The following is a 115,670-nucleotide window of genomic DNA, read 5'->3' on the forward strand; positions in this document are numbered from 1 at the left end:
AGGCAGGGGTGGGTGTGATGAGTGACATCACCCCCCCATCACATGACCAACCGGCCACATCTACCCAGCCAGAGAACCTGTTGTTAAAAAATGTGCAGCCCAGCATTGGATCCGATACTTCAGAGGACTGAGCTACTTTGAAAACATTTAGATAACAGATAACAGATAATAAGAGTTGGAACGGACCTTGTAGGTCATCTAGTCCAACCCCCCGCCCAAGCGGGAGACTACACCATTTCTGACAAATGGCAGTCCAGTCTCTTTTTTAAAGTCTCTAGTGATGAAGCTCCCACAACTTCCGAGGGCAACTTCTGTTCCATTGGTTGATCGTTCTCACTGTCAGAAAGTTTCTCCTTATTTCCAGGTTAAATCTCTCCTTGTTCAGTTTCCATCCATTATTCCTTGTCTGGCCTACAGGCGCTTTAGAAAATAGCTTGACCCCTTCCTCCCTGTGGCAGTCCCTCAGGCAGTCCCTGTGATTTTTTTTTTTTTCCATAATGGAAGACTGACAAAATTAGTCAGGTGGGACTTAAAGGAACCGTTATATATCAAGAAATGGTCTGAAAAAGAACTGAGGCAGAATGAGAAGTTAAAGCCATTCTTTTAAAATTGTTTCTTCACCACAATTTTCTCTCCATCCTTCCTTTTAGTAATTGTAGCTAAATCTCTTTTTTCTTGCACTGTCCACCTCCAAGTCCAGACTAATCTTTTCAAACCACTGAAATCTTCATTTCTTTTGGCTAGAAAAAAAAATCTTTACTCCAAAGGTCTTAAGGTTCGTATTCAAATTTCCTGAATCGTATTCCCTACTCAATTACAAAAATAAATATCTCTCTCTGTCTCTCTTTTGCTTTGTGGTATTTATATTTATTTTTAGTAAATTCGTTTTGTAATTCTACTTTTTCACTAATCACGTATGAGTACTCTCCCCATTTTTATTTCTCCATCATGGCGCCTTGGATTTTAAAGGTCAACTTTTTAAAGGTTGAATTTTCCCTTCATTTTGTTATTTTTTTTCAATGCTTCTGTTTCATTGGGATCTTCATTGGTTATTATTATTACAGCCTGACTTTAGGGATTCCAAGCCTCCTTGGCTGCTCAGAGGAATGAATTTGAAAAGGTAGCTGTAATAATTGAAAAAGAAAAACCAATACAAACGTTAATTTTCCTCAGCAAGTAGCTTTCCTCCCTGTGTCTCTGCCAGCTCCCCACCACCACCTTCCCTCAACAGGCACAAGACACAGGCTGGATTTCATAGAGTTTCGTTCGTTGTCTTTTGACCGCCCTGCCATTTCTGACAGGATTTTGCTCATTTTGATGCCTTCTGGGAATCCCTAGAGACCCTTCAGAGAAGCTGCTCTTCAGGAAAGGGATTTTTGAGTCTCCACAGAGATATTCTCAATCTTCACAAGATCACAGACGATTCTTAGAGATTAAAAAGAGGAAAATCTAGAAACTGACGCCTGCCACTTCCCTTCTAGACAGGCAATTTTACAGGGAACCTTTCCTTCTAGCCTAACGCCGATCATCCCAGACCCGCGTGGAATATGACGTCCCGCGCCCTTGCAGGGTCTTCTCGCAATGCGCACAGGATCCTCTAGGGGGCTCCATAGAAGAGCCGGGAAGCTCTTCCGCCCTCCCCCTTAGAATAGAACTGAGCATGCGCCGGTCTCTTTCCCAAGTCAAGAGAGAGGTGTTCTTCCTGAATCATTTTCCCGGAAAGGCTTGAAAGCTGATCCGCTGTTTCCATGGTGTCCGATTCTACTGCCCCCTGAGTCTTTCTAGCAAAGGAAGAGGCTGCAGGGAAGAGTCCACGGTCCGAGATCCAGACGTGAGTCGGGGTTCAGTGATGGCGCTTCTCTCCCGTGCTGGAGGTTCGCATGGAGACCCGCAAAACTTCCATCAGGCTTGGAGTCGTGGGTTGGGGGGAGGCAGGGGGTCTCATGTTCTCCTACCGCCCCTGTGCATGCACGGGCCAGGTAGGGGAGGTAGCAGAGCTTCGGATCCTTCCCGCTGCCCCTAGAGAGAGAAAAAATCGGTGTGTGAGAAAGGAGGGAGCCATTTACTCTCTCCATTTCGATGGGAAAAGCTCTGCGTGGGAGGGAGAGGAGGAGAGGTCGTCTTTGCAAAGCAGAGATTTGTGCCTCCAAGCCTTGGCACAGTTTCCTGCATATTTATTGGCCCCGTTTTCAGAAGGGGCTCCCCTCGCCTCCCCCTTCTTAGGCCAAGAGAAGCGAGCGTACAAAGGCTGCAACTCCTGTGTGCAAGGAGGTGCAAGGTGTGCAAGGACTTGGAACTCGGTTTCCTGCTTTCCCGCCCCTCCCCACTTGGGTTTGTTTGGGGTGGGGAAGAGGGGGGGGGGGGGGGGGGGGGGGGGGGGGGGGTTTTTTTTTTTTTTTTTTTGGTTTGTTTTTTTGTTTTTTTTTTTTTAGTTTGGCCTTGCAAGTGGACAGATGCTGCTGTTTGTGACCTGGGACATTTATGAATTGGATTGTGCCAATCGTTCTTAACTATGCAGTCATAGAAATGATATTAAACTGTCTATTCAATTATATTAAATAAAATTATAGTTAGCCATTTGGTTCAGTGGTGAAAGCAGTAGGCTTGAAACCAAGAAATTAACATCTAGTCCACCCTTTGGCATGAAAGCCTTGAGACCATCCCTTGATAAGGATGCTGAGTAGTTCAATTAATCACATTAGCAAACACCCTAAATTGTTTTCAATTTCAGGTATGTTAGCTGGAAATACTGGTTCTTCTGGAATCTTAAGTATCGTGTCTGGGAAGGGAGCTGAATGACCTTGGTAAGCTTGGCCAGATCTCTTGTGAACAGAAAGACCAGTAGAGATCCAAGGGTCTATTTTGGAGCTGTAATAGAGACCAGAGAGAAGATGGAGGGACAACACCCAGCAGATGCCGAAATTAGAAAAGCCCCTCCAGCTGCTCAGCCTTGGAGCTGTGGGAAGAACGGGGCAATGAATCCCGGGCAGAAGATCCCCGAAGAGGCATACATCAGTGCAGAGGGGAGCAGTCCCCGAGATGTTTGCACTCAGCTTCACTATCTTTGTCGTCAGTGGCTGCAACCAGAAAAACACACAAAGGCTCAGATGCTGGACCTGGTACTTCTAGAACAATTCCTGGCCGTCCTTCCCTCAGAGATGGCAAAATGGGTGCGGGAGTGTGGAGCAGAGACCAGTTCCCAGGCGGTGTCCCTGGCTGAAGGCTTCTTGCTGACTCAGGAGGAGGAAAACATGCAAAAAGAGTTGCAGGTGGGAGAATGTAATCATGAGAGCTCTAAAGAGGATCTCTCTGAATTTGTAAATTCCTTTCTGGCAGAATTTTCTGAGATTATTAACTTCTAAGAGAATTTGTTCTATTCTTCCAGAGGATGTATTTGGGGCAATTCTTCCATTCTCTTTCGAGTTTCAGTAATGGACATTGGGGACTGCTAGTTCGAAGATGCAGTATGATAATTCATTTCTGTGTCTGTTCTTCCTTTGTTTCTCGTATCACACCATGTCCAGAAATGCGGGCAAGCTGTGACTGAGTATCCCAAGGGGAGGAAAGATTCATTCAGACCTTCTCAAGAGCTGCTCTTGAGGGAGAACTTCCAGGAAGATCAAAGTCAAGATGCTACGCAAGGTAAGAAAAGTTCCTTTTGCGTGAGGTGAGATTTCAACATTAATTTTAGCTGATTCTTTCGTTCCACTTCATTGTATTGTCTCTTTAACAAATCTGCTTCCATAATTTTTCTCTTTCTCATAGAGAGTAGAAAGCTGTCCTTGGAGTTTTTAGAATCACCTCTTAGTGCTGGAGCTGAAGGGTTAGCTGAACTGCTAGTTCAGGTAAGAAGAAACATTGGAAAAGGTCCCTGAATCTTGGATGGATTTCATTTTGTTCTAGAGTTCAGTGTATAAAATTGCTGTTTCTAAGCAATACAAATTTGATATCAGGTCACTGAACATTCTCCCTTCTGAGGGGATCCTTTGTGAGCTGTTTTCTCCACCTGTCCTGCTTCAACATCAGATTTCATTGACCAGACTTTTGTCAGCATCAGGGCTCCTCCTCCTGTCTCCCAGGGTTATTCTCACAGACCATTCCAAAAAAATATCATTTTTTTTTTTTTGGTTTTTGAAAAGCATCTGTGGGACAACCATGACCTGATGATTGAGAATCTCCCTACACATATAGAATACTACTACAACCTCTTCCAACTCCTTCATGAAGGTGTGGAGTTGGGGCACTTTGGTCCCTCAGGGGATAAAATAAGCCATTGGAAAACCTGTCAGGTGGGTTTTGCCAGTATTTTCCTCTGCCCATCCTAGGAAGAATGTGAGTCACTGATAACTAGTGGATTTAAGACCCAGCTATAAATTGACCAAGAACACTATTTTAGCTGGTTGCACAGTAAGGCATTCCAAACACTTCCAGCTTGATCAAACCTGATTTAGTTGTGCCATCAGCCAAAAGCGGTGAGATCCTATTCTTAATTCTGCAGAGGATGCCCATTTTGTTCACATGATCTCTGTCCTAGAATTGGTGAACTAAAACTATCAAATTATTCTTGGGATTATCTGTTAATAGGGAAACTTTTTTCCTTGTTCAGGATGTTGTGTGTTTTGAGGAAGTGGCGGTGTATTTCTCCGAGGAGGAGTGGTCTCAACTGGATGCTGACCAAAAAGAGCTCTATAGAGGAGTCATGCTGGAGAATTCCAGGAATCTCCTTTCTCTGGGTAAGAAAACCTTTCTGTGCTCAGGAAGATTTGACTTCTGAATAAAATCCCATATTTACAATGCATTCAGAAAGTATTCAGACCCCTTTTACTTTTATCAATTTTATTATGCTGCAGCATGATTCTACAGTTGCTGAAATGAATGTTTTGTATTGTATGGACAGAAAGCATTTTTTTTAAAAAAATAATTTATTTTATGTAAAAAGGTAGGCTATGTAGTTTTCCAATTTTTCTTCAAATGTATTTCCTTCTTCAATAACATCATTTTGGGCAAATGGTTACGATAACCAGGATAGAAACTTGGTGACTGTGAATACTAGTTCTGCCTTAGGCATAAATGCTGGCTGGGTGACTTTGGGCCAAAAGTCTCTCGGCTCAACTCATTTCACAGAGTTGTTGTAGGGAAAATAGCAGGAGGAAGGAATATTTGGTTTGTCTACTGCCTTTATTATTTACAAAAAATAAAAGATATAGAGTGCATTTAGAAAGTATTCAGATCCCCTTCACTTTTGTCAATTTGTTTATGCTGCAGCCTGATTCTGCAGTTGTTGAAATTCATTTTTTCTCATTTATCTACACTCCACATCCGATAATGACAAAGTGAAAACAGAATTTTAGAAATCCCTGTAAATGTATTAAAAAGAAAAAGCAGAAATATCACATTGGCATAAGTATTTAGACCCTTCCACTCAGTATTTTGTTGAAGCACCTTTGGCAGCAATTACAGCCTCCAGTCTTTTTGGATGAGACTGGAGCACACTTGGATTTTCTGCCATTCTTGCTTGCAAATCCTCTCCAGCTGAGTCAGATTATAGTTGCAGAGTCATTTTCAGGTCCCTCCACAGATGTTAAATAAGGTTGAAGTCATGGCTCTGACCGGGTCACTCTAGGACAGGGGTCCCCAACCGCCGGTCCGCGGACCGTACCGGGCAGCGGAACAAGCCTTACCGGGCCGCTGGTTGCTGGGCGCGCCATCTTTTTGGTAAAAAAGCAATTTTTCGTCAAAAAGATGGCGGCGCTAGCGCTTTGTGAGCTTTTCCGGGTAGAAAGCCATTTCTACCCGAAAAGCTCACGAGCGCTGGCGCCGCTCATGATTTAAAATCACTTCCGTGACATCACCGAAGTGATTTTTCGTCAAAAAAGATGGCGGCGCCCAGCTGACGCCGGAACCGGGCCGCGGCGCCCAGCTGACGCCGGAACCGGGCCGCGGCGTCGAAAAGGTTGGGGATCCCTGCTCTAGGACATTCACAGAGTGGTCCCTAAACCACTCCTATGTTTTAGCTGTTTTCTTAGTATGGTTGTCACATAGGAAAGTGAATCTTTAGCTTAGTCTTGGGTCCTGAACGCTGTGTTGTACATATTTCCATTGAGGATATCTCTATATTGTTCCATTCAGCTTTCTGTCACCCCTGACCAGTCTCCCAGTTTCTGCTGCCGAAAAACACTCCCACAGCATGATACTGCCAACCATCGTGCTTCCATGTTGGGATGGTATTAGGCAGGTGATGGGTTGTTCCTCCAGAGATAACTTTTAGAATTGAGGTCAAACAGTTCGATCTTGGTTTCATCAGACCAGAAAATCTTGTTTATTACAATGAGAGTCCTTCAGGTGCTTTTTTTGAAACTCCCAAGCAGGCTTTAGTTGTGCACTGAGAAAAGGCATCCGTCTGGCCACTCTGCTTTAAAGCCCAGATTGGTGGTGGGCTGTAGGGATGGTTGTCTCCAACCAGGGCTTCTTAAGCTCAGTCAGAGTGTAATGCCCAGACTCTCTCCCCTTCAGAGGATAAGAATTAACTTTTGAAAACTGGGTATTTCAAAAGGAATTCTTTATTGAAAAGGAAGATACCCAGGTGACATTCAAAGCAGGGCCTAATATGTCTCCAGGCATGCAGCTTAGGTAAAGGGAGTTAGAACCCCCTCCCCTTAGTCAGGTGTGGATTTTGTCCATACAAAGAAGCCACATGCTACTTCCCCACCCACCCCTTTTTCTGGGAATGTAGTTGAGAAGAGCTTCCCAGGAAGTTTCTTTCAGAGGTGGAATTTTTATGGCCCCTTCTCCTCTTGCTATCTCTCCAAGAGGTGACAAGTTTCCAGGCATCTGGGCTCCAGTCCCCAGCTGTATATCATGTGCAAGTTATACAGATTCAACACAAGAATTCAGATATTCATGTTACATCAAAAAGGATTACTTCTATCAACCCTCCCCCCTTCTTCCATTGAAGAAGGGCAGATACACAGATCTGACATAGAATGACTATTGGGTTCTTAGTCACTTCTCTTCGTAAGGCCCTTCTACCCCGATTGCTCATTTTGACTGGGCAACCAGCTGCTGGAAGAATCCTGGTTGTGCCAAATATCATCCATGGAGTCCATTTGGCTCAAGAACCTTCAGTGCAGCAGAAGTTTTATGGTAGCCTTCCCCAGATCTGTTCCTTTGCAATAATCCTGTCTCTGAGCTTAGCTGGCAGTTCCTTTGACCTCATGGCTTTTGGTCTGCTACAGTATGCATTGTCAGCTGTGAGGCCATTTAGGGAAAGCTGTGTGTCTTTCCAAATCTCATCCGATCCATTGAATTGACCACAGGTGAACTCCAATCATAGCATAGAAACATGTCAGCAACAATCATGAGAAATGGGAGGCACTTGAACTAAATTTCAAGCGCTGTTGCAAAGGGTCTGAATACTTACCTCAATGTGACATTTCAGTTTTTTCTTTTTAGTTAGCTTACAGACATGTATAAAATTATGTTTTTACTTTGTCATCATGGGGTACTGGGTGTAGACCAGTGATGGCTAACCTATGACACGCGTGTCACTCGTGACACGCCGAGGCACTTTGACTGACACGCCTGTTGGTGGGGGGAAAACCTGCACATTTAGAGGCTGCCTGTGCTCTGCTCCAATCCCTGCTCCCTGCTTGTTGCATGGGGGCGTGGTGTCACCGCTGCCACAAGATCTTTGCAGTAGAGAACCAGTTTTAACCGCCATAAACTGAGGTTTGTCAGTTTCATTACCTCAGGAACGCTACAGGAGGAAAGGAGATCCATGAGGTTCACAGCCCTGTAAGGTGGCCTTCCGATCCCCACATCCTGCACCTGCAGCCCTGAGACCAGGGAGACAAGTTTCACAGCCCTGTGTGATCACCCCAGCCCAGTCCGTCATAAACCAAATTATTGATATTTCTTGAAGTGACACACGACCCGAGGAAGGCTACACTTTTTCCCGATTTTCGACACACCAAGCTGAAAAGGTTAACCATCACTGGTGCAGACTAATCAGGAAAAATGAATTTCAACAACTATAGAATCAGGCTGCAGCATAACAAAATTGACAAAAGTGAAGGGAGTCTGAATACATTCTGTATGCACTCCATATGCTTCCTTTATTTTCTGTAAATAACATAGGTAATAGACAAACCCAATATTCCTTCCTCCTGCTGCTTTCCCTACGAGAACAACCCTGTGAAATGGGTTGGCCCAAAGTCACCCAGTCAGCATTCAGCCTATGGCAGAACTAATACACAGACTCACCTAGTTTCTAGCCTGGTGTCTTAACCTTTTGACTAAACTGACTTTATGAAAGAAGGAAATTTATTGTAAGAAAAATTGGAAAACTGCATAGCCTGGCTTTTTACATAAAGAAAAATGTTTTTTTAATGCTTCCTGCTCATAAAACATAAGACTAATTTCATACAAGATATTAGCAAGAAGGTGAGGAAGAGGCTGAATGTATTGATGATGTGGCCTTTCTTGAGCTAGATTCTGCCTACCAGGATTCAGTGTTCCCTCCTGAACTGCTAAAACCAAGACTGGATGAGCCCTGAGAGAGATGTTCCCTTCTTAGAGATATGCCCACTTGTGTACCGAATTTGGCATTAGCCTAAGTTGAGGGTGGGGAGCTTTTCCATCCAGAAATTCCCTTTGACTTTCAAAGATTCTGCTCTGCAGACAAGTGGAGCTGAGACTTTGATTGAAGTTGAGAAGTGCTGAGTACATTGCTGCCCCAGCATGATACGGTGTCCAATACACTTTGCGGGAGTTTGTGGCACCATGGAATTGTCCCAGGCCAACGATTAGTTCAGGGTTGTGATCCAATCCTTTTGGAATGAAAATATATAGTTTTCCTTTTTCTTTTCCAAGGCTTTAATGGGCAAGAGAATAAGAATTGCAAGGAGGAACACCAAGCGATCAATTTGACAGGGGAAAAAAGGAAATTTGTAGATCAGATGCAACCAAAGAGTGATGAAGCAAAGCAATCACAAAGTGGAATTAAAAAAGGTCTTCTTCAAGTCAGTTGGCTTCCTAACCATACAGTGATTGATACGGGAGAAAGACCATATAAATCCATGGAGTGTGGAAAGAGGTTCAATAAATCCGATCATCTCATTTCTCATAAAAAGGCACATTCAGAAGAGAAACCAAATACCTGCATGGAGTGTGGAAAGACCTTCTGTGATAATCATTCTCTTAGAAGACATGAAAGGATTCACAAAGGAGAACGACCGTATAAATGCATGGAGTGTGGAAAGACCTTTGCTTCTAGCAGTCATCTTAATTCCCACAAGATGATCCACACAGGAGAGAAGCCATATCAATGCATGGAGTGTGGAAAGTTTTTTAGATGTAACAGTAGTCTGAATACCCACAAGAGGATCCACACAGGAGAGAAACCTTATCAATGCACGGAGTGTGGTGAGGCCTTCTGTTATTATAACACTCTTATAATCCATCAGAGGAATCACACAGGAGAAAGACCTTATAAATGCACGGAGTGTGGAAAGACCTTTACTTGTAGCAATAGTCTTAATTACCACAATTTGATCCACACAGGAGAAAAGCCATATCATTGCATGCAGTGTGGAAAGGGTTTTCGGCGGATTAGTAATCTTACCTCCCATAACAGGATCCACACAAGAGAAAAGCTGTATCAATGCATGGAGTGTGGAAGAACCTTTACTTGTAGCAGTAGTCTTAATTCCCACAATTTGATCCACACAGGAGAGAAGCCATATCAATGCATGGAGTGTGGAAAGTGTTTTAGGAAGAGTGGTAATCTTAATACTCACAAGAGGATCCACACAGGAGAGAAGCCGTATCAATGTATGGAGTGTGGAAAGACCTTCTGTTACAATCGTTCTTTTATAACCCATCAAATGAATCACAAAGGAGAACGACCTTATAAATGCATGGAATGTGGAAAGAGCTTTACTTGTAGCAGTCATCTTAATTCCCACAAGAGGATCCATACAGGAGAAAAACCTTATAAATGCATGGAGTGTGGAAAGAGCTTTACTCGTAGTTATGATCTTAATTCCCACAAGAGGAGGCACACAAAAGAGATGTCTTATAAATGTGTGGAATGTGGAGAAGGCTTTAGAAGGAGTTGTGATCTCACATCCCATAAAAAGATCCATATTGTTGAAAAAAACCATATGAATACATGGAGTGGAGTTTTGTAAGGAGTAGCGCTTTTACTCGTCATAGAAGCAGCAACACATGGGAGAAACCATACCAATGAAGGAATTGTGGAAAGAGCTTCAATAGAAATCCAGCTAGTCCTTGGTGTAGGCCAAAATTGAGCCCAAAATTTCTGTTGCTAAGCAAAAACAGTTATTAAGTGCGTTTTGACTTTTCTTGCCACATTTGTTAAGTGAATCCCTGTAGTTTTTAAGTTAGTAATACTGTTGTGAAATGAATCTGGCTTCCCCATTGGATTTGCTTGTCAGACACTCACAAAAGGTGATCGCATGATCCAGGGACACTGCAACTGTCATGAATCCGTTGCCAAGCATCTGAAGTTTGATCAGGTGACCATTGGGAGGCTGCAACAGTCATAACTGAAAAATGGTCATAAGTCACATTTTTCAGTGCTTGTATAACTTTGAACAATCACTATATGACCTGTAGGAAGTTGAGGACTACCTATAATTGTCTAAAACACCATGCAACGACCATTTGTGTAATAATCCAAATAAATTGTAGATCTTCTTAGATATGTATGCATAAATTGCCTTTCTAGTGCAAACTAGAATTGTGTGAATCCCTAATCCTGCTTGTGGTTTTTGCTGAGTTTAAATAGACAAAAGGACTTTTCTACATGTAGAAATATTCCTGATTGTTTTTCATTATATTGTTTCAGATATTCCAAAATTCCAAACACAATTATCACACTGTTGTTCAATTATGTCTTAGGTTAAAAAGAAAAAAAAATTACAACTTTGTTAGAGGTTATCTGATACCTCTTGCTGTTGCCTGAATGTTTCTATTTTGTTATTGGGCCAAGTATCAGGGCTTTTCCCTTTCTCTGGCTGTTCTACTTTTTCCATCTCTGCTTGTCTGAGGAAGACTCCGGTGAGAGTTCCGATTGCCACATCCAGAATGTTGGAGGCCACCAATTTCTCATGGGTTCTTTTTAAACCAGGAGTCCCCAACTCACAGGCTGTGGCCTGTTTGGAACTAGGCTGTGCAAGCAGTGGGTGAGCATATATGCACATAGCTCCACTTGTACAAGTGGCAGGCACTCACACTGATGTGCAAAGCACCATTTGTGTGAGGGGTGGGCGCACAGGCCAGCTACTTCTACAAGTGGAGCTGTATATGCATGCGTCTGCCAGTCGCTTGCACAAAATCATCCTCTGTCTCTCCCACACACCCCATGCTGGGTTACTAAGCCAGAAAGGTTAGGGACAGCTGTTTTACATCATCAATCATAACCCAATTTCATTGAGTTGAGCTCAAAATGTTTTATCAAAAGTCCTGGATTCTAGACAATGTTTTTTTCTCCCGTTAAGGGTTGTGGAGATGTATAGAAATATTGAAGATATAAAAGAGAAACATACAAACAATGAGTTCTTTTGATGTTTGTTTTTTTATACTAGATCATGCACGTCAAACACAAGGCCCGTGTGTCAGAACCAGCCCATGATCAGGTTAGATGTGGCCCATGGGATGACCCTAGAGACAGCGAGGAGCCATCCCCTGCCGCCTCAGCCCTCCTCACTCCAGACGGATACTATCCCTGGGTGCTTGCACAGGAGGTGACGAGAATGTGGGGTCTGGAGTGCCAAGTGGGCCATTGAGGTGGCAGAGGCCCTGATGGCAGGCACTGCGTTGCTGGTAGGGCTCTCTGCCGCCTCGGCCTGCTTGCCAGCCTGGCCTTGCAACTGGCCCTGTGCCCCCGAATGCTTTCCTTTTCACTGTGACGGCCCCTGCCCCACTTGGGAAATCCACGCCCTCCCTTCCTGGGCAAGGAAAGAGGGAAGAAGGAATGAGATAGGAATGAGGGAGAAAGGAAGGGAAAAGAAGGAAGGAAATTGTAATGAGAGGGAGGGAGGATCTGAGTGAACTCCTGCCTTAGCACTTGGCCACCAGCAACCCTGCTAGCCTCGCCATCCCCTTGCTCCTGGTGGTTTCCCATCCTAACAGTGAGGATGCTTTGCTTCCAAAGTTGGGTCTCCTCGCATTGAAAGGGAGTGGGTCTCCCTGTGACTCACACACTTTGCCCTCCCACACCCATGTGAGCAACCTGGCCAAGAAGAGCGAGCACAGCAGCAGCAGCCTCGAGGAGGAGATATGCGTGGCCAAGCACCCCTTTAGGAAAGCTGGTCTGGGCCGGGCTGGGTGCTTGCCCTCCAGGGCTCTGGGCAGCCCATGCCACCATCCGGAGGTTCTCCATGTGGCCTGATAGACTCCTCTGGTGGACAAGGCTTTGGTGCTCATCCTCGTCTCGCCTTTCTCTGCTGGAGACCTCTGGATCCCCCCACCCAGCCTTACCTGCCCCCTCACAGAAGATGGAGGATCTTATTGCTGCGCCTAGAAGCACGGAGGAGAAAGTTTGTACAAAGCAGTTTCCTCCAGGTCCATCTTTTGCCTTGATGGATCTCTGGAGAAGAGGAAGGGTGGTAGGGGAGTTGCGTTCGGGAAGACTGCCCCAACAAGCCAGCATCTTTACTACATACAACTGGAAACAAGGATTTCCTTTCAAAAAGGGCCAGCCTCCTTCCTGCAGGATCATCAAGTGCTGCTTCCCTGCCATTTTCTCTTGCTTTCCAGAGATCTGTCAAGGCAGAAGTTGGGCTCGGAGGAAACTGCTCCCTGCAAACTTCCTCTTCCACCCTTCCACACTCAGCAATGTTCTTCTCCACCTCTTGCTTTGCTGGGAAGGGGTACCAGACAGGGAAATAAACTCCCAATGATGTCTGAGATTGGTAGAAGAATGTCTCCTTTGGCATGCTGTGCACGCGCGCACACATGCCAATCCAAGCTTGGAGACTTTTATCCACATCTGAGTTTGCAAACTGCCAATCATGCCTGGGCTTGAGAAGAAGGCAATGAATTTTCCCCACCTTGAGTTAGCCAGTGTAACGGTGGGGGATGGAGACTCGTCATGGGCTCCAGGAAAAGGGGATGCTGTCTTCCCCCATTCTGAAGCGTGCTAAATATAACTGCTGTGCAAGGTGTTGCGAAAGCATCCGGCAGGCTAAATTACATTTGAGCTCTCACAGTGCCTTGTGCAGAATTACATTTAGCACGCTTCACAGTGGCGTCCCCTTTTCCTGGAGCCCATGAGACGAGTCTCCATCCCTCGGCCGTCGCTCTTACCTTCTCAGGCCAGGCGAGGAGTGACTGGGAGGGGAGGGCAAAGGGCAGGGCCAGGCAGTGGTGGGTTCAGCCGATGGAGCCACAGCAGCGGGAAAGAGCTTCATTTATCTGGGAACCTGAAATGATTCTTGATTTAAATCATATGGTAAAAAGAAGCTAAAGAAGAAGAAAGAACATCAGCAAAAGAAAAAAGAAAAAACCCAACCCTCGCCTGTTTTTGGAAATGGTTCGAGAACACACACACACATGCACACGAGAGACAGACAGACAGACAGACAGACAGAGGGAGAGAAAGAGAGACAGAGGGAAAAAGACACACAGAAATACCCGTTTCCCACAGAAAACACCGGGAGCCACAAAACCTGGGTAGGTGTGGCTGTGGGGTTGTCATGTGACTGGGTGGGAGTGAGTGAGATCGAGTTGGCCACTCCCACCCAGGTTTTATGGCTCCTGGTGTTTTCTGTGGGAAACTGATCCAAATGGCTCTTTTGAGTATTTATGGTTGCAGACCCCTGATCTAGAGAAAAGAAAGACGGGTGACGTGATAGCGGTATTCCACTATTTGAGGGGCTGCCACTAAGAAGAAGGGGTCAACTTATTTTCAAAAGCACCAGAAGGTAAGACAACAAACAGTGGATGAAAGCTAATGAAGGAGAGAGCCTGGAATTAAGGAGAAACTTCCTAACACTGAGGACAATTAACCAGTGAAACAGCTTGCCTTCAGAGGTTGTGGGTGCTTCATCACTGGAGTTCTTTAAGAAGAGACTGAACAGCCACTTGTCTGAAATGGTATAGGACAGTGGTGGCTAACTTTTTTGGGCTCCTGTGCCAAAAATTGTGTGCGCGCTTGCATGCTCCCACACACCAGCACCCAGAAGGCAATGCACCCCCAAGCCCCCTGCACATGTGCATGCAATCCCCACCTCCCACCCTGCCGCCCCTTACCTGCACTGCGCCTCACAGCTGATTTATGGCCAGTTTAAGGCCTTTTTCGGCCTCCCAAAGGCTTCAGGAAGGCTTCTGCAGTCTTTTCAGACCAAAAACTAGGCCCGATTCATCACTTCCAGTATTTCCAGAAAAACAGGAAGTGATAAAATGGGCCTAGTTGAAAAGCCTGCAGAAGCCTTCCTGAAGCCTCTGGGAGGCCGAAAAAGGCCTCAAAACAGCCGAAAATCAGCTGTGAGGCGCAGGCATGCGCAGTGAGGTAAGTTTGCCTGCAGTTCACATGCCAGCACAAATGCCTCTGCGTGCCACCTGTGGCATGCGTGCTATATAGGTTCGCCATCACGTGTATAGGATCTCCTGCTTGAGCAGGGAGCCAGACTAGAAGACCTCTAAGGTCCCTGTCAGCTATATTGTGATTGATTGAAATTTATTTGGTCAAAGACCTCATTGCATATAAATCAGTATATTGGATATGGAAAAGGCTTAATTCCTCTCACAAAATAAGCCAGAATGAGGAGAAGCCCATAAAATGCATGTTCAAAACCCCCTTTTCAAGTACATTTTGCCTTTCTATTATATGACAAGGATTAGAAAAAAAGTCTAAATGTGAATGAAATGTAATTAAATATTACTAATATGGTTATTCATGAGACATTATTAAATTCCACTTTGTTCTAACTAAAAATTAAAAATACATGGAACTTTTTGAAAGATTTGTGGGAGGCAATACTTTAGGCTTTCAGAGGACTTGCCATCTTTGAAAGTATTTATTCAAATATTGTTCATTGATGACTGCATCAAAGAGGTGAAAAGGCACTGATTATGGTTTCCTAATCATTATGTCAATTTTTTCAAAATGAAAGACTGACAAAATTATATAAGTTGGACTTAGAAGGAGCCTTGATATGTAGAGAAATGGGCTGGAAAGAACAGCCAGAATGAGAAGTTAAAGCCATTCATTTAAAATTGTTTCTTCACCACAATTTTCCCTCCATCCTTTCTTTCACTAACTGTAGCTAAATCTCTTTTTTCTTGCTCTATCCACCTCCAAATCCACACTAATCTTTTCAAACCAGTGAAATCTTCATTACTTTTGTCTAGAAAAAACAATTCTTTTACTCCAAATGTCCTGAGGTTCCTACTAAAATGTCCTGAGGCGTATTACTCAACAACCAAAATAAAACTATTCATCTCTCTCTCTCTCTTTTGCCTTGTAGTATTTGAGCTTTATATTTATTTTTCAGTATTTGCTTTCCTTCATTGTGTAATTCCACTTTTTCTCGAGTCACACATGAGACTTTATTCTCCCAATTTTCATTTCTCCATCCTGGCGCCTTATTTTGAGGTAATTTTTTTTAAAGATGCATAAGTTTTGAGCTTTCACTACATTTTGGTGCTTTTATTTTGATGCCTCTTTTTCATCAGGATCTATTCTTCAGGATTATTCTCATTATTACTGGGTGCAGTTAGTGTTTCCAAGCCTCCTTGGCTGCCCAGAGCAATGAATTTCAAAGCTACAGTAATTGAAAAAGAAAAATCAATACAAATCTTAATTTTCCTCAACCTGTGGCCTTCCTCCCTGTGTCTCCTGATCTCCCCTCACTTCAGGGCTGAGTTTGCCATCAGCCACAGGCTGGGTTTCATAGAGAGAGTTTCATTCCTTGTCTTTTGACCGCTCTGCCATTTTTGACAGGATTTTGCTCATTTTTGATGCCTTCTGGGAATCCCTAAAGACCCTTCAGAGAAGCTGCTCTTCAGGATAGGGATTTTTGAGTCTCCACAGAGATTTTTTCAGTCTTCACAAGATCACAGACGGTTCTTAGAGATTAAGCCTGTCGGAGAGACCACTTTCTTTCTAGACAGGCAATGTTGGAGGGAAACTTTCCTTCAAATTTAACGTCCATCATCATCCCAGACCCGCATGGAACATGACGTCCTGCGCCCTTGCAGGGTCTTCTCTCAATGCGCACAGGATCCTCTAGGGGGCTCCATAGAAGAGCCGGCCAGCTCCTTCCGCGCCCACCCCGCGGTTACAAGAGAGCTGAGCATGCGCCTGTCTCTTTCCAATGTCAGTTACTTGCTTCCTTCCTGGTATCATTTCCAGCAGACGCTTGAAAGCTTCTCAGCTCTTTCTATGGTGTCTGATTCTGCTCCCCTCCAGCTGTGAGACTTCGGGTGAATCTTTGTACCCAAGGAAGAGCCTGCAGGGAGGTTTTCGAGGTTCGAGATCCAGACGTGAGTCGGGGTTCAGTGACGGGGCTTTTCTCCCGCGCTGGAGGCTCCCATTGGAGATCTGCAAAACTTCCATCTGACTTGGAGTCGTAGGAAGGGGAGAAGCAGGGTTCTCATGTTCTCCTACCGCCCCTGTGCATGCACGGGCCAGGCAGGGGAGAAAGCAGAGCTTCGGATCCTTCCCGTTGCCCCTGGAAAAAAACGGGGTCGCAGAAAGGAGGGAGCCATTTACCCTCCATTTCGACGGGAAAAGCTCTGCATGACAGGGAGAGAAGGAGAGGTCGTCTTTGCAAAACAGAGATTTGTGCCTCCAAGTCAGCCTTGACTCCTGCACAGTTTCCTGCATATTTCTTGGCCCCGTTTTCAAAAGAGTTTCCCCTCGCCTCCCACTTCTTAGACCGAGAGTAGCGAGCGTACAAAGGTTGCAACTCCGTGTGCAAGGAGTTGGGTGCAAGGTGTGCAAAGACTGGAACTGGAACTCGGTTTCCTGCTTTCCCATCTTTCCCCACTGTCACCAGCTGGCTGTGCCGGCAGATAAAAAAGGAAGGTATTAGAGGAGGGAGGTGCATCATTGTCAGTATGTCCCAGATTAGGCCAGTGCTTTTTTGTCAATCCATTGTTTGTTTATTTGGTTATTAAGTGGATTTAAGAGCCCTCCATGTCAATTGCTGTTTGTGCCTTGGGACATTTATGAATTGGATTGTGCAAATCGTTTCTTAACTATGCAGTCATAGAAATGATATTAAACTGTCTATTAAATTATATTAAATAAAATTATAGTTAGCCATAGGGAGCCATTTGGTTCAGTGATGAAAGCACTAGGCTTGAAACCAAGCTATTAACATCTAGTCCAACCTTTGGCACGAAAGCCTTGAGCCCATCCAAACTCTCAGCCCAATCTACTTCCCAGGACTGTTGTGGGGGAAATAGTAAGAAGAAGCATTGTTTAAATCTTCAAAATAATCTTTTCCAAGCCTAACTGGAATTGTTTGGAACAAATATAAAATTCTGGGTAATATATTCATCTTGATTGTTGATATTCTCCCTATTAATGACAGTTGTAAATTTTGCCATTTCGCCAAATCTAGCGCTATCTGCTGCTTAAGCCACACACAAAAAAAAAACCAATATGGAAAATAAATAGAAAAAAAAATACACGGGGGGGAGGAGAGAGAGAGAAAAAGAAAAGAGACTATTCCCTTAAAAAAAAAAAAGAAGGAAAACATTACTAAAACTTTTCCTTTAAAATAAAATGCAGACGTAAAAATTAGACTTCAAAAACAAAAAGAAAGACAAAAACAAGTTCCAAAAGGCCAAAGATCCAAATAGCTGTTACAAAAAGTAAGCTAGTAAGGAGGGGGTTTGTTAATGTAAGAAATAGCCCAGCTTAAAAAAAGTAAAAAGAGCACACTGCACCTTATTTAGTTATCCAAGGCTTTTGTTAAATTTTATAACTCTCTTCTCCAGAGTCTTATTGTCTTCTTTTCTGTAAACTTCAACACCAGACTCCAGCTACTGATAGAAACCCAGAAGAGCACCTGTAATAATACTCTCCCATGCTCTTCCCTCTATCTTATCAAACATGCAAAGTCCATGAAAAGAAGTCTCAGATCTTTCCCAGCTTTGTCTGGTCAAGAGAAAAAAGAAAGAGAATATTTCCAAGCCTCTAGTTGGCAGTGTTACAAAGTTTCTTCTGCTTTCACTTTCCCCCTCCTTTTCCAAACAAGATATAATAAAAATTAATTAAAAAGGGAAAAGGATATTAAAAAAGATGACTAGAAGGTAGTCTCTAGCCTAAAATATTATAAAGTCAAAAAGGAGAGAAAGAATAGATTAAAAAAAAACCAGTCCAATTTCAAAATATAAAATCATATATAAAAAGTCCAGCAAAACAAAAAAACCACTTTGACTTCCTGTTTAAAATTGCCGCTTAATCACCTCTGTCTAAAATTTTACAGATTCTTTCTTTTCCTTTTCCTTAGGGTGTCCTTTCAAATGTTAAAGTAAAGAAAAAATTCTCACCAAACCGGCATACTTTCTCTTTCTGTTCTCTTTCGTTTTGGAGCTGTCCCAACTTCAGCAGCTTTAATGGCTGCCTCTTTGCTGCTGGCAAAAAGAGCTTCTCCTGGATCTACCAGGGACTTTGCGGTATCCCTGGGATCAACAGGCTGCGCTCTTTACATTCACCGTCTCTTCAGGATGGTTTAGATCCGTTTGGACGGTCCAGGAGCAAAGATATCGGCAGTGATCTCAGACCTCCAAGATCGCATGCCATATCGTCGCAACGCCAGCTCCGCCCTCCCATGTAGTAGGTTCATCCAGTTTTCTTTTTCATATTTTTCCTACCCCCTTCCTTCCCTCAGTAGTTATTAATCACACTAGTAAACACCCTAAATTATTTGTTTTCAATTTCAGGTATGTAAGTTGGAAATATTTTCTGGTTCTTCTGGATTCTTAAGTATCTTGTCTGGGAAGAGAGCAGAATGGCCTTGGAAAATTTGGCCAGATCTCTTGTGAACAGAAAGACCTGTGGAGATGCATCTGTCCATTATGGAGCTGTATTAGAGACCAGAGAGAAGATGAAGAAACAACAACACCCAGTAGATGCAGAATTTAGAAAAGGCCCTCCAGCTGCTCAGCCTTGGAGCTGTGGGAAGAATGGGGCAAGTCCTAGGTGGAAGAGCCACAAAAAGACATTCAATAGTTCAGAGGTCCAATGTTGTCACTTCAGAAAAGTGCAGTTTCAGGAGGGGAGCCGTCCCCGAGATGTTTGCACTCAGCTTCACTACTTTTGTCGTCAGTGGCTGCAACCAGAAAAACACACCAAGGCTCAGATGCTGGACCTGGTGCTCCTGGAACAATTCCTGGCTGTGCTTCCCCCAGAGATGGGAAAATGGGTGCAGGAGTGTGGAGCAGAGACCAGTTCCCAGGCGGTGTCCCTGGCTGAAGGCTTTTTGCTGACTCAGGAGGAGGAAAACATGCAAGAAGAGTTGCAGGTGGGAGAATGTAATCATGGCAGCTCTAAAGAGGATCTCTGTGCATTTCTTAGTTCTTCTCTGGCAGAATTTTCTGGGATTATTAACTCCTAAGGGCATTTATTCTATTCTTCCAGGGATGTATTTGGGGCAATTCTTCCATTCTGTTTCGAATTTCAGCAATGGACATTGGAGTCTGGTAGTTTGAACATGCAGTATGGTAATTCATTTCTATCTCTATGCTCTTCCTTTGTTTCTCATATCACATCATGTCCAGAAATGCGTGGAACCTGCGACTGATTATCCTAAGGGGAGGAAAGATGCACTCACATCTTCTCAAGAGCTGCTCTTCAGGGAGAACTTCCAGGAAGATCAAAGTCAAGACGCTATGCAAGGTAAGAAAAGCTCTTTCTGTGTGATGTGAGATTTCAACATTAATGTGATGACCCAGGGTGGGATACAAAACAAACACAGTCACAGAAAACAGGTGAAGCCCCTTTTATTCCTTAACTTTGCTTCCAAGCTCCAAATATCTTTGACGGAAGACCAAAAAACTGCCACACAGTTACATGAAGAAGGAAAAAAGCAACACAAACCAGGCAAGATAAGAGTTGCAGGATATCCACAGATAACACACACTGGGAAGGACGCCAAACTCAGAGAGGAACTATAAACTAGAGATATTTACACACTTTGTTTCCAGTGTTTGCCAGTACGCAGGTCCAAACTCTTACTCAGTTGTCACATCTGCAGCCCATGAAGAGGATCAAGGCCCTTCTCCCAAGGAGACCACGTCTCTCCTTTATCCTCTCCTCCCCGCATGCCCTAGGATGGATAGGGGATGGGCCTGGGTCCTCCTCTAACTTCTCAGCTGGCCTCTCCCCTTCCCCAGCCTCCTCCACAACCTCCGGAGCCACACGCCACACGCCACTTCCTGTCGGCTGTTCCTCCTCTCCCTCAGAGTCAGTCTCCACCAGCGGCATGACAATTTAGCTGATTCTTTTGCTCCACATTGTTGGATTGTCTCTTTTTAACAAATCTGATTCTGCTATTTTTCTCTTTCTCATAGAGAGTAGAAAGCTGTCCTTGGACTTTTTAGAATCACCTCTTTCTGATAGAGCTGAAGGATTAGCTGAACCGTTACTTCAGGTAAGGAGGAGAAACATTGGAAAAGGTCCATAAATATTGGATGGATTCCATTTTGTTCTAGAGTTCAATGTATAAAATTGTTTTTTCTAAGCAATACAAATTCAATACCAGGTCACTGAATATTCTCCTTTCTGAGGGGATCCTCTGTGAGTCGCTTTCTCTACCCGTCCTGCTTCTACACCAGATTTCATTGGCCAGACTGTTGTCAGAATTGGGAAGCTTTCTTCTGTCTCCCAGGGTTAATCTCACATACCATTACAAAAAAAATATTCTATTTTATCTCTTTTTTTTAAAACAAAGTTTTTATTTTTTACAACAAACATACAAACAAAACATAAAACCCTCTTTCAATTATATACATACAGTGTGTCAGTTGGTTACAATCTTTTGTGCTATCCTTTTTTTACCATTACTCACATGTTATATAAATTCTCACCTTATCGGTCTAGCTTGTGCTTATATAATATCAATTATTAAACATTCATTTAACTATTTTTCCATCATTTTATACAAGATATTCTAATTTTCATTATGATTTAAAGCATCTTAGGGACAACCGTGACCTGGTGATTGAGAATCTCCATAAAGATATAGAGTTCTATTACAACCTCTTCCAACTCCTTCATGAAGGGGTGGAGTTGGCATACGTTGATCCCTCAGTTGATAAAGTAAGCCATTGGAAATCATGTCAGGTGGGTTTTGGCACTATTTTGTTCTTCCCCTTCTTAGAAGAATGGGAGTCACTGACAAGTAGTGAATTTAAGGCCCAAGTGGGTCATTCCAATGTCAAGTGGTCTGGGGGTCCCTGCTTGACCATCACAGATTTTGATGAAATTTTGTATGTACATGCACACGTGTCCCCAATGAACATTGATAAAGTGTTACATGTGCCGATGCAATACTTACAGAGATATAGTCATTTGTTAGACCCCATACCGCAGCCTTCTATAGTGCGACTCTGAGGTTTCAGCAACTTTGAGACAGTATCTCCGGCAATATTTTGTTGAGAGAAACAAAACTTGGCCATCTCGTACAACTTTTTGTGCTCTATGAAACAAAATAATAAAAACATTATCATGAGTGATCTCCATCTAGACAATTTAGAGCAAAGTTGGCTGAAAATATTGCGGTTCAAAAAAAGGTTAATATTTGGCTTTTTATATCTCTGGAAGGAAAGGTATGATACATGTGAAACTTTGCGTGTAATAACTTAGCAACACAAGGTTTTTGAGTATAAAATTTCATTCTTTTACTGCTTTCCAATAGTTTACAAATTGAGTGTAATACGGTATTTTCAGCCTGCTTTTACAAAAAAAGACCTTCTGGAAACTGTGTTAAATCATTCTCATTAGAAAGAGCATGTTTCAACCCCCCTACAAAAGTAGCATTGATTTTTCATCGCTGACGTATAAACCCCTAAAAATAGGGACAAAGTTTTAAAAAATAGGGACATTGCTATATTTTCGGCTAACTTTGCTCCAAATTATCTAGATGGAGATCGCTCGTGATAATGTTTTTGTTATTTTGTTTAATAGAACATAAAAAGTTGTACGAGATGGCCAAATTTTGTTTCTCTCAACAAAATATTGCCGGAGATATTATGTGTCACAGTTGCTGAAACCTCAGAGTCACACTGTAGAAGGTGGCGGTATGGGGGTCCAACAAATGACTAGATCTCTGCAAGTGTTGCATCGGCAAATGTAACACTTTACCAACGTTCATTGGGGACATGTGTGCATGTTCACGCAAAATTTCATCGAAATCCGTGATGGTTGAGTGTGGCACTTTTCTCAAATCAGACCACTTGACATGGAATATTTTAGTTGGTTACACCGTAAGGCATTCCAAACACTTCCAGCTTGATCAAACATGATTTATTTGTGCCATCAGCCAAAAGCGGTGAGATCCTATTCTGAATTCTGCAGAAGATTCCCATTTTGTTCATGTGATCTCTTTCCTACAATTGGTGGAGGAAAATTATCCCATTATTCTTGTGATTATCTGTTAATAAGGAACCTTGTGTCATTTTTCAGGATATTGTTACTTTTGAGGAAGTGGCCGTGTATTTCTCCAAGGAGGAGTGGTCTCAACTGGATGCCGACCAACAGGAGCTCTACAGAGAAGTCATGCTGGAGAATTCCAGGAATCTCCTTTCTCTGGGTAAGAAACCCTTTCTGTGCTCAGGAATGTAGAGATGGAGCTTAAATGTTATTTCTGGGGGAAAAAATCATTTATTTATAGTGCATTCATAAAGTATTCAGAGCCTCTTCACTTTTTTCAATTTTGTTATGCTGAAGCATGATTTACAGTTTTTGAAATCAATATTTTATATTTTATGAGCCAAAAATGTTTTTTAAAAAACAATTTCTTTTTTGCAATAAGGGAGGCTATGCAGATTTCCAATTTTTATTTGAATAAATTTCCTTCTATAAAGTGAGTTTGGTCTAATTGTTAAGATACCAGGCTAGAAACTGGGTGACTGTGAGTATTAGTTCTGCCGTAGGCAGGAATGCTGGCTGAGTGATTTTTGCCCAATCTCTCTCAGCTCAACCCATTTCCCAGGGTTATTCTTGTAGGGAAAACAAGAGTAGGAGGAAGGAATATTGGGTTTGTCTGTTGCCTTTATTAGTTACAAAAAATGAAGGATATACAGTGCATTCAGAATGCCTTCGGATTCCCTTCACTTTTGTCAATTTTGTTGTGCTGCAGGCTGATTCTACAGTAGATGAAATTCATTTTTTTCTCATTAATCTACACTGAGTAGCCAATAATGACAAAGTGAAAACAAAATTTTAGAAATGTCTATAAACTTATTAGTTTTTAGCCTGGTTTTTTATCCTTTTGACCAAACTGATTTTAGGGAAGAAGGAAATGTATTGAAAGAAAAATTAGAAAATTGCATGGCCTGGCTTTTTGCATAAAGGAAATTTTATTTTATTTTGAAAATAACTTTCTGCTCATGAAATGCAAAATACTCATTTCATACAGAAGATATTAGGAAGACTCTGAGGAAGAGGCTGAATGTACTGAGGAAGGTTCCGGCTACCAGGATTGTTCTATTCCCTCCTGAACCTGGTCACTGGGTTCCTGATGGCCCTGAGCTGCTATCACCAAGACCGGATGACCTCTGAGGGGTTTGTTCCCTTCTTAGACATATGCCCACCTGTGTACCGAGTTTGGCATTAGGCTAAGTTGAGGGTGGGGAGCAATTGCCATCCAGAAATTCCTTTGACTTCAAAGATTCTGTTCTGCAGACAAGTGGAGATGAAATTTTTATTGAAGTTGGGAGCTGGTGAATATGTTGCTGCCCCAGCATGCTACATTGTCCAATACACTTCGGGAATTTGTGCCACCATGGAATTGCCACAGGTCAAAGGTTAGATGAGGGCTGGGATCCTATTATAGTAGGAACCTTAGAGAGCTTCACTTGGAAATGGGTCTTTGCTATAATCTTACATTGGATTCTTCATGTTTTCCCACAAAACAGATGAAATATATTGATGATTCTTTGGCTAAATTTCAGAATAAAAGGTTTGATTGTTCCCCTGTTCTTGCTACAGTTTCCCTTTTTGTTTTCCAAGGCTTTAATGGACAAGAGAATAAGAAATGCAAGGAGGAACGCCAAGCAATCCATTCGAAGGGGGCGGAAAGGAAATTTGTAGATCAGATGCAACCAAAAAGTGATGAAACAAAACAATCACAAAGTGGAATTAAAAGAAGTCTTCCTCATGTCAGTTGGCTTCCTAACCATACAATGATTGATACAGGAGAAAGACCATATGAATCCATGGAGTGTGGAAAGAAGTTTAATAAATCCGATCATCTCATTTCTCATAAAAAGTCACATTCAGAAGAGGAACGAACTACCTGCAGGGAGTGTGGAAAAACGTTCTGTGATAAGTACTACCTTATAAGACATCAAAGGATCCACACAGGAGAACGACCGTATAAATGCATGGAGTGTGGAAAGGCCTTTACTCGTAGCAGTCATCTTAATACCCACAGGAGGATCCACACAGGAGAGAAACCATATCAATGCATGGAGTGTGGAAAGACCTTTACTTATAGCGGTCAACTTAACACCCACAGGAGGATCCACACAGGAGAGAAACCATATCAATGCATGGAGTGTGATGAGACCTTCTGTTATTATAAAACTTTTATAATCCATCAAAGGAATCACAGAGGAGAAAGACCATATAAATCCATGGAGTTTGGAAAGAGGTTGAACAAATCCGATCATCTCCTTTCTCATAAAAAGTCACATTCAGAAGAGAAACCAAAAACCTGCAGGGAGTGTGGAAAAAAAATTCTGTGATAATCATTCTCTTAGAAGACATGAAAGGATCCACACAGGAGAAAGACCTTATCAATGCATGGAGTGTGGAAAGACCTTTACTCGTAGCTGTAATCTTAATGCCCATAAGAGGATCCACACAGGAGAGAAGCCGTATCAATGCATGGAGTGTGGAAAGAGCTTTAATTATAGAAGTTATCTTAATGCCCACAAGAGCAGCCACACAGGAGAGAAGCCATATAAATGTGTGGAATGTGGAAGGGGCTTCATATGGAATTCTGCTCTTATCACTCATAAAAGGATCCACACAGGAGAGAAACCATATCAATGCATGGAGTGTGGTAAGAAATTTGCTCGTAGTAATGGTCTTAATTCCCACAAGAGGAGCCACACAGGATAGAAGTCATATAAATGTTTGCAGTGTGGAGAGGGCTTTAGAAAGAGTTGCTTTCTCACATCTCATAGAAGGACCATACAGGAGAAAAAAACATATGAATTCATGGAGTGGACTTCTTTTATAATCCATCGAAGAAATCACACAGGAGAAAAACCTTCTAAATTACACATAGTGTGGAAAGACATTTACTTGTAGCTGTTATGTTAATTCCCACAAAAGGATCCACACAGGAGGGAAGCCATATCAAAGCATGGAGTAGGAAAAGGGTTTTAGGAAGGATAGTCATCTTACCTCCCCCATAATAGGATTCACACACAGGAAAGAAACCGTATCAATGCATGGAGTGTGGAAAGATCTTTACTCGTACTAATGGTCTTAATTCCCACAAGAGGAGCCAGATGGAAGAGAAGTCATATAAATGTGTGGAATGTGGAGAGGACCTTAGAAAGAGTTGTGATCTCACTTCCCATAAAAGAATCCATACAGGTGAGAAACTATATGAAATCATATGCATGTAGTGAGGAAACAACTTTGCAAGGAGTAATGCTCTTACCATTGAAGGAACAACACGTGGGACAAACCATATCAAGATGTGTGGGTAGAGCTCCAAGAGAAATCCAAGTTGTCCTAATTTTATGACTGCAATTGAGCCCAACATTTCTGTTGATAAGTTGTGTGTTTTTCCCATATTACAAGTTTTCTTGCCATATTTCTTAACCGAATCACTGTAATTGTTAAGTTAGTAACACTGTTGTGAAATGAATCTGGCTTCCCCATTGGTCTGGTTTCTCAGAAGCTCACAGAAGCTGATCACATGACCCAGGGACACTGAGGCTGTCATGAATCAGTTGCCAAGCATCTGAGGTTTGATCAGGTGACCATCGGGATGTTGTTCATAAATGTGAAAAATTGTCATAAGTCACACTTTTCAGTGCTTCTATGACTTTGAATAATCACTTTATGAACTGTAATTCATTGAGTGCTTCCTATAGTTGTTTAAAATCTCACACGTTCCATTTGAGTAATAATTCAAATAAATTATATACCTTCTTAGATATGCATGCATAAATTGCCTTTCTAGTGCAAACCAGGACAAGGGAAGATGGGATGGTTTTGTGTGGGTGGCAGATGTGTCTGAGTGCGTGCAGCTCCATTTGTGTAAAGCTGGAACCCACATAGAGACTTTTAGATTTATTGTGGCCCCTGGAATGACAGGAGTCATGGACCTAGGCCTGGAATTATTTCAAAAATGGGCCCGCTCTCTTGATTGGGAAAAAAGTAAGTGGTGGACGGGAAAGAAACTATGTGGCAATGATTAGTGAAAGTTCTGAGAAACCGTCCCACGCTTTTGTTTATGGAACTGAAAGCATAAACTGCTAATAAACTGGAGGGAAGCGATAGGTTAGAGCAAGAGTGTCAAACTCCCGGCCCACGGGCCGGATGCATCACATGCTGGCCACGCCTATTCCCGGATTAGCAACGGGGAAACAAGTTGCGATACGTCACATGAGAATGTAAGTTTGATCCCTCTGTATTAGATCCCCTGATTCCTAAAAAGAATGGCGACTTGGCTGAGATCCTCAGTGAGAAGGAAAGCGATACACTGCTGCTTCATCGCCCCCATGGACCATGCAACTAAATTTGTGCCTGGAGCTAAATTGCCCAAACCAAACCCATCCTCGATGAAAATGTACATTCACAGATAAAGATTTCGCCCGGGGCTTTATTCCATTGGCCAAGTTGAGGGGGGTGGTGCCTGTGCTTTTCAAGGAAAAGAAGAATGGGAGACTTAGGTTATGTGTTGACTATAAAAGGCAGAGCTCTATATGGGTGGAGAATATGTACTCCTCCCATTAATGAAGGACATGTTGGGACACTTCATAAAGGGGAGAATCTTCACAAAGTTGGACTAGAGGGAGGCGTACTACCAGGAATGGGATTCTACAGGTTCGCACCTATTCGCTAGAACTGGTTGTTAACATTCTGAGCAGTTCGGAGAACCAGTTGTTAGAAGAAATTACTGGTCTAATCCTGTAATGAAGGCAGGAAGGAAACATTCTGGTGTTGCTTACAGAAACTGCCTCTCCGTTGACCCTTATTACATTCTTGGCAGGACTAGACTTCCTGTCTCTGGAACTTCTCTGGAGTTTTTTTCCCCCTCCTTTGCTGGTACTTTGCTTGTGTGGAATGACCATTGACAGTTTTTCGCACTTACAACTGTTGCAGCATCCCCACAGTCACAAGAGGCCAGGCGAGGAGATGCATGCCTTGATGTGAATGATGTTGAGTTGGCCACACCCAGCCAGTCATATTACCAAGCCATGCCCACCAACTAAGCCACGCCCACAGAACCAGTTGTTAAAAAAATTGAATCCCACCCCTGCGTACTACCAAGTGTGAGTTAAGGAAGGTGACAAATGGAAAACGGCATTCAACTACCCTGTGGGCTGCTACCAGTACCGAGTGATGCTGTTTGGACAAGAGGGAGCCCCTGCAGTGTTTGTGCAACTGATACATGAAGTTCTGCATGAACCCCATACAAAGGGGTCTTGGTGTAACTGGGTGATATATTAATCAACACCAAGCCCAGGGAGGAGCACGGGAGATTGGTCAGAGCAGTGCTTGAGAAAGTGCCGAAAGCTCAGGTTAGGAGAAGCTGTGATTGTGACTGCTGAGGCTACAATGGAGTTTAGTTATAGTTTTTTTCTCTTTCCCTCTGTCTGTCTCTCTCTGCAAAGTTAGGGATTCTCAGGAGAAGGAGAGTGAAAGACCTTTGGTTTATTTGATAACCAAAATAAATACATAAACCTAAAAAAATACTATGAAATTAAGAAAAACTATTTCAGAAAATAAGACCAGTTTCTCCTGACAGGTGAGGAGAACTGACTCTAGGATTGGTAGTTTATAACACTCACAAATCATGGAAACCTACGTGATGAAAGGACTCTTAATATGTGAAAATTCATATCAAATATATCAATGTATCCTGTATGGCAAAAACAATTCAGGATGAAGAATTCCTCTCACAAAATTAAGCCTGAATGAGGGGAAGCCCATGAAGTTCAAAAAAACCCTTTTCAAAGATTTTTTGGCCTTTCTTATGGTCTGACAAGGATTAGGAAAAAGTCTAAATTAATTTGATTGAAATAAAGTTAATGAAATATCGCTGGTATGGTTATTCATGAGGTGATTAAATTCTGTTGTAAGTACAAAAATTTAAAAGACACGAAACTTTTGATTGTATGGGGGAGGCTGCTCTTGAGGAAAGCAATTTTTGAGTCTCCAGAGATATTGTATCAATATTCACAAGATCACAGATGGTTTTTAGCCATTAAAAAAAAAAAAGGAAAATCTAGAAACTGACGCCTGCTGGAGATTCCACTTCCTTTCAAGATGGGCAAAGTTAGAGGGAACCTTTCCTTGTAGCCTTAACGGCCATCATCCGTGACCCGCCCTTGCAGGGTCCTCCACAGGCGTTGCACACAGGATCCACTATCCCACGAGAATCCGCTGTCCCGCCCCCCGCGTTGCAAGAGAACTGAGCATGCGCCGACTCCCCCCCCCCCAAGTTAAGAGAGATGCGTGGTTCACCAGGCGCCAAGGCTTGAAAGCTTCTTCTCTCTTTCTACGGCGTCCGATTCTGCTCCTCCCCCTCCACACCCGCTTTGAACTGTAAATCTTTCTAGCAAAGGAAGAGGCTGCAGGGAAGTTTGCATGGTTCGAGATCCAGACGTGAGTCGGGGTTCAGTGATGGGGCTTTTCTCCCGCGCCGGAGGCTCACATGGGACCTTCCGTCAGACTTAGAGTCGTGGGATGGGTGTGTGTGACAGTGGTCCCATGTTCCCCTGCCGCCCCTGTGCATGCACGGGCCAGGCGGGGGAGAAAGCAGAACTTCGGATCCTTCGCATTTCCCCTGGAGAGAAACAATCGGGGTCGCAGGAAGGAGGGAGCCATTTACCCTCCATTTGGATGGGGAAACCTCTGCATGGAAGGCCGAGGAGGAGAGGTCGTCTTGGCATAACAGAGATTTGTGCCTCCAAGTCAGTCTTGACTTCTGCACAGTTTCCTGCATATTTATTGGTCCCGTTTTTAGAAGGGGTTCCCCTCGCCTCCCCCGTCTTAGGCCCAGAGAAGCGAGCGGACAAAGGCTGCAACTGCGTGTGCAAGGTGTGCAAGGACTGGAATTAGGTTTCCTGCTTTCCCGCCTTTCCCCACCATAACCAGCTGGCTGTGCTGGCAGATAAATAAAGAAGGTGTTGGAGGAAGCGCATCATTCACACCCATGTCCCATGGATTTAGGGAGCCCCTCATGTCAGTTTGCTGTTTTGTGACCTGGGACGTTTATGATTTGGATTGTGCAAATGGTTGCTCTTAATGATGCAGCTATAAAAGTGATATTAAACTGTGTATTAAATACTTCACAGGGCTGTTGTGGGGGAAATAGTAAGAAGGAGCATTAGGTATAATTGCTGTCTAGAGTAATAATACAGAAGACAAAAATAAAAATTAAATTTTAATTAAAAACTAGGCAGTAGAAATCAAAAACATATTTAAATGTATTTTGCCAATATTTTGATAGAGATTGACATCTTGAAGCAGCGTTGTCAAACACGTGTCCTCACGTGACGTTCGGGACTTTTTTCCTCTTTGCTAAACCAGGCAAGGCGTGATGCCCCTGGGCCACTAGTTTGACAGTCCGGTCCTGAAGGATTCTGTGCAGTTTTCCCCACGTGTAGAGAGATCAAGCTAACTAATAGCTTTCCCCCACTCCTTACAGACATTGGTAGGTTAATCCAATTGTTTTTTTAATTTTCCCTTCCCTTTCTCCTCCCCTTCTCTTTCTTCTCTTGATAAGGATGCTCAGTAGTTCAATTAATCACCCTAATAAACACCATGAATTATTTATTTTTCATTTCAGGTGTGTAAGTTGGAAATATTTTCCGGTTCTTCTGGATTCTTAAATATCTTGTCTGGGAAGAGAGCTGAATGGCCTTGAAAAATTTGGTCAGTGAACAGAAAGACCTGTACAGATCCAAGAGTCCATTGTGAACAGAAAGACCTGTACAGATCCAAGGGTCCATTTTGGAGCTGTATTAGAGACCAGAGAGAAGATGGAGGGACAACAACACCCAGCAGATGCCAAAATTAGAAAAAGCCCTCCAGCTGCTCAGCCTTGGAGCTGTGGGAGGAATGGGGCAATGAATCCTGGGCAGAAGAGCCACGAAGAGGCATCCAATAGTTCAGAGGTCCAATGCTTTTATTTCACAAAAGTGCAGTTCCAGGAGGGGAGCCGTCCCCGAGATGTTTGCACTCAGCTTCACTACCTTTGTCGTCAGTGGCTGCAACCAGAAAAACACACCAAGGCTCAGATGCTGGACCTGGTGCTCCTGGAACAATTGCTGGCTGTCCTTCCTCCAGAGATGGCAAAATGGGTGCGGGAGTGTGGAGCAGAGACCAGTTCCCAGGCGGTGTCCCTGGCTGAAGGCTTCTTGCTGACTCAGGAGGAGGAAAACATGGAAGAAGAGTTGCAGGTGGGAGAATATAATCATGGCAGCTCTAAAGAGGATCTCTCCGAATTTGTCAATTCCTGTCTAGCAGAATTTTCTGAGATTATTAACTCCTAAGGGAATTTGTTCTATTCTTCCAGAGGATGTATTTGGGGCAATTCTTCCATTCTGTTTCGAGTTTCAGTAATGGACATTGGGATCTAGTAGTTTGAACATGCAGTATGATAATTCATTCCTATCTCTCTGCTCTTCCTTTGTTTCTCGTATCACATCATGTCCAGAAATGCAGGGAAGCTGTGACTGAGTATCCCAAGGGGAGGAAAGATTCATTCAAATCTTCTCAAGAGCTGCTCTTCAGGGAGAACTTCCAGAAATATCCAAGTCAAGACGCTACGCAAGGTAAAAAAAAGCTTTTTCTGTGTGAGGTGAGATTTCAACATTTAGCTATTTCTTTCCTTCCGCTTTATTGGAGTGTCTCTCTTTAACAAATCTGCCTCCACTATTTTTTTCTTTCTCATAGAGAGTAGAAAGCTATCCTCGGACTTTTTAGAATCACCTCTTTGTGCTGGAGCTGAAGGATTAGTTGAACCGCTTTTTCAGGTAAGAAGAAGAAACACCGGAAACGGTCCCTGAATCTTGAATGGATTTTCTTTTGTTCTAGAGTTCAATGTATAAAAGTACTGTTTCTTAGACATCAGGGCATTGAACATTCACACTCGGCTTAGTCTACCCTCTTCCTTCTGAGGGGATCTTTTGCGAATTGCCTTCTCTACCTACCCTGTTTCACCATCAGATTTCATTGTTGTCGGCATCGGGGCTCCTCCTGTCTCCCAGGGTTATTCTCATACACCATTACAAAAAAAACCCTCTCCTTTTTTGTCTATTGAAAAGCATCTTTGGGACAACTGTGACCTGATGATTGAGAATCTCCATAGACATATTGAATACTATTGCAAGCTCTTCCAAGTCCTTCATGAATGTGTGGAGTTTGGGTATGTTAGTCCCTCAGTGGATAAAGTAAGCCATTGGAAAACATGTCAGGTGGGTTTTCCCAGTATTTTGTTCAGCCCATCCTCAGAAGAATGGGAGTCACTGATAAGTAGTGGATTTAAGACCCAACTACCAATTGACCAAGAATATTTTAATTGGTTACACTGTAAGGCATTCCAAATACTTCCAGCTTGATGAAACGTAATTTAGTTGTTCCGTCAGCCAAAAGAGGTGAGATCTTTATTCTGAATTCTGCAGAAGATGCCTATTTTGTTCACTTGATCTCTTTCCTAGAATTGGTGGAAGAAAATTATCAAATTATTCTTGGAATTATCTGTTAATAGGGAAACTTTTTTCCTTCTTCAGGATGTTGTTTCTTTTGAGGAAGTGGCCGTGCATTTCTCCGAGGAGGAGTGGTCTCAACTGAATGCTGATCAAAAAGCGCTCCACGGAGAAGTCATGCTGGAGAATTCCAGGAATCTGTTTTCTCTGGGTAAGAAACCCTTTCTGTGCTCAGAAATATAGAGAGGGGAGTTAAATGTTATTTGTGGGGAAAAATGATTTATTTAAAGTACATTCAGAACTTATTCAGACCCCCTTCACTTTTGTCAACTTTGTTAAGCTGCAGCATGTTGAAATTCACTTTTTTTGTCCTTAATCTACACTCTGTGCCTGATAATGACAAAGTGAAAACAGAATTTTAAAAATCTCTGTAAATGTATTAAAAAGAAAGAAACTTTTTCAGGTCCTTCCAGAGATGTTAAGTAAGGTTCAAGTCAGGCTGGGCCACTCTAGGACATATGTGAGCCGTGGTGGCACAGTGCTTAGAATGCAGAACTGCAGGCTACTTCTGCTGACTGTCAGCTACCTGCCATTTGGCAGTTTGAATCTCACCAGGCTCAAGGTTGATTCAGCCTTCCATCCTTCTGTGGTCAGTAAAATGAGGACACAGGTTGTTGACTCTGTAAACCACTTAGGGATGTAAAAGCCCTGTGAAGCGGTATATAAGTCCAAGTGCTCTTGTTATTGCTATTCACAGTTGTCCCTAAGCCAGTCCTGTGTTGTGATGGCTGTGTGCTTACGATTTTTGTCATGTTTGAAAGTGAACTTTCGGCCCTATTTGAGGTTCTGAGCGCTGTGGAACAGGTTTTCATTGAGGATATCCCCTCAGTTTGACTGGGCAACCAGCTGTTGGAAGAGTCCTGGTTGTGCCAAATGTCTTCCATTTGAGAATTATGGAGTCCATTTCGCTCTTAGGAACCTTCAGTGCAGCAGAAGTTTTATGGTAGCCTTCCCCAGATCTGTTCCTTTGCAATAATCCTGTCTCTGAGCTCTTCAGGCAGTTCCTTTGACCTCATGGCTTTTGGTCTGCTACAGTATGCATTGTCAGCTGTGAGGCTATTTAGAGAGAGCTGTGTGTGTCTTTCCAAATCTCATCCAATCCATTGAATTGACCACAGGCGAACTCCAATCATAGCATAGAAACATGTCAGCAACAATCATGAGAAATGGGAGGCACCTGTGCTAAATTTCAAGCGCTGTTTCAAAGGGTCTGAATACTTACCTCAATGTGACATTTGAGTTTTTTTTCTTTTTAGTTAGTTTACAGACATTTCTAAAATTATGTTTTTACTTTATCATCATGGGATACTGAGTGTAGAATCAGGCTGCAGCATAATAAAATTGACAAAAGCGATGGGAGTCTGAATACACTTCCTTTATTTTTTGTAAATAATATAGGCAGAGGACATACTCAATATTCCTTCCTCCTGCTGTTTTCCCTAGGAAAAAATAATAATCAGGTGATATGGGTTGAGCTGAGAGAGTTTTGGTCCAAAGTCACACAGCCAGCATTTATGCCTACGGTAGAAGTAGTACTCACAGTCACCCAGTTTCTAGCCTGGTTTCTTAACCATTTGACCAAACTGATTTAATGGAAGAAGGAAATTTATTGAAAGAAAAATTGGAAAACTACATAGCCTGGCTTGTTACATAAAGAAAATTGTTTTTTTAATACTTCCTGCTCATAAAACATAAGACTCATTTCATACAAGATATTAGCAAGAATGTGAGGAAGAGGCTGAATGTACTGATGATGTGGCCTCTCTTGAGCCAGATTCTGCCTACCAGGATTCAGTATTCCCTCCTGAACCTTGTCACTGGGTTCCTGATGGCCCTGAACTGCTACAACCAAGACTGGATGAGCCCTGAGAGGATGTTCTCTTCTTAGAGATTTTGCCCATTTGTGTACCGAGTTTGCCTTTAGTTTAAGTTGAGGGTGGGGAGCAATTGCCATCAAGAAATTCTGTTTGGCTTTCAAAGATTCTGCTCTGCAGACAAGTGGAGATGAGACTTTGATTGAAGTTGGGAGGTGCTGGGTATGTTGCTGACCCAGTATGACACAGTGTCCAATACACTTCAGGAGGTTGTGGCATGATTAGTTCAGGGTTGTGATCCAATCTTATTGGAATGAAAACATAATTTCCCTTTTTCTTTTCCAAGGCTTTGATGGGCAAGAGAAGAAGAATTGCAAGCAGGAATGCCAAGAGATCCATTTGAAAGGTTGGCAAAGGAAATTTGAAAATCAAATGCAACCAAAATGTGATGAAACAAAGCAATCACAAAGTGGAATTAAAAATGGTTTTCCTTGGGTCGGTTGGCTTCCTTATCATACAATCATCGATATGGGAGAAAGACCATATAAATGCATGTTGTGTGGACAGAGGTTCAATCAATCCAATCATCTCTTTTCTCATAAAAAGGCACATTCAGAAGAGAAGCCAAATATCTGCAGGGAGTGTGGAAAGACCTTCTGTGATAATCATTTTATTAGAAGACATGAAAGGATTCACAAAGGAGAACAACCTTATAAATGCATGGAGTGTGGAAAGGGTTTTAGGAAGAGTAGTCATCTTACCTCCCATAATAAGATTCACAAAGGAGAAAGACCTTATAAATGCTTGGAATGTGGCAAGGCCTTTACTCGTAGCAGTAGTCTTATTTCCCATAAATTGATCCACACAGGAGAGAAGCCATATCAATGCATGGAGTGTGGAAAAAGTTTTAGGCGGAGTAGTAATCTTATCTGCCATAACAGGATCCACACAAGAGAAACGCTATATCAATGCATGGAGTGTGGAAAAACCTTTACTTGTAGCAGTAGTCTTAATTCCCACAATTTGATCCACACAGGAGAGAAGCCATATCAATGCATGGACTGTGGAAAGAGTTTTAGGAAGAGTGGTAATCTTAATACTCACAAAAGGATCCACACAGGAGAGAAGCCGTATCAATGCATGGAGTGTGGAAAGACCTTCTGTTATAATCGTTCTTTTATAACCCATCAAAGGAATCACAAAGGAGAACAACCTTATAAATGCATGGAATGTGGAAAGATCTTTGCTTATAGCAGTCATCTTAATTCCCACAAGAGGATCCACACAGGAGAAAGACCTTATAAATGCATGGAGTGTGGAAAGAGTTTTACTTGTATTGGTCATCTTAATTGCCACAAGAGGATCCACACAGGAGAAAGACCTTATAAATGCATGGAGTGTGGAAAGAGCTTTACTCGTAGTAATGATCTTAATTGCCACAAGAGGATCCACACAGGAGAAAGACCTTATAAATGCATGGAGTGTGGTAAGAGATTTGCTCGTAGTAAATGTCTTAATTCCCACAAGAGGATCCACACAGGAGAAAGACCTTATAAATGCATGGAGTGGAAAGAGCTTTACTAGTAGTAATGATCTTAATTGCCACAAGAGGAGCCACACAGAAGAGAAGTCATATTAATGTGTGGAATGTGGAGAAGGCTTTTGAAGGAGTTGTGATCCCATAAATCCATAGATCCATACTGGAGAAAAAATCATATGAATCCATGGAGCTTTGTAAGGAGTAATCATTTTACTTGCCATAGAAGCATCCACACATGGGAGAAACCATACCAATAAAGGAATTGTGGAAAGAGCTTCAATAGAAATCCAGATAGTCTTTGGTGTGTGACCGCAATTGAGTCCAAAATTTCTGTTGCTAAGCGAAACAGTTATTAAGTGCATTTTGCTCCATTTTACGATTTTTCTAGCCACATTTGTTAAGTGAATGGTGGTTAAGTTAGTAATATACTGTTATGAAATGAATCTGGCTTTCCCATTGGATTTGCTTGTCAGAAGCTGACAAAAGGTGACCAAATGATTCAGGGACACTGCAACTGTCATGAATCTGTTGCCAAGCATCTGAAGTTTGATCAGGTGACCATCGGGATGCTGCAATGGTCATAAGTGTGAAAAATGGTCATAAGCCATATTTTTCAGTGCTTCTATAACTGAATAATCACTATATGAACTGCAAGAAATCGAGGACTACTTGTAGTTGTCTAAAATATCATGCAAGAACCATTTGAGTAATAATCCAAATAAACTGTAACTGTTCTTAGATATGTATGCATAAATTGCCATTCTAGTGCAAACCAGAACAGTGTGGATCCCTAATCCTGCTTGTGTTTTTTGCTAAGTTCAAATAGACAAAGGACTTTTCTACATATAGAAGCTGGATACTAGCTGGATACCTGTGCTTCGCTACGAAACTATATGATCGGGCATATTTTACTGAGGACAGTGTTGAGAGGATCAATAACCCTTCAAAAACAACACTTCTAGCTTTTTTTGAGCTAATATCTCTCCCGCCGCCTTAAGTCCAGAAGCGGTTCCCTAGGTGGAAGGCGTAGACGTTTTGGTGAAGTAGTGACGTTTAGTACTGTAAGGAGCCCCAGGCCGCTCCTGAGTGAAGGAGTGGAACATCTGCCAGTTTGAACTGAGGTAACGGAATATGAGGCAACTGGCAGTTGGAACAGAGTTCTTTACTTCAATTCCCAGAATCCCCCAGCCAGCATACTTTTAGAGGAGTGGATTTCTTGCTGGCTAGGGGATTCTGGGAGTTCAAGTTCAACTGCCTTAAAGTTTCCAACACTCTTAGAGACTATATTTCCTCCCGAATCTGTTTGTCTATTAACTCGTCTGCATAGGAGGGTGGGCTGACTATAACCTGTGTTTCTAGCCCTTTTATTTCTCTTTACCACACATGACTGGAAACGAGGATTTTCTTTCTAAAAGGGCCAGCCTCATGCAGGACCAGGGATTGCCGATCAGCCACACCTAGTAAGTGGTATCAAACCAACCATGCCCACTCAACCACACCCACCTGGCCTCTGGGAGTTGTCAAAGTCGTACATGCAGTGGACCCCTTGAGGGCAATCATAATGCTGATAGAGCCCTCAATGAAATTGAGTTTGACACCCTTGGTTTGCACCCTCCCCATGAACATGTGATCAAATGCTTGACAGCTAGTTCATATTTATGCCAGTTGCCATGTCCTGGGGGGTCATATTCAGAAACTAACTTCAGTTTCTACTTACAAATAGACAGACAGGTCAGGAGAACTGGCTCTGGGATGTGTAGATCATTATACTCGCAAATTCGAGAAAGCCAGCTTGGGTTTGTTAAAACAGATCATGCCAAAACACATTCTTTGATAAAGTGACTAAATTAATAGACCAACGAAATGCTGTGGATATAGTATATTTAGACTTCAGTAAGGTATTCAACAAAGTAGACCACAGCCTATTTCTTGGAAAACTGGAAAAATGTGGGATAGACATCATCACCACTAGGTGGACTTGTAATTGGATGACACATTGTAGTGAACGAGTAGTCCTTAATGGTACTACATCTACATGAAAGGAAGTAAACAGTAGAGTACCATTTTTTCTGTCTTAGGCCCAGGACTCGTTAATATCTTCATAAAGGACTTAGATGAGGGAATAGAAGGGGAACTCATCAAATTTGCAGATGACACTTAAGCTGGCAGGAATAGCCAACATCCCAGAAGACAAGTTCAGAATCCAAAAAGTTCTTGACAAACATGAAGAATGGATCCTATCCAAGAAAATGAAATGGAATGGGGAGAAAAGCAAGGGTTTATACTTAAGCAAAACAAAAAACCAAAAGGTACAAGTACAGATTAGGCAAAACCTGTCTCAAAAACAGTAACTGTGAGAGGAACCTTGGAGTCCTAGTGGACGATCACTTAAATATCAGCCAGCAGTGTGTGGCAGTAACCAAAAATGCTAATATAACCCTTGGTTGTATAAACAGGCATAGAATGAAAAATTGTGAAGCATTAGTACCACTTTATAAAACCTTAGTAAGACCACATCTGGAATACTGCGTCTAGTTCTGTTACCAGATTACAAAAAAGATGTTGAGACTTTGGATAAAGTACAGAAAAAAACGAATAAGTTCCTGGAGTCTAAAACATGAAGAACGGTTGTAGGAATTGGGTATGGTTTGTATAGAGTAAGGGTGTCAAACTCCATTTCATTGATGGCCGCATCAGGATTGTGTTTGACCTTGGAGGTCGGCATGGATGTGGCTGGGTGGGCGTGGCCAGCTAAACATGTCGACGCTTATGGTGGCCCGAGTGCGCTGCCAGTGAAGACTGGCTCCTGAGCTCTGTTTTCGGGTGCGACAGCCTCCTGCAACCCTGTCATGCCCCTGGTGGAGGCTGACTGAGGAAGAGGAGGAACAGCCAACAGGGAGTGGGAGTGTGGCTCCAGAGGTGGTGGAGGAGGCTGGGGAAGGGCAGAGGCCTGCTAAGCAGTCAGAGGTGGATCCAGGCCCATCCTCTATCCATCCTAGGTCACGCAGGGAGGAGAGGATCAGGGAAAAGTGAGGTCTACTCAAGAGGAGATTACCATGATCCTCCTCGTGGCTTGGAGGTGGGAGCTATGTATATAAGTTTGCAACTGCGCAGTTAGAATTTGCAGGAGTCAATTTAGTGTTCACCTTGAAAGATGTTTATCTTTACTGGCATTCTTCCCATGGACTTTTCTCGGTTATTTTCCTGGAGTTTATGATTAGTTATCTTGGCTTGCTTCGGAACTCTCACCAATGCGGTTTGTTTTGGTTTTCTGTTTGCCTCATTATTTACTTTTGTGATTTTAAACTGTGCCTAATAAAACAGTGAAGTTAAGTTACCGGACCTTACCGGACTTTAATATATGTTTTGGGTTTAATATATGTTTTGGGTTTTTATTTTGAGAGACTACGGGGTCATCACAAACCCTCTGCCAGCTACAATGGAGCCCTCCTGAGCTCCCTTTTTGCTGGCAGAGGCATCGTGAGCTGGTCCTTCGCTGTTTCCAAGGTGGCCCCGCAGGCCAGATCTAAGCGCACACACCCCCGGCTGGATCTGGCCCTAGGCCCTGAGTTTGACACCCCTGGCCTAGAGAAAAGAAGGATTGGGGTGACATGATAGCAGCATTCCACTATTTGAGGGGCTGCCACTAAGAGGAGGGCTTATTTTCTTAAGTACTCATCAACTTATTTTTGAAAGTACCAGAAGGGAAGACAAGGAACAGTGGATGGAAACTAATCAAGGAGAGAAGCAACCTGGAATTAAGGAGAAACTTCCAAACAGTGAGGACAATTAAACAGTTGAACAGCTTGCCTTTAGAAGTTGTGGGTGCTTCATAACTGGAGGTTTTTAAGAAGAGACTGGACAGCCACTTGTCTCAAATGGTATAGGACAGGGATATCAAATTCAAGGCCTACAGACTGGATTCGGCCTGCACGCTGTTTAGATTTGTCTTGTGGGACAGGCCTGGAAATATCAAAGGATCAGCCCGAAATGCATCTGCCAGCCAAGAAGGGGTGGGTTTTTTTGCAAAATGTAATGAGTGGTTATATAGTAAGATGTATGATCTATCTACCTTTTGAATGGTATCCCCAACCCTTGGCATTTATTGTATATCCCAAAAGAAATTAATTATTCTTCATTGCTCCAGTGAGTTGTGAAAAGGCAGTCCATCCACTCAAAACCCTCAAGAAAGGCTGAGTTAGAAGGACTGATGCCATAAGAAGGTTTTAAAAAAGTAAAAATAAATTTACTACAGCAATGCCTTACCACTCTCCCCCATGAAGTTTTATTACTTCTCTTAAAGAAAGGAATCTGAGAGTGTTTTATATAGTTGAACAATATTTGAGAGTGAAATATAGCAGTTACTATCCCAAACACAAAATCCTTTTTGGAATTTTTAAAAGATTAGTTAGAAAATCCAGGTAAGCATTCCTTTCATCTTCACCTGAAAATTTCTCCAAATAGCTCTGAGTCAAAGGATAATGAGTGTATGCTGCAACTGAAAAATAATGGGAGTCCATGACTTACAACCATTTGTTTAGTGTCTGTTCATGCCCACCCCTAATTACGCCCCACCACAATCCCTGGCCCTCTGAGGTCAAACACAACCCCTGATGCGGCCTTCAATGAAATTGAGTTCGACACCCCTGGTATAGGATCTTCTTCAGCAGGGGGCCAGACTAGAAGACCTCCAAGGTCCCTGCCAGCTATATTCTGATTGATTGAAACTTATTTGGTCAAAGGCCTGGTCACATTTATATCATTGTATCCCCTATTGAAAACGCTTCAGGGTGAAGAATTCCTCTCAAAAAAGAAGCCAGAATGAGGGGTAGCCCATGAAATGTATGTTCAAAAACACCCCTTTTCAGCACACTTTGCCTTTCTATTATATGAAAGGATTAAGAAAAAGTCTAAATGTGATTTAAATTTAATTAAATACCACTAGTATGGTTATTCATGAGACATTATTAAATTCCGTTTTGTTCTGACTAAAAATTAAAAATACCTGAAAGTTTTCAAAAGATTTGTGGGAGGCAATACTTCAGGCTTTCAGAGGCTCCTGGCTCCTTTGAAAATACTTATTCAAATATTGTTCATTGATGGCTCTGCATCGAAGAGGTGAAAAGGCACCGATTATGGTTTTCTAATCATTATGTCATTTTTTTTTTCATAATGGAAGACTGACAAAATTAAACAGGTTAGACTTAGAAAGAGCCTTGATGGGTAGAGAAATGGGCTGAAAAGAATGGAGCCAGAATGAGCAATTAAGACAATTCTTTTAAAATAACCACAATTTCTTTCATTAATTGTAGCTGTCTTTTTTTCTTGTACTGTCCACCTCCAGACTAATCTTTTCAAGCCAGTGAAAACTTCATTACTTTTGGCTAGAAAAAAAAATATTCTTTTACTCCGAAGGTGTTAAGGTTCCTACTAAAATTTCCTGAAGCGTGTTCGTTGCTGAACATGAAAATTAAACCTTTTTTTTTTTTTTTCGCCTCGTAGTATTTGAGCTTTGTATTTATTTTTCAGTATTTGCCTTCCTTCACTTTGTAATTCCACTTTTTCTCTAGTCACAGATATGATACTTTATTCTTCCTATCTTCATTTTTCATCATGGCTGCTTGTTTTGAGATAAAAAAAAATTAAAGGTCCACAAGTTTGAGCTTTCACTCTATTTTGGAACTTTTATCTTGATGCCTCTTTTTCATTGAGATCTATTCTTCAGGATTATTCTCATTATTACAGGCTGCCTTTAGTATTTTAACCCTCCTTGACTGCCCAGAGGTATGAATTTGAAAAGGCAGCTATATTATTATAGAGGGGGGGGAGAAATCAATACAAATCTTAATTTTCCTCCAACTTGTCGCTTTCCTCCCTGTGTCTCTGCCAGCCCCCTGATCTCCCCTCACTTTAGGGCTGAGTTTGCCATCAGCCACAAGACACAGGCTGGGTTTCATAGAGAGACTTTTGTTCCTTGTCTTTTGACCGCCCTGCCATTTCTGACAGGATTTTACTCATTTTTTATGCCTTTGGGAATCCCTAGAGACCCTTCAGAGAAGCTGCTCTTCAGGAAAGGGATTATTGAGTCTCCACAGAGACCATTCTTATAGATTAAAAAGAGAAAAATCTACAAACTTGACGCCTGCTGGAGATGCCACTTACCTTCTAGATATCTAGTGTTAGAGAGAACCTTTACTTTGAGTTTAATGCCCATCATTACAGACCCACATGGAACATTGATTAACTCATTCTTTGCATCGGTCTTCACGTAAAAATATAGTCCAACCTACCAAAAACAACTGTATAATATTCTCACAAGTGAGAGCAATCAACCAATGGAATAGCTTGCCTTCAGAAGTTGTGGGAGCTTCATCACTTGAGACTTTCAAGAAGAGACTGGGCTGCCATCTGTCAGAAATGGTATAGGGTCTCCCGCTTGGGTGGGGGGTTGGACTAGATGATCTATAAGCTCCCTTCCAACTTTTGTTAATTTCTTAAAAAATTCTCACAATGTTCTGAGCCACCGATCCTCAAACTGTGGCCTACGGGACAGATACGGCCTGCCAAGGCAAAGTATCTGGCCCGCGGAGTGGTTGGATTCAGCCCTGCACCTTGCCGTCGGCCTTATCTTCCAGTGAACATCCATTCCAGCCACACTTCTGATAAATTATTTCACTGGTTGAACTGCACTTCTGATCACACTGCTGCCACCGAAGGTAAGGCCGAAGGGTGCGGGGTAGGGCCAGCTGACTGAGGGGTGATGACGCTGGTGCATCCATGTAATCCAGGGCTGCTGGGTAAGTAGGGAGGGACTTCTGTTGGCTTGTAAAGTAGCGCTTTAAAAGTCTAAAAATGCTTTAAAAACGGCCTTTCAGGATGTTTTTCAGCTCCCAATCCATGCCTCCTAGCTTTTTCAAAATCAACTGAAGTTGGGTAACACTAATTCAAATGCAACCTCAGTATTATTTATTTATTTATTTATTTGATTTGTCAATCGCTTACAACATAATAGGTATAAGTATAAACATGAGTAAGAATACAGGAAATAGGTACGAATAAATGGGGACAATAGGACAGGGACGGTAGGCACGATGGTGCACTTATGCACGACCCTTACAGACCTCTTAGGAATGGGGTGAGGTCAATAATGGTTAGTTTGAGGTTAAAGGATTGGGGGTTAGAGGATGTAACAACAGAGTCAGGTAGTGCATTCCAGGCATTGACCACTCTGTTGCTGAAGTCGTACTTTCTGCAATCAAGTTTGAAGTGGTTTACATTGAGTTTGTATCTGTTGTGTGCTCTTGTATTGCTGTGGTTGAAGCTGAAGTAGTCATTGACTGGTAGGACATTGTAGCAGATAATTTTGTGTGCTACGCTTAAGTCTAACCGTAGGCAGCGTAGTTCAAGGTTGTCCAAGCCCAAAATCTCAAGCCTGGTGGTATAGGGTTTCTGTTGTGAGCAGAGGAGTGTAGTACTCTTCTCGTGAAATACTTCTGGACTCTCTCAATTGTATTAATGTCTGATATGCAGTACAGATTCCAGACTGATGAGCTGTATTCAAGTATTGGTCTGGCAAAAGTTTTGTATGCTCTCGTTAGATATTTCCGGAGGAGAAGCTTCATAAAATTAAAATTTACAACTCAATGTTACCAGAGAAGAAGCTTCAGAAAATAAGGTTAACAACTCTTAATGCCTTTTCGGCGATGCTGTTACAGTGAGCTCTGGCGCTTAGCTCATTAGATATGAGTACTCCTCGGACCTTGACAGAGTGAGGATCATCAATGAGGTCATATCCGCCTAGTTTGTATTTGGTGTACTGATTTTTTTTTACCAATGTGTAGGACAGAGAATTTGTTGGTCGAGATTTGGAGTTGCCAGATGTTTGACCATTCAGACACATAATCAAGGTCGCTTTGAAGGATAGTAGCATTGTCGGTGGTGTTGGCTGCCACCCCCTGCTGGTAGGCACTGACAGGTCCTGTTGCTGCAAAGAGACCCTCACAGCAGACCCTGGAAGCCTTTGGCTGGAACCACGTGGGAAAGGCAAAGTGGACTGCTAAATTGGTCACGCCCATCCAGTCACATGATCACCTAGCCACGCCTACCCAGCCGGTCGGGGGTGGGTGGGCAACAGTCTGTGGGACGCTGAATCCTCCCCCTGTTTAAAAAGTTTGAGGACCCCAATCTGAGCCCTTGCAGAGTCTTCAGGCGTTGCGCTCAGGATCCTCTAGGGGGCTCGCCCCCGTCCCCCGCTTTACAAGCGAACTGAGCATGCGCCTGCCTCTTTCCCAAGTCAAGAAAGATGGAGTCATTTTCCTGCAAAGGCTTGAAAACTTCTCCGCTCGCTCTTGCCACCCGCACCCCAGCTGTGAGCCTTTGGGCGAGCCTTTCTAGCAAGGGAAGAGGCTGCAGGGAAGTCTTGCACGGTCCGAGATCCCTACGTGAGTCGGGGTTCAGTGATTGGGAGAGGGGGTGTTTCTCCCGCACTAGAGGCTCGCACGGAGACCTGCAAAACTTCCATCAGACTTGGAGTCGTGGGAAGGGGGGAGGCAGGGGTCCCATGTTCCCCTGCCGCCCCTGTGCAGGGAGGGGAGAAAAGCAAAGCTCCGGATCCTGCGCGTTACCCCAAGGGGGAAAAAAATCGGGGTCACAGAAGGGAAGGAGCCATTTACCCTCCATTTCGACGGGGAAAGCTCTGCGTGGGAGGGAGAGGAGGAGAGGTCGTCTTTGCAAAACAGAGATTTGTGCCTTCAAGTCAGCCTTGACTCCTGCACAGTTTCCTGCATATTTTGTGGCTCCATTTTCAGAAAGGGGTTTTTCCTCGCCTTCCCCTTCTTAGGCCGGGAGAAGCGAGCGGTCGGATTCCTTCTTGCTGGCTTTGCATGCAAGGCTTTAACTGCGTGTGCAAGGAGTTGGGTGCAAAGTGTGCAAGGACTGGTTTGCTGCTTTCCTGCCTTTGCCCACTGTCACCAGTTTGGTTCTGCCGCCCAGTAAATGAAGATGTTGGAGGAGGGAGGAGCTCCTTGGGCTGAGATGAATCCCGCGTTTTTGTCAAGCGTGGCCTTTGTAAAGCCTGGGTGTTGAACTCTCTAGTTGGTTTATTTACTTATTAAATGGATTTAGAGAGCCCCTCATGTCAATCGCTGTTTGTGACCTTGGGACATTTATGATTTGGATTGTGCAAATGGCTGCTCTTAACTATGCAGCCCTGGAAATGATATGAAACTGTCTATTAAATTGTATGAAATAAAATTATAGTTGGCCATAGAGAGCCATTTGCTTCAGTGATGAAAGCACAAGGCTTGAAACCAAAGATTGACTTCTAGTCCATCCTTTGGCATGAAAGCCTTGAGCCCATTCCAACTCTCAGCCCAATTCACCTTACAGGGCTGTTGTGGGAGAAATATGTAATTATTATTTATAATAATACAGAATACATAAAAATTCCATTATAATGAAACTAGGAAGTAGAAATCAAAAACAGATTTTAATTTATTTTTCCAATATTGTGATAGACGTCGGCATCCTGAAGAGTTCTCTGCAATTTTCCCCATATGTAGAGCCATCAAGCTAACTAATAAGTTCCCCCTCCCCCATCCCAGATATTAATAGGTTCATCCAAATTTCTTTTTTTATCTTTCCTTCTGTTCTCTTTTGAAGCTTTTTTAGAGACCAGAGAGAAGATGGAAGGACAACCCCCAGCAGATGCTGAAATTAGAAAAGGCCCTCCAGCTGCTCAGCCTTGGAGTTGTGGGAGGAATGGGGCAATGAATCCTGGGCAGAAGAGCCATGAAGAGGCATCCAATAGTTCAGAGGTCCAATGCTGCCACTTCAGAAAAGTGCAGTTCCAGGAGGGGAGCCGCCCCCGAGATGTTTGCACTCAGCTTCACTACCTTTGCCGTCAGTGGCTGCAACCAGAAAAACACACCAAGGCTCAGATGCTGGACCTGGTGCTCCTGGAACAATTGCTGGCTGTGCTTCCCCCAGAGATGGCAAAATGGGTGCGGGAGTGTGGAGCAGAGACCAGTTCCCAGGCGGTGTCCCTGGCTGAAGGCTTCTTGCTGACTCAGGAGGAGGAAAACATGCAAGAAGAGTTGCAGGTGGGAGAATGTAATCATGGCAGCTCTAAAGAGGATCTCTCTGGATTTGTCAATTTCTCCCAGGCAGAGTTTTCTGGGATTATTAATTCCTAAGAGAATTTCTTCTATTCTTCCAGGGATGTATTTGGGGCAATTTTTCCATTCTCCTTCGAGTTTCAGCAATGGAAATTGAGGGCTGCTAGTTTGAAGGTGCAGTATGATAATTCGTTTCTGTCTCTCTGCTCTTCCTTTGTTTCTCGTATCACATCATGTCCAGAAATGCATGGAAGCTGTGACTGAGTATCCCAAGGGGAGGAAAGATTCATTCACATCTTCTCAAGAGCTGCTTTTCAGGGAGAACTTCCAGGAAGATCAAAGTCAAGACGCTACGCAAGGTAAGACTTTCTGTGTGAGGTGAGATTTCAACATTTAGCTGATTTTTCCCCTCCATTTTATTGGAGTGTCTCTCTTTAACAAATCTGCTTCCACTGTTTTTCTCTTTCTCATAGAAAGTAGAAAGCTGTCCTTGGACTTTTTAGAATCACCTCTTTGTGCTGGAGCTGAAAGATTAGCTGAATCACTATTTCAGATAACATCAGAAAAGGTCCGTAAATGTTGGATGGATTCCATTTTGTTCTAGAATTCAGTGTATAAAATTGCTGTTTCTAAGCAATACGAATATGATGTCAGGTCACTGAACATTCTCCCTTCTGAAGGGATCCTTTGTGAGTCGTTTTCTCCACTCGTCCTGCTTCATTATTTAGATAACAGATAATAACAGATAACAGATAATCAGAGTTGGAAGGGACCTTGTAGGTCATGTAGTCCAACCCCCTGCCCAAGCGGGAGACCCATTTCTGACAAATAGCAGTCCAAACTCTTCTTGAAAGTCTCAAGTGATGGTGCTCCCACAACGTCCGCGGGCAAGCTGTTCCATTGGTTGATTGTTCTCACTGTCAGAAAGTTTCTCCTTATTTCCAGGTTAAATCTCTCCTTGTTCAGTTTCCATCCATTATTCCTTGTCTGGTGCTTTAGAAAACATCAGATTTCATTGACCAGACTGTTGTCAGTATTGGGACTCTTCCTTTTTTCTCACACACCATTGCAAAAAAAATACTTTTCTGCCTTTTGAAAAGCATCTTGGGGACAACCATGACCTGATGATTGAGAATCTCCATAGACATATAGAGTTCTGTTACAACCTCTTCCAACTACTTCATGAAGGTGTGGAGTTGGGGTACATTGGTCCCTCAGGGGATAAAGTAAGCCATTGGAAAACATGTCAGGTGGGTTTTGCCAGTATTTTACTCTGCCCATCCTAGAAGGAATGGGATTCACTGACAAGTAGTGGATTTAAGACCCAGCTACCAATTGACGAAGAATATTTTAGTTGGTTACACCATAGGAAATACTTCTAGCTAGATCAAACATGATTTAGTTGTGCCATCATCCAAAAGCAGTGGATTTTATTCTTAATTCTACAGAAGATTCCCATTTTGTTCACGTGATCTCTGTCCTAGAATTGGTGGAAGAAAATTAACCCATTATTCTTGGGATTATCTGTTAATAGGGAAACTTGTGTCCTTGTTCAGGATATTGTGTCTTTTGAGGACGTGGCTGTATATTTCTCCGAGGAGGAGTGGTCTCAACTGGATGCTGACGAAAAAGCATTCCATGCAGAAGTCATGCTGGAGAATTCCAAGAATCTGTTTTCTCTGGGTAAGAAACCCTTTTCTGTGGCCAGGAACGTAGAGAAGGGGCTTGAATGTTATTCCTGAAAAAAAAATCTTTATTTACAGTGCATTCAGAAAGTATTCAGACCCCCTTCACTTTGTTCAATTTTGTTATGATTCAGCCTGATTCTACAGTTGTTGAAATCAGTATTTTGTATTTTATGAGCAAAAAGCATTTTTTTAAAAAAAATCAATTTCTATTATGTAATAAGGGAGGCTATGCAGATTTCCATTTTTTCTTTCAATAAATTTCCTTCTTCCATAAAGTCAGTTTGGTAAAATGGTTAAGACACCCAGCTAGAAACTGGGTGACTGAGTATTAGTTCTGTTTTAGGCATATATGCTGGTTGGGTGACTTTGGGCCAATCTCTCTCAGCTCAACCCATTTCACAGGGTTGTTGTTGTAGGGAAAATAGCAGGAGGAAGGAATATTGGGTTTATCTCCTGCCTTTATTATTTACATAAAATGAAGGATATGCAGTGCATTCAGAAGGTGTTCAGTTTTTCATTTTGTCAGTTTTGTTATGCTACATCCGGATTCTACAGTTGTTGAAATTCATTTTTTTTCTTCATTAATCTACACTGGGTACCCAATAATGACAAAGTGAAAACAAAATTATAGAAATGTGTGTAAATTTATTAGTCTCTAGCAGTGGTGGGATTCAAAAATTTTTTTTACTACCGCTTCTGTGGGCGTTGCCTTGTGGGCATTGCCTGGTGGGCATGACTTGGTAGGTGTGGCAGGGGAAGGATATTGCAAAATCCTCCCCATCCCACTAGCCTGCTTTTCAGCTCTGTTTTCCTGTGCAGGGCAACAAAAGAAGACCCAGCCGATCAGCTGGGACTCGGGAGGCAGAGAATAGGCAGGGGCAGGATCAGTTAGAGGTGGTATTCTGAACTACTCAAAATTTCCACTACTGGTTCTCCGAACTACTCAAAATTTCCACTACCGGTTCTCCAGAACTGGTCAGAACTTGCTGAATACCACTTCTTGTCTCTAGCCAGGTGTCTTAACCTTTTGACCAAACTGACTTAATGGAAGAAGGAAATTTATTGAAAGAAAAATTGGAAAACTTCATGGCCTGGCTTTTTACATAAAGGAAATTGCTTTTTTAAAAAAAAGAAAGAAAGAAACTTTCTGCTCATGAAATGCAAAATAATTCATTTCATCAAAGATATTAGGAAGACTCTGAGGAAGAGGCCGAATGTACTGAGGAAGGTTCTGGCTACCAGGATTCGCTATTCCCTCCTGAACCTGGTCACTGGGTTCCTGATGGCCCTGAGCTTCTATCACCAAGACCGGATGACCTCTGAGAGGGTTGTTCCCTTCTTAGAGATATGCCCACCTGTGTACTGAGTTTGACATTAGTCTAAGTTGAGGGTGGGGAGCAATTGCCATCCAGAAATTCCCTTTGACTTTCAAAGATTCTGCTCTGCAGACAAGTGGAGATGAGACTTTTATTGAAGTTGGGAGGTGCTCGGTATGTTGCTACCCTAGCATGATACAGTGTCCAATGCACTTTGGGAGATTGTGGCACCATGGAATTGTCCAAGGTCGAATATTATATCAGGCCTGTGATCCAATCCTATTATACAGAAGTATCATTAGGGATACACTTGGAAATAGGTCTTTGTTATAATCTTAGTTTGGACTCTTCATGTTTGCCCACGAAACAGCGGAAATGTATTGGTGATTCTTTGGCTAAATTTCAGAAGAAAAGTTTTGATTGTTCCCCTATTCTTGCTACAGTTCTCATTTTTCTTTTTCAAGGCATTAATGGGCAAGAGAATAAGAATTGCGAAGAGGAACACCAAGTGATCCATTCGAAAGGTGGAAAAAGGAAATTTGTAGATCAGATGCAACCAAAGAGTCATGAAACAAAGCAATCACAAAGTGGAATTAAAAAAAGTCTTCCTTGGGTCAGTTGGCTTCCTAACCATACAATGATTGATACGAGAGAAAGACCACATAAATCCATGGAGTTTGGAAAGAGGTTCAATAAATCGAATCATCTCATTTCTCATAAAAAAGCACATTCAGAAAATAAACAATTTACCTGCATGGCGTGTGGAAATACATACTCTTGTAAGTACTCTCTTATAATTCATCAAAGGAATCACACAGGAGAACGACCTTATAAATGCACGGAGTGTGGAAAGAACTTTATTTGTAGCAGTACTCTTAATTCCCACAAGAGGATCCACACAGGAGAAAGACCTTATAAATGCATGGAGTGTGGAAAGACATTTACTCGTAGCAGTCGTCTTAATCGCCACAGGAGGATCCACACAGGAGAGAAACCATATCCCTGCATAGTGTGTGGAAAGCACTTCCGTAATAATCATTCTCTTGTAAGTCATCAAAGGATCCACACAGGAGAAACACCTTATAAATGCATGGAGTGTAGAAAGACCTTTACTTGTTGCAGTCATCTTAATTACCACAAGAGGATTCACACAGGAGAAAGACCTTATAAATGTATGGAGTGTGGAAAGACATTTACTTATAGCAGTCGTCTTAATTGCCACAAGAGGATCCACACAGGAGAAAGACCTTATAAATGCATGGAGTGTGGAAAGAACTTCCGTAATAATCACTCTCTTGTAAGTCATCAAAGGATCCACACAGGAGAAACACCTTATAAATGCATGGAGTGTGGAAAAGGTTTTCGGAAGAGTAGTAATCTTGCCTCCCATAATAGGATCCACACAGGAGAGGAACCGTATCAATGCATTGAGTGTGGAAAGACCTTTACTTGCAGCAGGAGCTTTAATTACCACAAGAGGATCCACACAGGAGAAAGACCTTATAAATGCATGGAATGTGGAAAGAGCTTTATTTCTAGCAGTAGTTTTCATCGCCACAAGAGGAGCCACACAGGAGAGAAGCCATATAAATGTGTGGAATGTGGAAAGGCCTTTAGGTGGAATTCTGATCTTACCACCCATAAAAGGATCCACACAGGAGAGAAACCATATCAATGCATGGAATGTGGGAAGAGTTTTGCTCATAGCAGTCATCTTCATCGCCACAAGAGGAGCCACATAGGATAGAAGTCATATATTTGTTTGCAGTGTGGAGAGGGCTTTAGAAATAGTGGTGATCTCAGGTCCAATAAAAGGATCCATAATCAAAACTAGAAGAAGAACAAGTCAAAGAAACAATGATTGCCTGGGGGAAGAACTTTGGATATGGGATAGATTTAGAAAAATGGCAGAAGTTATGTCAACAGCATATAAAGAAAATTTGTATAAGATGTTTTAAAGGTGGCATTTACCCCGGCAAGAATAGCAAGGATGTTCAAGAACAAATTGGAGAAATGTTGGAAATGCCATCAGACACCTGGATCGTATTACCATATGTGGTGGACATATGTGTGGAAGCCAAAAGATACTGGACTAAAATTCATACATGGTTGGAAAAAATGACAAAACAACATATCGATTTGAAACCAGAGATATTTTTATTGGGTATCTTGCCTGAAGGATATAGTAAAGAATTGACATATTTGATTGTTAATATTTTGACAGCAGCTAGAATAGTATTTGCGCGAAATTGGAAAAATGAAAAAGCTCCAATAGAAGAGAAAGTGATGAAGAAAATAATGGAATGTGCGGAAATGAGTAGATTGACATTTGCGATTAGAGAGCAAGAAGAAAAAGAATATTATAAAATATGGGATTTATTTTATACATGGTTAGACAAAAAAAATAGAGAAATACAATATAATATAATACAAATATAATAGTTAAGATAAAAAGTAATGAGTGATACGTTATAAGCGATTAATATGATATGTTTGATTATATAGAAATGAATATAAATTAGGCTTTATAATAGTTGAATCTTGCTTGGAAAAAATTATATACGATATGAATAGTAACATAAAAACAGGATGAAATGACTGCTGATATTGTGCACAAGAGATATGTACCAACCGACACACTGTATAATGGAAAGAAGATTTTATTCAGTGTTGTATGTTTAATGTTCATGTTTGTTGTTTAAAATTTAAAAAAAAATTCAAAAAATAAAGGATCCATAATCTCTCTCTCTCTGAAGTTAGGGATACTCGGGAGAATGAGAGTGAAAGACTTTTGGTTTATTGATAATCAAATAAATAAATAAAAATAAAAGAATAATATGAAATTAAAAACTACTTCAGAAAATAAAATCAGTTTCTCCTTATAGATAGACAGAGGTGAGATTTGGCTCTAGGATTGGTGGATCATAATACTCACAAATCATGGAAACTTATGTGATGAAAAGCCTCTTAATATGTGATAACTCATCACAAATATATCAATGTATCCTGTATGGAAAAATCTTCGGGATGAAGAATTCCTCTCACCCAGAATGAGGGGAAGCCCATGAAATGCATATTCAAAAAAACTTTTTTCAAGCATTTTTTGGCTTTCGATGGTATGACAAGAATTAGGAAAAAAAACTCAATTTGATTTAAATAAACTTAATTAAATATCACTGGTATGGTTATTCATAAGATGGAATGAAATTCTGTTTTGTTTTAACTAAAAATTAAAAATACACGACACTTTTGATTGTATTCTGGGGGGATGACACTTTAGGCTTTCAGAGGATGGGGCTACTTTTGAAATACTTATTCAAATATTTTTCACTGATGGTTCTGGATCCAACAGGTGAAAGTGTACTGATTTTGGTTTTGTAATCATGTCAGTTTTTTCATAATGGAAGACAGATTGGACTTAGAGCCTTGATATATAAAGAATATAAAGGTGAAAAAGGAATGGAGGCAGAATGAAAAGTTAAGGCCATTCTCTTAAATTGTTTCTTCACCACAATTTTCCCTCCATCCTTTGTTACACTAATTGTAGCTAAATCTCTTTTTTCTTGCACTATCCACCAAATCAAGACTAATCTTTTCAAACCAATAAAATCTTCATTACTTTTGGCTAGAAAAATAAAATTCTTTTACTGCAAAGGTCTTAAGGTTCCTATTCAAATTTCCTGAGGCGTATTAATAACTAAAATAAAACATCATTTTAGTTTCTCCCTCCTCACTCTCCCCCCTCTCTTTTTGCCTCATGGTACTGATATTTGAGCTTTATATTTTTCAGTATTTGCCTTCCTTCATTTTGTAATTCCACTTTTTCTCTCGTCACATATGAGACCTTACTCTCCCAATCCTGATTTCTCCATCATGGCTGCTTGTTTTGAGGTAAAAAAATTTAAAGGTCCACAAATTTGAGCTTTCATTTTGGATATTTTCTTTTGATGCCTCTTTTTCATCAGGATCTATTCTTCAGGATTATTCACATTATTATAGGCTGCCTTTAGTGTTTCTAACCCTCCTTGGCTGCCCAGAGGTATGAATTTGAAAAGGCAGCTGTAATAATTGGGGAAAAATCAGTACAAATCTTAATGTTCATCAACCTGTCGCTTTCCTCCCTGTGTCTCTGCCAGTACCCTGATCTCCCCTCATTTCAGGGCTGAGTTTGCCATCAGCCACAAGACACAGGATGGGTTTTATGGTATAGGAGGTACACAAAAGGAGTGCCAGAAACCTCGCAGCACCAGAAACTTCAGGATACCCTGCCAAGAGACTCAAGCCAGCCGTCCCCCCTTTAAAAATACACCAAGAAGCACCATCTGAAAGGAAAATTCAGAGGAGCCCTGCTAATGGCTGTTACAAAAGTAACAAATACTTAATAAGGGGAACATAAGGGGAATCAGGCTAAAATAAAGGAACTAAAATCTCCCTTTTCCTGCCCCCTGACAAGATTAACCCCCAGGATAGGAAAGACAAAGGTCCTGGCCTGGGACAGGATTAATCCATGAAAGCAGGAAGACAGGATCCAGGGCAATCACTTTTAACTAGGCACAAAATAAACCCATCATGCTGCAGGAGTTTCAAAGGGGAATTAAGTATAAAAGGCTCACATTCACACACCCCAAGTTGCTTACAAGCCAGGAAAGCCCCAGCTGTGTCACTTTTTGCTTCTTGCTTTCCTACATTAAAATAATTCCCCTTTTGGCAGCTGGCTTCTGCATTCATTTTTTCTCAGTGTCTGTGGGGTGTCCCAGCTGGGAACCAACCTGGGAAATTTTTTCCAACAACGGAGAGACTTTTGTTTCTTATCTTTTGACCTCCCTGCCATTTTGACAGGATTTTGCTCATTTTTGAGGTGTCTGGGTTTGGTGAAAGGCCTCATATGTGGTAAACTCTTCACAAATATATCAATGTATCCTATATGGGGGGAAAATTCAGAATTAATTCCTCTCACAAAATAAGTCTGAATGAAGTGAATGTTCAAAAAAATTCTTTTCAAACATTTTTTGCATTTCTATGGTATAACAAGGATTCGGAAAAAGTCTAAATTTGATTTAAATAAACTTAATTGAATATCACTGGTATGGTTATTCACGAGATGTTATTCTGTTTTGGTATAAATATAACATTTTAAAATATACGAAGCTTTTGATTGTATTGTATTTCCTCTTGAGGAACGCAATTTTTGAGTCTCCACAGAGATTTTCTCAATCTTCACAAGATCATAGACGGTTCTTAGAGATTAAAAAGTGGAAAATCTAGAAACTGATGCTTGCTGGAGAGGCCACTTCCTTTCTAGGTAGGCAATGTTAGAGGGAACCAAACTTTCCTTCAACTTTCATGCCCATCATCCCAGACCCGCATGGAACATGACGTCCTGCGCCCTTGCAGGGTCTTCTCGCAATGCGCACAGGATCCTCTAGGGGGCTCCCTGGAAGAGTTGGGCAGCTCCTTCCTCCCCTCCCGCCTTACAAGAGAACTGAGCATGTGCCGGCCTCTTTCCCAAGTCAGTAGAGCTGCGTGCTTCCCGAGGCATTTAACGGCAATACTTGAAAGTTTGTCCTCTCTTTCTACAGTGCCCGATTCTGCCTTTGGGTCAGCCTTTCTAGCAAGCAAAGAGGCTGCAGGGAAGTCTTGGAGATCCAGACGTGAGTTGGGGTTCATTGATGGGGTGGGGGTGGGGATTATCTCCCGCGCTGGAGACTCGCATTCATCAGGCTTGGATCTTGGAAAGGGGGACGGGGAGCCAGTGGTCCCATGTTCCCCTGCCGTCCCTGTGCATGAACGGGCCAGGGAGTGAAGAAAGTAAAGCTTCGAATCCTTCGCTTTGCCCCCAGGGGGATAAAAAACCAGGGTCGCAGAGAAGATGATTTAGGTTCCATTTGGATGGGAAAAGCTCTGCGTGGGAGGGAGAGGAGGAGAGGTCGTCTTTGCAAAACAGATTTGTGCCTCCAAGTCACCCTTGACTCCTGCACAGTTTCCTGCATATTTCTTGGCCCCGTTTTGAGAAGGGGTTTCCCTCTCTTCCCGCTTCCCAGGCCGAGAGAAGCGAGCGGTGGGAGTCCCTCCTGCTGGCTTTGCATGCAAGGCTTCAACTTGGGTGAAGGTGTGCGAGGAGTTGGGAGCAAGGTGTGCAAGGACTTGTTCTTAACTATGCAGCCATATGGTATTAAACTGTCTTTTAAATTAAATTATATTCAATTATTTTTAGCCACAGAGAGCCATTTGGTTCAGTGATGAAAGCACTGGGCTTGAAACCAGAATCCAGTCCACCCTTTGGCACGAAAGCCTTCAGCCCATCCCAACTCTCAGCCCAATGTACCTCACGGATCTGTTGTGGGGAAAATAGTAAGAAGGAGCATTATGTTTAATTTCTGCCTAGAGTAATTTATAAAAATAATACAGAAGACATAAAATGAAAAACTAAATTTTTAATAAAAACTAGGAAGTAGAAATCAAAAAGGTATTTAAAAGTATTTTCCAGTATTTTGATGGACATTGACATCCTGAAGGGTTCACTGCAATTTTCCCCATTTGTAGAGAGATCAAGTTAACTAATAAGATTTCACCTCCTTCCCAGATATTGGTGGGTCCATCTAAATTTCCTTTTTTAAATTTTTTCCTTCCCTTCTGCTTTGGAGCTGTATTAGAGACCAGAGAGAAGATGGAGGGACAATACCCAGCAGATGCCGAAATTAGAAAAGGCCCTCCGGCTGCTCAGCCTTGGACCTGTGGGAGGAATCGGGCAATGAATCCTGGGCAGAAGAGCCATGAAGAGGCATCCAATAGTTCAGAGGTCCAATGCTGTCGCTTCAGAAAAGTGCAGTTCCAGGAGGGGAGCCGCCCCCGAGATGTTTGCACTCAGCTTCACTACCTTTGTCGTCAATGGCTGCAACCAGAAAAACACACCAAGGCTCAGATGCTGGACCTGGTGCTCCTGGAACAATTGCTGGCTGTGCTTCCCCCAGAGATGGCAAAATGGGTGCGGGAGTGTGGAGCAGAGACCAGTTCCCAGGCAGTGTCCCTGGCTGAAGGCTTCTTGCTGACTCAGGAGGAGGAAAACATGGAAGAAGAGTTGCAGGTGGGAGAATGTAATCATGGCAGCTCTAAAGTGGATCTGTGTGCATTTCTCAATTCCTCTCTGGCAGAATTTTCTGGGATTATTAATTCCTAAGGGCATTTGTTCTATTATTTCTATGCCCAGAAATGTATGGAAGCTGTGACTGATTATCCTAAGGGGAGGAAAGATGCACTCACATCTTCTCAAGAGCTGCTCTTCAGGGAGAACTTCCAGGAAGATCAAAGTCAAGACGCTACGCAAGGTAAGAAAAGCTCTTTCTGTGTGAGGTGAGATTTCAACATTTAGCTGATGCTTTTACTCCACATTATTGGAGTCTCTCTTCAACAAATCTGCTTCCACTATTTTTCTCATAGAGAATAGAAAGCCAACTTTGGACTTTTTAGAATCACCTCTTTGTGCTGGAGCTGAAGGATTAGCTGAACCGCTACTTCAGGTAAGGAGGAGAAACATCGGAAAAGGTCCATAAATCTTGGGTGGATTTTATTTTGTTCTAGTGTTCAATGTATAAAATTGCTGTTTCTAAGCAATACAAATTTGGTATCAGGTCACTGAACATTCTCTTTTCTGAGGTGATCCTTTGTGAGTCGTTTTCTCCAGCTGTCCTGCTTCACTATCAGATTTCATTGACCAGACTGTTGTCCTTTTCTGCCTTTTGAAAAGAATCTTTGGGACAACCATGACCTGATGATTGAGAATCTCCATAAAGATATAGAGTTCTATTGTAAACTGTTCCAACTCCTTCATGAAGGGGTAGAGTTGGGGTACATTGGTCCTTCAGAGGAATGGGAGTCACTGATAAGTACTGGATTTAAGACCCAGCTACCAATTAACTAAGAATATTTTAGTTGGTTACACCATAGGAAATACTTCTAGCGAGATCAAAAATGATTTAGTTGTCCCGGGGAGGGAGAAGAAGAGGGGGAAGAAGGCAAGGAAAAGAAGTTGTAAAAGACAGAAACAAGAAATGGAGAAACACGGAAAAGATATGAGGATTGTAACCATAAGTTTGTTTAGAGATAATGGGTGAAAATTTAATTGTAAAAGGGATTCTGCAAAGGTACATAAGATAGCTTTGTTATATTACAAATAGAAATAACTTTAGAAAATATGATGATGGATAAAATATGTATTGTAATGCAGTGGGATTGTTAATAAATGAATGAATTAAAATGATTGAGAGAATTAAAAGGGAACATTTTTATTAGTGATGATTTATAAAAATATAAGTGAGAAATATGGGCGGGGGGGGGGGGAGAATTAACTATGGAAAGTTTATAAGTGTTCCCAAGGAAGTATGATATTCAATTGAAAAGAAATGTTAAAGATGTTAAGATTTTAATGCATATTAATAATAGAATTGAATTGGAATGGAATGTGTTTTATTTACATACATACATACATACATACATACATACCGTGTTTCTCACATAATAAGGCCGGGCCTTATTTTTTTGACCCCGAAAAACCGGCTAGGCCGTCTTTTGGGGTGACTTAATTTCCCCCTTGCATCCTCGGGTGGGCGGGCGGCGACAGCTTGGATGTTGGGGAGACCTTCCGCCACCGTTAATTTCCCTTCTCCCTTGCTGCCGTAATGTTACAGCAACGCCGCGGTGTTTGGTGCAGCCACGTGCAGCCAGTCAGGGCTCCTCCCTGCAACCGGAGCCCTGAGGAGACACTTGGCTTCAGGCGCTCCTGTGGCCAAGGGCCTTCCCTTTGCCTTCGATGGTAAAGTGAATTATTTTAAAAACCTCCGCTCATCCTATCAGAGCCGGGAAAGCAAGCCGCGGGTGTTTCCTGGTTCTGCCCAGCCCGTACGGCTCTGCCGCAGCCCTGGCGGGATGAGCGGAGGTTTTTAAAATAATTCACTTTACCTTTGAAGGCAAAGGAAGGCGGCCACAGGAGCGCCTGAAGCCAAGTATACCAACAACAAAAGGCAAATCCTCAAGGTGGGCTGGAGGGAGGTGGCTACGTGCCCCCGGGCTGCTTCAATGCAAGGTCCTGACTTGCAGCATCCTGCTGTTGCCGCCGCGTCCTTTTCGCTGCCGCCTCCTCCCTCTCCGACTGCGAAACTCGTGTGCTTCGCCAAACGCTCCGAGCGAGGCGAGCTCTTTCATACATAGAGAGAGAGGGAAAGACGCCGGCGTGCTCCGAGAGGCTGGCTCTTTTCTCTAGCCGAGGCTGACAGGAAGTGCCTCCAGGGCCGTGGCAGGCAAGCCGCGGGTGTTTCCTGGTTCAGGCCAGCGCGCACAGCTCTGCCACGGCCCTGGCGGGATGAGCGGAGGGCCCGGCGGGGAGGCACTCGTTGCCTTGGTGACATTTCGGGTGCCTCCGCCGCCTCCTCGCCCATCGCAGGTGGCGGTGGCGGCGGCAAGCGGCGGCGCTTCGCTGAGGGAAAAAGAAGACAGCGCAGCCACCTTGCTTGCTTTCCCACCTGCCCGCCCCAGATGGACTCAGGAGCGGCGGCAGTGGCAGCAGGCATGCACACTCCTGCCAGCGAAGGGAGGAGAGGTGAGGAAAGAGAAGGAAGTGCGGCAGCAGCGGCTGTCACAGTATCGTCTCATAGCGGGGCAAGGCTGGCAAGCTGAGGTGGCCGCACCAGAGAGCGTCACTGCCGACCCCGTCGTGAGGATAAAGGAGCGGGATAGAGATTCAGTCAGATGTCAGCCTCGGCTAGAGAAAAGAGCCAGCCTCTCGGAGCACGCCGGCGTCTTTCCCTCTCTCTCTGTATGTATGAAAGAGCTCGCCTCGCTCGGAGCGTTTGGCGAAGCACACGAGTTTCGCAGTCAGAGAGGGAGGAGGCGGCAGCGAAAAGGACGCGGCGGCAACGGCAGGATGCTGCAAGTCAGGACCTTGCATTGAAGCAGCCCAGGGGACATGTAGCCACCTCCCTCCAGCCCACCTTGAGGATTTGCCTTTTGTTGTTGGTATACTTGGCTTCAGGCGCTCCTGTGGCCGCCTTCCCTTTGCCTTCGAAGGTAAAGTGAATTATTTTAAAAACCTCCGCTCATCCCGCCAGGGCCGCGGCAGAGCCGTATGGGCTGGGCAGAACCAGGAAACACCCGCGGCTTGCTTTCCCGGCTCTGCTCAGCTCGCACGGCCCTGATAGGATGAGCGGAGGTTTTTAAAATAATTCACTTTACCATCGAAGGCAAAGGGAAGGCCCTTGGCCACAGGAGCGCCTGAAGCCAAGTGTCTCCTCAGGGCTCCGGTTGCAGGGAGGAGCCCTGACTGGCTGCACGTGGCTGCGCCAAACGCCGCGGCATTGCTGTAACGCTACGGCAGCAAGGGAGAAGGGAAATTAACGGTGGCGGAAGGTCTCCCGATATGAAGTGCTCCACCAATGCAGGCAGCACCATATCCGGGCATGCAACAAAGTACTTCCTAACGGCAAGCCCCCCCCCACCATTCCCCCCCCCCATTTCGCATGTTTAATATGGGCCTTAATTTGGGGGGAGGGGCTTAATTTGATTTTATGCCAATAAATCATGCTGGGGCTTCCTATTGGTGGAGGCTGTATTGTTGGAGAAACACGGTACATACATACATACATACATACATACATACATACATACATACATATTCTTTTTAAGAATATAGTGTCTATTTTAAGAATGTACCAAGCAGAATTCAATTGGCAGTTATGTATTATATTGAATGCTATAATCTTAAAGCTATACATTGAAGCTTAAATAAGAGCTTGAATGGATAAAATTAAAGGATATAAAGGTGTCATACTCTAATTGGTAACTACAGGGAAAAATTTGTTTAATAAGAAAAGATAACGTGAAATTGTAACAGGACAGACAAAACTATAAATATAATGATTTAAATTGAGATAATCAAAACAAAGTTGAAAAAATTAGAAGAGGCGAAAAACTATGTAGAAAATATAAAATGGTAATAAAGATATGGAATAGAATATAAAAATGAGCATGAAATTGAGTTTTGTGTCTGTATGAAGAAGTGATAACCTGGGACCATGCTATTTTCAATAAAGATGTTTTATTTGTATTTTGTTTTTGTGAAAACCCAAATAAAATTTAAAGAAGAAAAGAAAGAAAAGGATTTAGTTGTCCCACCATCCAAAAGTGGTGAGATCTTAAGATCTTATTAATTCTGCAGAAGATGCCTATTTTGTTCACGTGATCTCTGTCCTAGAATCGGTGGAAGAAAACTAACCCATTATTCTTGGGATTATCTGTTAATAGGGAAACTTGTGTCCTTGTTCAGGGTGGTGTGTCTTTTGAAGACGTGGCTGTGTATTTCTCCGAGGAGGAGTGGTCTCAACTAGATGCTGACCAAAAAGCTCTCCGTAGAGAAGTCATGCTGGAGAATTCCAAGAATCTGTTTTCTCTGGGTAAGAAACCCTTTCTGTGGCCAGGAACGTAGAGAAGGGGCTTGAATGTTATTCCTGAAAAAAAATATTTATTTACAGTACATTCAGAAAGTATTCAGACCCCCTCACTTTTGTTCAATTTTGTTATGCTTCAACCTGTTTCTACAGTTGTTGAAATCAGTATTTTGTATTTTATGAGCAAAAAGCATTTTTTAAAAAAAAATCAATTTCTATTATGTAATAAGGGAGGCTATGCAAATTTCCATTTTTTCTTTCAATAAATTTCTTTCTTCCATAAAGTCAGTTTGGTAAAATGGTTAAGACACCCAGCTAGAAACTGGGTGACTGTGAGTTCTACTTCTGCGTAAGGCATGAATGCTGGCTGGGTGACTCAGCTCAATCCATTTCAAAAGGTTCTTGTAGAGAAAACAGGAGGAAGCAATATTGAGTTTGTCTGCTGCCTTTATTTACAAAAAATAAAGGAAGGATATATTCAGAAGGTGTTAAGACTCCCTTCATTTTTGTCAATTTTGTTATGCTGCAGCCTGATTCTACAGTTGTTCAAATTAGTTTTTTCCCCTCATTAATCTACTCTTGGGACCCAATAATGACAAAATGAAAACAACATTTTAGAGATATCTGTAAATTTATTACTTTCTAGCTTAACCTTTTGACCAAACTGACTTTATAGAAGGAGGAAATTTATTGACAGAAAAATTAGAAAACTGCATAGCCTGGCTTTTTACATAAAGGAAATTGTTGTTTGTTTTTAAAAGAAAGAAATAAACTTTCTGCTCATGAAATGCAAAATACTCATTTCATACAGAAGATGTTAGGAAGACTCTGAGGAAAAGGCTGAATGTACTGACGAAGGTTCTAGCTACCAGGATTCACTATTCCCTCCTGAACCTGGTCACTGGGTTCCTGATGGCCCTGAGCTTCTATCACCAAGACCGGATGACCTCTGAGAGGGTTGTTCCCTTCTTAGAGATATGCCCACCTGTGTACTGAGTTTGACATTAGTCTAAGTTGAGGGTGGGGAGCAATTGCCATCCAGAAATTCCCTTTGACTTTCAAAGATTCTGCTCTGCAGACAAGTGGAGATGAGACTTTTATTGAAGTTGGGAGGTGCTCGGTATGTTGCTACCCTAGCATGATACAGTGTCCAATGCACTTTGGGAGATTGTGGCACCATGGAATTGTCCAAGGTCGAATATTATATCAGGCCTGTGATCCAATCCTATTATATAGAAGTATCATTAGGGATACACTTGGAAATAGGTCTTTGTTATAATCTTAGTTTGGACTCTTCATGTTTGCCCACAAACAGCTGAAATATATTGATGATTCTTTGGCTAAATTTCAGAAGAAAAGTTTTGATTGTTCCCCTATTCTTGCTACAGTTCTCATTTTTCTTTTTCAAGGCTTTAATGGGCAAGAGAATAAGAATTGCGAAGAGGAACACCAAGTGATCCATTCAAAAGGTGGAAAAAGGAAATTTGTAGATCAGATGCAACCAAAGAGTGATGAAACAAAGCAATCACAAAGTGGAATTAAAAAAAGTCTTCCTTGGGTCAGTTGGCTTCCTAACCATACAATGATTGATACGAGAGAAAGACCATATAAATCCATGGAGTTTGGAAAGAGGTTCAATAAATCGAATCATCTCATTTCTCATAAAAAAGCACATTCAGAAAATAAACAATTTACCTGCATGGCGTGTGGAAATACATACACTTGTAAGTACTCTCTTATAATTCATCAAAGGAATCACACAGGAGAACGACCTTATAAATGCACGGAGTGTGGAAAGAACTTTATTTGTAGCAGTACTCTTAATTCCCACAAGAGGATCCACACAGGAGAAAGACCTTATAAATGCATGGAGTGTGGAAAGACATTTACTCGTAGCAGTCGTCTTAATCGCCACAGGAGGATCCACACAGGAGAGAAACCATATCCCTGCATAGAGTGTGGAAAGCACTTCCGTAATAATCACTCTCTTGTAATTCATCAAAGGAATCACACAGGAGAAACACCGTATAAATGCATGGAGTGTGGAAAGACCTTTACTTGTAGCAGTCATTTTAATTACCACAAAAGGATCCACACAGGAGAAAGACCTTATAAATGCATGGAATGTGGAAAGAGCTTTATTTCTAGCAGTAGTTTTCATCGCCACAAGAGGAGCCACACAGGAGAGAAGCCATATAAATGTGTGGAATGTGGAAAGGCCTTTAGGTGCAATTCTGATCTTACCACCCATAAAAGGATCCACACAGGAGAGAAACCATATCAATGCATGGAATGTGGAAAGAGTTTTGCTCATAGCAGTCATCTTCATCGCCACAAGAGGAGCCACATAGGATAGAAGTCATATATTTGTTTGCAGTGTGGAGAGGGCTTTAGAAATAGTGGTGATCTCAGGTCCAATAAAAGGATCCATAATCAAAACTAGAAGAAGAACAAGTCAAAGAAACAATGATTGCCTGGGGGAAGAACTTTGGATATGGGATAGATTTAGAAAAATGGCAGAAGTTATGTCAACAGCATATAAAGAGAATTTGTATAAGATGTTTTAAAGGTGGCTTTTACCCCAGCAAGAATAGCAAGGATGTTCAAGAACAAATTGGAGAAATGTTGGAAATGCCATCAGACACCTGGATCGTATTACCATATGTGGTGGACATATGTGTGGAAGCCAAAAGATACTGGACTAAAATTCATACATGGTTGGAAAAAATGACAAAACATATCGATTTGAAACCAGAGATATTTTTATTGGGTATCTTGCCTGAAGGATATAGTAAAGAATTGACATATTTGATTGTTAATATTTTGACAGCAGCTAGAATAGTATTTGCGCAAAATTGGAAAAATGAAAAAGCTCCAATAGAACAGAAAGTGATGAAGAAAATAATGGAATGTGTGGAAATGAGTAGATTGACATTTGCGATTAGAGAGCAAGAAGAAAAAGAATATTATAAAATATGGGATTTATTTTATACATGGTTAGACAAAAAAAAATAGAGAAATACAATATAATATAATACAAATATAATAGTTAAGATAAAAAGTAATGAGTGATACGTTATAAGCGATTAATATGATATGTTTGATTATATAGAAATGAATATAAATCAGGCTTTATAATAGTTGAATCTTGCCTGGAAAAAAGTTATATACGATATGAATAGTAACATAAAAACAGGATGAAATGACTGCTGATATTGTGCACAAGAGATATGTACCAACCGACACAGTGTATAATGGAAAGAAGATTTTATTCAATGTTGTATGTTTAATGTTTATGTTTGTTGTTTAAAATAAAATAAAAAATAAAAAAAAAGGATCCATAATATCTCTCTGAAGTTAGGGATACTCGGGAGAATGAGAGTGAAAGACTTTTGGTTTATTGATAATCAAATAAATAAAAATAAAAGAATAATATGAAATTAAAAACTACTTCAGAAAATAAAATCAGTTTCTCCTTATAGATAGACAGAGGTGAGATCTGGCTCTAGGATTGGTGGATCATAATACTCACAAATCATGGAAACTTATGTGATGAAAGGCCTCATAATATGTGATAACTCATCACAAATATATCAATGTATCCTGTATGGAAAAATCTTCGGGATGAAGAATTCCTCACCCAGAATGAGGGGAAGCCCATGAAATGCATATTCAAAAAAACTTTTTTCAAGCATTTTTTGGCTTTCGGTGGTATGACAAGAATTAGGGAAAAAAAACTCAATTTGATTTAAATAAACTTAATTAAATATCACTGGTATGGTTATTCATAAGATGGAATGAAAATTAAAAATACACGACACTGAATTAATGGAGTGTGGGAAGAACCTTGCAAGGAATAATACTTTTACTTGCCATAGAGGTATCCATACACAGGAGAAACCATATCAGTAAAAGAAGTGTGGAAAGAGCTTCAATAGAAATCCAGGTAGTTCTAGGTGTATGATTGCAATTGAGTCTCAAATTCTGTTGCTAAGTGAAACAGTTAAGTGTGTATTGCCCCATTTTATGATGTTTATGTAATAAATTTTACTACATAAAATTATTTCATGTAATGGAGGCTATGCAGCTATCCAATTTTTCTTTGAATAAATTACCTTATTCTATAAAGTCAGTTTGGTCAAATTTTTAAGATAACAGATCAGAGTTGGAAGGGACCTTGTAGGTCATCTAGTCCAACCCCCCTCCCAAGCGGGAGACCCATTTCTGACAAATGGCAGTCCAATCTCTTTTTGAAAGTCTCAAGTGATGGCGCTCCCACAACTTCCGCGGGCAAGCTGTTCCATTGGTTGATTGTTCTCACTGTCAGAAAGTTTCTCCTTATTTCCAGGTTAAATCTCTCCTTGTTCGGTTTCCATCCATTATTCCTTGTCTGGCCTACAGGTGCTTTAGAAAATAGCTTGACCCCTTCCTCTTTATGGCAGCCCCTCAAATAATGGAAGGCTGCTATCATATCTCCCCTGGTCCTTCTCTTTACTAAGCTAGCCAAGCCCAGTTCCTGCAACCATTCATTGTATGTTTAAGCCTCCAGTCCCCTAATCATCCTGGTTGCTCTTCTCTGTACTTTTTCTAGAGTCTCAACATCTTTTTTATAATGTGGTGACCAAAACTGGATGCAGTACTCCAGGTGTGATCTTTCTAAGACTTGATAGAGTGGTATTAGTACTTCCCTTGATCTTGACTATCCCTCTGTTAATACAACTTAGGATTGCATTAGCTTTTTTGGCTGCTGCTGCACACTGCTGGCTCATATTTAGCTGGTTGTCCATTAAGACTCCAAGATCCCTCTCACGGTTACTGCTATTGAGCCTGGTTTCACCCAGTCTATAGGTGTACTTTTGGTTTTTCTTGTCTTAAGTGTAGGATTTTACTTTTCCCTACATTGAATTCATTTTGTTAGATATGGCCCAGTGTTCTAGTCTGTCAAGATCCATCTGGATCTTGAGCCTATCTTCTTGGGTGTTAGCTATTCCTGCCAGCTGAGTATCATCTGCAAATTTGGTAAGTTCCCCTTCTATTCCCTCATCTTAAGTCGTTAATGAAGATATTGAAGAGTACTGGGCCTAAGACAGAGCCTTGTGGCACCCCACTGCTTACTTCCCTCCATGTAGACTTAAACCCAGCCAGTTGCGAGTCCATTTAGTGGTGGTGCTATCTATTCCACTTTTTTCTAGCTTCCGAAGAAGTAGGTTGTGGTCTACTTTGTCGAATGCCTTGCTGAAATCTAAATATGTCAACAGTATTTTGCTGGTCTACTAATTTAGTCACTGTGTTGAAGAATGAAATAAAGTTTTTAAAGTTTTAAAAAACAATTTTATTTTAATATTTTTTATTTAAAAAAAGAAGAAGAATTAAATAAGATTGGTTTGGCATGATCTGTTCTTAACAAACCCGTGCTGACTGCTAGTTATTACTTTACTTATTTCTAGATGTTGGCAGATCTGTTATTTTTTATTATCTTTTCCAGTATCTTCCCAGGTATTGATGTTAGGCTGATTGGTCTATAGTTTCCTGGGTCTGTTTTTTTTCCTTTTTTGAAGATGGAAACCACATCAGCTCTTTTCCAGTCCTCTGGTAGTTCCCCAGTGCTCCAGATACCATGCTAGAAACTGGGTGACTGTGAGTACTAGTTCTGTGTTAGACATGAATGCTGGCTGGGTGACTTTGGGCCAAAACTTTCTCAGTTGAACCCATTTCTCAGGGTTCTTGTAGGGAAAACAGGATGAGGAAGGAATATTGTCTGCTGCCTTTATTATTTATACTGTATAAAATGAAGGGGAAGATACATAGTGTATTCAGAAGGTATTCAGTCTCCTTTCATTTTGTCAATTTTGTTATGCTGCAGGCTGATTCTACAATTGTTGAAATTAGTTTGTTTCTCTCATTAATCTGCACTGGGTACCCCCAATAATGACAAAGTGAAAACAAAATTTTAAAAATGTGTGTAAATTTATTAGTTTCTAGCCTGGTATCTTAACCATTTGACCAAACTGACTTCATGGAAAAAGGAAATGTATTAAGAAAAATTAGAAAATTGCATATCCTGACTTTTTGGATAAAGGAAATTTTATTTTATTTTGAAAATAACTTTCTCCTCATGAAATGTAAAATAAATAGTTTTTATACAGAAGGTATTAGGAAGACTCTGAGGAAGAGGCTGAATGTACTGAGGAAGGTTCTGGCTACCAGGATTCACTATTCCCTCCTGAACCTGGTCACTGGGTTCCTGATGGCCCTGAGCTGCTATCACCAAGACCGGATGACCTCTGAGAGGTTTGTTCCCTTCTTAGAGATATGCCCACTTGTGTACCGAGTTTGGCATTAGCCTAAGTTGAGGATGGGGAGCTTTTCATCCAGAAATTCCCTTTGACTTTCAAAGATTCTGCTTTGCAGACAAGTGGAGATGAGTCTTTTATTGAAGTTGGAAGGTGCCCCAGCATGATATGGTGTCCAATACACTTTGGGAGTTTGTGGCACCATGGAATTGTCCCAGGTCAAAGGTTAAATCAGGGCTGGGATCCAATCCTATTATAGGAGGATCATTAGGAATACAGTTGGAATTGGGTCTTTGCTATAATCTTAGTTTGGACTCTTCATGTTTGCCCACAAAACAGCTGAAATATATTGATGATTCTTTTGCTAAATTTCAGAAGAAAAGGTTTGATTGTTCCCCTATTCTTGCTACAGTTCTCATTTTTCTTTTTCAAGGCTTTAATGGGCAAGAGAATAAGAATTGCAAGGAGGAATGCCAAGCGATCCATTTGAAAGAGGGGGGGAAGGAAATGTGTAGATCAGAAGCAACCAAAGAGTGATGAAGCAAAGCAATCACAAAATGGAATTAAAAAAAGTCTTCCTCGGCTCAGTTGGCTTCCTAACCATACAGCGATTGATATGGGGGAATGACCATATAAATCCATGGAGTTTGGAAAGAACTTTAATAAATCTGATCATCTCATCTCTCATAAAAAGGCACATTCTGAAGAGAAACGATTTACCTGCATGGAGTGTGGAAAGACCTTCTCTTATAATTACACTCTTATATGATCCACATAGTAGAATGACTGTATAAATGCATGGAGTGTGGAAAGCGTTTTAGGAAGAGTAGACATCTAACCTCCCATAATAGGATTCATCTTATAAATGCTTGGAATGTGGAAAGACCTTTACTCGTAGTAATGATCTTCATTTCCACAATTTGATCCACACTGGAGAGAAGCCATGTGGGAACTATGATTCTTTGTTCTTTGTGTACATGCTAGGACAACGGAGCCTTCTGGTGGTTGGCTGGAACACGAAGCAAGGAGCATGGACAAATTGTTGCCATTTCTAAACCAGGACTGTAGCAAACTTAAACTTTACAGCCTTGTATGCTTATGCGAATGATCAGTGCACGTTGTGTGATGTAATGCGTTTGTGATAGGACGTTAACAAAAATTGCTACGTTAACAAAGATTGCTTCTAATAAAAGAGGGTTTCGGAGTTTGCTCTGGGCTCTCATCCTGAGACAACCTTGCGTTGTGTCTTCTTTCCATGAGAGACCACCACAAGTGGTGACCCCGACGTGATCTGCTGTGGGCAGATACGGGTTCTGCTCTTCTGTACTTATTGCCTGGAAGAGGCAAAGGTGCGCACCATAATTGATAACTGTCGCAGGCGACGATTATCTTCGTAAGTATGGGAGGAAAACTGTCACAACATCAGGAGGAGTATATTACAGAGTTGTTGAAGTTAGTCAGAACCAATTTCTTTATCTTTAGTTCTTCTGGTAAGGAAAAAATTTGTCACGATCCAATGTTAAATTGTTAATGCATACTGTATGGATACAGTGTCCATGGTACCCTGAACGAGGTTCCTTAAAATTGGAAACGTGGAGACAGATTGGCAATGTTCTCCACGATGAGCCTCGAGCTGATTCAGAAGTTTTAACTTATTGGAAGATGGTTATTACTGCTTTAGAAGCCCAGCAACAGCCATTATTGAAACCATTATTGGACCCACCTCCGTATCAAAATAAGGTAGTCTTGTGTCCGCCTGTCTCGAGATTGGAAGATGTGGTATCTCCCCCGACAGCTCCTAAAAATCCATCAGGAGATGTCAAGGTGGGAAATCCTAAAATAAATACACCCCATGCTGGGCGAGTTCAAGCAGCTATGCAAGCAGCTTTTCAAGCAGGACAGCTGGAGGGGGAGGAGATTGACTCCATGCAATTGTTTCCCGTTCAGAGGCAAGTTGATAATGTAGGAAATTTACAGGCTGTCTGGAATCCACTGCCTTTATCTCTTTTACGGGAAGTAAAGAAATCTGTGAAAGAGTTTGGCATACAAAGTCCATATGTCCAGGGTTTGCTTCACAGTCTGGGGCAAGCTCAAAAGATGATTCCGCAAGATTGGAAAGACTTAATGAGAATGACTCTGAACGGGACACAATACGTGGTATTTGATGCAGAATATCAAAGAGAAGCAATTAACAGAGGAAATAATTCAGGGGGTTTGTATACACCTGATCAAATCTATGGGGCAGGGCAGTTTGCAACTGTGGAGCAGCAGGCAACAAATTTGCCTGATCACTGCTTCCCGGTTGTTATGACTGCTGTTATGGGAGCGCTGAGGCGAGTGGAGGAGGCAGGAGTGCCTACTAAATCTTTTTCACAAATTAAACAAGCAGCTGCCAAGCCATATGCAGATTTCATTGAGAAGCTCCAAAATGCCATTCAGCGGCAAATCTCTAATCCGGAAGCTGCAAAGGAACTTTTGATGAAATTGGCAGTGGAAAATGCAAATACAGATTGTAAGCGGGTTTTGCAGCCTTTGGTCGCGCGGGGGGAGGCAACCTTGGCAGATTTGATTAAAGCTTGTGCTGCAGTAGGTTCGCAATCTTATAACATGGAGACCTTGGCTGTAGCTTTGCAAAAGGGTTTTAAACCTACTGGGAATTGTTTCAACTGTGGGAAGCCTGGGCATTTCAAAGCACAATGCCGGGCCCCAGGGGGAGGTGCTGCTTTTTTTCGGAAGAAACTTCCACAGCGGAACTCAAATCCTGGGGCAAGTCCAAAAACAGTATGTCCCAAGTGTAAAAAGGGTTTCCACTGGGCGAATCAGTGCCGCTCTCAGGCTGCGCCTTCGGGAAACTGATAAGGGGGTACGCAGCTAACCCTGCTCCAAAGGTTGCACCTGTGCTCAATGCATCACCAGCGACTACAGGAAGTGCTGGTTTGGACTTACAAATGTTAAAAGATATCATTATAACTTTTCCAAATCAAGTTTATATTGAGGACACCCATTTAAAGGGCCCCCTTCCTCCGCAAACGGTAGGATTGGTCTTGCCTCGTTCCTCAGCTTCTAAGAAAGGGTTTTTTTGTGATTCCAGGGGTTATTGATCAGGATTATATAGATATTATAAAAATTCAATTTTATTCAGATGTACCTGCTAATCTTGCAGCTGGAGACTCCATTGCACAATTGATAGTGTTACCCTATACTCCAATTAATCCGTTGGTAGAGAAGCCTCAGATAGGGGGTTTTGGCTCTACAGAATGTTGTTCAGAGCTATTGGCTTTAGTGAAAAATATTAAACCATCTCAGCCCAAGTTAAATTTTCTAATAGAAGGGAAATTGTTTTCCGGTGTTGTAGATTCTGGAGCAGATGTTTCAGTAATTCGGCAAGAAGAATGGCCCAAAGAGTGGCCTACGGAAGATTCTCCGGCTGTAAGGGGGGTAGGAGGTATGCAATTTGCTAAAAGTAGTGTTAAATGGCTTGTGGTTACCCATGAATACAGGAGGCCAGGGGCAATTCAGGCTGTAATTCAGCCACTGGTAATGCCTTTGCATGTCAATTTATGGGGCCGTGATTTGCTTTCTCAATTTGGAGCTACCATAACTTTGCAGGATTGAAATGCTAAAATTAACTTTATTGTCCGAGGTTCCTGTGTGGGTGGACCAATGGCCTTTAACCACTGAGAAATTGTATGCTGATGGTGGGAAGCATTATGGAGCCTGTGTTTGGCAGCAGGATGGTAAATGGGTCACAAAAATTACACCCCTTCAAACCTCTCCGCAGCGTGCTGAATTGGCTGCGGCTATCTTGGCGTTGCAGCACTTTTCTTCACAAAAATTTAATCTTATAGTTGATAGCTTGTATGTTTACCAAACCTTAATTAACATAGAGTTTGCCTATCTCTCTCCTTCTACTGACAACAACCTGCTTAGCTTATTTCTTACTTTGCAGCAGCTTATGCAACAATGTGTGTATCCTCTTTTTGTTGCTCATATTCGAAGTCATCAGCCTTTTCCGGGTATTATCCAAGAGGGAAATAATGCAGCTGATGCCGCTGCAACCTCGCAAAATTCCTGCTTAACCATGGCAACCTTAACCCCATGGGATAGTCATAGTTACTTTCATCAGAATAAAAAGGCATCAAACAGTTTCGCCTTCCTGCGGAGGAGGCTGCAGCTATTATACAACAATGTCCTACGTGCAGCTTACAAGCAGCTGCTCTCCCTCAGGGTGTCAACCCCAGAGGGACACAATGCTGCCAGCTGTGGCAAATGGATGTCACCCAGTATCCTGGGTTTTCCCCTTGGAAATATTTACATGTTTCAATTGACACTTATTCAGGTTTCATAATGGCTACCCCTCAAAGGGGCGAAGCCACAAAGCATGTTATTAATCATTGTTTGTGTACCTTTACTATTTTGGGCACCCCTCAGGAGCTGAAGACTGATAATGGGTCTGCATACACTAGTTCGGCTTTTGCCACCTTTTGTTCCACCTGGAACATAGTGCATAAATTTGGCATTCCTTACAATTCCACAGGTCAAGCTATTGTGGAGCGCGCTAATCAGACTCTCAAGCGCGCATTGGACAATCAAAAAACAAAAATAGGGGACATGGGGCATGGATTGCCAGGGTTACAAAATACCTTAAATATTGCATTATATACTTTAAATTTTCTCAACTTGACTGGTACACCAGCCACTACGGCGGCTAGCAGGCATTTTTCTTCTTTCCCTTCTGCAGGAGGCGCGAGGCCACTGGTGTTATACAGAAAACTACCTGACCCCACTTGGAGGGGGCCAGCTTCCTTGATAATGTGGGGTCGTGGCTATGCAGCAGTTGAAGACAAGAATGAAGTCATTTGGGTTCCTGGTCGTCATGTCCGCCCTTATCACAAGCCAGAAGTGTAAAGGGGAGAACCATGGGATGTGGGGAAAAAACTCTTATATTAAGGATGTGTCTCGAATTGCTCAATTGGAGAACAAAACTGTTTGCTGGGTATGTATGCATATGCCTACACATAAAACCGCAGGATTGCCATTGGTAGCTGTTCCTTTGAACGAGTCGCAATGGAAGAACATTGATTTTTCTAGTTATCAGGTGTTACAAGCTGCGGATGAGAACATGACCATGATTCCATTGGGCAGCAGTATACAAGAAACTGCTGGGGTATGTTGGACTCATAACATCAGCCATGGAAATTTAACAGATCTTGGTCGATATCCCCATTGTAATTACACATTGACAATACAGAATACAATGCGCAATAACACATTTTTAAATAACACTCTTAATGTATTTGCGCACAACTTTACTGGACATGACTGTGCTGCGCTAGTCACTGGGAATTGCCCTCGGATACAGAATGACTGTCTAACAAGTGTAACCACGGGAGGCAACCCGTTTCTTTGCAATATGATTTCAGGACTTGCTCAGCTTATTTTCTCCCAGGACAACAAGACTGTAAATATCATCGGTCAGGATTTGTGGCTGTTGTGCACAAGGAGGGGTTTGTGCTGTGATACATGCACACTGCTGCATGTATATTACTGATTCATCCCCTAACATCACGGCCACTATACAACACATGGAGGAATCCATTAGAGAGAATACTTTGCTGAATTATGGGGTCCCTTCTGATTTTTGGTCTTTCTTTTGGTCCTGGCTTCCTAATTCTGCTTGGCTTCGATCTATGATTATAGGCATTATAATTGTTGCTGTATATTTCATTTTCCTTTGTTGCTGTATTCTATGTCTCCCTGGACTGCTAACGACATGTAGAGACGTGACAAAGCCCTCGAGGGATCAGTTCCTATTGTCTGCAAAAACCTACTGAGGACTACGTTGGCATGAAAAAACAAAAACAGGGGAGATGTGGGAACTATGATTCTTTGTTCTTTGTGTATGTGCTAGGACAACGGAGCCTTCTGGTGGTTGGCTGGAACACGAAGCAAGGAGCAAGGACAAATTGTTGCCATTTCTAAACCAGAACTGTAGCAAACTTAAACTTTACAGCCTTGTATGCTTATGCGAATGATCAGTGCACGTTGTGTGATGTAATGCATTTGTGATAGGACGTTAACAAAAATTGCTACATTAACAAAGATTGCTTCTAATAAAAGAGGGTTTCGGAGTTTGCTCTGGGCTCTCATCCTGAGACAACCTTGCGTTGTGTCTTCTTTCCATGTGAGACCACCACAAAGCCATATCAATGCATGGAGTGTGGAAAGGGCTTTACTTATAGAAGTCATCTTAATGCCCACAAAAGCAGCCATGCAGGAGAGAAGCCATATAAATGTGTGGAATGTGGAAAGGGCTTTATATGGAATTCTGCTCTTAGCACCCATACAAGAATCCACACAGGAGAGAAACCATATCAATGCATTGAGTGTGGTAAGAGCTATACTTGTAGCAGTAGTTTTCATCACAAGAGGATCCACACAAGAGAAAGACCTTATAAATGCATGGAGTGTGGAAAGAGCTTTGCTCGTTGTCATGGTCTTAATTACCACAAGAGGAGCCACACAGAATCGAAGTCATATAAATGTTTGCAGTGTGGAGAGGACTTTAGAAAGAGTTGTGATCTCACGTCCCATAAAAGGATTTATACGGGAGAAAAAACCATATGAATTCATGGAGTGGAGCTTTTTAAGAAGCCACACTTTTACTCGCCATAGAAGCATCCACACTCGGGAGAAGCCATATCAATAAAAGAATTGCAGATAGAGCTTCAAAAGAAATCCAGATAGTCCTCAGTGTATGACTGCAAGTGAACCCTAAGTTTCTGTTCCTAAGCGAGACAAGTGTGTTTTGCCCCATTTTATGAGTTTTATTGCCACATTGTTAGTGAATCACTGTAGTTGTTAAGTTAGTAACACTGTTATAAAATGAATCTGGCTTCCCCATTGGATTTGCTTGTCAGAAGCTCTCAAAAGGTGATTGTATGATTCAGAGACACTGCAACTGTCAATTTGATCAGGTGACCTTGGGGATATTGCAACGGTAATAAATGTGGAAAATTTTTCATAAATTACGTTTTTCAGTTTTGCTTGTAACTTTGAACAATCAGTAAATGAACTGTTTTAATTCGACAACTCACTATAGTTGTCTAAAATCTCATACATGTGAGTAATAATTCAAATAAATTATATACCTTCTTAGATATGCATGCATAAATTGTTTTTCTAGTGCAAGTCAGAACAAGGTGAATCCCAAATCCTGCTTGTTGTTGCCTCAATACTTCTGTTGGGCTAAGTATCTGGGCCGAGCCCCTTCTCTGGCTGTTTTGCGTTTTCCATCCCAGCTCGTCTGAGGAAGTCTCAAAAGTGAGAGGTCTCATTTCTCAGACTATCATTTTGGTTTTTTTCCTTATTTATCTTTAATCCTGCAACCTCTCTGTACTCCTCTAATTTCTCGATGAGTCTTGGGCCTGATTTCAATGGCTCCTCTAAGATGGAAACTAGATCATTTGCACATGCTTGTAGTTTATACTTTTCTCTTTTGATTTCCATTCCTTTGATTTCCTCATCTTGCCTGATGTTTCTAGTTAATACTTCCAGTGTTAAGATAAATAATATGGAGATAGTGGACAGCCTTGCCTTATACCTTTTCTTATTGGAAAATTTTCAGTTACCTCACTATTCCACAATCACTTTAGCTTTCTGATTTGTATATAGAATAGAATAGAATAGAATAGTTTATTGGCCAAGTGTGATTGGACACACAAGGAATTTGTCTTGGTGTAAATACTCTCAGTATTACATAAAGAAAAGGTACATTCGTTAAGAATCAAGAATCATAACATAAAACACTTAATGATAGTCATAGGGTACAATTAACAATCAAATCATACTAGGAAACAGTTAATATAAATCGTACGGATACAAGCAACAAAGTTACAGTCCTACAATCACAAGTGGGAGGGGATTGGTGATGAGTGATGAGAAGATTAACAGTAATAGTAGTGTACACTTTGTAAATAGTTGAACAGTGTTGAGGGAATTATTTGTTTAGCAGAGTGATGGCTTTCGGGAAAAAACTGTTCTTGTGTCTAGTTGTTCTGGTGTGCAGTGCTCTATAGCGTCGTTTTGAGGGAAGGAGTTGAAACAGTTTATGTCTGGGATGTGAGGGGTCTGTAAATATTTTCACAGCCCTTTTTTTGATTCGTGCAGTATACAGGTCCTCAATTGAAGACAGGTGGGTAGTAATTGTTTTTTCTGCAGTCCTAATTATCCTCTGAAGTCTGTGTCTTTCCTGTTGGGTTGCAGAACCAAACCAGACAGTTATAGAGATTTAGATAATAGACTCAATAATTCCTCTGTAGAACTGTATCAGCAGCTCCTTGGGCAGTTTGAGCTTTCTGAGTTGGCACAGAAAGAACATTCTTTGTTGTGCTTTTTTGATGATGTTTTTTATGTTAGGTGTCCATTTTAGGTCATGTGATATGATAGAACCTAGAAATTTGAAGGTCTCTACTGTTGATACTGTGTTGTCTAGTATTGTAAGAGGTGGTAGTATGGGAGGGTTTCTTCTAAAGTCTACCACCATTTCTACGGTTTTCAGTGTGTTCAGTTCCAGATTGTTCCGGTTACACCACGAGGCAAGTTGTATAACCTCCTGTCTGTATGCAGATTCATTGTTGTCTCGAATGAGACCAATCACTGTTGTGTCATCAACAAACTTCAGTATTTTAACAGATGGATCATTTGAGTCATTAGTATATAGGGAGAAGAGAAGTGGAGATAGCACACAGCCTTGGGGGGGGGGGGGGGCTGTGCTGATTGTAGAGGTAACACATTCATAAATTTATCTCTAAAGTCCAAATATCTTAACTGGTGTAGCATGAATTGCCAGTTGACATTATCAAACACCTTTTGAGCATCTAGGAACAACAATGCCAATTGCTTTTCATTATGTGCTTTGTAGTGTTCCAATGTATCTAATATTACTCTCATATTATTTCTTATCTACCTTTTAGGTAGAAAACCATTTTGATCAGGGAGTATGTGTATGAACTCCTTCAAGAATCTCTTCAGCCTTTCTGCTGCTATTGTGGCAAATATCTTGTAGCTCTTTGTATATTTCTGTCGGGAGCCCATCTGGGCTTGGTGTTGTGTTGGTTTTTTGTTTTTTGATCGCCTCTGCTAATTCTGTTGTAGTTATTTTCTCATTCAGCATAGATTTCATTATTTTTGGCACTTTAGGTAAATTAGCTTTTCCCAGATATTGTAGTATTTTCTCCTCTGCCAAAGTGGAAGTTTTGATGGCCATCGATGAAGAAGTACATAGAAACCTATGTGGCCAGCTGTCCTGTGTACTTCAGTTAAGAGGCTGCTGTCAACCCTGAAGTGAATCTGGCTGAGATCATCTTGGAGGCTTTAGTGTTGCCACAAGGGAGAAGGAGGGGGGGGAAATAGTTAGCTGGGGATTTGTAGTCAAAACAGAGTTTTCCTGTGGGAACCAACGATAATCCAACAGGTGGCTGAGGAAAGGAGGAGTTAAGTAACTAAGCAACCGGCCAGCACTTTGATTGGACAATGTGACTGATGACTTGGGGGAAGGGGGAATTTTTATTTTTTTAATTAGGTGAAAACCGCAGGAACCTTCAGAGTCAGTTTTCACCAATTGCGCCAATATTAAATGTCCAATTAATCGTTCCTTGAGGAATCTACATGCCTTGGAGCTCTGTTTTCTTTGGGTACCTTACTTGGAGGCTGCCCAGTAAGCCTCCAGGACTGTTGCAAACTGTGGCCAGCTACATGGCTCCCTAGAAGACAATGTCTATGGACTTTATTGTGGAACTATCAGAGAGTGCTGGGAAGACTGTGATCTGGGTTATTACGGACTTATTTTCCAAACAAGCCCACTTTGTGATGTGACTTAGGATCCCTTCTGCTTGATCCTTGGCTAGACTGTGTATAGTACATGTACCGATAGTATGGTGTTCAGAAATGCATAATCTCAAATCAAGGAGGTTTTATTGACCCTGCCAAATCAAGACTAGCTGCCCCCATGTTGTTCAAGGAGAAGAAAGATGGAGGGTTGAGATAGTGTGTTGACTTTAGAGGGGTGAACACCATATGCATCAATACATGTACCCTCTCCCCCTTATGAAGGACTTATTGAACCACCTGTCGAAGGGCAAGATATTCACCAAGCTAGATCTCAGGGAAGCTTACTACCAGGTCCCGCATCAAAGAAGGAGATGAGTGGAAAACTGCTTTTAACTGCCCTCTGGGTAGCTTCCAATTTAAAGTCATGCCTTTCAGACTTCAGGGGGTTCCTGCAGTGTTTATGCAGCTCATCAATGAGGTGCTACACCCGCACCTTTACCGGGGGGTTCTTGTGTACCTGAATGACATCTTTATCTTCAGCGAAACCATGGAAGAACATGTTCAATTGGTCCGACAGGTTCTAGAAAAACTTCTAGCCACCAAATTATATGTGAAACTCTCAAAATGCGAATTCCACAAAGAGTCGCCAGACTACTTAGGCTACCGAATATCCAACCTGGGGATTGAGATGGACTCTGGAAAGGTGAAAGCGGTGCTGGACTGGCAACCCCCCAGAACCCAAAAACAACTTCAAAGTTTCTTGGGGTTTGCCAACTTCTATAGACAATTCATTCAGTCCTTTGCTGAAGTTACCCTCCCGTTGACAGAGCTATTAAAAACAGGCCCATCACCCACAAAACCAAAGCCAAGTCAACCCCTGGCTTGGACTATGGACTGTCAGAAAGCTTTCGAGGCCTTAAAATGCCTCTTTGCAGCTGAGCCCATCCTCCAGCACCAAGATGCGACCAAGCCTTTTATTGTCCAAACGGATGCAAGTGATGTAGCGGTGGCAGCTGTTTTGCTGCAAAAGGACTCTCAAGGCCGACTGATGCCTTGCGCTTATGTGTCCCAAAAGCTGACAGACACAGAGTGAAGGTGGGCGGTCTGGGAGAAAGAAGCATTAACTGTACGATGGGTTTTGTTGTCTTGGAGGCATTTTCTAGAAGGGGCACCAGAGCCCTTTGAGGTATGGACTGATCATAAGAACCTCAAGGCTCTAAAGACCCCTAGGAGATTATCGCCCAAACAAGTCCGCTGGGCCCAATATTTCAAGCAATTCAATTTTAACATTTAATATATCCCCAGAGGGAAAAACGTACTGGCGGGCACTCTGTCCAGTTTGACAGCCACCGAGAGGAAATAGTACAAGTCTTAATTTCAGAAGGTCAATCGGCAGGCCAAGTAACCACTCGAGCCCAAGCCAACCGCAACCCCAAATACCTGGAAGATAAGCTGATTACAGAATTGAAAACGGCCCTAATGACCGACCCTTGGTTCCTGGACCATCAAACCGAGTTGACAATGAATGATGGGCTAGCTTGGAAAGGGACTAAGCTTTATGTACCCACAACTAAAACGTAGCCACGACTCCCAGCTGGGAGGCCACTTTGGATTCCTAAAAACCCTACATTTACTGAGAAGACAGTTCTGGTGGCCAAAAATGAAACCTGATGTCGAGGACTATGTAAAAAGTTGTTCAATTTGTGCCACAATGAAACATAGAACTGGAAAACCTCCTGGCCTCCTGCAACAAGTTGCTGAACCAACCTGACCTTGGGAAGAGATCGCAATGGACTTTATTGTTGAATTATCTAAGAGTGAAGGGAATACGATCATTTGGACTATAATTGACTTATTCTCTAAACAGGCCCATTTTATAGCCTGCACGGGATTTCCATCTGTGAAAAAACTTGCAAAGCTGTTTGTGAAACATATCTATAGACTACATGGAGTACCTCGTAGAATAATATCAGACAGAGGGGTACAATTTACCGCAAAATTTTGGAGGGAATTTCTGAAATCCATTGGTTCCTCTCAAGGGTTATCCTCAGCTTTCCATCCTGCTTGTAACGGAGCAGCAGAGAGGGCTAACGCCATGATTGAACAATACATTAGATGGTATGTAAATTATCAACAAGAAAATTGGGCTGAGTTATTACCTTTTGCAGAGGTTGCTTACAATAATGCAGTACATAGCAGCACGGGATTGACTCCATTCCAAATCAACACGAATGGATTTTGTCCTGATGCCAGAGTTACCTAGCTAACCTCCCTCATCCATGTCCCTAACAGAATGGATGAACTCATTAAAGAAAGGATGGGAAGATACAAAAAAAGCTTTGACCGAAGCTGCAAAAAATTATAAAAAACAGGCGGATAAACATAGATCCCTTCAACCGCCTTTTAAAGTAGGGGACAAAGTATATTTGTCGACCAAGTATCTTAGGTTGAAACTGCCCAGTAAGAAGCTGGGTCCAAAATTCTTGGGTCCGTTCCCAATTTCAAAGATAATCAGTCCGGTCACTGTCCAATTAAGTTTTCCTCGAATATTGGGGAAAATTCATCCAGTATTCCGTTGTAGTTTACTAAAACCAGCTACTACATCAATGATAAGACCACCGCCAATCACTCCCCCTAAACCATTAATGGTACAGGGGGAAACACCTTATGAAATTCAAAAAATTATCAATTCTAGATTACACTGTGGCCGATTGCAATATTTGTTCTTATGGAAAGGATACCCTCTCTTGGATGCTAGTTGGGTAAAGAGTTGGGATGTTCATGCTGATCAATTGGTTAACCAATTCCATGAGGATTTTCCCCACAAACCGAAGGGTCCTCGTGGGGGGGGGGAGAGGGGGGTTAAGGAAAATGTGTTAACCCCTGTATCTGGGTTTTTTCCCCTTTCTTTTAGGAGTTTTCAAGGGGGGACGCCTGTCAGCTTTAAAATTCAGCTGCCACATTTTTTTAAGGGAGTTGGAGGAGTTGAAAAGTTCAAAGTTATTCTGTATGTCGTATTAAGAAATTCCAGTGGCAGTTAATTGGTTCTCGTGATTTATGAAGTATAGAAGTGGGATGGGAGAAGGTGGATCCTGTGTAACGTGTGAAAATAATTTCAGTTGGGAAATTGCCTTTGACATGCCGGATCTGTTTCTAAATAAATCAATTGCAGAGAAATGTCACGGAGTGATTGATATCATGGATACTTTCTGGATGCCTTACAGCTGCATTGAGGAAGACAGAAGAAGAAAAGGGGGGGTTGAGAAGAGCCCCCCCTCCCCACCCGAGATGCATCACCCAAATTTGTAGCTTGGAAACTCTCAGAATGGGGAAATTCTGGGACCTGCTTTTCCTGGTTGGATTAGGTACTGGCTCAAAGTGATAGTCCAATGTTGACAAAAGCTTTGGCTTTTGTTCCTTTCCTTGGGGAGCCATTCTTGAAAAATGTTTTGGTCAATGGTTTAAAAGCATCCACTACTTTTTCATTCTGTTTTGGATAAGGAAGAAAAAGAAAGTGGGATGCTTCTTGCTTTTTCTGGGTTGGGAGGAGCTATCTACTGTATATATCTAGAACCTGAAATGTTTTCATGCTGAGAGAAAAAAGACATGCTTCTGCCTGGTACTGAACCAGGAACATTTTGTGTGTTAGGCAAATGTGATAACCACTGCACCACAGAAACCACAGGCATGGTTGCCTCTCAACCAGCATGCCCATATCTTTTGCTGGCCAAGACAGCCTGGTGTCTGTTATAGAATCAGAATAGAGCTGGAAGTGACCTTGGAGGTCTTCTAGACCAGCCCCCTGCTCTATATCATTTCAGACAAGTGACATCCAGTCAAACCCTCTAGTAATGAAGCGCCCACAACATCTGAAGACAAGCTGTTCCACTGATTAATTGTCCTCACTATTAGGAAGTTTCTCCTTAATTCCAGATTCTCTCCTTGATTAGTTTCCATCCATTGTTTCTTGTCCTGCCTTCTGGTGCTTTCTAAAATAAATTGACCCCCTCCTCTTTGTGGCAGTCTCTCAAAATACTGGAATACTGCTATCATGTGTGTCCCCCCCCAGTCCGTTTCTGTAGATTAGCCAAACCCAAATCCTGCATATGTTTTAGTCTTCAGGCCTTTAATTATCTTAGTTGCTCTTCTCTGAACTTTTCCCCAAAATCTCAATTTATTTTCATAATGTGATGATCAAAACTGGATGCAGTATTCCAGGTGGTCTAAGTTTTTATAAAGTGGTATTAATACTTCATGTGATTTTGTTTTATGCCTGTTTTTACAACCAATGATTGTATTAGCTTTTTTGACTACTGCTGCACACCATTGACTCATGTTTAAGTGATCGCCCATTAAGACTCCAAGGACCCTCTCACAGTTACTGTTTTTGAGCCAGGTTTCACCTAATCTGTACTTGTATCTTTGGTTTTTCCTGCACAGGTGTAAAACCTTGCTTTTTTCCACATTAAAATTCATTTTGTTGGGTAGGGTCCATTGTTGAAGTCTGTCAAGATCTGTTTGGATCCTGAGCTTGTCTTCTGGAGTGTTGGCTATTCCTGCCAGCTTAGTGTCATCTGCAGATTTGATGCGTTCCCCTTCTATTCCCTCATCTAAGTCATGTATGAAGATATTGAAGTGTACTGGATCCAAGACAACTTTGCGGTACCCCACTTTCCTCCATGTAGATGTAGTGCCATTAAGGACCATTCATTGAATATGGTTTGTCAGCCAGTTACAAATACATCTGGTGATGATGCTGTCTATCCCACATTTTTCTAGCTTACCAAGTACCAGTAAGTTGTCGTCTACTTTGTCAAATGCCTTGCTGAAGTCTAAATATACTATGTCTACAGCATTTCGCTATTAATTTAGTCACTTTGCCAAAAAATGAAATAAGATTGGTTTGGCATGATCTATTTTTAAGAAACCTGTGCTAGTTACTACTTATAACTATTTGTTTCTATATGTTCACAGATCTGGTTTTTTTTAAATATTATTTTCAGTATCTTCCCACATATTGAAGTTAGGCTGATTGGTCTGTAGTTTCCTGGGTCTATTCCCCCTCCCCACTTTTTTTGATGATGGAAAACACATCAGCTCTTTTCCAATCCTCTGGTAATTCCTCAGTTGCTCCAAGATTTTTTAAAGATATGATCCAATGGTTCTGAGATAACATTTGCCAGCTTCTTCAGAACTCTGGGATGTAATCTATCAGGTCCCGGTGATTTATATTCATCAAGGTCAGACAGGTGTTCTCTTACTATTTTCTTGCTTATGTTAATTTTTATTTCTAGTCTGTCTTTTAGAGTTGTTTTTGGTAGGTTGGGCTATAGTTTCTTTTTGTGTGATGACTGATGCAAATAATGAGTTAAGCAGCTCTGCTGCCTTTCTACTGCCTGTTACAGGCACTTAAACTTGTGATCTTCTCTCTTTAGTGGATAAACAGGCACTTAAACTTGTGATCTTCTCTCTTTAGTGGACAGACTGTTTCCTTGATTTTTTCTTGTTATTTATATGTTGAAAGAAACTTTTTTAAAATTATCTTTGACTTTGTTCATTCTGAGCCTTTGCTTTCCTGACTTCATGTTTGTAGATTCCGGCTATCTGCTGATATTCTGCCTTAGTTGTATCTCCTTCTTTCCATTTTTTGTACTTATCCTTTTTGTCATTCAGTTTATCAGAGATCTTTGTGCAACCATGCTGGTTTCTTCTTGGATTTAGTGGTATTGTGTTGGACTGGGCTTTTATCGTCATATTTTTCAGTGTTTCCCACACTTCTTGAGTTATTTTCCCCTTTAGGATTTTTATCCATGAAATTTTGCTTAGGCTCTCTCTGAGTTTGTTAAAATCAGCTCTTTTAAAGCTTAAGACACTAGTTGATTATATTCTATTGCTTGTGTTTGCATTATATTGAATGACATTCTTGCCCAAGGTTCTGGCAACTTCAGCTCCTATCATGGATTAAAGAGCTCTGTTTCTTCAGAATGACGGATGAGGGAGCAGAATTTAAGGTATTCTCAGCCTGCTGGTTGAATGTTGGGTTTCAGAAGAGTTTTTCTTACACTATCAGATGGAAAAAGAAACCTTTGACATAAATTTTACAACTCTTGAGACAAAATTTCGATAGCTGTGCCAGTGGTATAGGGGCATCATGCAGGGTTCCCAATCCTGTGACTCGACTGGTACATGGCTTTTTTCAACTTTTATCATTCTGGGATGTGCAGGCAAGGTCACCAGACTGGGTTTACATCCCAGATTTTGTTTTTAATGGGGGAAAAGGAGCCACACTATGAAAACCAAACCAAAGCTCTGGAAGTATTGCTCTTCAGACTGAGGGAGACTGATGCAAAGCCCCGTGGCAAGTCTCTGTGGCACAACAGCTTAACAAATCTGCCTGTTAACCAAAAGGATGATAGTTCAAGCCCACTCAGGGATGGCCTGCTTGATGAGATGATCCCTGGTTGAAGGTGATAGCCTGTTATTGCATTGGGTTCTTCATCTGAGGGTTTTGATTCCCACTGTCAATGCTTTTCTCACTAGGATTTAAATATCTGAATTAGTTTTACCTTTCAGAATGCAAGAGGGAGAATGATTCATCACCTTTCTTGAGAATTATATTGGCCACAGACAAGCACAGGGATTGTGTCTCTCTTATGAACAGTTAGTCCAATCAGGACCAGTCCATATTGGAAACTATCCTGAAACTCTTGTATTAAGGAATCCAATCTTTTTCTTTCTTGTAGTGTCACCTCCAAAGGCAGACTAATCTCAAGCCAGCAAGTCTTTATTTCTTTTGGCAAATTTCTAAAAGGTCCACGGGTTTGAGCTTTCTCTCCATTTTGGAACTTGTTTTCTTTTGATGTCTCCTTTCCATCAGGATCATTTCCTCAGGATTATTTTTATTATTGCCAGACGCTTCCAACCTTCTTAGCCGCCCAGGGGTATGAATTTGACAAAGGCAAATGTAATAAATACAAATCTTACATTTCCTAACCTGTCCATTTCCTCCCTGCATTTCTGCCATTCCCCCATATATCACATCACTTCAGGGCTGAGTTTGACAACAACCACAAGATACAAGTTGTCTTTCAAAGAGAAACTCCTATTTCTTGTCTTTTGACCACCCAGCCATATCTGACAGGATTTTGACTCATTTGTGAAGCCTCTTCAAATTTCTACAGACCCTTCAGAGAAGCTGCTCTTGAGGAAAGCGACTTTTGAGTCTCCACATAAATTTTCTCAAAGTTCACAGGTGGTTCTTAGATATTAAAACGAGGAAAATCTACAAACTGACAGCCTGCTGGAGATGCCACTTTCTTTATAGATAAGCAATCTTAGAGAGAACCTTTCCTTCTACTCCAATGCCCATTATCCCAGACCCACATGCAACAGGATATCCTCCACCCTCCCAGGGTCCTCTGGATTGCTCGCAGGATCCACCGGACAGCCGTTGGAAAAGCTGAACAGCTCCCCCTCCCCCCGTCCAATCACAGTGGGAACTGAGCACGCGCTCTGCCTCTGTCCCGAGCGCAAGAGAGACACGTGCTGCCAGGGGCAAAAGACTGGGAGGGCATTAACCCTTTCCATACCGCCTCCGATTCTGCTTCCCCTCGCTGTGATCCTTAGGCTGAGACTTTCCAGAGGCTGCAGGAAAACCTTTACCGGATGCAGAGATCCACACGTGACTCAGAGTTCAACGAGTGGCGGGCTTTTCTTTGGCGGTGGAAGCGTGCAAGAAGAGAACGAAAAGTTCATCAGGTTCGGAGTTGTGAGAAGAGGGTAGCCCGGGGTCCCAAGTTTTCCTGCGGTTCCTGTGCATGCAGGAGCCTTAGCAAAGCTAAGGACCCGCCGCATTGCCCCCCAAGGTGGGGGGTGGGAGGCGAGGATTGCCAGAAAGGAGAGAGCCATTTCCCCTTCATTTCTATGGGAAAACGTCTGCAGGGAAGAAGAGGGAGAGGTTGGCTTTGCAAAACAGAGATTTGTGCTTCCAAATCAGCCTTGACTTCTGGAAAATTTTCTCCAGATTTCTTGGTCCCGTTTCCAGAAGGGGTTTCCCTTACTTCCCCCTTAGGGCGAGAGAAACGAGTGATCGGAGTTCCCCCGGCTGGCTTTGTATGCAAGGCTGGATCTCCGTGTGCAACGAGTTTCGTGCAAGGTGCGCCAGGACTGGAACTCGGTTTCCTCCTTTCCCGCCTTTCCCCACTATCTCTTGGTGGCTCTGCCGGCAGGTAAATAAGGAAGATGTTGCAGGACGGAGGTGGGTTCGGGGATGAGGTTCATCATTAACACAATGTGTTCGATAAGGCCATCTTCAATTGGTCAAGTTTGAAAAAGACTGGATTAGGCTAAACTTTGGAAATAGGTTTCCAGGAGATTCCTGATTCAAAGCATAACGTTAAGGAATAGGTGGTATATTTATTCAGGTATTAGTTCTTTATGCATTGGATAACCATTTATTAATTCTGGTTTTTGGAGTTTCCCTCAGGGTTTGGGCCAGAGGTTTGATGGGGTTCTGCTGGCTAAAGTTTTACAAAAAATTCAAATGTTGATTGATTTAATTATCAAATTCATGTGTCTCAATTGCTGTCTGTGACCTCAGAAATATATGATTTGGATTCTGCAGAGATTGCAGGCAATACAAATCCAAAACATTTCTAAATTTATTTATCCAATATTTTGAATCCTTGACAGAAGCTGATCTAGAAGCGCTTTCAAGAATTTACTGCAGTAGTCAGTCTTCCTAAAAAGATAACTCCCCTTCTTTCAGTCATTAGTGGGTACACTAGAATTACTTATTTTGGATTTTTGGGGGGAGGAGAAGGATGCTCTGTATTCAAATGTGTTGCCTTATTGAATATCTATTTTTTCCATTTCAGATACATAAGCTGGAAATCATTCCTGGTTCCTTTGGAGACTGAAGTATACCGTGAGGAAAGGCTACCAAATGGCCTTAGATTTGGACAGACCTCTTGTGATTAGTAAGACCTGGGGAAATGCATGGATCCATTTTGGTGCTGGATTAGAGACCAGAGAGAAAATGAACAGACATCACTCAGCAGATGTGACAGCTGGAAAAGGCCGTCCAGCTGCTCAGCCTTCGAGCTGTGGGACAAATGGAGCAAGTCCTGGGCAAAAGAGGCAAGAAGAAGAAGCCAGTAGTTCAGAGGTACAATTCTTTCACTTCAGAAAAATACAGTTCCAGGAGGGGAGGGGTCCTCAAGATGTTTGTAGTCAGCTTCACCACCTTTGCCGTCAATGGCTGCAGCCAGAAAGATACACAAAGGCTCAGATGCTGGACCTGGTGCTCCTGGAGCAGTTCCTAGCTGTCCTTCTCCCAGAGATGGAGAATTGGGTGCGGGAGTATGGAATGGAGACCAGTTCCCAGGCTGTGTCCATAGCTGAAGGCTTCTTGCTGACCTAGGAGTCTGAGAAGATGCAAGAAAAGTTGCAAGTGTGTCACGCCCCCTCTGAATCCAAGAAGGAAAATGAACAGCTGACAGGGAGTGGGAGAGTGGCTCCTTTGGCTGTGGAGGAAACTGGGGAAACCTGGTCATCACAGTGAGAATGTAATTGTGGCAGTTAAAATGCATTTGTTAATTTGCCTCTGGTAGAATTTTCTGGGATTATGAACTCCTAAGACCTATTGTTTCATTCTTCCGAAGGATATATTTGGGGCAATACTTCTATTCTTACTTTCCAAATTCAGTGATGGGTTCTGCTAGTCTGAGAGTGCAGTATGATAATTCATTTCTATCTCTGTACTCGTCCCTTCTTTATTGTGCCGCATCATTTCTAGAAATCTTTGGAAGCTGTGACCGAGTATCCCAAGGAGAGGATAGATTCATTCAAACCTTCTCAAGACCTGCAGTTAAGGGAGAGCTTCCAGAAAGATCAAAGTCAAGATGTGATGCCAGGTAAGAGGCTTTTTCCATGTGATGTGAGGTTTGGATGTCCCGGCAATTCTTTTGGTTATCTTGAGTGGAATCTGCTTCTGGCTGTTTATTGATAACAATCTGCTTTCACCATTTCTTTTGGTCTCACAGATAATAGAAAGCTGTTCTCAATATTTTTAGAATCATCTCTTTGTGTTGGAGCTGAAAGAGTGGCTGCAACTCTGCCACAGGTAGGAGAAGAAATATTGGAAAGGCCCATGAAACTTGGATGGGTTTTATTTTGTTCTGGAGTTTAATGTATAATATTGCTATTTCTAAGCAAGGCAAATTTTAGAGCAGGTCATTATAAATTCACACTGAAATTAAGCTAACTTTTCCTTCTGGTAAACTTTCTTCACCCTCCTGCTTCAGGGTCAGATTTAGTTGACCGATGTTGTCTGAACCAGGGATGTTCTTTCGGTCTCCCAGGATCATTTTCACATACCATTACAGGATCTCCCAACATTTGCATGAAGGTGTGGAGTGGGGGGTAAGGATTGGCCCCTCATTGAATAAACTAAGCCATTGGCAAAGATATCAGATGGGTTTCCTATATGTCCTTCTCCTCACCCTAGGAAGAATACGAGCCATTGATAAGTAGTGGGTTTAAGACCCAACTATTAATTGACCAAGAAAACTATTTAAATTTCTAGGTTCTATCATATCACAAGACCTAAAATGGACACCTAACATCAAAAACATCATCAAAACACAACAAAGAATGTTTTTTCTGCACCAACTCAGCTCAGACTGCTCAAGGAGCTGCTGATACAGTTCTACAGAGGAATTAGTCTGTCATCTGCACCTATATAATTGTCTGTGGTTCTGCAATCCAACAAGACAGACACAGACTTCAGAGGGTAATTAGGACTGCAGAAAAAACAATTACTACCCACCTGCCTTCAATTGAGGACCTGTATACTGCACGAATCAAAAAAAGGGCTGTGAAAATAGTTACAGACCCGTCAAATCCTGGACATAAACTGTTTCAACTCTTACCTTCAAAACCACTCTTTAGAGCACTGCACACCAGAACAACTAGACACAAGAACAGTTTTTTTGCAAATGCCATCACTCTGCTAAACAATTCCCTCAACACTATCAAACTATTTACTAAGTCTGCATTACTATTAATCCTCACATCCTTCCTTTCACCCATCTCCTCCCACTTATGACTATTGTAACCTTGTTGCTTGTATCCTAACAATTTTTATTGACCATTTCCTAGTATGATTTGATTGCTTATTGTACTCTATGACTATTGTTAAGTATTGTATCTTATGATTCTTGACTCTTGATGAATGTATCTTTTCTTTTTTTAAAAAAAGTTTTCAGTTTTCCACATTTTAAAAATATCTCTTTTTAGTGAACAGTATGATTACAGGTTTCATATATACATACAAATATGACCATAGTTACATATTCAGTTTTTGTATTCAACTTCTTATCTTAACAATGCTTTTATACATTTTCTATTTTATTATTCCAAATGCTTACCTCTTATTTAATTCATCTATGTTATCTTTATAATTATTATACTTTGATACTTTTGTCACATTTGTATATTCCATCTTGAATTCTAATTAGATACACTCCTTCTAAGAAATAGTTTCCCCCCTGAATTACCAATTTAAGTGCGCCACCTCTAAGTACCGTATATACTCGAGTATAAGTCAACCCGAATATAAGCCGAGGCACCTAATTTTACCACAAAAAACTGGGAAAACTTATTGACTCGAGTATAAGCCGAGGGTGGGAAATGCAGCAGCTACTGGTAAATTTCAAAAATAAAAATAATTAATTTGGGAAACGATCTCACTATCATGAAAGGTTTAATTGATTCACTAACCCAAAAGAAGAAGACGATGATGACAGTGGGAGGCAGGAGTCACTCTCTCCCTTGCAAGAAAAAAGCAAGAGCCGTTCTTATGATCTCTCTCTCTCTCCCCGGAATAGTCAAGCCCTTTCCAGCAGGCGCGATCCGCCGCCGCCCCTTTGCACCTTGCAAATGCAAAACCCCTGGGATTTTGCATTTGCAAGGTGCAAAGGGGCGGCGGCAGATTGCGCGTGCTGGAAAGGGCTTGACTATTCCGGAGAGAGAGAGATCATAAGTGAATCAATTAATTTGGAAAACGATCTCACTATGAAAGTCAGTGTTCTCTGCCAGTGGGGAGTTTGGAAGAAAACGCCCGCGGCATATCCACGCGCGTGTAAGGGGAATCAGAAATCCCGCGTTAAGCCACGAAATCCCCAATCGCACAGCCCAGAATCGCCCTCCCCTCAGGGGCAGCAACGACGCCGGCATTTCCCGAAAAGCTCCACCGTGCAATGAAGCGCCCTGGCTCTGGCTCGCAGGCTCAGAAAACAACGCAAGCCGAGGTGCCTTCGGCTCCGCTTAGCTTTGTTTCCTCAGCCCCAGCTGCTTTCAGTCCACTCGGGAGAAGGAGGAGGAGGAGGTGGTGGCGGCGGCGGCGGCTTGCGTTTTCTGAGCCTGCGAGCCTAGAGCCTAGAGCTCAGAAAACAACGCGAGCCACCACCACCTCCTCCTCCTCCCGAGTGGACTGAAAGCAGCTGGGGCTGAGGAAACAAAGCCAAGCGGAGCTGAAGCCACCTCGGCTCGCGTTGTTTTCTGAGCCCGCGAGCCTAGAGCCAGGGCGCTTTCATTGCACGGCGGAGCTTCTTGTCTCGGGAAACACCGGGCGTCGTTGCTGCCCGGAGGGGAGAGCAAATCTGGGCTGCGCGATTGGGGGACTTCGTGGCTTTGGGTGGGAGCGAGGACGGATGGAGTGCGTGAAGTGGGGCTTGCCTGCCCTTGCTGGCTGCCTCTGCTTCCTTAGGGGCGGGGAAGGGGGCTCATCTGGACCAAGGGTGAGTCTCCCCCTCAGTTTCCCCAGAAGGATCTTCCGTTGCTTTTGCCTTCTCCCTACGTCTTCCCTCTGTTAAAATCCCCCCCCCACACACACACACTTATTTTCGGGAGGATAGATTTCGTGTCTGAGCATTCTTACATGATGGTGGGTCTTCCCCCCCCCCTAAAAACAGTTAAAAAAAGAAAAAACAATATATCCTCATGCAAGAACTTTTCTGCTTCCGATTACCCCCATGCTTACAAGTTGCAAAGGAAACACGGAAGCAGGGAAGCGGCTGCCCAGCTCCGGAGCTCCACACCATTTTTTTCAGAGGGGAATCTGACTCGAGTATAAGCCGAGGGGGGTTTTTTTCAGCACAAAAAATGGGCTGAAAAACTTGGCTTATACTCGAGTATATACGGTACTACATATTCATTAATTATCTCTCCTTTTAAATCCCATTAAACGGTTAACTTTTTATTACCTAAAACATTAAAATTAATAATCCCTTTAAAACTACATAGCATATATAAATCAGATTCTGCATGGTTTTTCCCATTTTAATTCTATAAGATTTGTTTACAATTTCAAAAAAGACATATTAATCTACTCATTTGATCCTGAACCCTAATGTTAATTCCATTTCAGCTCTCCTATATTATTTCATTTATTTCAGTATATTTAATACACATATTTCTTACAATTATTTCAATACATTTAATAAATATATTCCATTAGTTATTGCAGTTATCTCTATACATGAAAGAAAAGAGCTTGAATTCCAATATCAAAGAGTAACAGTTCTATTTCCCATCTTGTCAGTCTTTATGTCCCTATTTCATAACTTTAAAATTGTTTATGCTACCCCCCATCACCTTGCAGAATCCCCCTTTTAAATATTAATCAGCCATTATCTCTGTGTCTTTTAATTAAGCAGGTTTTTTTCATTTTTTTACAATTCCCATATTTATTTTCAAATCCTGTTTCTTATCCCTTCTTTCCCCTTCCATTTTCCCCTTTATTCTTTCTCTCCAGTTTTTATCCCTCTCTATTTACAGCTTCCTTCAACTTTCTGCTGATTCTTTTTACCTTTTTTAATTTTCCAGATATTCTCCTCTTTATTTAACTTCTTACATCTATACTTATTTCCCACTCTTGACCTCCTCCTTTCCAGAATTCTTTGTTCTTGGTGGTAATTAAAAATGGCCTCTTCTGTAGTCCGTTCCACCTCCTCTGTCTTTTGTCTTTGTACATATTCTGCAATTGTGTTTTCCATAAATTTTAAAGTAAAGCCTAATGATTCACCTCGCTCTTGTAATGTTTCTTTCATGTTTCTAAGTTCCATTTTTAATTCCAGAAGAGATATCGCCATTTTACACCTTTCTGGCTAACAATTTAATCCAAATAGTGTCTATAAGATTACTTTCCAACAGTCAGCTTTTGTTTTATTCCTCTCAGGTTTTAGTCCTCAGCTAATTCAATACCAGGTCCATGCCAGAATCAACAGTTAGTCCAAGGGCAGAATCTTCCTGTTTCTTTCTTTGTTTCAGTGTTTCAGTTTTTCAAAGTTCTTGTTTTATTATTTCAATTTTCCTTACAATTTTTAAGACTCTTTTAGAAAAAAAACACAAGTTAGATTTAACCATTAGATGGCACTCTTTGTTATAACAGATCTTCACCCCTTTTTTTTCAACTATTCAGAGCTTTTTAAACCACAGTTCCATAGTCTTCCAAGAAAAAAAATCAAATCCAATTGGTATTAAATTTCCTTGGACACTCTCTAGTTCAGCTTAATTAGTGCCTATATAGAATCAGATTATACTTATCCAAATTAATTAGATGTTTTCTTCTTCCAGCTTCTACCTTTCTTGGTTCAAAGCCCCGCTGCTGTCAAAAGCAATTAACACCTTTTTTTTTCTCCTTTCTCTTCGCTGCTTTAAATTCTTTATTAAAAATTTTTTTTAAATTAATCCTGGGGTACTTTCCATTTAATTATAGCATCCCTTTCCTCCTGCTGTCTGCTTCTTTCTCTCTCCTACACAATCTTATTCCAGCTTAATCTTCCCCTTCAGGGTGGCCATTTTAGACCACTGCTTCAGACGTCTTTGGGAGGGAGTAATTGCCAAGCCAGGGAGGGGATTTGCGGCTCCCCTCTACCCACCTGACGGTCGGCCCTTCCTCCGCCACCCCTATGAGACAGCTTCTGCCCCAAATCTAACTGATCAGGGCTCTCCGACAAAGAAGCACGGACCAAAGCCATGGACAATTGCGGTCAGTGGTCCGTCTTCGGGGAAGTTCAAAACCAGAAGCTTTCTTTTATGTACACTGAGAGAATATGCACCAAGACAAATTCCTTGTGTGTCCAATCACACTAGGCCAATAAAGAATTTTATTCTATTTAATTGGCTTCACATACCAAATCCTAACTTGATCAAATATGTTTCAGTTGTGCCGTCAGCCAGAAACTTGGAGATCTCATTTTGAATTCTGCAGAAAATGCCCATTTTGTTCAATGGATCTCTCTCTGAATTGGTGAAAGAAAACTGCCAAATTATTCCTGGGGTTGTCTGTTAATAGGAAAACTTGTCTCCTTGTTCAGGATGTTTTGTCCTTTGAGGAAGTGGCTGTGTATTTCTCCGAGGAGGAGTGGTCTCAGCTGAATGCTGACCAAAAAGCGCTGTATGGAGAAGTCATGCTAGAGATTTCCAGGAATTTGGCTTCTCTAGGTAAGAATCCCTATCATAAGGAAGACATGAAGAAGAGGGCTTAGATATTATATTATTTTTTTATTTATAACCTGCCTTTATTATTTTTTGTAAATAACTCAAAGCAGCAGACATACGAAATACTCCTTCCTCTTCCTATTTTCCCTACAACCAAACTCTCTGACATGGGCTGGGCTGAGAGAGACTGCCACAGGTAAGATCATCAGCCAGACCAGACATGTCAAACACAAGGCCCATGGGCGAAAACCAGCCTCCGATGGGCCCAATTCTGGTTAGCGGAGCCACCCTGGAGATGGCAAGGCATTGATCTCTGCCAACCCGGCCAGGTGCCCCTGTGGAGCACAAAGGATGTGATGAGTGTGCAGGGGCCATCCAGCAGCAGCCACAGCCCATTAATCCCTTAGCCGGCGCACTGTGGGGCTGCACAGCCCATGCAGCGCAGCTGAATGCTAGCACTGCAACTGCCAGGCCGGCCCTTGAAGCAGCAGGCAGACGCATGTGATCTGACCTGCAATGGCCCATGGGGCTTCTCTGGAGATGGTGAGGGACTGGTCCCCACTGTCCATGGCCAAGTCCCGCAGGGTGTCCCTTGTGCGCACAGGAGACGGCAAGTGCGGGGGGGGTGCGTAGGGATGTCTGGGTGCAGCCCCTGCCCCATTGCCCAGCGCACTCTGGGGCTGCTCAGCCCACACAACGCAAGTAATCCAACCACTGTGACTGCTGGGCTGGCCGTCCAACCAGCAGATGGAGGCAGAAGTGCAGGGGAGAGGCACACAATCTGGCCTAGTGGATGCACTGTATGGCCAACCCACCCACTCCATTCCTCCATCGGTCTTTGCTTACCCACGGCCACGATGGGACAGGTAGCCATGTATCGTCTTTGGTGGGCCAGATTACATGCCTCAGCTCCATGCCTCTGCCTCCGCCTGATGCTGGTGCCGCTGCCTGCAAGCCGTGGCAGGTGGGGGTGCTGCCACTTCCAGACCCTTATGGGCTTGGTCCCCTCAGTTCAATCCTGTCCTCCAGCTCTTGTGCATACGACCGGAATGCGAGTGACTTCAAGCTGGTCACACCCACCCACCCCTTCCCCAGAGAAACCACAATGCTGATGTGGCCCTTAGTGAAATAGAGTTTGACACATCTGATTTAATGGTAGATTTAATTGGAATAATATTTTGACCCCTAGGGAAGATGAGTGCAAAAAGAAAGAGCTATTCCGTCGAGTTCAAGAAAGGAATAGTGGAGGATTCTCTGGGCAAGAACCTTACGGATTTCTGCAAAGAGAAGAAGTTGGGTCTCCGAATGGTCCGAAAATGGCGAGCAGAGTACAATAACCTCAGTCAACAGATGGATGAAGGAAATGCTAAGAAGCGCAGGTGTGGATCAGGTCGGCAACCATTTTTTCCTGAACTGGAAGATATCATCTGCCAATGGATTGCTGACAGAAGAGCAAAGGGTTTAGTTGTGCACAGGGCTGATATTCAAGCATTTGCCCTTGCAATGGCACTACCGTTAGAAATACCCCCAAAGGAATTCAAAGCATCAAATCGTTGGCTGGATGGCTTCCTTCAGCGATATAAACTGTCTCTAAGAAAATAGACTGCACTGTTTAAACTGGAAGATGCTGATTATTAAACGACATTTGCATTCAAATTTTTGTTGATGGCATCCACTTTTCTAAATACCATGTTTACCCGAAAGTACGACCTACCGTGAAAATAAGCCTAGACTGATTTTTTTGGGATGGGCCTCATATAATCCCCACAATCCCCATAATCCCAACCCCAAAAACAAGCCGTAGTGAAGGGGGTGGACATGGCCAGCACACGAGGCAGCCCTTCCCTTCCCCAGTCACCTCAGAGGCTTGGCTCCTTAATTGCAGCCTGCGGATCAGGTGAGCTAGCGAGGGCTGGAAGCTGCCTCTCATTCTGGCACCTGGAAGTGCTTCTGGCACACTCTTGACAGCCCCAGCGCTGCCCGTGACACCAGGCAACCTCACAGCGGAGGGACCCTCGAGCAGGTGGCAACCATGATTTGCACTCCGCCTGGCCTGGAACTGAGGTCTATAGAAATCAGCTCCCCTCCCCCTGCCTCTTCCTGTCTGCGAGGCCTGCTGTACCTGCTGCTGTTGGCCTTGCACGGGGTCTTCGCCCTCCTGACAGCCCTGTCAATAGCCTGGCTATGCTGCTCCTGCCTGGCATGGAGCAACTTAGCCCAGATCCCATAGAGGCCTCCCACTGCAATGCTCTGCCACAGTTTCAGAGCAAACCTCTGCCTCCCCTGCTCAGGATTGCAAGGCCGTTAGAAATACCCCCAAAGGAATTCAAAGCATCAAATCGTTGGCTGGATGGCTTCCTTCAGAGATATAAACTGTCTCTAAGAAGATAGACAGCACTGTTTAAGATGGAAGATGCTGATTATTAAACGACATTTGCATTCAAATTTTTGTTGGTGGCATCAACTTTTCTAAATACCTTGTTTACCTGAAAATATGACCTATCCCCAAAATAAGCCTAGACTGAATTTTTTTAGGATGGGCCTAATATAATCCCTACCCCAAAAACAGGCCCTAGTGAAGGGGTTGGGCATGGCCAGCACATGAGGCAGCCCTTCCCTTCCTCAGTCACCTCATAGAGGCTTGGTCCCTTAATTGCAGCCTGCGGATCAGCTGAGCAGTAAGGGGTGGAAGCTGCCTCTCATTCTGTCTTGACGCCTGGAGATGTTTCTGGCACACTCTTGACAGCCCCAGCCCTGCCTGCAGTGCCAGGAAACCTCACAGCTGAGGGACCCTCTCTTCTGCAGCTCACCTTTTGACTCTGGAGTAGGTAGTGACCATGGTTTGCACTCTGCCAGGCCTGGAGCTCGGGTCTTGCTCAGGCTACTGCTACAAGGCAGAAAACTGGTGCATAGAAATCAGCTCCACTCCCCCACCTCTGCCCGTCTGCTAGGCGTGCTGTACCTGCTGCTGCTGGCCTTGCAGGGGGTCTTCGCCCTGCTGTCAGCAGCCTGGCTGGGCTACTCCTGCCTGGTGTGGGGCAACTTGGAGGCCTCCCACTGCAATGCTCTGCTGCAGCTTCTGAAGGCTTTGGAGGGAGCATGTCTGGGAGTTGAAATCCACAAGTCTTAAAATGGCCAAGAAGTTGCCCATACTGCTGCTGGCCTCTTCGCCATCCTAGCAGCACTGCTCAGCAGTGCTGTGGAACTGCTGCCTGGCTGGATTGAATTGTCCCAGATCGAAAACCACCTGAGTTCCCACAGGCTGCCAGGGCCCCTTTGAGAGTGGCAGCTGGTGGAGCTAATGCTGCCTAATCCGCATCGTCTGCTGCTGCCACCTTGGGACTGCTGAGTGCCAGCCTGCACACCTATTTGGTGCTGCAGATGCTGGGCTTACATCTACACTGAGCCCGATGCTCTTTGAACCCTGGCAGGTGTTGCGGTTCTCTTGCCATCTGTGAGGCAGGGTGGGACTGACCCTGGACATCTTGCTCCACCGATTGCAGGTTGGTGATGGAATACCCATCTGTTAAAGATATACCTTCTGTAGGTAAGAATCCCTATCTGGGGTCAGAAATATAGAGAAGACACGGGGGAGAGGGTTAGATATTATATTACTTTTTATTTATAACCTGTCTATTATTTTTTGAAAATAACTCAAGGCAGCAGACATACTAAATAGTTCTTTCTCTTCCTGTTTTCCCTACAACAAAACCCTCTGACACGGGCTTGGCTGAGAGAGACTTGCAAAAATAAGCCACGGGTAAGATCGTCAGCCAGACCCGACATGTCAAACACAATAGCAATTAGATTTTTATACCGCTTCACAGTGCTTTACAGCCCTGTCTAAGCGGTTTGCAGAGTCAGCATATTGCCTCCAACAGTCAGGGTGCTGAATTTTTCCCACCTTGGAAGGATGGAAGGCTGAGTCAACCTTGAGCCTGGTGAGATTCGAACTATCAAAAGTGCTGGCAATCAGCAGTCAGCAGAAGTAGCCTGCAGTACTGCACTAGTAACCACTGTGCCATCGCAAGGCCTGCAGGCCAGAACTGGTCTGCAGTAGGCCCAGTTCTGGTTGATGGAGCCACCCAGGAAATGGCACTGATCCCTGACAAGCTGGCAAGCCGCCCCCGGCACATACAAAGGATGCAACGAGTGCGCAGGGGGAGACAGTGTCCGGCAGCAGCCACAGCTGACCAATCCCTTGGCTGGTGCACTATGGGGCTACACAGCCCATGTAAATCCTAAAGCTGCAACATCCCCTTCAAGCAGCAGGTGAGGCAGAGGCATGGCGTGGGAGGCATATGATCCAGCCTGCGATAGCCCCATGTCTGGCCTACAGGGCTACTCCAGAGATGATGACCCATAGCCAAACCCTGAGGGGCGTCCCGTGGTGTGCACAGGAGGCAGGGAGTGCGAGGGGGGCAGCGGTCTGGCCTCAGCCCACAGCCCATTGGCCAGCGCACTCTGCTCAGCCTGTGCAGTGCAGGTGAGTCCAACCACCATCTGTCTTTGCTTACCTGTGGCCACAAGGGGGCAGGTAGCCACGTGGCGTGTTCAAATTGTGGAGTATTTCTTTCTGTGGCTACTCAGCCCGTGCAGTGCAGGTGAGTCCAAGCACTGCAATTGCTGGACTGGCCCTTCAAGCAGCAGGTGGAGGTAGAAGTGCAGGGGAGAGGCACACAATCCGGCCCACTGGACATGCTGCATGGCTGGCCACCCACTCCATCCCATCATCCCCTTGCTAACCTGTGGCCACAATTGGGCAGGTAACCACTTGTTCAGAGGGCCGGATCAATGCCTCACGTCCGTGCCTTTGCCTCTGCCTGATGCTGGTGCTGCCGCCTGCAAGGTGAGGTAGGTGGTGGAGCAGGGCTGCTGCCATGCCACAACCTTTGTGGACTTGACTCCTACAGTTCAAACTTGTCCTCCAGCTCTTGCACACATGCAGGATGAGCCTCCAGCTGGCCGCACCATCCATGACTGCCCCGGTAAATGGGAAATGCAGGGAGCCTCTGTTCCAAGAGGAAGCTGGGATTCCCCTCTCCACCTGGACCTCCACAGGCGACCTCGACAAGAGTGATTTTGAGTTGGCTACACTGCTGATGTGGTCCTCAATGAAATTGAGTTTGACACCCCTGATTTAATGGTAGATTTAAATGGAATAATATTTTGACCCTTAGGCAAGATGAGTGCAAAAAGAAAGAGCTATTCTGTCGAGTTCAAAAACGGAATCATGGAGGACTCTCAGGGAAGGCAAAAATCTTACAGCTTTCTGCAAAGAGAAGAGCAACCAGGATGATTAGGAGACTGGAGACTAAAACATATGAAGAACGGTTACAGGAACTGGGCTTGGCTAGTCTAGTAAAGAGAAGGACCAGGGGAGACATGATAGCAGTCTTCCAATATCTGAGGTGCTGCCACAGAGAAGGGGTAAAGCTATTTTCTAAAGAGCCCGTAGGCCAGACAAGGAATAATGGATGGAAACTGATCAAGGAGAGATTCAACCTGGAAATAAGGGGAAACTTTCTGACAGTGAGAACAATCAACCAATGGAACAGCTTGCCCTCGGAAGTTGTGGGGGCACCATCACTTGAGACTTTCAAGAAGAGATTGGACTGCCATTTGACAGAAATGGTGTAGGATCTCCCACTTGGGTGGGGGGTTGGACTAGATGACCTACAAGATCCCTTCCAACTCTGATTATCTGTTAAAACTTAGAGGTTGGATCTCTGAATGGTCTGAAAATGGCGAGCAGAGTACGATAATCTCAGTCAACAGGTAGACGAGGGAAATGCTAAGAAGCGCAGGTGTGGATCAGGTCGGCAACCATTTTTTCCTGAACTGGACTAATTACAAAATCCCAAAAAGAAAAGAAAAAGAAGACAAAAACAAAACCTATATCTCATGTGTGTTCACCTGGAGTTGCTCAGTCTCTGGGGTGGCCCCATGGGCCATATCTGGGCCCTTTGCGAGTCAGATCCACCCTGTGGGCCTTGAGAAGGGAGGTGGGGTTGGATTAAAAGAGATCCCTGCCAACTGTTATTCTGTTACAACAAAAAGGTGGTGTGAGGGGGCGAAGAGGAAGGGAGGAGAGAGAAGGGAAGATTATTCTCTGGTCAATTCAGCTATTTTGCCATGATCATGAGCCTTCCCAGGAATTTGACCTGCAGAATGATTGATGGTTTGGAAGTGAATGTTTTCCCTAGCTTGTGATGGAACATGGGCCATGGTTGTGAGAGCACCAAATCCTGACCACTAGACCACCAGGGAAGTACAAAGTGGCTTTCATCCCTCTCGCTTCTCATTTGTAGGGGTAAATGTCAAGGTTTTTTTTTTTTTTTTTTTTGAAGCTTGGGTTTCAGAAGAGTTTTTCTTGTATTATCATACAGGAAAAGAGAAACCTAGACATAAATTTACATCTCGAGACAGAATTTCAACAGCTTTGTTAGAGGTATAGGGATACCATGCAGGGTCCCCAATCCTGTGACCAGGGTTTAAATACCAGCTAGCGCATGCCTTCTTTCAACTTTTACTCTTCTGGGATGTGCAGACACATCACCAGACCAAGTTTTCATCCAAGATTTTGTTTATAGTGAGGGAAAAGGAGCCACACTACGTAAACCAAACGAACTCTGAGGGTATGAATCTCCACACTGAGGAAGGCTGATGCCAAACCCTGTGCTAAGTCTTTATGGTGTAAGGGGTTAGCACATCTGCCTGTTAATCAGCAGGATGGTGGTTCAAGCCCACCCAGGGATAGCCTGCTTGATGAGATGATCCCAGGTTGTGAAGGTGATGGTATTGGGGGCTGTTCATCTGAGGCTTTGATTCTCACACTGTCAATGCTTTTTTCACTAGGATTTAAATATCTGAATTAGTTTTACCCTTCAGAATGCAAAAGGGGGAGGAAGATTCAACACCTTTTTTGAAAATTGGATTGGCCGCAGACAAGCACAGGGATGGTATCTCTCTTATGGTTAATCCAATCAGCACAAGCCTATATTGAAAACTATCCTGAAAGAGCTGTATCTCATCACAATGCTTTTATTAAGCAATCCACTGCTGTCTTTATTGAGGCCTCATGCTAGACCTCAGTATTATTACTGTCTTAGTGTCCTCCAGCTGTCTTGTAAAGATTTTTGATTTTTTTAAAAGATTAAGTTTGATACTTAACTGCAATTGCTTATATGTTAGAGCCAGATGCACTGACCCCTTGCACCAACTCCAACCAAACAAGACACTAGAATATAAATGGAGGACAAATGCCACTCTTTACTAGCAGTGATGTTGTTGTCTGGTTTGGGCAATGAAATGTCTTCAAGAAAAGAACCAAACCTCTGAGAGCACCAAGGACCCCACAGAAGATAACATGAAGAAATGGAATGAAAAGAATGGGCTTTCTTCAAGAGTGGGAAGTTAACTCTGTTCTTTTTAAATTGTTTCTTAAACACTATTTTCCCTCTGTTCACATTTTTTCTTTTGCTGATTGTGGCTAAATCTTTTTCTTACAGTGCCATCTCCAAAGGCAGACTAATCTCAAACCAGCCAAGTCTTCAGTTCTTTTGGCTATAAAAAGTACTTTCTTTTTAACTAAAGGTCTTAAGCTTAGTATTCATATTTCCTGCAGCATTTTCCTCCTCAGCACCTAAATAAAACTTGCTTTTTTCTTCAAGGTATGAGAGCTTTATATTTAGTTTTCAATATTTGCCTTCCTTTATTTTGTAATTCTATTTTTTCTCCAGTCACATGTAGCATTTTATTCTCCCACTGTTCATTTCTCCATCATGCCTTCTTTTGAGGTAAAATTTCTAAAAGGCCCACAGGTTTGAGCTTTCTCTCCATTTTGGAACTTTTTTTCTTTTGATAGCTCCTTTCCATCAGGATAATTTCCTCAGGATTATTTTATTATTGCCAGTTACCTCTTGATGTTTGTTTCCAACCCTTCTTAGCCACCAGAGATATGGATTTGACAAAAGCAGCTGTAATAAAAGACGTTATTAAAGAAAAATAAATACAAGCCTTAATTTTCCTAACCTGTTCATTTCCTCCCTGCATTTCTGCCATTCCCCCATATATCACATCACTTCAGGGCTGAGTTTGTCAACAACCACAAGACACAAGTTGTGTTTCAAACAGAAGATCTGACAGGATTTTTACTCATTTTTGAAGCCTCTTTAAATTTCTTCAGACCCTTCAGAGTAGCTGTTCTTGAGGAAAGCGACTTTTCTCCACAGTCTCCACAGAGATTTTTCTCAATATTTACAAGATGATTCTTAGGCACTTAAGAGAGGAAAATCCAGAAACAGCCATCTCCTTTTTAGAGAGGTAATGTAAGAGGGACACTTTCATTCTACTCCAATGCCTATGATCCCAGGCCCGCATGAATATATCCTCAGCCCTTCAAGGTTCCTCAGGATTGCTCGCAGGATCCACTTGACAGCCGTTGGGAAAGCTGAGCGACCCGCCCCCCTCCTCCGTCCAATGACAATGGGAACTGAGCATGCGCTCTGTCCAGAGAGACACGTGCTGCCCGGGGCAAGACTTTCCTTACCGCGTCCGACTCAGTTTCCCCTCGCTTAGGCTGAGCCTTTCCAGAAGGCTGCGGGGAAATTTTACCGGATGTGTGACTCGTTCAACAAGTGGCGGGCTTTTCTTTGGCGGTGGAAGCGTGCAAGAAGAGAAGGAAAAGTTCATTAGGTTCGGAGTTGTGAGAAGAGGGTAGCCCGGGGTCCCAAGTTTTCCTCCGGTTCCTGTGCACGCACGAGCCTTAGCAAAGCTTAAGGACCCGCTGCATTGCCCCCCAAGGTGGGGGTGGGAAGCGAGGATTGCCAGAAAGGAGAGAGCCATTTCCCCTCCATTTCCATGGGAAAACCTCTGCAGGGAAGAAGAGGGAGTGGTTGGTTTTGCAAAACACAGAGTTGTGCTTCCAAATCAGCCTGGACAATTTCCTGCAAATTTCCTGGTCCTGTTTCCAGAAGGGGTTTCCCTCGCCTCCCCCTTCTTAGGCCGAGAGAAGCTAACAGTTCCGTGTGTAAAGAGTTGCGTGCAAGGCGTGAGGGGACTGGAATTCGGTTTCCTCCTTTCCCGCCTTTCCCCACTATCTCTTTGGGTGGCTCTGCCGGCAGACAAATAAGGAACCTGTTGGAAAAAACGGCAGTGGTGGATGGTGTTTGTTAAGTCTGGCTTCTGGATTTGATTCAGAAGTTTGGGCCAGGAGGTTAATGGGGTTCTGTTGCCTCGGTTGTTTTTTTTTACTAGAAATTGAAGTGCTGTTTGATCTCCTTATTAAATCGATTTAGATAGGCTGATGTGAATTTTTGTGACAGGAGACGTTTATAATTTGGATTGTGCAAAGGGTAGTTCTTTATAGGCAGCAGTAGGAATGATTTGAAGAAATAGTTAGGAAATAGAAATCCAAAACATATTGTAAATATATTATCCTGTATATTGATTCCTTGATAGAAGTTGAGCCAGAAGAGTGCTACCAAATTTTCCCCAAACGCAGATAAGTCAGGCTATTAAGATTTCCCCACTTTCGTAGGGTTCATAAGAATTTCTTAGTTTATTGATTTGTTTGCTTAAGAATGTTTGTTTAAACACTATGTTTTCCATTTCAAATCTGAAGCTGGAAATCTTTCCTGGTTCCTCTGGAGACCGAAGTATCTTGTGAGGGAAGAGGGCTGAATGGCCTTAGGAGACTTAGCCAGATCTCTTGTGTTTAGTCAGACCTGGGGAGATGCATGGTTCCATTTTGGTGCTGGATTAGAGACCAGAGAGAAGACTAAGGGACAACGCCCAGCAGATGCAGGAGCTGGAAAAGGCCCTCCAGCTGCTCAGCCTTGGAGCTGTGGGAAGAATGGAACAAGTCCTGGGCAAAAGAGTCAAGAAGAAGAAGAAGCCAGTAATTCAGAGGTGCAATGCTGTGACTTCAGAAAAGTGCAGTTCCAAGAGGGGAGGAGTCCCCGAGATGTTTGCAGTCAGCTTCACCACCTTTGCCATCAATGGCTGCAGCCAGAAAGACACACCAAGGCTCAGATGCTGGACCTGGTGCTCCTGGAGCAGTTCCTAGCTGTCCTTCCCCCAGAGATGGAGAAATGGGTGCGGGAGTGTGGAGCGGAGACCAGTTCCCAGGCGGTGGCCCTGGCCGAAGGCTTCTTGCTAACCCAGAAGTCTGAGAAGATGCAAGAGTTGCAGGTGTGATATGTAATCATGGCAAGTTCTAAATGCATTTGTCAATGTCTCTCTGGTATAATTTTCTGGGATTATGAACTCTTAAGACCTATTGTACTCTCAAAGGATGTATTTGGGGCAATACCTCTATTCTTGCTTTCCAAATTCAGTGATGGACATTGGGGTCTGCTAGATTGAGAGTGCGGTATGGTAATTCATTTCCATCTCTGTACTCTTCCTTTCTTTATTGTGCCGCATCATTTCTAGAAATCTTTGGAAGCTGTGACCGAGTATCCCAAGGAGAGGATAGATTCATTCAAACCTTCCCAAGACCTGCAGTTAAGGGAGAGCTTCCAGAAAGATCAAAGTCAAGATGTGATGCCAGGTAAGAGAGGCTTTTTCCATGTGATGTGAGGTTTGGATGTCCCGCCAATTCTTTTGGTTATCTTGAGTGGAATCTGCTTCTGGCTGTTTATTGATAACAATCTGCTTTCACCATTTCTTTTGGTCTCACAGATAATAGAAAGCTGTCCTCAATATTTTTAGAATCATCTCTTTGTGTTGGAGCTGAAAGAGTGGCTGCAACTCTGCCACAGGTAGGAGAAGAAATATTGGAAAGGCCCATGAAACTTGGATGGGTTTTATTTTGTTCTGGAGTTTAATGTATAATATTGCTATTTCTAAGCAAGGCAAATTTTAGAGCAGGTCATTATAAATTCACACTGAAATTAAGCTAACTTTTCCTTCTGGTAAACTTTCTTCACCCTCCTGCTTCAGGGTCAGATTTAGTTGACCGATGTTGTCTTGACCAGAGATGTTCTTTCAGTCTCCAAGGGTCATTCTCACATACCATTGCAGGCTCTCCCAACATTTGCATGAAGGTGTGGAGTGGGGGTAAGGGTTGGCCCCTCAGTGAATACACTAAACCATTGGCAAGGATATCAGATGGGTTTCCTATATGTCCTTCTCCCCACCCCAGAAAGAATTGGAGCCATTGATAAGTAGTGGGTTTAAGACCCAACTATTAATTGACCAAGAAAACTATTTTAGTTGGCTTCACATTCCAAATCCTTCTAACTTGATTAAATATGATTCAGTCGTGCCGTCAGCCAGAAACTTGGAGATCTCATTTTGAATTCTGCAGAAGATGCCCATTTTGTTCACTGGATCTCTCTCTTTGAATTGGTGAAAGAAAACTGCCAAATTATTCCTGGGGTTGTTTGTTAATAGGAAAACCTGTCTCCCTGTTCAAGATGTTTTGTCCTTTAAGGAAGTGGCTGTGTATTTCTCCGAGGAGGAGTGGTTGCAGCTGGATGCTGACCAAAAAGCGCTGTATGGAGAAGTCATGCTAGAGATTTCCAGGAATTTGGCTTCTCTAGGTAAGAATCTCTATTGTAGAGAAGACACGGGGGAGGGGGTTTAGATATTATATTACTTTTTATTCATAACTTACCTTTATTATTTTTTGTAAATAACTCAAAGCATCAGACATACAAAATACTCCTTCCTCTTCCTATTTTCCCTACAACAAAACCCTCTGACATAGGCTGAGCTGAGAGAGACTGCCTCAGGTAAGATCATCAGCCAGACCAGACATGTCAAACACAAGGCCCATGGGCGAAAACCAGCCTCCGATGGGCCCAGTTCTGGTTAGCAGAGCCACCCCGGAGATTGCGAGGCACTGATCCCTGCTAACATGGCCAGGTGCCCCTGGGACACACAAAGGATGGAATGAGTGTATGGGGACCAACGGTGTCCAGCAGCCGCCACAGCCCACCAATTCCTTGGCTGGCGCACTGTGGGGCTACACAGCCCATGCAGCGCAGGTGAATACTAGTGCTGAAACCACCAGGTTGGCCCTCGAAACAGCAGGCAGAGGTACGTGATCTGGCCCGCGATGGACCCATGTCTGGCCTACGGGCCTTCACCGGAGATGGTGAGGGACTGATCCTCACTGTTCATGGCCAAGCCCTGTAGGGTGCCCCTTGTGGGCACAGGAGGCAGCAAGCGTGTGGGGCAGGGGTGTCTGGGTGCAGCCCGTCGCCCCATTGGCCAGTGCACTCTGGGGCTGCTCAGCCCATGCAGCACAAATGAGTCCAACTGCTGCAACAGCTGGGCTGGCCCTCCAACCAGCAGATGGAGGCAGAATTGCGGGGGAGAGGTAGCCATGTGACGTCTTCAGCGGGCCAGATCACATGCCTCACCTCCGTGCCTCTGCCTGCGCTTGATGCAAGCTGAGGCAGGTGGTAGGTAGGGGTGCTGCCACTCCCAGACCCTTACGGGCTTGGTCCCCTCAGTTCAATCCTGTCCTCCAGCTCTTGTGCATACGACCGGAATGCGAGTGACTTCAAGCTGGTCACACCCACCCACCTCTTCCCCAGCGAAACCACAATGCTGATGTGGCCCTTAGTGAAATAGAGTTTGACACATCTGATTTAATGGTAGATTTAATTGGAATAATATTTTGACCCCTAGGGAAGATGAGTGCAAAAAGAAAGAGCTATTCCGTCGAGTTCAAGAAAGGAATAGTGGAGGATTCTCTGGGCAGGAATCTTACGGTTTTCTGCAAAGAGAAAAAGTTGGATCTCCGAATGGTCCGAAAATGGCGAGCAGAGTACAATAACCTCAGTCATCAGATGGATGAAGGAAATGCTAAGAAGCGCAGATGTGGATCAGGTCGGCAACCATTTTTTCCTGAACTGGAAGATATCATCTGCCAATGGATTGCTGACAGAAGAGCAAAGGGTTTAGTTGTGCACAGGGCTGATATTCAAGCATTTGCCCTTGCAATGGCACTACCGTTAGAAATACCCCCAAAGGAATTCAAAGCATCAAATCGTTGGCTGGATGGCTTCCTTCAGCGATATAAACTGTCTCTAAGAAAATAGACTGCACTGTTTAAACTGGAAGATGCTGATTATTAAACGACATTTGCATTCAAATTTTTGTTGATGGCATCCACTTTTCTAAATACCATGTTTACCCGAAAGTACGACCTACCGTGAAAATAAGCCTAGACTGATTTTTTTGGGATGGGCCTCATATAATCCCCACAATCCCCATAATCCCAACCCCAAAAACAAGCCGTAGTGAAGGGGGTGGACATGGCCAGCACACGAGGCAGCCCTTCCCTTCCCCAGTCACCTCAGAGGCTTGGCTCCTTAATTGCAGCCTGCGGATCAGGTGAGCTAGCGAGGGCTGGAAGCTGCCTCTCATTCTGGCACCTGGAAGTGCTTCTGGCACACTCTTGACAGCCCCAGCGCTGCCCGTGACACCAGGCAACCTCACAGCGGAGGGACCCTCGAGCAGGTGGCAACCATGATTTGCACTCCGCCTGGCCTGGAACTGAGGTCTATAGAAATCAGTTCCCCTCCCCCTGCCTCTTCCTGTCTGCGAGGCCTGCTGTACCTGCTGCTGTTGGCCTTGCACGGGGTCTTCGCCCTCCTTACAGCCCTGTCAATAGCCTGGCTATGCTGCTCCTGCCTGGCATGGAGCAACTTAGCCCAGATCCCATAGAGGCCTCCCACTGCAATGCTCTGCCACAGTTTCAGAGCAAACCTCTGCCTCCCCTGCTCAGGATTGCAAGGCTGAAGGCTTTAAAGGAGCATTTTTGCGATGTGCGTTTGTGCAAGGCTCCCCAAGGATAGGATGATTGGCAGGGAAATGGGGTGGGGAGATTTTTCTGCTGATCGGAGCAAGCAAAGCCTCCAGCCTTGCAATCCTGTGCAGGAGTGTGATCAAACTTCCAACTCCATTGGACCCAGTGGGCACAAGCTACTCCAAGCCAAAAAGGGAAAGGAGCTGATGGGGGGCTGTGGGGAGTTCTGGGAGTTGAAACCCACAAGTTTTATAATGGCCAAGCGGCTGTCCATGCTGCTGCTGGCCTCTTCGCCATCCTAGCAGGACTGTTCTCAGCAGTGCTGCGGAACTGCTTCTGCCTGGCTTGATGGAATCATCCCAGATCGAAAACCATCTGAGTGCTGCCAGGCTGCCAGGGCCTGTTCGTGAGCAGCAGCCAGTGGAGCCATTATGCCTAAGCGTCCTCCGCTGCCTTTGGACTGCTGAGCGCCAGCCTGCACGCCTATTTGGTGCTACAGACACTGGGCTTACATCTACGCTGAGCCCAATGTTCTTTGAACCCTGGCAGGCGCTGCAGCTTTCTTGCTATCTGCATGAGGCTGCCCCTGGCCGGCTTGCTCCACCGACTGCAGGTCAGTGCTGGAATAACCTATCTGTTAAAGAGATGAAAGGGCTGGAATGTAGCCATTCATGCAGTCCTGTTTGCTCTTGTCCTATCTACAAAAAGGCATGTTCCTTTGTAGCCAGTGAACTGTATGAAATCTTGCTATGATCTCTACCAATTGAGATAAGGTAAGCATCCGGAGCATAATAAATTGGCAGCCCATAATTTTTACAACTTAGCCATCTCACTGAAGAAAGGGCACTGGTATATACATCCTTCTGGTTAAGAACATGTTATACTAACCTTTTTAGGTCGCCCCCAGGCTGACAATTCACAGCTTCTGCTAGCTAAAGGTTTCCTTTATCCAGAAGAGGGGTGAGGTGGGAGTTGGTGAAGTTAGAACTTCTAGAGTGATGTATCAGAGCCATCCTCTCTTAGAAATATTCAGCCTTTTGCTTTGGATACCCTCCTCCAAAAAGACTTTTATTACTACAAGTAAGAATGATGGAAATGCAAGGGCAGTGGGGGTGAGCAGTTACAAGAGAGGAAACCTTGGGTCATACTTTCCCAAGTAACTGAAGATTTGATAAGCTCAGCAAGATGAGAAAAGGAATGGCTGTTTAAAAACCTTATTGTGATGGCCTGGTTGGGGCTGGTAGCAATCTATTGTCTCCAGCAGAGGGGTGTGGGACCAGGGTGGACTCTGGCCCTCTCTTGCTGACCCTCTCAGGCTGCCCGGGGTCTTGGACACCCGGCCCTTGAGCTCCTGGGGTGCTGAGATCCTGGGACCTGGCCCTGCTTCCCACCTGGCTGTGCTTGTCTCCTTGAGGCTGCTGCTGCTGTGCTTGCCCTCCTTGCCTGGGCGGGTGTGTGTGTGTGTGAGAAGTGGCGGGGCTCCTGCTGGAGGGGGCTGCTGCTGGTGCTGCCACTGGGAAGCAAGACGAGGTGGGTGCCAGGTCTGTTTTTGCTTGCCCAGAGCCGCCGCAGCTGGGATGGGACAGGTGGCTGCCCAGTGCATCCGGTAGGCCAGATTGTATGCCTGCCCCCCTGCACCTCTGCCTCCACCTGCTGCTTGAAGGAGCAGCCAGGAGTTCATGACACTCGGACTAGTGGTGGGATTCAAATAATTTAACAACCGGTTCTCTGCCCTAATGACCAGCTGGGTAGGCATGGCTGGATGGTCATGAAGGGGCACTTCACCTCGCCTTGTGTCTCCTGACCGTGGGGATGCTGTGACGGTCGTGTGAAAAATGGTCATAAGTCACTTTTTTTAGTGCTTTATAACTTTGAATGAACCACTAAATGAACTGTTATAAGTCAAGGATTACCTGTACAAAAATAAAAAAGGTTCTTTGCTTGAAAAAGCTGCCCTAAATACCAATCATTAGATTAGAAATACTTGCAAGCTGGAGTTACAAATCAGGCTAGGTGCGAGAGCACCTTGAGGAATTAAAATAGTTAAAATGCAGTGATAACTATCAAGCAGCCAACTCTTGCTCATAAAGTGAAATCCTTCAGCAGAGAGGTCATTTAAGCTCTCCAGAAAAAGCACACCCAGGAAAAGCAATCCGTAGATCCATTTGCACCACTTAAAGATACCAGCTGGTCTCACTCACCTCACAAGATATCCTAAGGAAATCATCCAGATTTAATGAAAGATCACGTCCCCAGAAAGGCAGTAAAAAATCAGTGCCAAGCTTGCATCCTGCCTCTTGGAAGTACACCCCAAAAGGACAGTGCCAGGAACTACTAAAGCAGTGAAGGAAGACCTCCTCCCCAGATAGAAAAGGAAACCATGAGGCAGGAAAAAATTCAAACACAATACAAATAATTAAATCACAAGAGTTTAAATCCTTTTAAAACTAAAACACAAGCCTCGTCTGGCTCATTGCCAGATATCACACTCCGGGCAAGCTCAAGTGTAAACACTTGAGATAAGTCTAACTACAAAGAATTCAATTAGTGCTAGAATGTAGCAAAAGATCAAACACAGTAGCTGTTGCTTGTTAAACCAATTAACAGAACAAATAGACATAGGAGCTAGTCTGATTTCTCAACCCTGCTTCTTTTCAGTAACAGAGATTAACTTTTTTCTTTCCAAACAAAGCTAAATAGGGAAAGTTATCCCATCAATAAACACAGGATTAAACATCACCAAACACAGAATTAAACTTCATCAAAAACCAGTTTTAGACCAAAACTGAGAAAGGGTATATAAACTCATATTTGAATGTCAATCTTTCTAGCTAGCCTGTCAGCTAAAAAGGTACTCCTTTGGTCTTTTTAGCTGCCAGAAAAAGGGAGTGTGGGAAAACAAGGCATTCTTGAAATGTCTAGATATCAACTCAGCAGCCTAAAGTTGTCGGAGCATTAGAAGGTTATTGGAGACCGTTAGGAATATAAGTCAATAAATGTACTTTGTTATGGACATCTTGTTGAGTTTATCTATCCGCACCTGTACAGTTTACAAATCTACCACTGTACAGAATACAGAACACCAAATGTTCAAAGCTAGGTAGAAACACATCTTTTTTTTCACCATTGGAGCCACTAATTGCTCTTTTGGAAGAAGTATCTTTCTGGGTTCAGTTCCAAGTGGGGAAGAAAGACACTGGAAACAGGGTGACTGCTGGGAAAGATGATTTAATGGTGGACCGGATCACATGCCTGGGAGCTCCTGGCTGAAAAGGGGAGAGATGCTGAAAGTGCCTGGGTTTTATGCCCTGTTTTGGGATTTGAATTTGAGCTTATATTCTGATTGGTTGTCAGACTCCCATGGGGCCATGCAGGGGCTTGTCCTGAGTCCCAGGCTTGGTTAAGCCTTGCTGGATGACGATGTAATGAAAGGGTTTTGGGATACCTATTATTCGACTGCCTCCTTAATGGCCCATTGACAAAGGTTGTGTGTGTGTGTGGGGGGGGGGCTGAGTTTCTGCCTCTCTGTGTTTCTACTTCTCTTTTAGGGGAAATATTCTGCCTTTTTAGTATATCCTAAAATATTTCATTTTTCTAGGAGAGAGGTGGGTTTTCCAACAGCTTTCCAAAAGGCAGGAAAAGGCTACATCGCTAAGACAAGCAAGAACCCCATTCTATTTTCTATTTGATTGGAGAGGGAATGAAAGAATGAAAGATTAAAGCCTGTCTTGAGTTTCAACTCCCAGAATTGTGAGCAGGAGGGAGAGGAGGGAGTATTTCCCACCCCATAGCCTGGCTGAATCACCTTAAGCACAGAAGAAGGTGGGAGGAGGAGATCTCCCGAGGTGCATCAACTAAGGATTTTGCTAATTTCTGAGACTGATCTTCAGGAAAACGAGCTTCAACAAAGATTTCCTCAATGCTCACAAATCACACACACAGTTCCCAGACATTAAGAAGAGGGAGTTCTAAAACTGCGTAGATGACGGCCACCTATCTGCCCCTCTGGGAACTTGCTCTGGTCTTCTGAGTCTTGGCAGGATCCCCCTGGCATATCACTCGTCTGCGCTTGGAAGCGCTGGCAGCCCCCTTCCGGAGGGAACTGAGCATGCGCTTGGCTCTTTCGCGAACTCAATTTTTTTCCGGGAAAGGCTGGGAGCGTGTTGAGCTGTTGAGCCAGGAGGCCGAGAGGCTGTAAGGAATTCTCCCAGGGGTGGAGATCCAGGCGTGACTCGGCGTGAGTGGAGCTCTTTTCTCGGACGCTGGAGGCGAGCCTGGGGCATGCAAAGCTTCGTCAAGTTCCAAGTCGTGGGAAGGGCGGATGGGGTGGGTGGATTCGAGGTCCTCCATTCCCCTGCCGTCCCGTGGAAGAAAGGGACACGCAGGGCAGCTCCGCACCTGCCGGGTTTTCTCTAGGAAGAAAATCAGGGTCGGCAGAAAGAGGGGATCCATTTACCCTCCGTTTCCTCCGGCAAACCTCTGCATGCGGGGAGAGGGAGAGGTTGCCTTTCCAAAACACACCGAATGTCTCGATTCCTGGACAATTCCCTGCACATTTCTTGGCCCCTTTTCCAGAAGGGGTTTCCTTCGCCTCCCCTTTCCTGGGCCGCGAGAAGCGACCGGCCAAAGTTCCTCCGGTTAGCTTTGTATGCAAGGCTGCAGTTACGCGTGTAACGAGTTGAGTGCAGGGCGTGTAAGGACTGGAAGTCGGTTTCCTCCGTTCCCGCCTTTCCCCACCATCTCTTTGGTGGCTCTGCCGGCAAGCAAACCAAGAACTATTTCAAGAATGGCAGTGCATTGGATGGTGGCTTGTTAATTGTGGCTTCTGGATTTCACCCACAGGTTAGGGCCAGGAGGTTCATGGGTTCTGCTTCCTCAGTTTTGGTCCATTTTGGAGCTGTATTAGAGACCAGCGAGAAGATGAAGGGACAAGGCTGTGCAGAAGTGACCGCCAAAGTTCTCGGTGCACTCAACTCTTTACACAGTTCCACATGTAAGGAGTTGAGTGCAGGGTGTAAGGACTGGAAGTCGGTTTCCTCCGTTCCGCCTTTCCCACCATCTCTTTGGTGGCTCTGCCGGCAAGCAAACCAAGAACTATTTCAAGAATGGCAGTGCATTGGATGGTGGCTTGTTAATTGTGGCTTCTGGATTTCACCCACAGGTTAGGGCCAGGAGGTTCATGGGGTTCTGCTGCCCTCAGTTTTGGTCCATTTTGGAGCTGTATTAGAGACCAGCGAGAAGATGAAGGGACAAGGCTGTCGCGAGAAGTGACCGGCCAAAGTTCCTCCGGTGCACTCAACTCTTTACACAGTTCCACATGTAAGGAGTTGAGTGCAGGGCGTGTAAGGACTGGAAGTCGGTTTCCTCCTTTCCTGCCTTTCCCCACCATCTCTTTGGTGGCTCCACCGGGAAGGAAACCAAGAACCTGTTTCAAGAATGGCAGTGCATTGGATGGTGGCTTGTTAATTGTGGCTTCTGGCATGATTTTTGTGTGTGTGTGCGACTGGAGACATAATTTGGATTGTGCAAAGGACTGTAGGCAGCAACAGAAATGATTTGATATAAATAATTAGGAAATAGAATCCCGAAACTTATTTTAAATGTATTTATCCCATATTTTGATTCCTTGATAGAAGTTGAGGCAGAGGATTGCTAGCAAACTTTCCCAAAACATAAACAAGTATATCTAACAAGATCCCCCTCACCCCCCCCCCGCCCAAAAAAAAGCTTTGCAGAAATTGGTGGGTTCATAAGAATTTATTTTGTTGCTTTATTTATTTATTTATTTATTGAGGAGGAGGAGGATGCACAGTATTCTAATTTGAACACCCTTGTGTTTTCCATTTCAGTTCTGTAGCCGTAAATCTTTCCTGGTTCCTGTGGAGATCTAAGTATTTTGTGAGGGAAGAGGGCTGAATGGCGTTAGGAGGTTTGGCCAGACCTCTTGTGATTAGTCAGACCTGGGGAGATGCATGGGTCCATTTTGGTGCTGGATTAGAGACCAGAGAGAAGATGGAGGGACAACAGCCAGCAGATGCAGGAGCTGGAAAAGGCCCTCCAGCTGCTCAGCCTTGGAGCTATGGAAAGAATGGGGCAAGTCCTGGGCAGAAGGGCCAAGAGGAAGAAGCCAGCAGTTCAGAGGTCCAAAGTTGTGACTTTAGCAAAGTGCAGTTCCAGGGGGGGAAGAGTCCCCGAGATGTTTGCACTCAGCTTCACCACCTTTGCTGTCAATGGCTGCAGCCAGAAAGACACACCAAGGCTCAGATGCTGGACTTGGTGCTCCTGGAGCAGTTCCTGGCTGTCCTTCCCCCAGAGATGGAGAAATGGGTGAGGGAGTGTGGAGCGGAGACCAGTTCCCAGGCGGTGGCCCTGGCCGAAGGCTTCCTCCTGACCCAGGAGTCTGAGAAGATGCAAGAAGAGTTGCAGGTATGAGAATGTAATCATGGCAGTTCTAAAGAGAATCTTTCTGAATTTGTCAATGTCTCTCTGGCAGAATCTTCTGGGATTATGAGCTGCTAAGATCTCTTCTATGCTTGATAATTCATTTCTATCTCTCTACTCTTCCTTCCTTTCTCGTGCCACATCTTGTCCACAAGTCTTTGCAAGCTATCACCGAGTATCCCCAGGGGTGGAAAGATTCATCGAAATCCTCTCAAGAGCTGCTATTCAGGGAGATCTCCCAGGAAGGTCAAAGTCAGGACATTGCACCAGGTAACAGCAGCTCTTTCCATGGGATATGAAGATATCCATCCATCTGATAGTTTTGTTTTGTTCATCTTGAGTGGAATCCCCCCCACTCTTTTTTAACAGTCTGCTTCTACCATTTTCTGTCTTACAGAGAATAGAAAGCTGTCCTTAGTATTTTTAGAACGACCTTCTCTTTGTGATAGAGCTGAAAGAGTGGCTGAACCTCTGCCTCAGGTAAGAGGAGAAATATTGGAAAGGTCTACGAAACTTGGAATGGTTTCATTTTATTCTGTATAATTATCAATGTACGTATAATATTGCTGTTTCCAAGCAAGACAGATTTTAGACAAGATCATTGAAAATTCACACTTGGCATAACCTATCAGTCTCTTCTGATAAGCTTTCTCCACCCGCCTGGTCCAGGCTCAAATTTCATTGACCAGATGTTGTCTTGACTGGAGATCTTCCTCTTGTCTCCCAGGGTCGTTCTCACTACCATTACAAGCTCTGTCAACACTTCAAACATAGATGGATATCCCCTGTATTTCCTTCTGCCCACTCTGCACCCAAGAATTGGTGCCAATATAAGTAGCGGATTTAATACCCGCTACTATCAACCAACAGAATTATTTTAATTGGTTTCACTGAAAGGCATCACAATCCTCCCAGTGTGAGGAAATGTGGTTCAGTTGGGCCATCAGCCATGGTGTGATCCCCTTCTGAATTCTGCAGAGGATGCCCATTTTGTTCATAGGATTTCTCTGCTTGGAATTGGTGAAAGAAAACTCTCACATTATTCTTGGGATTTTCTGATAATAGGGAAACTTGTTTCCTTGTTCAGGGTGGTGTGTCTTTTGAGGAAGTGGCCGTGCATTTCTCCGAGGAGGAGTGGTCTCAACTGGATCCTGCCCAAAAAGCTCTCCATGGGGAAGTCATGCTGGAGAATTCCAGAAATCTGGCCTCTCTGGGTAAGAACCTCTGTGCTCAGAAATGTAGAGAAGGCATGGGTGGGTGGAGGGTTTAGATACTCCTGATAAAAAAGATCACTTTTTATTTATATCCTGCCTTTATTATTTTTTGCAAATAACTCAAGGCAGTGGACACAACCAGTACGCCTTCCTCTTCCCATTTCCCCCCAACAACAGCACTATGATATGGGTTGGGCTGAGAGAGACTGGCCCAAAATCACCCAGTCAGTATTCATGCTTAAGGCAGAAGTAGTACAGGTAGTCTTCGAGTTATGAGCACAATTGAGCCCAAAATGAATGTTGCTAAGCGAGACATTTGTTAAGAGATTTTTGTCCCGTTTTACCACTGTTCTTTCTTTCCACTATTCATAAGTGAATCACTGCAATTATTTTAGTAACACGATTGTTAAGTGAATCTGGCTTCTCCATTGACATTGCTTGTCAGAAGGTCATAAAAAGGGATCACACTGCAACCGTCATGAATATGAATCAGTTGTCAAGCATCTGAATATAAATCACATGACCGCAGGGATGCCCCAATGGTCATAAGTGTGAAAAATGGTCCTGTCACTTTTTTCAGTCCCATTGTAACTTTGAACAGTCACTGCTGTAAGTTGAAGACTACCTGTACTCACAGTCTCCCAGTTTCTAGTCTGGTGCCTTAACCATTGTACCAAACTGACCGAGATGTGCCCACTTATGTTCTGGGGATGGGGAGGCATTGCCATCCAGAAAGTTAGATGTTATTTCTGATTTTAAAAAATCACTTTTTATTTATCCCGTGGACACAGCTAGTACTGCTTCCTCTTCCTATTTCCCCCCACCCTCCCACCAAAGAACACTGTGGCATGATTTGGGCTGAAAAGAGATTGGCCCAAAGTCTCCCAACCAGCATTCATGCTTAAGATGGAACTAGATCTCAGAATCTCTCAGTTTCTAGCTTGGTGCCTTAACCATAGTACCAAATTGACTGAGATGTGCCCACTTTTGTCCTGAGTTTGGCATCATTCTAAGTTGAGGGTGTGAAGCTATTGCCATCCAAAGATTCTGCTCTGTAGATAGATGGAGACTTTTCATTGAAGTTGGTGAGCTGGTGGATATGTTGCTGTCCCAGCATTATACGGTGTCCAAAGCCCTTTGGAATTCCTGGCTCCATGGAATTGTCCCGGGTCGCCAAGTGGCTCACACCCACTGGTGCTCAAAGATTAGATCAGGCATTTGTCTTAGTTTTGTTGGGATGCCATCCAATTCTGATAGATGAGAATTAGTGGGAGCCCACTTGGAAATCTGTCTTTGGAGAAACCATGGTTTGGAATCTTCATGTTTGCAACAAAACAGCCAGAATATATTGATGATTCTTTTGCTAAATTTCAGAAGAAAAGGTTTGATAATTCTCCTAGTTTGCTACATTTTACATTTTCTCTTTCAAGGCTATAATGAGCATGGGAATAAGAATTGTAAGGAACAATGTCAACCAGTCGATCCAAACGAGCAAAACAGGAATTTTGCAGATCAGATGCAAACAAAGATTGATGAAACAAACCAATCCCAAAGTGAAGTTGAAAAAACCTTTCATTCCACCCATCATCTTCTTAGCCATACAATCATCAATACGAGAGAAATACCATATCAATGCATGGATTATGAAAAGAGCTTTAATAAACACGAGCATTTCATTCCCCATAAAGAGACACATTCAGAAGACAAACAATATACCTGCATGGAATTTGGAAAGACCTTCTGTTATTATGACTCTTTTACACTCCATCAAAGGAATCTCATAGGAGAAAAACCTTATAAATGCATGGAGTGTGGAAAGGCCTTTAGTTGTAGCAGTAGTCTTAATGTGCACAAGAGGATCCACACAGGAGAGAAACCATATCAATGTCTTGAATGTGGAAAGAGTTTTAAGTGGAATTGTCATCTTACATCCCATAAAAGGATCCACACAGGAGAGAAGCCATATAAATGTATGGAATGTGGAAAAGACTTTAGGAAGAACTGTGATCTTACATCCCATAAAAGGATCCACACAGGAGAGAAGCCTTATCAATGCATGGAGTGTGGAAAGGCCTTTAGGTGTAGCAGTAGTCTTTATTCCCACAAGAAGATCCACGCAGGAGAGAAACCATATCAATGTCTTGAATGTGGAAAGAGTTTTAGGTGGAATTGTCGTCTTACGTCCCATAAAATGATCCATACAAGGGAAAAAACCTTATGAACACATAGAGTGTGGAAAGAGCTTTTCAAGAAGTTCTTACTTGCCATAGAAAGATCCACGAATAGGAGAAGCCATAACAATACAGGTGATGAAAATAACTGAATTTAGATATACTAATGTGAGATGGTGACTAGAGATACCAATAGAAATGAGAAAATAGTTTTCAGTCTAAAACCAGTCGTGTCACTGGCTCCTCCCAATAAACATGAACACACATATATTTTATGTAAGAAAGTTCAGATGAAGTGCTCTGAAAAGAAGCCACAACTGTGGGATGTCCTATAAACACATATGCAGAAGTTTTTCTCCAGTGAAAGTGCCAAA

General features: G+C 43.1%; 7 protein-coding genes across 9 annotated transcripts in view; all 7 read left to right on the top strand.

Moving 5' to 3' along the window:
• Positions 1-1,316: 1,316 nt before the first annotated feature.
• LOC113432633 (uncharacterized) lies at positions 1,317-10,738 on the top strand. Of its 2 annotated transcripts, none has more exons than XM_087952986.1 (6): positions 1,317-1,874; positions 2,732-3,269; positions 3,525-3,642; positions 3,766-3,845; positions 4,607-4,733; positions 8,872-10,738. In XM_087952986.1, the coding sequence occupies exons 2-6, from the start codon at positions 2,796-2,798 to the stop codon at positions 10,188-10,190; spliced, it is 2,118 nt and encodes a 705-aa protein (XP_087809112.1). In that variant the 5' UTR covers positions 1,317-1,874; positions 2,732-2,795; the 3' UTR covers positions 10,191-10,738. The 2 variants fall into 2 exon arrangements, with proteins under 2 accessions (XP_087809112.1, XP_087809111.1); XM_087952985.1 differs by having other exon boundaries at positions 1,318-1,831.
• Positions 10,739-16,316: 5,578 nt separating this feature from the next.
• LOC113428812 (uncharacterized) lies at positions 16,317-25,624 on the top strand. The gene is given in 7 exon segments (XM_087953026.1): positions 16,317-16,512; positions 18,925-19,505; positions 19,762-19,879; positions 20,554-20,633; positions 22,667-22,793; positions 24,194-24,936; positions 24,938-25,624. Coding segments are annotated over 6 exon segments (1,974 nt in total). The 5' UTR covers positions 16,317-16,512; positions 18,925-18,992; the 3' UTR covers positions 25,331-25,624.
• A 3,258-nt stretch (positions 25,625-28,882) lies between these two features.
• LOC113432658 (uncharacterized) lies at positions 28,883-37,795 on the top strand. The gene is given in 8 exon segments (XM_087953011.1): positions 28,883-29,059; positions 29,987-30,110; positions 30,246-30,858; positions 31,116-31,233; positions 31,355-31,434; positions 32,191-32,317; positions 34,327-35,545; positions 35,547-37,795. Coding segments are annotated over 6 exon segments (2,037 nt in total). The 5' UTR covers positions 28,883-29,059; positions 29,987-30,110; positions 30,246-30,438; the 3' UTR covers positions 35,620-37,795.
• Positions 37,796-43,679: 5,884 nt separating this feature from the next.
• On the top strand, positions 43,680-51,815 carry LOC113429804 (uncharacterized). The gene is made up of 6 exons (XM_087952966.1): positions 43,680-43,961; positions 45,181-45,620; positions 45,877-45,994; positions 46,109-46,203; positions 47,192-47,318; positions 49,104-51,815. Exons 1-6 carry the CDS (start codon positions 43,823-43,825, stop codon positions 50,384-50,386), a joined length of 2,202 nt encoding a protein of 733 aa, XP_087809092.1. The 5' UTR covers positions 43,680-43,822; the 3' UTR covers positions 50,387-51,815.
• Positions 51,816-54,811: 2,996 nt separating this feature from the next.
• Positions 54,812-73,211, top strand: LOC113428049 (uncharacterized). The gene is made up of 6 exons (XM_087953367.1): positions 54,812-55,723; positions 55,847-55,964; positions 56,077-56,156; positions 59,954-60,080; positions 61,484-62,426; positions 72,562-73,211. The coding sequence occupies exons 1-6, from the start codon at positions 55,307-55,309 to the stop codon at positions 72,992-72,994; spliced, it is 2,118 nt and encodes a 705-aa protein (XP_087809493.1). The 5' UTR covers positions 54,812-55,306; the 3' UTR covers positions 72,995-73,211.
• A 9,340-nt stretch (positions 73,212-82,551) lies between these two features.
• LOC113429372 (uncharacterized) lies at positions 82,552-104,812 on the top strand. Of its 2 annotated transcripts, XM_087953380.1 has the most exons (6): positions 100,212-101,896; positions 102,140-102,257; positions 102,389-102,468; position 102,650; positions 103,126-103,251; positions 104,348-104,812. In XM_087953380.1, exons 1-6 carry the CDS (start codon positions 101,387-101,389, stop codon positions 104,758-104,760), a joined length of 1,248 nt encoding a protein of 415 aa, XP_087809506.1. In that variant the 5' UTR covers positions 100,212-101,386; the 3' UTR covers positions 104,761-104,812. The 2 variants fall into 2 exon arrangements, 1 of the variants encoding a protein (XP_087809506.1); XR_015747099.1 differs by lacking the exons at positions 100,212-101,896; positions 102,389-102,468; position 102,650; positions 103,126-103,251; positions 104,348-104,812 and adding exons at positions 82,552-83,956; positions 85,075-85,364 and having other exon boundaries at positions 102,140-102,222.
• A 6,512-nt stretch (positions 104,813-111,324) lies between these two features.
• The window catches only part of LOC113428050 (uncharacterized), a 4,918-nt gene continuing 572 nt past the window's right edge, over positions 111,325-115,670 (top strand). The window contains exons 1-5 of the mRNA XM_026690613.2: positions 111,325-111,896; positions 112,067-112,181; positions 112,309-112,391; positions 112,999-113,125; positions 114,556-115,670. The exon at positions 114,556-115,670 is cut by the window's right edge and continues 572 nt beyond it. Coding sequence (XP_026546398.2) covers positions 111,387-111,896; positions 112,067-112,181; positions 112,309-112,391; positions 112,999-113,125; positions 114,556-115,346 — 1,626 coding nt within the window. The 5' untranslated portion in view covers positions 111,325-111,386 and the 3' untranslated portion in view covers positions 115,347-115,670. The remainder of the gene's footprint in view (positions 111,897-112,066; positions 112,182-112,308; positions 112,392-112,998; positions 113,126-114,555) is intronic.

This window comes from Notechis scutatus, chromosome 2 (genome assembly GCF_049901735.1).
Source record: "Notechis scutatus isolate UNSWTSFEM ecotype Mainland chromosome 2, rNotScu1.2, whole genome shotgun sequence".
Lineage (NCBI taxonomy): Eukaryota > Metazoa > Chordata > Lepidosauria > Squamata > Elapidae > Notechis > Notechis scutatus.

What these genes read in the sequence shown, in the direction of transcription:
- LOC113432633 (XM_087952986.1), top strand. Translation starts at nt 2,796, where the DNA reads ATGACCTTGGTAAGCTTGGCCAGATCTCTTGTGAACAGAAAGACCAGT. An exon ending in ACATGCAAAAAGAGTTGCAG is followed by an intron (nt 3,270 to 3,524) that starts GTGGGAGAATGT and finishes CACCATGTCCAG; the next exon opens with AAATGCGGGCAAGCTGTGAC. An exon ending in CAGGAATCTCCTTTCTCTGG is followed by an intron (nt 4,734 to 8,871) that starts GTAAGAAAACCT and finishes TTCTTTTCCAAG; the next exon opens with GCTTTAATGGGCAAGAGAAT.
- LOC113429372 (XM_087953380.1), top strand. Translation starts at nt 101,387, where the DNA reads ATGGCCTTAGGAGACTTAGCCAGATCTCTTGTGTTTAGTCAGACCTGG. An exon ending in AGAAGATGCAAGAGTTGCAG is followed by an intron (nt 101,897 to 102,139) that starts GTGTGATATGTA and finishes CATCATTTCTAG; the next exon opens with AAATCTTTGGAAGCTGTGAC. An exon ending in AAGTCAAGATGTGATGCCAG is followed by an intron (nt 102,258 to 102,388) that starts GTAAGAGAGGCT and finishes TTGGTCTCACAG; the next exon opens with ATAATAGAAAGCTGTCCTCA.
- LOC113429804 (XM_087952966.1), top strand. Translation starts at nt 43,823, where the DNA reads ATGGAGTCATTTTCCTGCAAAGGCTTGAAAACTTCTCCGCTCGCTCTT. An exon ending in ACATGCAAGAAGAGTTGCAG is followed by an intron (nt 45,621 to 45,876) that starts GTGGGAGAATGT and finishes CATCATGTCCAG; the next exon opens with AAATGCATGGAAGCTGTGAC. An exon ending in CAAGAATCTGTTTTCTCTGG is followed by an intron (nt 47,319 to 49,103) that starts GTAAGAAACCCT and finishes TTCTTTTTCAAG; the next exon opens with GCATTAATGGGCAAGAGAAT.
- LOC113428049 (XM_087953367.1), top strand. Translation starts at nt 55,307, where the DNA reads ATGGAGGGACAATACCCAGCAGATGCCGAAATTAGAAAAGGCCCTCCG. An exon ending in CAAGAATCTGTTTTCTCTGG is followed by an intron (nt 60,081 to 61,483) that starts GTAAGAAACCCT and finishes TTCTTTTTCAAG; the next exon opens with GCTTTAATGGGCAAGAGAAT. An exon ending in CACAAGAGGAGCCACATAGG is followed by an intron (nt 62,427 to 72,561) that starts ATAGAAGTCATA and finishes ATGTGAGACCAC; the next exon opens with CACAAAGCCATATCAATGCA.